The 124,874-nt window shown below is 41.3% G+C and overlaps 1 protein-coding gene across 1 annotated transcript; it reads left to right on the top strand.

Annotated features, from left to right (window-relative positions):
* The first annotated feature begins 20,720 nt into the window (after positions 1-20,720).
* Positions 20,721-61,733, top strand: SGPP1 (sphingosine-1-phosphate phosphatase 1). The gene is made up of 3 exons (XM_004612364.2): positions 20,721-21,642; positions 51,506-51,595; positions 59,333-61,733. The coding sequence occupies exons 1-3, from the start codon at positions 20,944-20,946 to the stop codon at positions 59,882-59,884; spliced, it is 1,341 nt and encodes a 446-aa protein (XP_004612421.1). The 5' UTR covers positions 20,721-20,943; the 3' UTR covers positions 59,885-61,733.
* The last annotated feature ends 63,141 nt before the right edge of the window (positions 61,734-124,874 follow it).

The raw sequence follows: 124,874 nt of genomic DNA on the forward strand, positions 1-124,874 counted from the left end.
GAGTTACTCCTGGCTCTATGCTCAGGAATAACTCCTGGTGGTGTTCATGAGACCATATGGGATGCTGAGGATTGAACCTGATCAGCAAGTGCCCTACCTGCTGTACTATTGCTCTGACTCTGAGCTGCTGGCTCTAAATATCAACTTTAAACAATTTTTACTGGACAAATTAATTTTACTAACTAAATCAATTTATCTTCAAGTGAGATAATTAGTTATTTAAATATTTATCATTAACCAAAAAAATTTTCTTTCAGTGACCAAAACATAGAAAACTAGTGTAAGGGATTTGATGAAATAGAAAACTTACAAGCTAAGGGCTGGAGTAATAATACAGCAGTTAGTAGCAGTTAGGGTACTTGCCTTGCACATGGCCAACCCGGATATAATCCCCAGCATCCCATATGTTTCCCCAGCACCACCAGGAGTAATTCCTGAGCTCAGAGCCAGGAGTTAACCCTCAGCATTGCCAGGTGTGGCCTCAAAACAAAAAAAGAAAACAAACAAAGAAAATTTACAAGCTATAAATAATAGGGAGCAAAAATGAAGAGCTATTTTAGATGCTGTAAAGAGAAGAGGATTGACTATAATAATTACAACTTAATGTTTCGTATGCACCAGGCACCATGATAAACCTTTTATATAACCCCATTATTTTTGTTTTACCTAATCTCAATGTAGCAAGTAAACATTGTTTTCTAGTCCAAGGTCACACAACTATAAAGTAAAAAGGGTTCGAAATTGAACTCACATCTACTCATCTTTTTTTTTTTTTTTTTTTTGCTGGCAGTGCACAGGGGTTATTCCTGGCTCTGCACTCAGGAATTACTCCTGTCTGTGCTTAGAAGACCATATGGAATGCTGGGAATCGAACCTGGGTCAGCCGAGTGCAAGACAAATGCCCTACCTGCTGTGCTATTGATCCAGCCCCTCTACTTGTCTTTAAAGCTTATATCTTGCATGGGATGGGGGTGTTACCAGCACGCTCTCTACCCAGATGAGATCCCGAGCAGCCACACATGAAACGGCCCCTCTGCTACTGATCCTGGAGGTCTACTAACCCATTTTGGCACCCAGCGGCTTCTTATAGAAATGCATCTAGACTGTGAACTGAGCTAAAATATCAGAAACCCAAAACCGCGCGGCCACGACAGCTCATATAATCTTCATTCTCAGCAATGGAAAACAAATTATCAAATGATGCCTTTTCAGCAGGTTTGATTCTTGTGGGAAAATTCCAAGTAATAATAGTGAATTCTCTGTTGAAATATTGAATGTATTCAAATATTGAATGTATTCAAAGTATAGAAAGAACAAAGTGAAGATCATTAGCCACTCAGGTGGGGGGTGTGAGTGTGGGAGGGGAGTATATTGGGGTTCTTGGTGGTGGAACATGTGCACTGGTGAAGGGATGAGGGTTTGATCATTATATGACTGAGATTTAAACCTGAAAGCTTTGTAACTTTTGTCACGGTGATTCAATAAAATAAAAGTTTAAATAAAAAAAAGCTTATCTCTTGACCACTGTACATGCAGCCTTCAAAACATGTGTATTTTATAACATCAACTTCTGTAAACATAATGAGATGCCTCTGAGTGTCATCAGAGATAGAGAAAAGTTAGATAAAAGTTTAATAATTTACAAATCAAAATGGAAATTGGGGAAAAAATTGAAGAATGATGGGAGAAAATGAGTTAAGTCAGAAATTCTTAGCCCCTGATGAAATGAACAGAAACTTTTCCAAAGAAGAAATCCGAATGGCTAAGAGGCACATGAGAAAATGTTCAACATCACTAATCATCAGGGAGATGCAGATCAAAACAACAATGAGATATCATCTCACACCACAGAGGCTGGCCCACATCCCCAAAAACAAAAGCAACCGGTGTTGGCGTGGATGTGGGGAGAAAGGGACTCTCCTTCACTGCTGGTGGGAATGCCGACTGGTTCAGCCCTTTTGGAAAACAATATGGACGATTCTCAAAAAGTTAGAAATTGAGCTCCCATTTGACCCAGCAATACCACTCCTGGGAATATATCCTGGAGAGGCAGAAAGGTATAGTAGAGATGACATCTGCATTTCCATGTTCATTGCCGCTCTGTTCACAATAGCCACAATATGGAAAAAACCAGAGTGCCCGAAAACAGATGATTGGCTAAAGAAACTCTGGTATATTTACACAATGGAATACTATGTAGCTGTCAGGAAACATGAAGTCATGAAATTTGCATATAAGTGGATCAACATGGAAAGTATCATGTTGAGTGAAATGAGTCAGAAAGAAAGAGACAGACATAGAAAGATTGCACTCATATGTGGAATATAATGTAACTGAGAAGTACAAGTTGGCAACGATGCAACTTCTGGCAGATGTCTCTCTGGACTTAGTTACTAAAATACTAAATTACAGAAACCCAAAACTGAGAGGCCGCTAAGTGTGGTCACTCGACCTCATACCTCTTCATCCTCAGCAATGGAAAACAAATTATCTAATGCTTCCTTTTCAGCAGGTCTGACTTTAGGGGAGAGACTCTCCAAACAATAATAGTGAGTTTTGTTGAAATATTGTATGCAATCAAAATGAAAGTAAAGTGAAATTTATTAGTTACACAGGCGGGGGGGGGCTTAGGGTGGGGGGGGCTAGGGGCGTGGGGGGGTTGGGGTGTGAGGGGGCGGGGTGGAGCTATACTGGGATTCTTGGTGGTGGAATATGAGCACTGGTGAAGGGATGGGTATTCGAGCATTGTATAACTGAGATTTAAACCTGAAAACTTTGTAACTTTCCACATGGTGACTCAATAAAAAATTAAAAATATAAATAAATAAAAATAAATAAAAATAAAACATTTTTGCTACTAAAAAAAAAGAAATTCTTAGCCCTTATTTAAAATTTGGGGCAATAATTTATACTTTATACAAAGTAAAATAGTCTATGATCAAGCAATGAAAGCCAAAAAAAACAACTGTGGGTGCTGAAATTGTTGTCATTAATCAGGAAAATTTGTGAATAATTTTGCACAAATGATAAGATTTTCTTTTATGCATTGCTGCAATGCACAGCTTAATCTTGAGAAACTCTGTTTTTAGAACTGATTTTTGATCTATAATATTGTTGAGTAGTTGTTAGACCCACATTCTGAAATGTTTCATATCATAAGAAGGAAAATAATTTATTAGAGGAGATTTCAAAGCTTAAGAATTTGAAATATTAGTAGATATTGAGAATATTAATTATTTTTATGAGTAGCAAATACAAGATGCTGGACGTGAAAGACCACTTTAATATTGGCAATGAACTGTGATGATCATACTCTCTATCCAGAGATAATCTCTTCATTTCTTATGAGGAACCCATTTCTCATGGTTCAGAAAAAGTTGATTTCATACCTTTCATACCTCATCACCACCTACATTATTAGCACTATCATCAATCTTCAGGGGAAGCCTTGCCAGATTCTGCATATCTATAGTAGTAGGAGTGAGCTGTGAGGAGGAACCAAGTAGAGGTAGTCTCAGTCTTCTTTGGGACATTTGCCAATATTATTGGACGAAAAGGGATTCTCCTGTTGCTGGGATCTACAATGGAAAGGAAAATATAATCTCCATTGAGAGACAGAAGATCATCTTTGCCAACACTGGAGGAATCCTGTAACAGAATAACAGAGAAGAAAATGCTTAGAGTGGGAGTGAGCATTCCAAAGGCATCATCTGAATGCAGCTGAAGCTGGGAGCAATCTTGCATTTCCCAGTTTTATAGCCCACAGAAGTCCTTTTGTGCTCAAACTAAACTCAATTAGATTTCTTCTACATACAAATAAAAGAGAACTTTAACTCTAGGTTGACTATAAATATATACTATGAATAAAATTATTCCTACCTATTGTAATCACAGGTCCATAAGCCTTTGGTATAAAAACCACCTTGCAGTGCCTTTCTTAGGTTTGATGAAATATAGCTCCATCATAATGGAGCTAGAAATTTCATTTTAATTTCTTTACTTTTAGAATGTATCATGCATCCGAAAGTTTCCAAAATTTAACTGTACACTTTAGAGAACAAAAATAATGTCCACTACTAACCCCCAGATTAAGATGGTGAGGATCACCTATACCTTAATAGATTCATTTGTACCTTTATAGGTTATGTATTGAGATTTTTACAATGACTTCAATCAAACCTTCACCAAAAAGGAATTAAATACCAAAGAGGAATATCTTGTAATCCCTATCTCCTCTGTGAGCATGCATGCTTAAAGGAACACAAAGGTTTCCAGGGAAGGGGAAGAAGAAAACAAGTTTTTAAGTAACACATCTTAAAAGTTATTACTTTAGTAATCCCAGTGGTTTTATATTTGTATGAGTGACCGAGATAAGCAATCTCAGCTCAATTCAAATATCAGATTAACACATACCATTTAATTACATGTGGAGTTAGGTGCTCTACATCCATTTAATTTCCTTCACTCATATCTTTCACAGGTATGATATTTCATAAGTTTTAAAACAGTTCCCATGAAGTAGGGGCAATTGCCCAAAGAACAAGAGAGAGGAGGTCCTGGCTTAATCCCCAATGTCATATAATCTCCCAAACACTGCTTGCAATGACCCTGTAGCACCAAGCTGGGAGGAGCTCCCAAGCACCACTGGGAATAAAGGTAGGGAGGAACAATGAGTTAGACTGGAGGTATCATAAAGATATTGGTTGAGAGTCTTGGTGGTGGAGAGATATCTGTGTACACCAAAGCTATAAGCATCAACACTATTATAAACATGTGATCTAAATTCACTGTATCACTTTCATCCTGTTGTTTGTTGATTTACTTGAGTGGGCACCAATAACGTCTCTATTTCTTTCAGCCCTGAGATTTTAGCTGCCTCTCCTTACTTGTCTTTCCCAATGATTGGAGGCTCTTTCAGGGTCAGGGAATTGAGACCTATCATTACTGTTTTTGGCATATCAAATACTCCACGGGTAGCTTGCCAGGCTCTGCCCATGCGGGCTGGATACTCTTGGTAGCTTGCCAGGCTCTCCTAGAGGTAGTCATCCTGTTTATCAATGATTTGCTTGAGCGGGCCCAGTAATGTCTCCATTCATCCTAGCTCTGAGATTTTAGCAGTCTCTTTATACTCATCCTTCCCAATGGTGCCGCATTAGAGGCTCTTCAGGATCAGGGGAATGAGACCCATTATTGGCATATGAATATGCCACGAGCTTGCCAGGCTCTCCTGTGCAGGCAGGAAACTCTCTTTGGCTTGCGAGGTTCTCCAAGAGGGAGAACTAGGCTATAAGATGTCACACGGCCTCGATGCTTGGTTTCATAGTCTTTGGATGTTGGCCGTTGATGGCATTATATGGCACCGGAGGCAGTTTCTGGGTGTAACTGCCTAGCTACTGGAAAATGGGGAATCTGGGTGGAAGGGGCCCAGTCCCGATCCGAGCAGCCTTGGAGATCTCAGCTCTGAGTCCTGGGTTCCTCTGACAGTTCTTTCATGCATGAGGCTCGTTGGAACGTGTGGAGAGTGATCTTGAGCATGGCTGTGGCTGGGTTCCGGAGGTCTTCAAATGCTGGGGCTCTGCTCAGGGTGGGGAGGGAAACTCAACCCGCCCCCTCCGAGGGACCCTGGTGAAGACAGCCAGGCATGGGGGCAAGAGACTCTGTGTCACTCTCTTCCGGGAGCTTGGTTTTATAGTCTCTGGATGTGATCCAAATTATATTGATTAAAAATTTTATAGTTTGCCAAGGGAGTGAGGTGGGAGGGATCTTAAGGGATACTGATATGGAGCTGCAATATTGCATGCTTAGAACTATTATTTAATTACTGTAAGTCAATGCTCTTAAATAAAAATCAAAAGAAAAATATTCTTCTTGTTTAGTTTTGGTTTGGGAGCCACACCTGGTGATGCTCAGGAATTACTCCTGGCTCTGCAATCAGGAATTACTCCTGGTAGTGCTCAGGGGACTACATGGGATGCTGGGAGTCAAACCTGGTCAGCTGCATTCAAGGCAAACACCCTACCCACTATGCTATCTCTCCAGGCCCCAAATAAAGATTCTTGTTTTTATAAACATATTTGCTCAGAGTTCTAAATCTTTAGTATTCTCTCATTAGGTTCTCTTTGAGGGGGGTGGTGGTCTTTATTTTGTTTTATTTTGGTCTACACTCAGTGGTGCTCAAGGATTACTCCTGGTCTGTGTTCAAGGATCACTCCTGGCAGGCTCAGGGGACCCTCTGTGGTACCAAGAATCAAACCTGAGTCTGCAGCTTGCAAGGCAAGCACCTTATGCACTGTATTTTCTCTCTGACCCCAGGACTTTTGGCTTTTAATAGATATTATTGTGCTCAAAGTCTTCTCCATTATAGATTTTTTTTGGAGGGGGAAGAGCATTTTAGGTCATTTCCAGCGTTGCTCAGGGGTTATTCCTGGCTCTGCACTCAGGAATTACTATTGGCATTGCATGGGGGACCATATGGAATGCCAGTGATCAAACTCTGGTCAGCCATTTGGAAGACAAACACCCTACCCCCTGTACTATAGCTCCAGCACAAAGATTTTTCTGAGATTCCTATATCAAAATTTCTGTCATTTATAAATCTGCTCATACTCAGGTTCTTTTGGTCATTAAATTTTAGGGGTCCTTTCTCTGTTAAGACTACTAGGTTTTTTTTAATTCATATTTCAACCGCAAATGTGTATTAATCATAATGCTACTCTCCTAAAATATGATTTTCCAAAAATAAAAATAAAATGTATTCTTCTATTATGATACTTCTGGAATTAAAATTTTAAGACAATGGGGGCCAGAGCAATAGTACAGCAGGTAGGGTATTTATCTTGCATGTGACTGACCCAGGTTTGGTGTCTGGCACCTCATATTGGTCCTGCAGGAGTAATCCCTCAGCATCACCAGGTGTGACCAAAAATCAATAAAATAAAATTGAAACACAAAACTGATTAAATTACTATATGGAAGGGTATATTTAGAAGCTTTTCACTTCTGGAGTTTCCAAAATAATAGCACATTTATGCAATCTATTTTCATTAATATTCTTCAAAATTATACAGGAAGGCCAATAGAGCACTTGTGTTGCTCAAGTGAGGCCCTAGGTTCAACCCCCTAGCATTGCCAAAATCCAAATCAGGAAAGGAACATATGTAGGAGTTCAGCATATAATTTATTTCTTGAAGAGGAATATATTTCTTTATAGATAAAATATGATTCCTCTATAAGTAAAAATTTCTGAATTTTACTTTTAAAATGAATCAGTTTCATGGAAAGTATCATGCTAAGTGAAATGAGTCAGAAAAAGAGGGAGAGACATAGAATGACTGTACATATTTGTGGAATAGAAAATAACATAATATGAGACTGACACCCAAGGACAGTAGACACAAGGGCCAGAAAGATTGCTCCATAGTTGGAAGCCTGCCTCATGAGCTGGGGGAGAAGGCAGCTGGAATAGAGAAGAAATTACTAAGTCAATGATGGTTGGAGGGATTGTTTCAGATGGGAGATATGTGCTGAAAGTAGATTAAGGACCAAATGTGATAGCCTCTCAGTGTCTATATGGCCAAGACCATAGTGCCCAGAAGTAAAGAGTGTGGGAGGGAAATTGTCTGCCATAGGGGCAGGGCAGGGTTGGGATGGGGTGGGGGATACTATGAACTTTGGTGGTGGAAAATGTGCACCAGTGGAGGGATGGGTGTTCTATCATTGTATGACTGAAACTCAAATATGAAAGCTTTATATCTCATGGTGATTCAATAAAAAGTTAAAAAAGAGGGGCTGGAGTGATAGCACAGCGGGTAGGACATTTGCCTTGCACGCGGCCGACCCGGGTTCAATTGCCAGCATCCCATATGGTCCCCCGAGTACTGCCAGGAGTAATTCCTGAGTGCAGAGCCAGTAGTAACCCCTGTGCAACGCTGGGTGTGACCCAAAAAAGAAAAAATGAACCAGTTAAAGAAGGTATAAAAAGGAAATTTATTCTAAGTAAATGGTTTCAGACTTTAATCTTCTTGCATGATAATGTAGAATATCTTTTTTTAAATTTTTATTTATTTATTTATTTGCTTTTCGTGTCACACCCAGCAATGCACAGGGGTTACTCCTGGCTCTGCACTCAGGAATCACCCCTGGCGGTGTTCAGGGGACCATATGGGATGCTGGGAATTAAACCCAGGTTGGCCGCATGCAAGGCAAACGCCCTACTCACTGTGCTATTGCTCCAGCCCCAAATGTAGAATATCTTTATGAATACTTAAAACAGGACAGGACTGGAGAGAAATATAGAGAGTAAGGCTCTTGCCTTGTACTTTCCTGACCCAGGTTTGATTCCCAACACTCTGTCCCAACATGTGGTGCCCCAACCCCTGTCAAGAGTAATGCCTGAGTGCAGAAGCAGGAATAAATCTCGAGCACCACCAGGTTTGGGCCCCAAGCAAACACAAGAAAAGAAGATAGTGCGATGCAAGAAAAGGAAAATAGTACTTCACCAATACCCAGCAGACATAATCCTTATTCCAGCTCTGTGACTTTCTAAGTTTCTTCAGTTATAAAATGGTGATAATTCATTACCATGTTAGTGTAAGAATCAAGCATAAGAATATACATGCAAGTCAATTTTAGGGATGTGTACTTTGTAAGCCATAAGGAATCATTATTCTATTGATAACATGGTTTTGTGTTTCTGGAGAGCCATTGGTGCTCAAGGGAAACTTCCAGCTTGTGCTCAGTGGTCACTCCTGAAAGTGCTCAAAGAACTATTTTCATTATCTGGAATTGAATGAGGTCTTCTGTATACAAAGATTGTGCTCCAGCCTGTTGAGCTAGCTTCCTAGGCCCTCACCTGGTATTTTTTGTTTTGTTTTGGGGCCCCACGCAGCAGTGCTCAGGGTTTACTCTCGGCACTGCAGTCAGGAATTGCTCCAGGTGAATATGAAGGGCCATATGGGGTGCTGGGGCTCAAACTTAGCTACTGTGTTATCTCTCCAGTCGTAACCTGGTATTTTTAATGACTCAGTGTGCAAAAGTACTTCATTTAGTTTTTCCAATAAAATGTATTTTTGCATGTGAGTTTATCTACCTTACAATATTTTTAAGTTGCAGGTCCAGAGAGATGGTACTGGAGTAAGGCACATGCCTTATGTGCAGCAAACCAAGATACTTGATACTTGATACTGCACGTGATTCTCTGAGTACCTGTGCATCACCATATATAACCCTCCCCCCCACACACACACAAATAAATAAATAAGTAAATTTTTATGCGGCTAAAGTTAGTTGCAGAGTTAATGTTAGAGAAAAAAACACACATGGAAATGATAATGTCAAAGGATTGTTTTTCTGGAGTAATAAGTAAAAATTACATAGCGGGCCATAGCTCAACAGGCTACAGTGTGTACTTTGCATTTGAATCCCCAACTTTGATCCCAAGAACTACATAGTCCCTCAATCACGACCAGGAAATCCCTGGATAGATTGTAGCTTACAATGGGTTTGTAACTTACACATAAGACTAATTATTTTTGCTTATCAAACAAAGTCATATGGAAAAGAATAAAAAAGCAACAGAGATAAGCTTTTGAAGGTATTACTCCATTTTCTAATATATAAAATAAACTTGTTTGGGTGCTATTGTAAAATTTTTTACAATACTTGGTTTAGTTTTGGGGACACACTTGATGTGCTCAGCGTTTATCCCTGGCTTGGTGCTCGGAGGCCCAGGTGGTGCTGGGGATCAACTATGGGCTAAACATGGTGTCTCCAGCTCCGTGAGCTACCTACTGATAGTAAAGAAGATTTTAATTAAAGATTTAATTATAATTAAAAGAGGACTACAGTAAAGAAGATTTTGAAATAAGGGAGGAAAGAAATGTGTTCAATAATTAGTACAGGGCCAAATGCATAGTAGGACAGAGGGCAGTGCATGGAAAATTACTGAGGAAATATCAAGAATAGGGGGATTCTTGCTGATGGCAGATTAGGGTGATAAGATACCAGGAGAGGAAGATTCTCACCAAACTCACTCAGCAGGATTCTTTCTAAAAGAATCTAGATTAAGCAACCAAGGACATGGCCCAAAGTTGGGCCTTGCTGAGAAGAGGGCTAGAGGAACAAGCACCAGTCAATCTTGTTCAGAGACAGTTTTTGCATCTGTGTTGTCTGTCACATGACTTGCTAGTTATAATAGCAGCTTTTTCCAGCTTTAATTTTTCACATTAAGAAAATCTAAGGTTGTTGCATGCCTTGAATTATCCCAAATTAGCAACATCAGAACAAGTTGTATTCAAACCATAGTTTCAGAACCTGAGATCTTTCATTTGCAGTTTACCTTTCAGCAACAATTTTAGTTCTCTAGCAACCACTTCTTTATCGTATTTTATTTTCATAGTTGTTCACAATATTTGATTACATTTAATATTTGAACAGCAATCCCACCACCATTACATCTTCCCACCACCATATTTCCATCTGGAACCCCAAACCCTGCCCCCAATCAGAACCGAAATAATTTCTTTTGCTTTGCTTGTTGTGAATAATCCACCAAAAATGAGACAAAAAAGGTTTCTTAGAGGAAAGTGTGTGAAGATTGTTTTATTTCATCCAGGTGCCATTAAGCCCTCTATAAGACATTTGTAACAGGTTGTTAAAGGTTGAGCCTTGTGTGTGTGTGTGTGTGTGTGTGTGTGTGTGTGTGTGTGTATAAGTATATTACTCCCTAAGACTGGTTGCCTTCCCAATCAAATGTGGTGTGCTACTCTTGGTGTATTGGTTGTGTAAAGTATGAGATGTCCAGGAATAGATTGACTCCTGGGTGAGGCTCATCAGAGCATGTAGAGAGCGGCCATAAGCATGATAGCGATTGAGTTCTGGAGATTTTCAGCTGTCGGGGCTGGCTCTGTTGAGGCGGGGAGGGGAACTCACCTGCCCCCTCCAGGTTGCCTCAAATCTAGCAACCACTTCTGATCTCAGTGGCTAATCCAGGACTTTAAATTGTAACAAGAACAACTCTGAAAATAATGAAATGACTATGCTCCAAATAAATTTCAAAATATTTGGGCCAGAGGGAGAGCTTGCTTTGCGAGACCCAGGTTCGATCCTAGGCATCCCATATGGCTCCTGTTAGCCTCACTAGGAGTGATTCCTGAGTGCAGAGCCAGAAATAACCCCTAAATAGCACAGAGAGGCCCACAAAAGAAAAAAAGAAAAAAATTTAAAATAAATTTTTGAGTCTTTGTCCTGGTAATTAAAGATGGGCATTTCAAAGAAGATGACTCTGCCTAGGATTAAAAAATGAAACTCAGGGGCTGGAGCAATAGTACAGTGGGTAGGGCATTTGCCTTGCATACGGCTGACCCGGGTTCGATTCCCAGCATCCCATATGGTCTCCTGAGCACCACCAGGGGTGATTCCTGAGTGCAGAGCCAGGAGTAACCCCTGTGCATTGTCAGGTGTGACCCAAAAAACAAAACAAAACAAAAAAGAAACTCAGGGCTGGAGAGATAGTTCGGTGGGACAAGGGCCTGTCTTGCACACGACTAACCCTGATTTCATCCTCAGCATCAGCCTTGATTCCTGCCAGGTGTGGACTGAAGTTAAAAACAAACAAACCACCACCACCGAAACCCTCAATAGTAGAGAAGGCAGGGCACTTGCCTTGCACACACTGACCTGGATTTGATCCGTGGCATCCCATAAGGTTTCCTGCTTCAGGAAACCTTATGGGAGCCAGGAGTCTAGAGCCAGGAGTAACCCCTGAGCACAGCGGGCTGTGGCCCCAAAAACGGAAAAGAGAAACTCAAATAATTTTAGTCTTTATATGGGCTGGAGCGATCGCATAGCAGGTAGGGCATTTGCCTTGCACTCAGCCGACCCAGGTTCAATTCCTCCGTCTCTATTGGAAAGCCCGGCAAGCTACTGAGAGTATCTCGCACACACGGCAGAGCCTGGCAAGCTGGCCGTGGCGTATTCGATATGCCCAAAACAGTAACAAGTCTCAGAATGGAGATGTTACTGGTACCCGATTGAGCAAATCGATAAGCAACGGGATGACAGTGATGCAGTGATATCCAAAGAATGCTAGCTTTTGTTCTTTAGTAGAAAAATGCATATAAAGTAAGACCTCATGGTCTTACTCAATCAAGGTTACAAAATATCACCTTTTGGGGACCATACAAATAGTACAGGGGTGAGGCACTTGCCCTGGTTCCATCCCCAGCACCACGTATAGTCCCGTTGAGCACTGCCAGGAGAGATCCCTGAGCACAGAGTCAGGAATTAAGTCCTAAGAACAATCAGGTGTGGCCCCAAAATCCTAAAGAAAAAAGAAATCTCACTTATTTGTTTAAATATTTTCCCCATATAACTAAGATAATACTTAAAATGTGTTTGCTCATGCCAGTACAGAAAACAGAACCCCTAAGTAGCCCTCCTTTGCCTCATAAATGACTAGCTGCTGTCACACTCTCCAACAAGAACAAAGACATTAACCAAACATTGTGGTGACACAGCTTCTTTTTCCTTTTTACTTTTACTGGAGGGGGCGCAGGGCTCAGGAATCACCATGTCAGAGATTGTTACTCAGGTTGGTTACAGGCAAAGTAAGCACCCTACCGCTGCACTGTCTCTCCAGAGCCAACCAATGAAGCGTCTTTCCTTCCCCAGGACCCTCAACTCTAGGGCACCCTTAAGACCTAGCCAGCAAACAGCCCCTTCTCAAGAGAAGCTTTCTGAGAAGTGGCTGGCCTCAGGGTAAAATGTGTGCTCAGAGTGCTGGAATGTTAGTAGAGCAGGTAGGGTGCTTACCTTGCACTCTGTCAACCCTGGTTTGATTCCCAACACCCAGAGCCCCCCAAGAGTCATCCCTGAGCTCAGAGCCAGAAGCAAGCTCTGAGTATCACCAGGTGTGGCCCCCAAACAAACAAACAAAATACTACTCTAACATGAGCTTTTTATTTTTTTTAAAACTTTCTGTTGCCTAAGGAATAAACGCAATTTTTAACAACATAGCTTTTTAGTTTTTCATCATTTATCTATTTATTTATTTATTATTATTTTTAGCATACCCAGCAGTGCACAGGGCTTACTCCTGGCTATGCTCTCAGGGATCGCTCCTGGTGGGGCTCAGTGGACTTTGCGGTGTGCCAGGAATAGAACCAGATTGGTCACATGCAAGATCTGCTGTATTATTGCTCCAGTTCTTAAAACATAGCTTTTAAAATTTTCCATAGTGAGGTCTAATCTCATTTCTTCTTCCTCTTCTGAAACTTGCCAGCTGTTTCTGTCTTGCTATTTTCAGTTTGACCATGCTCCCTCTCTCCCTCTCTCTCTCTCTTTCTCTTATTCTCTTTCTTGCGCAAGCACAGCTAATGGTGCTTGGAGGCTACTCCCAGCTCTGTGGGTGTCACTCCCAGAGGTGCTTGGGAAACTGAACCCGGGCCTCTGGCATGCACGCAGCCCATGAAAGCTCTCTTTCTCCCGCCCTCCTCTTTCTCTGTGCCTCCCAATATTTTCAAAATGCCTCACTCTGAATTCTGATCCAACACATATGCCTTTGCTTCCCTATTTAGGAATGAATTTCTACCATTATTATGCTGCTGACACTCTGTACCTCCATTAATTATGCTATACACATTTTAAAATCTCTCCTAGGTTATGAACTTCTTGAGGACAAGACTGTGACTTACTCCTCCGTGCACATTCTCTACTCCTTAGCCTTCAGTTGGTTAAAAACACTCAATACTTGTTCTTTTAATTAAAATAAATAAAAATGGGTCCATTCCTTTTGTGACTCCTAGGGACCAGCCTCGGGTGATTGGGGTTGAAGCAGGGGTGCTGAGGAGGATTAAGAAAATGAGACATACATAAGAGAAAAGGCTTGGGGTCAGATAGCTAAGCACTTCATGTGCAGAGTTCTGGCCATCCTTCGTGGGCAACATTTATTGTTTTGATTCCATAAACATTATGGGGAGCAGAGCAATGCTCTTTGATCATGTGCCTTTCTTAATCTCATGGGGCTAATCTATTGACATACTGGAGGAGCTCAATGTATTGGGACAAACATTCTCTGTTATGGGTTTCTCTAAAGGGATTATTTCTCTAAAACAGAGATAAGCAGTCACAGGACCCTTTGTCTTAATGGTTATCCATTAGTTCCTGTCTTCTGGGTTTTGATGTCCTGTTTTTTTGCTTATGTTGCCTTTTTCCCTCTTTCTATCTTGGCCCTTAGTTCCCAACAAGTAGAATCTTGTGTCACATATATTTTTAACATCTTAAAACTGTGAGAGTTCTGGCCTCAGAAGTCAACTGAATTTCACCACAATGTGGAAAACAAAATGTTATTATAATGATGGTAATATGATAATACAGCTATGACTGAACATATAGTTGTAAGAGTTCTTGCATACAGAACCACATACCCAGAAGGCGGGGGCGGGGGGAGGGAGAGAAAAGGAGAGAGTAGAAAAAAAGTGCCTGCCATAGAGATAGGCGGGAAATGGGGTAGGGGGTGATGGGAGGGAACCTGGGGACACTGGTGCTGGGAAATGTACACTGGTGGAGGGATGGGTGTTGGAAGACTGTATGACTGAAATCCAGTCATAATCAGCTTTGTAAAGATATATTTCACAGTGATTCAATGAAATTTTTTTTTAAATTGAGTTCTTGCATACAGAATGATCTCTCCCATATGAGGGATATAAAGAAACATAGTAAGGTAATAACAAATAGACAAAGGTAACAGAGCTTGAGAACTGGTCTACAGAACAGAACTTACCATAGTGAAGGCAAGGGAAAAAGGAGCGATGGGGTGAATGAGGGTAGGGGATGGGGTAGGAGGTACAGGGATAAACATCCTGGTGAAGGGTGTGGTATTGAAACATTGTCTACATGAAACCCTATCATCAGTAGTAGTGCCTAAAATTTAAAAAGAGAGGAAGAGTTGTGGGAGGCAGTAGAGCAAGGTGCTTTTGTGGATTCTGGTTTCAGATAACTTACAGGCATCTCCTTACAGGGTTGTTGTGAAATCAGATTTGTTACTTCCTGTAAAGCTCATCAAAGAGTAGATGCTGCAAAAACAAATCTAATAAAATGTAATTTGTGTGATAAAAACATCTCTGTCTTTTTGGCCTTTGAGGTCATTTAAATTCAAATATTTCAGAAGAACTTATTACTAAATAACTACTGGACACACTGGTTTGACCAGCACCAGAGGCATCCCCAAGGATCATTAGGTTTCTTCAAAGGTTTGTCCTAAATCTGGTTCTTCTGATTAGCTCATGTTCTCTCTAAGTAATGGACAGAATATTTTTGTGGTAACCAATCTCTTTACAGCGCCCATTTTGTTCCTAGGGTTATGTTCATAGCACTGTTGTCTTGTTGTTCATTGATTTGCTCCAGCGGGCACCAGTAATGTCTCCATTGTGAGACTTGTTGTTACTGTTTTTTGGCATATTGAATACACCACAGTTAGCTTGCTAGGCTCTACTGTGTGAGCAATATACTCTCGGTAGCTTGCCAGGCTCTCTGAGAGGGACTGAGGAATTGAACCCGGGTTGGGCGCGTGCAAGGCAAACGCCCTACCTGCTGTGCTATTGCTCCAGTCCTGTTATGTTTTGTGTTCATAGAAACACAAAAGAATTAGAAGACAAGTATCAATCTTGGTCTCTGAGGCATGGCAGCACTATTAGTTGGCAAAGCAGTAGACAAGTTACAGACCTGACCTGCAGTTCTGATTCTGTCTTTAACCGTGTGCATAATTATATTTTATTTGAAACTCCCAGAAAACCACCTCAAACAGGCACATGAAGTCCAAGGAAAGAATAAGCAGTGAAGCACTGGGGCAAAACTGCAGGACTCCTTGAAAAGAGCTGGAGATGGGGTAGGAGACTTAGCCAGGAGGCTTCAAAACTTTCCATTTTAATGTTGGCTGCATGCTGATTTCACTTGTCCTGCTGACTAGTTTTATCCAAAGAAAAAAAATATGGGAAGAGGAATATGGTGGGCAGGGTTTTGGGAAGAATGGGGAGGACAACTTAAATTGACAGCAAAAAAATAAAAATAACCAAGAGAGAAATATGCCAATCAGATTTTTGATTTTACAATAAAAGCTTTAACCACTGGACAGAGATCACCAATTCTCTCACTGGCCAAAAGTATAAAAATCTCAAGGGTTCCCTCCTTTGGCCCAACCTAGCTTTGATGACAAAAGGAATAAATTCTACAGTGTTCTGTCAAGGTTATTTTAGTTGTTAATTTTCTTAAGTACTTTAAGAAAGACATAAATCTTGAATAGAGGGCATGATAGAGTTAGGTGTGAAGAGTCAATTTTCCAGGTGGGGGGGGAAGGGGACTTTGAAGTGTAAGTGTAAGCTTTGAAGGCTTAGAGGTGTAGGGACTGGAGAGATAATACAGGAGGGAGGGTATTTGCCTAGCAGGAGGTCCACCCAGATTTTATCATTCATTTGAAACAGATTGCTGATTTATAAACATTTTCATAAAGGGATAGGGTTTATGAAAAAAACAGCTGGTGCTTCAATAGTGAAGCACCTGCCTTAATGAGAGAGGTCTTGGGTTTAAGACCCAGCAAGAATTTTTTTTAAGATTAATTATGGTTCAGCTAACAGGACTACAGTGTCAGAATTTATGGTATTGATGTACAAAGTTACTACACACCACCACCACCAAAGTGCCCATGACCTTCCACCACCTATCCCTAATCCCTATGTCACCTGCAGTCTAACATTCCTTCTCTCCACCCCTCCTCTCATTATATGTTGATGGTTATGGTTTTGGTGCATACTGTTACTTCCTTTCTGGCCCGTGCGCTGAGACCCTCTGCCTATATCCCCGTGTTATTTCTAGTAAACCTATTTATTCCTGCTCCCCCACCTCCACCCCACCCCCCATATACACACAAACCCCTGGCAGTCTTGGGTCTGTATTCTAATATCCAAAGTCCAATATTCAAAGTTTATAATTGATTGATATTGTTCATATTCTTCATTTGTTTCTCTCTATACCAGATGAGTGAGATCATTCCGTATTTGTCCTTCTGCATTTGACTTATTCCACTCAGCATGATACAATTCAATCCCATCCAACTTGCTGCAAATTGCATGACTTTTCATGCGGCCCCAGTAAGAAAATTGAAAGTAAGGTCAGTGGGCCCCACAGGTGACTTATGTGAAGTGGGGATGAGTAAGACGGTAACTTTCTCCCCAACTGCCTCTGCCACCTGGGAACCAGGGTAACTGGGTTCTTGTCTCACCTCACAGAAAGGAACTTCAGGAGTAGACTAGCAGTTAAGTAAATAGATTTTATTTGGAGGTTTTTTAAGGTGTGGAGGGGGAGAGAGTGACAGAGAGAAAGAGAGTAAAGCACTCAAGAAAACACGGGCTTCTCCAGGGGGAAGAGAGCCCCTACACACATCCTACATTAGATGCGAAAGCATGAAAGTACACATCTCAAGAGGTGAGATGCGGACGACACATGTGCTCAGGCACCACATGTGCTCAGCCACGTGGGTGCAAACAGCACCTGGGCTCTGGCAGCACATGCGCGCCCTCCCTTTGTTCAAGGCGGCTTTTATAGGCTCATCTTGGGTTGTCTTGATCCGGGAGTTCTGGAGTCTTCTCAGGGCTGGATCACATTTTAATCAGATTAAGGGAGAGGTCCTAGGGTTTGAGGAACTTCATGGGGAAGGGTCCAACCTCCTCAGGGTCTGTTGAAGGTCTTATCAGGTCTGTTTTCAGTATCCACAGGGTGGATCAGTCTTAGAAGTTCTGTTGACCTAAGTTTCTTTGCCGAGGGCCTTTCCCTATCTACCTGCCTACATCAAAAGAAGCAGAATATCTGATTCTGATTAGTGGAGAATTGTATCTGTATTACCCACATCAAATATTGGGGCAGTATCATGTCAGAGAAGGAGTTCAGTGGCAGAGCACAGGCCTTGCTAAGGCTTTAGGTCCCTGGAACTACCACCAGCACCCCCAGTGATTAGGCGCAAATAAACTCTAACAAGTAGCATATGTGCCTGGAGATTTTAATTCTAGGCTTTCTTTTATTTTTTTTTTTGGGGGGGTGATGGGATGGTACATACCTGGTGGCTCTGGATGTTGTTGAGGGACCATAGGCTGTGCTGCCTCAAGCAAGGCAAGTACCTCAATCTTTGTAGTATCTTTTGGGGGGGGTGGGGGAGGTCACATCCGGTGATGATCAGGGGTTGCTTCTGGCTTTGCACTGAGGAACTACTCCTAGTGGTGCTTGGGAGATCATATGGGATGCTGGGGATTGAACCCGGGGTTGGATATGTGGTCCCTATACTATCTATCTTGAGTCCCAAATTTCTGTTCAATTTTTATATATTCTTTAAAATATATTGAGGAATATACATCTTTTTATTCTTTAAGACATAAGGTATTCCCATTCTTAATAGGAAAAGATCAGAATAAATGTAAATAGAAGCTACTAGAACTACTATTCTTTTCACAGTGGTGTTTAGGTTTTCAGCAAGACCTGTCCTCATTAACAGGTTTATTGCACCAGCAGGATTGGACCAGCTCTTGTAAGCTTTGTTAACTTGTGCTTTTATCTGCAGTTATAAGCCAAATGTTTTGTCTTCCATTAAACAGAATGTTGCATTCTGATAAAAAAAAATGCTAGTGTTGAGTCAAAATTAACTTCTACTTTGTTTTATATGCCTTCTTTCTTTACTATTTTAAGTCCATAGAAAAGTTTGGAAATGGGTCTGAAATCATCTAAATTGTAAACAAATTATTTTGACAGAAATGGATGTTTTCATTCAGGCCATTTTCATCTTTGTACTTAGCAAGTTGCTCCTTGTCTTCCAATGCCAGCTCATCTGTTTCGCAGAACCATTCATAGATAAATAACCCAACGTCTCCTCTCTGCACATTCCATGTGGTGATGGCTTGTATCTCATTTCCTGGAGTTGTTTGGTATGTCAGGTTCTATATCTTTTAATAGACTTGTGTGTTTTCTCATGTTTTGTCTCCCTCACGAGTAGATACAAAGTGTAGACCTATGAATTCTAATGAGACACTTCAACTTTTTCTTGCTGTCAAAATCCTGTTCAAATATATTCTCTTCCAACAGTGTATCCCTAACACATTAATATTAAACACCATTGTAAATCATGGTGCTTCAATTAAAAAAAAATCTTTCTGATCATTCCCAGAGTCATCACCTTAATTTTAGCCCCCATTCTATGTCTTTCCCACTTGCTTACTTCCCTTCTCATTATTTACCTGGCTTTTGGTCTCTGACCTCAGACTATTCCTCTAGGATTTCCTCCCATTATCTTTCTGCAGCACAGCTCTGGCCTCCCAGAAAGTCTTCAGGGCCTCCGACTGCCCTCCACTGCCCAAATAAAACCCTTCTACCTTTGCAGTCAGTTTTTCTCTTTTCTTTCTGGCCCAGTTCCGTTCACTTACCCTGCTTTTAAGTTGCAGAGTGAGCTAATAATGCTTATCTCTCTTTGCACTTCCTCATCTGGTGTGCATCCATTTTCTCCATTTCCAAGATGGACTTCTCCACCTCAGGACACTTGGTTCTTAAATTAAGACCCAGTCAACAACCTGTGTCACACCTCTCTCACACCTGAGTGAACGTAGCTGGATCGATTCTACTTCTACACACGCTATCTGCTCGGTTCCCTGTCAATGAAACTATCTCTGTGTCCCATTTGTACCCTAGGCAGAGACGATGCCTCGCTAGGCTGCATGCTCCCAGCCCAGCGGTGGGGGGCTGGGGTTTGGGGTGGGGTGGGGGCCTGAGGCGCAGAATAACTGTCCCTGGAGAGTTAAAGAAACATTTCCAGTGACATGAAGCAGGGGGATTTTCCAGTCACTTCTTTCCTGGAAGAAGTTCAAGTTCTTTAATTACAGGTATTCAGCTTACATGAAATAACTCGCTGGAATTAGAGTTCAGTGACCTTCTACCAGCAACTATTCTTTCTCGAAGTCAAGTTTGTTTCTTGGGAGACATAGGTCAAGTCATCCCAAATCCCCAAATCCACACACCGCACGCGTTCAGTCACTCATCACACTGCTTCGGCGCGATTAGAACTGAGTAAAATGAAAACCCTCCATGTCAACCACGAGTAACTGTCATCCCTCCGCTACGACCCCAAACATCTGCCCAGCGACACAGCTCTGTCGTGGGAACTGACATTCCAACGGCCCCAGCTGGTCCACTGGCACGTGGTTTGCAGGAGGGGCTCCGCCGGCAGGAAAAACTCTTGTAATGACTTGTAATGACTTCGGCGTCATTCACCATTCATTCACCGTTTGATCCCCGGCCAGCAGGATGTCCGGGTGCTTGGCCACCGGCCCCTCGGAAGCGGGGGGCCCCCCCGGACCGTGACTTCTCCAAGTCCCCCGCGTTCAGCGCCCAGCCCGGCTTCGGACGCGCGAGCGCTGAAAAGTCGGAGGGAGCGGAAGGCGCCCCGTCCCGCTCGCCGAGCGCCGCGACGCCTGGCGGGTATCGGGGCGCAGCCTGAGCCGGCCTGCGGCGCGCGGAACCCCGGCGGCCTGCCCGCCTCCCGGCGCGCTCGCAGCCGCCCGCAGCCCGGGGCCGCCCCCTCCCAGCGCGGCGTGGGGGCGGGGCGCGGCGCGCGCCGGCGCGTGGAGGCCGCGGGCGGTGGCGGGGCGCGCGCGGCGAGGGAGGGGCGCGCGCGGCGAGGGCGGGGGCGCGCGGCGGCCGCTGCGGCCTGTGGCGCGCCGTCACCCGGCAGAGCCGAGCGGGCGAAGCGAGGCGCCGCAGCCGCTGCCACTTGCCGCTCGGCCGGCGCGCGCGCGTGTGTGCGTGTGCGTGTGTGTGTGCGCGTGTGCCTGTGTGTGTGTGTGTCGGGGGTGAAGGGGGGGGGACGGTTCTCCCGCCGCCGTTCGAGCGCCGCGCGCGCGCGCGGGTCCCGTTATCATGTCGTGGAGGCAGCGCCTGGTCCAGCTGGCGAGCGGGCTGCAGGAGCCGCAGAAAGTGGCCCGTTTCCAGCAGCTGTGCGGGGTGGGAGCGCTGCCGAGCGGCGCCGCCGCCGACGACGGAGAAGATGAGCCGAGAGCCGACGTGCGCCTCGCCCCGGACGCCCGGCGCCGAGAGCGGCAGCCGGGGGCGTCCGGAGGCCCCGAGTCGCCCGCGAGCGAGCGCAATCAGTGCCTGGCCAAAGCGGGCAGCGGCGCCGGCGCCGGCGCCCCCAACGGCGTTCGGAACGGGCTGGCCGCCGAGCCGGGCCCGACCGCGCCGCGCCGCGCGGCTCCCCTGCGCCGCAACTCGCTGACTGGCGAGGAGGGCCAGCTGGTGCCCGTGAGCAACTGGCCGCTCTACTACCTGTTCAGCTTTGGCACGGAGCTGGGCAATGAACTCTTTTACATCCTCTTCTTCCCCTTCTGGATCTGGAACCTGGACCCCCTCGTGGGCCGGAGGCTCGTGATCATCTGGGTGCTGGTCATGTACCTGGGCCAGTGCACCAAGGACATCGTCCGCTGGCCGCGGCCCGCCTCGCCGCCCGTGGTCAAGTTGGAGGTGTTCTACAACTCCGAGTACAGCATGCCGTCCACCCATGCCATGGCCGGCACCGCCATCCCCATCTCCATGATCCTCCTCACCTACGGCCGCTGGCAGGTAAGCCCCGCGCCTTCTGCCTGCGCGGGAACGCCCGGAGTTTCTCTGCGACCGTCCGGGTGGTTGGCCCGGCTCGCGGGGGACTCGCTCGCCCGCCCGCCCCGGGAGGTGCAAAGCCGTCCGATGATAGTGGGGTTAGAAAACGGAGCGGCCGCCTGCAAACTCTTTTCCTAGTATTTAATGTCAGTCTGGAAACCCTACACACACACTCTGGGTGGCGTGATGCCTTCTCACCAGACTTTGGCTTTTTCTTCTTTTTTTTTTTTTTTTGAGTGATTTTTTTTTTTTAATTCAATTCTGGTGATGTGCCAGCTGCACTTGTGGTTAACGATCACTTTCTTCCAACTCGCTACCCAGGACCGAGTTTCATCAGCGGGTGTCTGACTTGCACCCAGACCGATTTTTTGGGGGGGCATCGGTAAAAGCCATTTAGCTTTGCTCAATGTTTGTTTGGTTGTTTTGTTTTTTAAGCCTTAGTGCAGTTCCAAAACAAACATGGTCGTCCCAGGCAATGGAGCTCCGACTATTAAAACAGAAGCCAGCCTTTCTGAAAGCTCGTGGAGCACGGCGAGCGAGTTCTCTTTCTAAGCCACTTGGCTGAGAGACACGAAGTTTAATTATCTTCTGGGTCACATGCAGGATCAGTTGTTGCGCCGCCACCGCCTTATTGTTAGGTTGACTTTTTTTTTAATGCGTGGTTTTGAAGTTACTTTTTAAGAATTAGGATCCTGAGTCAGACTAATGGGTTTATAGAAGCATGCATGGTAGGAGGGTCAGAGGGGGAGTTTTTAATTTTTTTTTTTTTTTGCATTTTGACTGTGCATTTTGACTCTCTTTAGCCTCCCAGCTTTGACTTTTCCATGGTATCCTGGTTAGGCTTAGAAATAATTTTCTCTCATGTGGCAGCAAAGTTTTATCCTGAGACTGCTGTTTTATTTTATCTCTTTTAAATTGTAACGTGCCAGTCTTGCCCTGGGCTTCAGAATAAAGTTAATAATTATGAAGAAGCCAAGGAATCAGACTACTTCAATTCTCCGCCCCACACCCCCTCCATTAGTGCATAACATCCTCTTACCTGGAGAAGTACACTTTCGGGTTAGAATTCCATTATGATAAGCTTACTTATCCCAGATTTAATTTTAGGAGTGATCATGGGTGTGTTGTTCATTGCAGAGTATTGAACCCGGGTCCTCCATGCCATCAATGCTCTACCATTGACCCACACCTCTGGACCTAGGAAAGGGAAAATCTTGTTCCTATGGACAATTGTGTGTAGTGCATCTCTTAGTAACAGAGGGAGAATGCAATATATATAGTAAGAATGGCAGAAATATGGGAGAAGGGTACGGTGGGCAGTTTTTTTTCTGTTTAACAAAAGGAGTTGGATACACAGTGACAATCAGATTGTAATTACTGCTGCCTGTGTTGCATAATAGTTTATTATCTCAAATTTTATCTATTTTGGAATTTTACACCAAGTTATGTATGGCCTGATTTTTACTAGTTATTTAATGTTTCATGAAACAGCATTCTCTATGAGGCCTTTTGTAACCTCACATATATATTAAGTATATTAATGTTCTAACAATTCAGAACAAACTTGTGTTGTAATTTCTAAATAACTCCACATATCTAACTCAAAGTTTAAGGAAATTAAATAGTATACAATCTTAGAGTTTGAAGTAGACAGGATTTTAGAAACCACTTAGTCTCAAACTGTTATTTTATAGATGTGAATACTAACCGATTAGATTATAATTAATCTTGTAAATTAGTTTTAATTCCTTATTTTATATTTTCATTTAAATTTGAATACACTTCTAGATTTGAATAATTTCATGTAGTTACATTTGGATAATTATGTTTTGTATAGTTGTTTTGAAAGAAAGGCCTCTTACATGAAAGCTTTAAGTTTATGAACATTTGCGTTAATCCAGCACAAAAGCAAAATGACTTGTTTGCCTTTTACTTTTCAAAAAAATCCTTACGATGAATTGAAAATGAAAGTACTTCTTTTACTTAAGTTGTTTTGGTTCTTGTCTGTCAGTTTTGGAGTACTATTTTAGAGGCTTATATTTGCAAAGTGGGTAATGAAACAAAAAATATTTCAAGCTGGGGTGAGAATTACAATGGAGGAGGAGGAGGAGGAGGAGGAGGAGGAGAGAGTTGGAGCAGTGCCTTGCAATGCTCTAGGACTAGACCCTGATTTCAAACCTGGCACAGTATCGCCCCTTAAGCACCCATAGGTATAGCCCTGGTGGTCCCCGACTGAGCTGAGTGCCAGCAGCACCATATTGTGGGGCCCTAGTACTGAAGCATCTGGCCGGCCTAGCCTGCCTGTTATCTGAGTATCACAGGGAGTGGCCTCCTGGCTCCCTTCTTGGGAGGCCCAAGAAAAAAACGAGGAAAAAAAAAGAGGTGGGGTGGGAAGAAACTTACAATAAAAGGCTGGTATTTTTCTGATTTCTAAGAGTTTTGTTGGACAGTTCTGTCCATGTATGCCCCCACGGTTCTACTCTGGACAGCTGTATTTGTACCTGTAAGCCTAGGATGCTGAAATATCTTCTGATACTAGATTAGCTCAGGTGCCATCCCTTTTTTCGTTTGGAATATCTTACGTCTCCCTACCACTTTATGTTCCAACTTAAAGTGCCCTCAAAATTCATCTCCTACATAGACTTTACAGTTAACCCTTCCTGTTTTATTTATCATTCATTCTTGAAATGAGAGTAGGCCGGGGACTGGGAATAGAGCACTTGTTTCTCATGTGCAGGAAAAAAAAAGTACAATCACAACAAAGAAAAGTAATAGTGCTTACTTATGGAGGGGCAGGAGGAGGGTGTGTGTGTGTGTGTGTGTGTGTGTGTGTGTGTGTGTGTGTGTAGGGGGTATGGGGGTGGGCCACATCTCTCTCATTCTAAAATTTTTTTTTATATTCAATGCAATTTTATTTTGGAAGTTTGAAAGACATACCATATTTAGCTCATAGAAGTTGCTCTAATTTTTAGTGCCTTTTATTTAGGGTAGACTTTTATTTACTCTTACTATTATTTTTATCTCTGGGGTCTAAACACAATTTTTACTTAAAAAAAATAAAAGTAACAGTAGACACCCTTCCCTCCAAAAACCTTGTTTGGGAACTTGCTTGAAGAGCTGATTTTTGTACCTTACTCCCAGAAGGCATGCAGCCCCAGACATCTAAGGGCATCACAGACCTATTATTGCTCAATCTCGGATGGCTGAATGCTGCTTGTCCCTCTAAGTAGTTGGGGACGCTGACCACTTGGGGGTCGCGTAACTAGTTAGCATTCCAGAGTCTCGTTCATTATCGGAATTAACCAGACAAATCATTCCACTAACTTAGAATGGCCATGCACCACCACCCATGGAATCGAGAAAGAGCTATCAATCTGTCAATCCTGTCCATGTCCATGTCCGGGGCGCGTGAGGCATTCACGGCTGCGAGACCTCTTATACCCTAGTTCTCCCTCTTGGAGAACCTGGCAAAGTACCGACAGTATCCTGCCCACACGGCAGAGCCTGGCAAGCTCCCCGTGGCATATTCAATATGCCAAATACAGTAACAATGATGGGTCTCATTCCTCTTACCCTGAAAGAGCATCCAGCACGGTGCCGCTGGGAAGAATGAGTAAAGAGACGCTGCTAAAATTTTAGGGCTAGGATGAATGGAGACGTTACTGGTGCCCGCTCGAGCAAATTGATGATCAACTGGATGGCAGTGACAGTAAATGAATATTAGTCTTATGATCGCAGTTTTTGGAGGAGTTTTAGGTCAGTGTTTCTCAGCTTTTTTTTTCAGACCATTGCCCTCTTCTGACCTTGTTCCCTTACTATGAATGTACCCACTCTCTTTCCTACTGCTTGGTCCAGTAGCTCATGTGTGGCCTTGTATTCACATGATTTTCACCTGTGGCCCATTTTCACCTTGGAATATCCTGGAGGTTTTTGTTTGTTTTATTTGGCCACTTACGGCTTACTCCTGGCTCTGGACTCCTGGGTCACTTTTGGAGATGCTAGCAGGATATATGTGGTTCTGGGGATTGAACCCAGATCAGTCATATGCAGGGCAAGCACGTTTACCTACTGTACTATCTTTCCAGCTCCATAACTTAATTCTTAATCCACATAAAATCTATGAGGTTTGCAGAAGAAACTGAGACCGAGTGAAGTACTCAAGATGACTCAGCAAGTACATACCCATCTTGGATTCAAACCTATAGGCTGTTTGGCTGCAAGATGGCACTGTTCTAATATATTGTCTCTCTAATGTTTATACAGATGCATGTTCTAATACATTATTACATCATACAGCAATTATTTATTTAATAAGTTGATGCTATTTATTTGTTTATTTGGTTTGGGAGCCACACCCAGCATTGTCAGCCCCTACCTCCCCGCCCCCCACCCCACACCTTCCTGCTCCCTGCTTGGGCTCTAAAGCTGGGGATTGAACCTGGGTCAGCTGTTAACCTCCTACCTGCTATGTTATCTCTGGGCCCAAGATAAGTTCTATAGTTTGTGTAATGTTCCAGTATTACTTCTGGTTTTTTTTTCTTTTTCTCCCCATCTCATCCTCTTGTTGGCTACCATGTAAATTAGACTGTTTAATATTGGTCATTCAGATGTTGTGCTTCTGCTGATGTTTGCTAATGACTACAATGTTTCTTGCTCTCTCTGCTTCATTTTGAAACATTTTTATTGCTATGACTTCAGTCTCACCAAAGTGAGACTGGCTGCATTGACTAATTTCGTATGAAATTAATCAAGAAGGGTCTTATTTTTTTTTCCTTTTTATTTTTATTTTTAAACCTGTGCTGGGAATTGAAACCAGGGCCTCACACATGAACAGTAGCTGCTCTACTGCTGAATCACAACTCAGTCTTCAAGTAGAATGAGATTCAATTTCAAGTACTATATATTTCATATGTAGCTGTTACAGTTGGGTTTATAATTATTTTTATCATTACTATTTACTGAAGTAATAGCTTACAAAAGTGTTGGTGTTAATGTTTTAGGGGTATATACCCACCACCAAAGTGTCAGAATTTCTCTACTATTTTTAATTCTTCCATTTCTCTGCTCATTTTGTTCATGTTTTCCTTTATATCATTGAATATGTTTTGAAGTTTTAATAGTTATTTTAGTGTTCTTATCCTCGAATTGTATCATCTTTGGCATCTTCTAAATGATTCTTATATTTCTCTTTAGATCATATTAAAGATCATATATTTTCCTGTTTCTTAGTGATTTTTAAAGTTTTAAAGTAGTGTAGATGTGTTGGGACTGGAGAAATAGTACAGCAGGTAGGTTACTTGCCTTGTACAGGGCGACTCAGGTTTGATCTCCAGCACCTCATATGATCCCCTTAACACTGCCAGTAGTAATCCCTGAGTGCAGAGCCAGGAATAACCCTTGAGCATCACTTGGTGTGGTCCAAAAACAAACAAGGAAACAAACAAAAAAAAGTGTGTATTCCTTTAAGTGGATTCCCCCTCCCCCTCATGTATAGTTAAATTACTTGCCATTTAAATCTTTTGAGATTTGCTAGAGTGGGTGCAGAATAATCATATCACCATTAAGGTCATGATCTTCTGAAGACACTAACCAGTTCCTTCTACACCCAGCCTAGTGGGGAAGCAGTGATACATCAGTGTGAACTTGGCAACTATATGATCTGTTTCTGGTAGTTTTAGTCTCGGCCTTCGGGACTGTCCCCATGCATACACAGATTTGGTATCCAGGTGCAAAGTCTTAGAGACCACCCTCAACAAATCTGTGGGGGTTATTCTCTGAGCAGTTATCTTGCCATTACTCTCCTGCAAATTTCAACTGCTTTGGCATCTGCAGATTCCAGTTTTTCTATCCTTAATGCAGTGGAACTGCTGGACTTTGTGTTTTTGTCCTTCTGCCGTGCAACAGTCCGGAAACTTCCTCCAGCAGCAAAACTGGGCAGTGATGGGGCTCCTCTTCCTTATTTCCCATTTCTCCCAAATCATATTCCTTTGCTTCTTATTTTCCAATATCTGGAAGTAGTTTCATCTTTCATAGTTTGTCTGGTTGTTTAGTTGTTTACAGTGAAATAGCCATTGTTATAACAGTTAATCCTTTATGACAGAAACAGAAATTCTCTCACCTCCACTTACTGTTTTTTGTTTAATAGACAATAGCCTTTTGAAATGTAATTAACATACCATACAATTCAACCACTGAAAATATACAATTCAGTGGCTTTTTAGTGTATCGAATACTGTGTATAACCATCACCACAAATAATTTTAGAGTAATTACTCTAAAAAAATCCTTTATCCAAAAGAAATCCTATATTTATAATCATTATTCTGCCCAATCCCTAGGGCAACAACTATTCTTTGTGCCTGCATAGATTTATCCACTTTGGATTTTTCATATAAATTGAACTGTAGTTATCTAATCTGTTGTGACTAATATCTTTCACTTAATGCAGTCTTTTCCAAAATGGGCGATACTTCCCACTTCTTGATTCTTAGAAGTAGATTTTCATGATAGTGCTGAATAGTTTTTCTTCCAAAATGGTGTGATACGCTGGCCAAGGATGGAAAATATCCTTTTTTCTTGCCGTGTGGTGTCAACCATATTATGAGGACTATTTATTAAGCAGGCATGAACTTGGTGGTGCGGGAAGGAGGGAAAAAAAAATTTATGTACTTGAAACAGTGGGACTTCATATCTCCCCATTCTCAGCAATGGAAAACTAATTACCAAATGTTTCCTTGGCAGTAGGGCTGTCTTTCCTGGGGGGAAACTCCAACAATAGTGAGTTTTGTGTTGAAATATAGAATGTAATCAAGGTAAAGAGAAAATGAAGTGAAATTTATCAGTTACGCAGGCGGGGATGGGGGTGGGGGGGTGGGGGGTGGGAGGTATACTGGGATTTTTGGGGGTGGAATATGGGCACTGGTGAAGGGATGGGTGTTTGAGTATTGTATAACTGAGACATAAGCCTGAGAACTTTGTAACTTTCCACATGGTGATTCAATAAAATAAATAAATTTTAAAAAATGGTGTGATAGATCACATAACTTTGGGAAAAATCTTACTTAGTGTAAAGTCTTACAATAATTTCTTTTTATTTTTTTATTACTGAGTAGTAGTCCATTGGATGGATATACCATATTTTATTTAATCTTCTGTTGATAAATATTGACTTATATTTTTTGCTATAATAATAATAATAATAATTATTATTATTAGTTTTGTTAGGAGGCTATACCTAGAAGTCCTCAGAGGACTGTATGTATGTGGAAGTTAGAACTAGAGTCAGCTACATCCATTTAACTCCTGTAAGATGGCCCAAATTATGCAATTTTGAATAATGTTACTATGAATATTTTTGGACTGGAGCAATGGCACAGCGGGTAGGGTGTTTGCCTTGCACTAGGCCGACCTGGGTTCGATTCCTCCATTCCTCTCAGAGAGCCTGGCAAGCTACCGAGAATATCCTGCCCACACGGTAGAGCCAGGCAAGCTACCCATGACATAATCGATATGCCAAAAACAGTATCAACAAGTCTCACAATGGAGACATTACTGGTGTCGGCTTTAGCAAATCGATGAACAACGGGATGACAGTGCGACAGTGCTACAATGCTATAAAATAATTATAAATAATGCTCAATTTTAAATAGTTAGCTTTTTGAGACTGGGAAATGTACTTGATTTCTATATGTATACAGCAGATTGTTCAACTATTTAATGATTTTATGTACATTCTTATCTGTCCTCAGAAAAAAGCATGTCAAGTTAAAAAAATAACTGTATTGCTTCTGTGACAGTCATATTTTTTTCCTCCTCTTGTTGGCTTTAGAGAAATAGCTTTAGTCAAGACAATTCCATCAACATAATCTTTTTTGTTCTAATAAGTCCTAGGCAATAACATAAGCCCCACAGATACCAGGGTAAATAAAACAATTTAGAGAAGATTATAGGAGATTAGATTGGTGTTTTAGGAAGACTCATTTTCACATTGTGGAAAACAGACTAGAGAAAACAGACTGGGGGAGCAAGAAAATCAGACCACGTAAGAAATTGATTTAACAGTTCAAGGGAGAGACCTAGGTTGAGGGACTGCAAATAATGGTCCACTGCCTAATTTTATCTGACCTGTGAGCTATAAGTAGATTTTACATTTTTACTTTACATTTTATAAAGTTGGGCAGAGCGATAGCTAGTGGGTAGAGTGTTTGCCTTGCACGCGGCCAACTCGGGTTCAATTCCTTAGGGAGAGCCCGGCAAGCTACCGAGAGTATCCTGCCTGCACAGCAGAGCCTGGCAAGCTACCCGTGGTGTATTCTGTATGCCAAAAACAGTAACATGTCTCACAATGGAGTCATTACTGGTGCCCGATCGAGCAAATCAATGAACAACAAGATGACAGTGCTACAGTGCTCTATAATGTTGAAATGGTCAAAAGGAGTATTTTGTATCACATGCTGGTGATGTGAAATCCAAAAGTTTAGTGGCTATACACAAATCTTTATTGAAATAGCTTGTCCATTTATTTATATATTGTCTGTGGGTGGCACTTTTATGCTACAACAGCAGAGTTGAGTGACTGTGACATTGACTGGTAATCTACAAAAACTAAGTCCACTATCTGACTCTTGAATTATAGAAAGACTTTTTCAGCCCTTGATCTGTGTCCAAGGCAATACAGAAAGATGGATGAATTTGAAAGATATTGAGAGATAGGATTGATAAACATGACAAGTGGATATGGTAGGGAAAAGGGAGTAAAGGGTTATTTCCAGATATCCTGTCTGGAAAGCTAGCTTCTCAGTGGCTTGTTTTAAAGAGGTATGGAACATTTTTATAGCTGATCAGATTTGGGAAAAGAGCAGGGTCATGAAGGAGATTAATTCAGTTTTGTATATTGAGTTGAGGTGTTAATAGAACAGTAATCTGCAGCTATCTGTTAGGCATTTCTATGCTTAAAAGAGATGGATTTGTGTGTTTCGTATATTGGCACAGAATGAAGTGACGACTTGATGGATATTGGCCTAGGAGAGTACACATAATAAGAACCGAGAGTGCAGGAAAACAAACATTTAAAGACATTGATATTGGCTGTGGATGTGACTCAGCAGTAGCAAACTTATATGTGTGAGTCCCTGGGTCGATTCCTGGTGCAGCAATAAATAAATAAAATGAACAGTATCCCCTCTTTTAAAAGTAATAATGCAAGTATATTTAAGGAATATATTTAAAGTTAAGAGAATAAAGTTAAGCAGTCTTACAAATAGTTTGAGAGGTGAAAAATTTAGGGATTGTCTGAGGTTGTGTGTATATTGAGAGAGGAAACCTCAATTTCCCCTTGCCAGCCACTGTGAGCAGCTTCATTTGAGCTTTCTAATATTTATTTATTTATTTATTTATTTATTTATTTGGACACCCAGAGGTTGTCAGGGCCTACTCTAGACTCTGACCTCAGGGATCACTTCTGGAGATGCTCGAAGGACCATATGGGGTGTTGGAGATTGAACCTGGAATAGCATCATAAAAGCAACTTACCCACTGTCTCTCTTACCAGCCCCTCCATTGACATTTTAAACATTGCTGCAAATTCCTTGACTTTCTGAATATGGGAAGTTAACAATTTCCCAAGATCATAGTTTCTGCCCACATCTTCACTCACAGGAAACTAAGAGATAATAGATAATTACAAGGACCTAATATCCTCACATTCTCTGTTACATTTCTGTCTCTTGACAAGTAACACAAAGACCCAGTTTGCCTTTAAAAATCCCACAAGATGAGCCATATTTAACTTAGTCTTGTGTACCAAGTCCCTCCCCACATATAGAGTTTCTTTCTCTTCCAGTTTCCAATAAACTTTTCTATTTCTAACTCTGAGTCTAAGCATCTTTATTACTCAGTATTTTCATTCATGGGGCCAGAGAAATAGTTTGGTGGGTAGGGTGTTTGTCTTGCATGTGGCCAACCTGGGTTCTATTCCTGGCATCTCATATGGTCCTCTGAACACCACCAGGAGTAATCCCTGACCACAGACCAAGAGTAACCCCTGAGCATCACTATTATGGCCCCAAACCCCCACCGCCCAATTTTTCCACTCTTAAAAGTATTGAAGAACTTGGGTCTGGACCAACACAAATACTTGCCGAAAGTCAAAGGACAAAGGTTTGTGTGTGTGTGTGTGTGTGTGTGTGTGTGTGTGTGTGTGAGAGAGAGAGAGAGAGAGAGAGAGAGAGAGAGAGAGAGAGAGAGAGAGAGAGAGAGAATATCTCCTGGAAGTCAAGGGTAAGAAAGTGCTACCAGAACTAAGACGTGCAGTCTGTATTTTGTTTTAGGGGATTTCATAATCATTGATTTCTGTTCCTATTGCTTTGCCTTTCTCTGTCTATATCTGATCTAATAGCTGTGATAAAAGAAACAGGATCATACAGGCATAATTAAATATGTTTCCAGGGCCCGATGCTGAGCCTAATTGGAGAAATTTGCTGAAGAAAAGGGTGTAAATTGAACATCATCATTAAAAATTATCACAAGAAGCTGTAAGTGAAATTTAAATAGAGACATTTTTCTAAAAAAAGGAGTTAGGTAATGTTAAATTCTGTTATGAAACTAATGAGCAAAACAAGTACTGAGATTTATGAAAGTCTTGGAAAATTATAGAAGTATTGGAAAATAATAAGGGAAAATAACATTTTTATTTCCTTAGAATTTGAAAGTGTGACCATATTATATATAGAATTTATTATTTGTTTTAGTTAGTATTGTGGTATGATTTTTAGTTTTCCTTTTTTCCCCCTTTTATTTTTTGGGTCACATATGGCAGTGCTAAGGGCTTAATCCTTGCTCTGAACTTTGGGATCACTACTTGGAGTGCTTGAGGGACAGTATGGTTCTGGGGATTAAACCACATTTGAATTCATGCAGGGCAAGTGCTTGTACTATCTCTCCATGTGTGGTTCATTTTATACATCAGCTTAGCTAAGTCACTAGAGCGATAGCACAGCAGGTAGGGCGTTTGCCTTGCACATGGCCGACCTGGGTTCGATTCCTCCGCCCCTCTCGGAGAGCCCAGCAAACTACCGAGAGTATCCTGCCTGCACGGCAGAGCCTGGCAAGCTCCCCGTGGCATATTCAATATGCCAAAAACAGTAACAACAAGTCTCACCAGAGACATTACTGGTGCCTGCTCGAGCAAATCGATGAACAACGGGATGACAGGGCTACAGTGCTTCAGCTAAGTCACAGTCTCCAGATTTTTGTTGAAATGATATTTGTGTCGGTGTGTATATAGATATAAACTCATACAGTTTTGGAGGGGCCATACCCAGTGGGGTCATTCCTGACAGTGCTCAGGGGACCTATTCACTGCCAGAGATTTAACCGGTAGGTTGCATGCAAGGCAAGCATCTTTACCCCTGTACTGTTATCTATTCCAGAGATTTCTAATAGGATATTGACATTTCAATTAGAAGGCTTTTTAATAAAGTGGATCATTTGTACTGTTGGTAGATGTGGAAGACTTGGGCTACACCAACTACTTCCTTTGGTCTCCTGTTGGCTGGTCCCACCCTGTAGGTTTGGGCTGGCCTACCCTTTGAACTTACCAGCCTCCACAATCCTTAAAACACATTTAATAATAAAACTCATTCCTAATTCCATTCTCTCTCTTTCCCACCTTCCCCTCCTTCCCTTACCCTCTATTCTCCTTCCTCCCCTGCTTAGATTCTCTGAAGAACTTTGACTTGTCTTATATTCTAAAGTAGGAAATACTTTGTTTCATGTTTTGAGTCACACCCCACAGTGCTTGGGGGAAGACTCTAGCTGGTACATATCGGGGTCATAAAGAGCCTGGTGTTGAACCCAGACCTTCTGCATGCAAAACATGTATTTCAGCCCTTTGAGTTGTTGGAAGATAGATGGGGTGGGGGGGGGTGGTGGGTTACTGGTAAAGAAGTTTTCCCAAGAAATAATTAAACTAAGAAGAAATTGCCTGGTCTTTATCCTTGAAGCAGCCTGAAGGCATGTAGACCACTCCTATGAGATGAAAATACTTAGCTTTTGGAGAAAGAAGCAATGAAGAAAATGCTATCCAAAAAATAAATGAAACAGAGGAGAAAATGAAGCACCACCCAAAGAAGGTTGGAGCCCCTCTGAAAAAAGAAGCTGCTAGAGAATCTAAAGGATGTGATAAAAATATGAAAAGACTTGAACCAGATAGATTATGAGGTGCTTTCCTTGCACACCAGGTTCCCTGAATCCCTCCTAGAGTAAGCCCTGGGGTCAACGTGTGCCCTCTCCCCTCCCCGAAAAAAGACCCCCAAAGAATAGAATAAGATCTTTGAGAAGCAGGACTGGTGCAGTGACAACAGGTGAAAATAGAGCTCCTGGCCTTGGCCGTTGGGAAAAGTCCTTATATAACACCCCCAATCCATCCAAGGCTTTTATCTCTCACTTTTCCCCCTAAATTAACTCTATTTTGCTTTGCTGCTGTTACCTGTAAAGTGGATTTTCCCATGCTTGGTGGGTTCCTGAGCTTTGTGTGAAAGATTTGAATATAATACTCAGAAGATGAAGAAGTTAGTTTACTCTTCTCCCACATTTTTCCTCTGTATCTCAGGGCGATTCATTAAAATTAAAAAAAAAATTTAAGTTTCAAGTAGATGGGTCTGGTTCTCTTCCCAGTGCCGAGCCCTCTCCTTTGGCTGGTCTGCCCAGCCAGCCCCATGGATGGCTTCCTAAGTTCTGTCCCTTGCCCCCTGCCTGCCTCCAGTGTATGATGGCCTGGTCTGGTCCCTGCTGCATTCTCTGTCCAGTGTATGCTCTCTTAGTCTGAAATCTTGCTGCCGGGCCTCTGTCAGACTGTGCCCAGTGGTCCCTTGGTGCTTCCGTTTTCCCTAGTCTCCAGCCATGGCCACGGGCATGTGGGTGAGACTCCTGACAAGAACTTCGTCACTATCTGAGTGTTTTGGAGCCCTGCTTGATTCTGTGTTCTGACGGGGTGCAAGTCCTGCCATCCCTTACTCTGCAGTCAGCCTGGGAGAAAGGAAAGAGGAAGGGAAGGAAGGAGGAGGGAAGAGGGGAAGGGGGAACAGAGTAGAGCAGATCTTGCTAGGGGTGGGGGAAGGTTCTTTATCTGATGCCATCTTCTACCCCTAGCCATCCTTTTGGATCTGACTAAATAATTAACTCTTTGGATTTGACTAAATAATTAGCTAGTTCACTTTCCGCTCCTGCTTTAACATTATTATTTCTGTCTCCCTTTAAAATTCTTTTCTGCGAGAGAAGGCCACATTCCTGGAAGCCCTGGGACAGATTTAGGACTGATTCCTTTTCCAACGGAATAATTTCTTGCTCCAGCACGAGTTCAAGCATACTGAGAACCCAGTATGTAGAACTTTGTAGACTTGTAGACCAAGTAGACTTTGGGTTACTTGACAGCTGCTTTGAGGGGCTGGTGAGACATGAGCACTGTACACAGTAGGTGCATGTAGTGGACTTTACCAGTCCTAACCCATCCTAGGGATTTCCCTGGGTGACCTAGGTGGATAGAGGAAAGTGGAAAACTCCCCTCTAGGCTTCTACCTCTGTCTCCACTCACATAAGTTACCTGCAGCATAATCTCCCTGGCCCAGAACATTATTAATTTTTAGTGGTGGCTTGGTAAAGTGAATGAAATGTCTTCATACTCCTGTAAAATATTTTTCTATTTTTAAAAATGCTAAATAAATAAAGATAAATGTGATGGTCAATTACAATTGATTTTAATAAAAGATTCATGAATTGGCAGTATGCCATCTAGCAAATGAAAGGTAGTGGCAGGGTGGGGGTAGGGGATGGGCAGAGAGATAGCACAGTGGTTTAGGCACTTACCTTGCATGCAGCCAACTTGATTTCGATCTGTGGCATCCTGTATAGTCCCCCGGGCCTTGTCAAGAGTGATACCTGTGTACAGAGCCAGAAATAAGTCCTGAGCAATGCTGGGTGTGACCCAAAATTAAATAAAAAGAACCAGGAGTTACACTAATTATAGTTAGACAGAGAGTGGACAAATAAAAATTATTTCTGGCTACTACTGACCGGAGTTTGATTTCTGGCACTACAGATGGTTCCCTGAGTCCTTCTAGGAGTAATCCTTGAACACACACAGAGCCAACAGTAAGCCCCAAGTACCACGGAATGTGGCCCCAAAACAAAAAAAATTTTTTTTCCCCTGACTAAATCTCCCCTTACTTCCTTTAAGGGTAGGCCATGGAAGTGGGTGGCCTTATCATGCAGATTATCTTTGTAGTGTTGCCCAAGACATTTTAGACCTATTGGTTTAGTCTCCCACCTTTGGGAGAGACTGAAACTGCAGTTAAGCTTGTTATTATGGTTCGGTGGACTGTGCATGAACCACCACATTTTGTGCTTGTTATTTCTCTAAATCAAAATTCTGGAGGTGGAGGGGCGCTAGCTAGATCAAAGGAATAGAACGCTTGCTTTGCACCCCGTGTGTGTGTCCTCTTTAGCACAATTGGGTATGGCCACGGTGGCCCCAGCACCGCCAGCCCTACCTTGTTGCTGCTGCTGGGCTGACCTTAATGCAGACATTTCCATTTAAAGAAGAGAAAGCTCTGATGCAAAGAGATGATGAAATGAGTCTTTGGTTCCCACTCTTGAAGAAGTAGACATCTTTTAGGAAGCTAGCCTCGTTTACAGTCCTCAAAAACCCATTTTTTTTTCTGGGTCCTTATCAGAAATTAGAATTAGGTAATGACTTTCCTAAGTAGAGAAGAAATAAATTCATAAATATTCATAAGTCTTGTGCGCTGAAGAGCAGAGAATCTGGTCCACAGAATAAAAACTTTAGTGCGTAAGAAGCCAGAAGAGATGACCCTGTGGCTAGTGTATAGTTCTGGTTTCTTCTGGAAGCTTGGCCTCTTTCTATCTTACCATTCTTTTTTTTTTTTCTTTTTGGGTCACACCTGGCGATGCACAGGGATTACTCCTGGCTCTGCACTCAGGAATCACTCCTGGCGATACTCAGGGGACCATATGGGATGCTGGGAATCGAACCCGGGTCGGCTGCATGCAAGGCAAATGCCCTACCCGCTATACTATCGCTCCAGCCCTATCTTACCATTCTGAGATACTTGGTATTCTTATACTAAAGCTCCTCTCTTTTTCACAAGATAGTATAAGTTGATTTATGTCATTTGCATCTTTCAAATCCCAATAAATATACAGTACATGGTTAAAGACCAGGTCTATATAGCTACAAGAACTTCTGCTTTAAGCACAGAATAAGTTGATAAGTTGATAAATATTGAATTTTGATTATTTGTTTTATGGCATATATAGTTTTGTAATGAACTTTTTTTTTTTTTTTGCTTTTTGGGTCACACCCGGCTATGCACAGGGGTTACTCCTGGCTCTGCACTCAGGAATTACTCCTGGCGGTGCTCAGGGGACCATGTGGGATGCTGGAAATTGGTTGGCCGCGTGCAAGGCAAACGCCCTACCCGCTGTGCTATTCCTCCAGCCCCCTGTAATGAACTTTTTGCCACACCCAGCAATACTCAAGGAATACTGCTGGCTTTGTGCTCAGGAGTGACTGTGTGGGAGATGTGTGGGAGACCATTCGTGGTGCGGGGATTGGAACCGGGACTAGCAAGATCCAAGGCAAGTTCCTAATCTCCCATACTATCTCTCAAGTTCTGTGAGCAATATTTTTATAATTGAATCTTTGCTCACCTTTCTACATTCTTACTCTAGAATTCTAGGAAAGAAATTACCAAATCATTTATAAACATTTAAAGTTCTTCAATGTAGTTACCAATGCAGCAGCTATGTGTACCTGGGTTGAGAAATCAACGTGAGGAACAACTTGGCGCCAGAACTGTGCAGGATGAAGAGCGCAGCGTGGAATGCCTTCAAGAGCGTCGAAGAAGTGGTTAAGAGCACGAAGAACCTCTGACTCTGGGCACATCTTTTTGATTCCTCCATTCTTCCTGCACTAACATATGCCTCAGAGACCTGGGCCCTACGCAAACAGGATGAGAATGCTATTAGGGTATCCCAAAGAGGAATCGAAAGAGCTATGCTAGGAGTATCATGTCTCACTCAAGTGAGTTCTGTCAAGAATCAGGGATGCTGTCGAGTTTGCCAAGGCATCAAAAATCAGATGGGCTGGTCACGTAATGTGATTCAGAGATGACCGCTGGACTAGAGCTATTACCAACTGGATTCCGAGGGACATCGGAAGACCACATGGCTGCCCACCAACTAGATGGTCAGATTTCTTCGTCTAATCCCTGAATGAACGATTTGAGGCTTTTCCTGTTCCTGAAGCAAGCAGATGTCATTGGGCTGCACTAGCACACGACAGGGACAAATGGCGATGTTACTGGCACCCGCTCAAGCAAATCGAAGATCAACAGGACAACAAGTGATACAAGTGAAGTGAATGTAGTTACCAAATTATTTTATAGAAAAGTGGCATTATGTTTCATCTTTTGAATGTGTGAGAATTAGGCAGGATATATTAATCACGTGTTACCTAGTACCCATTGTTTACATATACATTGTTCATTCTTTAAATTCAAAAATTATGTATATGCATATACACATATATATGGGCTGGAGCGATAGCACAGCGGTTGTGCGTTCGCCTTTCACTCGGACGACCTGTGTTTGATTCCTCCGCCCCTCTCGAAGAGCCCGGCAATCTACCGAGAGCATCGAGCCCGCATGGCAGAGCCTGGCAAGCTACCCGTGGCATATTGGATGTGCCAAAAACAGTAACAAATAAGTCTCACAATTGAGAGACGTTACTGGTGCCCACTCGAACAAATGGATAAGCAACGGGATGACAGTGATACAGTGATACACATATATATACACACACATATATGTTTCCAATGCCTATCCTTGTCTCATATTTCATACTATACTCTGAAGAAATTAAATCCTATTGAAAGCAGTTTTTGTAATTGTTTTAATTGCAAATCTACTACATGCCAGGAAAGTGCCTTTACTCCTGTATTAACCCGTGTCCTATCCATCTAGCTCAGGGTTTATTAATCTGTGAAAGAGGAATGCAAAATAAATGATAATCCTTAGCATCTCTTTTACTATAATTGAGTGATTTGCACTAGCTACCATTCTAACAAAATATTATTATTATTATTTTTAATGAATCACCATGAGATACAGTTACAGATTTGCAAACTTTTGTGCTTATATATCAGTCATACAATGTTTGAGTTCCCATCCCTCCACCAGTGCCCATTCTCCACCACCAATGATCCCAGTATCCCTCCCACCCCACCTCTGTGGCAGGGCATTCCCTTTTGCTCTCTCTCACTGCTTTTGGGTGTTGTGGTTTGCAATAGTGGCCATCATTTGGTCTATAGTCAACTTTCAGCATGCATTTCCCATTCCCGGGCAGGCACTCCAAATACCTTTTACTTGGTGGTCTCATCTCTATCTTAACTGCCTATCCCCCCAGCATATGAAGCCAGTTTCCAAGCCATGGAGCAGACCTTCTGGTCCTTATCTCTACTACTCTCTAAGAAAATTTTAGTACTGTCGTCCCATTGTTCATCGATTTGCTTGAGCGGGCACCAGTAACATTTCCATTGTGAGACTTGTTATTGTTTTTGGCATATTGAATACGCCACGGGGAGCTTGCCAGGCTCTGCCATGTGGGTGGGATACTCTCAGTAGCTTGCCGGGCTCTCCGAGAGGGACGGATGAATCCAATCCAACCCAGGTCAGCCTTACCCGCTGTACTATAGCAAATATCTGTGTGACCCAAGGGCTGGAAGGAGTTAGACATCATACTTTAAATATGGAGGGCAGCCTAGCCTAGTACACTAGTCAAGAGTGTAGTCTCAGGAATGAGATTTCCAATGTTTGAATACTGTTTGACCTTGAACAACTCACTGGACTTCTGTCTAAACCCCAGTTTGATTTAAACTGGAGTACTTATCCTGTAGAGTTATTCCAGTTATAAATGAGCTAATATTTGTAAAACTCCAAGAATAATGTCTAGTTCGTGTAAGCTTTATATTAAATTAAACAATCTGTTAACCTTTCAGTAAAGAAAAAAAATCCATGTGAATTTTACTAATATCTGTCTAGAATTTTCACTTGAAAAAATCCAGCCATTTATTTGTCAAAAATAAAGTGTTGGATTAGGTAAAAATAGAGGTTATGAGAGTAAAGTGGAGGACTATACAACAGATAGATGTGTGTCAGAAATGAGAGAAGGACTGGTTTGCTTAAGCATGGCTCAAAACTTGCTCCTAGCTCTGTGCTCAGGGATCACTACTGGCAGGCTCGGGGGACCATATTGGGTGCTGGGGACCAAACCTGGGTCAGTCGCATGCAAGGCAGACTCCCTACCCACTGTACTATCACTCTGGCCCCTCTGGCTTTTTTAAAAAATAGAAACTAAGGATCTTATAGAAGTGCTAAGTTTGCCAATGTAAAAAAAAAACACAGACTTACAGTTTTCTTGACAATGCATTTTGAAAATTACTGTACCTAATTGCCCTATTCCTTTCTCTCAAGTGCTGAGGCAGCTCCAGATGAGCTTTTGTTATTGCAGCTGAGATTTGCTTCCTATCCTAAGATTTTGAATAGGGATTTAAACACACACACACACACACACACACATCCCTGTTGTTCTGGGATCTTGATGCAAATAGGGCTAAGTTATTGAAGAGACTGATTTCTTTAGAGGCAGGAATTTCTGATTAATCTTTAGCTATCTGGAAAGATGTAGTACTGTAGCACTGTCATCCCGTTGTTCATTGATTTGCTCGAGTGGGCACCAGTAATGTCTCCATTGTGAGGCTTGTGTTACTGTTTTCGGCATACCGAATATGCCACGGGTAGCTTGTCAGGCTCTGCTGTATGGGTGGGATACTCTCGGTAGCTTGCCGAGCTCTCCAAGAGGGACAGAGGATTTGAACCCCCACCACCACTCAAGACTACCCCACAGGTAGATGCTGCAGAATTTATTTTGTATTTCTTGTTATGAATAGTATGAGAAGTTATGAATAGTGTGAGATACTACTAGAATTCTAAAATTTTAAATGTTTGGGGTCCAGAGGCATCTCTTCAGTGCTGCTGCTCTCTTCCGAGATTCATTTGTGAGTCTCTGAATCTTGGCCGTTAATGCTTAAATGGCACCCAGGGGCAGTTTGTGGATATGACTACCAGGATGCAAAGGGCAGGGAGATGGGAAGAGAGGGCCCATTTCGGACTCCGTGAAGCCTGGAGTTTTCAGTCACTGTTTCAGCATGCCTGGGTTTTCGATTGGGTTCTGGTAGTTTGTGGCTGCCGGGTTTCATCTGAAGCAGGCAGAGGGACTATGCCTGCTCCCCTTCAAGGTGCCCCAGTGGAATCAGCCTGGCACAGACATCTCTGTAGTGTGCTGCTCTCTTCCGTGATTCATTTGCAGGTCTCTTTTTTTGGTTTGTTTTTCCTATTTGAACATATGTGTTATTCTGGATTGACATACAGTTGTGGGAAGTGCCATGAAAGAAAACATGAAATTATGATGATGATATTTTGTCTTTACGTTTTAGTATTTCCTAACATGCTATTGTGTTAAGTGGTTTTTATATTTTTACATATAATTTGGGCTATTTTTCAGGAAGTGTTTTTTCTAGAAACTTGAGCTACAAGTTTCTAGAATTTGTATTTATATTTACAAGTCTATATTTATATTAAATTTATATTTACAAGTCTCTAAATATACTTGACTGTTAGGGTGTTTTTGCTTTGGTTTGGTTTTGGGTCCACACCTAACACAGCTTACTCCTGGCTCTGCTCAGGATTCACTCCTAGGAGAACTGGGGAACTGTATGAGGAATCAAACCACAGTTCACACATGCAGGTCAGGCACCTTAATCTCTGCTCTCTGGCCGTCTAATATTTTTTTAATAAATCAGGCATTGGAAATTTTCTTTCCTGCTCACTCAAAAATTTCAGATTGCAATTTATTTATGGTAGAGTCCTTAGGACTAAAAGGTTAAGACAAATTACCTCTGAGGTGAGGAACTAGATGATATTTACTAGACTTTGACCTTATGTTATCATGACTGTGATTCTGTAGAAACAATATCCTTAGTGTCTGAAGGCTTATGTTTACTTCATTCAATTAATATTTAACTATGTATGTGCCTGAACTGTTGTAGTCAATGCTAATACAGCAGCAGACAAAATAGATTCAAGTCCCCGCCCCGGGAGATTTATATTCTGCTTTCTATTGTTTCAGGTCACTCAGGTGCTTAGTACTTGCTCTTGCCTCTGTGCTCAGAAGTCACTCCAGACAGTGGCCTGCTCAGTGGCCTAAATGGAACCAGGATTAAATACCTTGCTCTGGGGGACCTTATGAGATGCAGGATCAAATCCCCTTGGTCAGCCCTTAACCTCTGTACTATCTCTCCAGAGTGGGATTTACATTCTTCTTCTCTTTCTTCTTCTCCTTCTCCTTCTCCTTCTCTTTCTTCTTCTCCTTCTTCTTCTTCTTCTCCTTTCTCCTTCTCCTTCTCCTTCTCCTTCTCCTTCTCCTCCTTCTCCTTCTCCTTCTCCTTCTTCCTTCTCTCCTTCTCCTTCTCCTTCTCCTTCTCTTCTCTTCTTCTTCTTCTTCTTCTTCTTCTTCTTCTTCTTCTTCTTCTTCTTCTTCTTCTTCTTCTTCTTCTTCTTCTTCTTCTTCTTCTCCTTCTCCTTCTCTCCTTCTCCTCTTCTCCTCTCTCTCTCCTCTCCTCTCACCTCCTCCTCCTCCTCTTCTCCTTCTTCTCCTTCTTCTTCTTCTTCTTCTTCTCTTCTCTTCTTCTTCTCTTCTTCTTCTTCTTCTTCTTCTTCTTCTTCTTCTTCTTCTTCTTCTTCTTCTTCTCCTTCTTCTCCTTCTCCTTCTCCTCCTCCTCCTCCTCCTCCTCCTCCTTCTTCTTCTTCTCCTTCTCCTCTCCTCCTCCTCCTCCTCCTCCTCCCTCCTTCTTCTTCTTCTTCTTCTTCTTCTTCTTCTTCTTCTTCTTCTTCTTCTCCTTCTCTTCTCCTTCTCCTCCTTCTCCTCCTCCTCCTCTTCCTTCTCTTCTCCTTCTCTCCTTCTCCTTCTCTCCTTCTTCTCCTCCTCCTTCTCCTCCTCCTCCTCTCTTCCTCCTCTCTCCTCCTCCTCTCCTCCTCCTCCTCCTCCTCCTCCTCCTTCTCTTCTTCTTCTTCTTCTCTTCTTCTTCTTCTTCTTCTCTTCTCTCTTCTTCTCCTCCTCCTCCTCCTCCTCCTCCTCCTCCTCCTCCTCCTCCTCTCCTCCTCCTCCTCCTCCTCCTCTCTGAGGAGCTAGGAGGAAGAGTGCCGGGGGAGTGACAGGAGAGAGGAGTAAGGGGAGCTCAGAGAGACAGGTTTGTGGAGAGAATGGAATAAACAGCAACTGATCAATCAACTGGCTTGACCCTCGTGTTCCTCTTCCATCTGCCCCATGACCTGGGCTACCCCCAGCTGGATGAGAGGCCCAGGACTGACCCCCGAACCTGGGCAGCCTATGGGGAGAGCCAGCCCCCCACCGGCAGATGTATTTTACAGCTGGCATCCCTGGAGCAGGTACGGACTACCAACTAAAGAGTCTCCTACCCCCACACCTGTCTTCACCAGGACCCCTCATAGTGATGCAGGTTGAGTTTCCCTCTCTGCCCCGAGCAGAGCCCTGGCAGCCGAATACCTCAGGAACCCAGTCGCAACCATGCTCAAGGCCACTCTCCACACGTTTTGACGAGCCTCACACATGAAGGGACCATCAGAGGAACCCAGGCTTTCGGGACCCCGGGGCTGAGATCTCAAAGCCTGCCTGGATCAGGACTGGGCCTCCTTCACCCAGATTCCCCATTTTTCAGTAGCTAGGCAGTCACACCCACAAACTTCCCCGGCACCATGTAATCCCATCAACGGTCAAGATCCAGAGACTAAAACAAAGCTCCTGGAAGCGGGCGATGTCTTATAGTCTACTCTCTCTCAGAGAACCCAGCAAACTACTGAGAGTATCCTGCCTGCATGGCAGAGACTGTCAAGTTCCCTGTGGCATATTCGATATGCCAAGAACAGTAACAATGATGGATCTCATTTCCCTGACCCTGAAAGAGCCTTTAGTGTGGCACTGTTGGGAGGGATGAGTAAAGAGAGGCTGCTAAAATCCCAGGGCTAGAATGAATGGAGACGTTACTGATGCCTGCTCGAGCAAATCGATGAACAATGGGATGACAGTGATATATTCTTAAGGAATGGGTTACGACTTTAGTACTGATTTGTTGAGGGGGTGCAGTGGGGGGTACTTCTGGCAGTATTGGGAAGATCACACAGACCTGGGCCTCCTGTGTGCAAAGCATGTGCTCAGCTAGTTGAACTCTCTCTGGGTCAGCGGGAGATTTTTTTGCATCCAAGTGTCATGTTTTTTCACATTTTCATCCTCCTCCCCCATTTTGGTGGTTTTACTCTTTATAGAAATATGGTGCTAAAGATGTTATCTAATGTTCTTGGTTACAAGAAGCTCTAGTATGTCTGTTCATGTATTAAATAATACATGTATCTGAGTTAACTATATAGGAAACTCACTATACTATATGGTACTCAGATAGGTATACTATATAAGACATATACATATAGAGCAATAGCACAGCAGGTAGGGCATTTGCCTTACATATGGCCGACCCGACATATGGCCGACCCGGGTTCGATTCCTCCATCCCTCTGGGAGAGCTCGGCAAGCTACAGAGAGTATCCTGTCCGCACGGCAGAGACTGACAAGCTACCCATGGCATGCTCAATATGCCAAAAACAGTAACGAGTCATCTCATAATGGAGATGTTACAGGTGCCCGCTCAAGCAAATCAATGAACAACGGGACGACAGTGCTACAGTGCTACAGAGTTGTAGTTCTGTTGTCCATGAGGTCAGTTAATGAATCAACAATCCAGTTCATTTAGGGAAAAGTAAAAGCGTTAAACCACTGATCCCTCTGTAAGGCCACTTTGCTAAGTGATGAAGTAGTAGTGAGTGATGAAAAGTGACAAAAGTGGTCAGATTTGTGGATTCATAAGTTGATGATCTACTGAATAAAGAAAGCATACATGGAAAGTACTAAAATCCAAGGAAACTCAGTCAAATTGCACAGGGTAAGAGAAATGTTCAATAGCATTGACTAACCTCCATGTTTTAAAAGATGCTACAACATAAGAAAGTGTTAAGGCATGTAGACTGTAGAAGAAATTTGAAATTATCTTCAGAGTGTTTGTTGCATAGGAAAAAAAGGCTATTTGGAAAAGCGTGTTTTCAATGCCAATGATTTTCTTTCAGTATATCTAAATGAGGACAGTGGTCCTAAATTATGGTGATTCTAGCTTTAGAAAAAGTTTGCCATCAGGTTACAAAGTAGATTTAATTTAGATGTTCTCTCTTTTTTAATGAGAAGGGCATCAAAAGGGATTCATCTGTGCAAAGCATGTACTCTGTCACTGAGCCAAATCCATGGCTCTGGATATTCTTTGGTTGGAGCACTCCCAAACAGTGCTCAGGGGTTTCAGAAGGTCACCCAAACCGGCAGGCAGTTCAGTGCTATTTCCCAAGGACTCAGAACTTCCCAGGACCTACAGGAACCAACCACCTGGACCACAAACCCTGCATGCATGCACCCATCCTGGATATTCTTAAGTATGAAATAAACACACCGGGTGAATTGACTTATGTGTAATTCTTCCTTCCCCTGTGGAACTCCTGCACTTCGTAAATAATTAGTTTAGATTACCTTATTTCCTTTAGTGATTAAATCTGTAATCTTTTTTATTTGCCTAAAGATTACTGATAACATAGTGGGGAACACAGTGTTATCTGTATCTTTTTTAAAAAAAAAAAAAGCTTTTGGGGCACACCTGGCAGTACTCTGTGCTTACTTCTGGCTCCACACTCCACCCTCCTGGCAGGTTGGGGCGGAGAACCATATGTAGTGCCAGGGATCAGACCCAGGTAGGCTGCGTGCAAGGCAAGCGCCCCATCTGCCATACTATAGCTCCAGCCTGCCTGTAGCTGAAAATGTAGATTATCAGACTGAATCTACAATTCATATCAACACCATGAATCACAAAATTGCAAAGAAATTGAAGAGAGCCCTATCTGCCTTGTTCTCTCAGTTTATCTGTGTAGTAGATTTTTTTTCCTTTAATGTAGAAGTACTACTATTTATTCAGCCATTGATTAAGCTGATTGAATTGGGCATGATGAACTCCCCATTATTTTTTTAAAAGAATTTTTAGATTGAATATCTATGAGATAGACCATTACAAAGCTGTTCATAATTGGGTTTCAGTCATACAGTGATCCATCATCTATCCCTCCACCACTACACACCTCCCACCACCAATGTCCCCTGTTTTCCTACCACCATCCCCCAACACCCCACTCCCCCACTCTCAGTCTCCCTCTATAGGAGACACTATCTTTCTTGCTTGCTCTCTCTCTCTCCTTTTCCTTGCAGTACAAGTGCTAAGAGGTCACAGTGTTTTTTCAGGACATTCAGTATTTTTACCGGGATAGTAAGGCTGGAGTATCTTTTCAATTGGGTGGCCACTTTGGGGTGTGGATGAAACTGTCGAGGCCTCTGGAAGTACAGGGAGGTGTGGGGAGGGTAAGCCCTTCCTGACCTCGAGAAAGCCTAGAGATTTCAGTCACAAACCCCGCATACCTGAATTTTTAGCAAATTATATCTTGCTGAGGTCCGTCCTGAGACAGTGGAGTCAGATGTGTGTGTGTGTGGGGGGCAAGTTATGTGGTGATTTTGGACTGTGGAAGCAAATGTCTGTCAGGGGCTCTGTTTGGGCAGGCCCCTTGCCAACCCCCCTCCTCCAATTTACCCCGATCTGTTCAACCATGTCTGAGTTCATCATGTTGACCAAGACTATCCATGGTAACTCGAAGTTCCAGAAGGCGGAATCTAAACATTGGACATGGGAGTCTCCCTGTGGACAGTTCCACAACGAAATTGACCACATCATATTCAATCGAAGGTTTTGCCTGACCGATGTTGCTGTTGTCCCAAAATTCCAAACGGGATCAGACCACTGTCTTCTTCATGCAAAATTCTACTTTACAGAGTGGGGAGAAAGCTTTGCAAAGTTTAAGTTTAAGAAGAGAACTCCCAGAATGACCACCACCTGGGAGCTCTTTGGCACTATTGTGGCAATGTGGGAAGATGCCATCCTTGACAACATCGACAAGGAATATGATTGACTGGTTCAGCACCTTCATGACTATTCAAAGAATGCCGAGAGTGGGAAAGCCACAAACAGATGTCTGTCTTGGGAAACTCTCGAGTTCATTCGCCAACGTGGTTTGGCATGAGCCTCAGGCAACCACAAGCTAACGTCCATGCTCGCAAAGCTGTGCAGAGAAGTGATAAAGGAAGACCTCAGAGAGAGAAGAGCAGCAGTGTTGGCTGATGTGGTAGAAGCCTGGAGAAGTATTCACAACGCTCGCCTGTCCTTCGCCAACTACAAGACCAAGATGACTGCCCTCTGACGTCCTGATGGATCCATCACATCTTCTGGAAGGGCAATGGAGAGGATTATTCACAACTTCTACTCGGATCTCTTCGACAGCCACATCCACCTGCCCACATACCAAATTCTGCAGACTCAGAATTCTACAGATTCAGGAGATAATAGTATCTGTGTCATTCCCAAGTTCCAGGAAGTACATCTGGTACCTATGAGGCATGTCATTGCATTTGTTGAATTTAAAAGTGATTACCAGGCTGGAGCTGCTAGGGACCTTATAAGGATTTTAAATCACAGCATCTTATAAATATTATCTGTGTGAAGAAATAACATTTGGGGGGCTGGAAGAATAGTACAGGAGATAAGGTACTTTCCTTCCATACAGTAGACCCCAGTTTGATTCTGACACCACATAAGGATTTTTGAGCACCACCAGGAGTGATCCCTGGTAATAGCTGGTTATGGCCCCAAAACCAAATAACACTTGGGATTTTTCTTTTTAAAGGATGTGGTGTTATTTTATAGTATTAGTTTTGATAACATTCTTTGAAGCCATTTTAATAATTATGAGAAAAGTTAAAATGAAAATTTTATAAAGGATTCAAATTGTCTAGCCTTCCTCATGCTTTATTGAGCTTGAAATAGTCTTGTACAATTTTTATTTATATTCTGTGCTTCTTTGACTTCAAATTTTGTAATTCAGAATTTAGTACTCAGTTGGGAGTAAATATAAAAATTATGTAGCCATAACTAGATCAAAAATTATGTAGCCATAACTCCTACCAAATGTGCTTATTTAAAAAACAAACAAACAAACAAACAACTAGAGAAAATATTCTGAAGATAAATGGCAAAAAAGGTAATCTTAAAAAATCTATTAGACAACAGAAATAAAGTGATGTGTTCTTTTTTGGATGAGGTCTAAAAGTGTTCAAACTTCAGCCCTTGCTTCTGAGACTCATAAAATAGAAACTTCTTCCATTTTCTATGTATAAAGAATTCCTGTCAATAATTGTACATTTTCACTTCCTTTTAGGGTACAAGTGAAAAATAGAAAAGCACAGAAGAATTTCTTGGTGGTTATTGCTCTTACTGTTTACTTCATTGTTTCTCCTATATGTATATATATATTTTTCAGTAACAGAATAATTAAAAGATCTGTGTATCTGCTACAGAGATGTAAGCAACTTTTTATCTCACCTGTTTTATTCCAATAACCTCACAACTGATCTCCTTGCCCCATTATTTTTCTAATTTGTTTTTTCTTTTGGGAGAGCATTACTCCTGGTAGTGCTCATGGGACCAGATGGTGCTGGGGATCAAACCCAGGTCTTCTGCAGCAAAGCATGAGCTCAAGCCTGTTGAGCATCTCTTTACCCCCCCCCCCCACGATCTCTTATTGTCTAATCTCAAGATAGCAAGTCATCACAGCACCACTGATTAATGTAAAAGTCAGATTTTTTGAGGCTGGGGAAATAGCTCAAAGGACTGGAATGCATGCTTTTCATGTGGGAGATCTGGGTTCTGTCATTGGCATTGCATAGTGCCACAAGTACTACGTCAGGAGTGGCTCAAAAACAAAAATAATTATGATGAACTTGGTTGTGCTGTGGCAATGACTTAGCTAATTCTCGGCTGCAACAAAAGTTTGTTTCTCTTGTGCTTATATGTTAGTTATGGAACTAGTGCATGGCTCTGCTCCACTTAGAACTAAGTGATCCGGACTAATAGATGTTCACCCATAGCCTCATTCTAAGAGCAAATGAACCTAAAAACTTAGAAGGCCACCAGGATATTTGATGAACTTTGTTGTTTCAATACCTCATCTCTATATTTCTCCAGAGTCCTAATCATACTTTACCACATAATTTATATATTTTATATAATGTATAACTTGTATTCATTAATGTGTACTTTGCATATTTCTGTTGGCTATTGTGTGTCTTCATCCATAAGAATGTTGTTTGTCCCCCTTGTAAACCACTGTGTTTACAATTTATTGCCACAAGCTTTTGCTCATAGTGATCCTGCTGTTTGGTAATGGCCTCTTTTTTGCTCTCATAGTACTTATTTATTTCCTATAAAGATATGTGCAAGAGTTGGCTGTATAGTTCTTTTTATTATTTTTATTTTATTTTTTTAAATTTTTTTGTTTTTGTTTTTGGGTTACACCTGCCAATGCACAGGGATTACTCCTGGCTCTGTACTCAGGAATTACCTTTGGCGGTGCTTGGGGGACCATATGGGATGCTGGGGATCGAACCTGTGGGTCAGCTGCGTGCAAGGCAAATGCCCTACCCGCTGTGCTATTACTCCAGCCCCTATTTTTTAATTTTTAATTTTTTATTATTGAATCACTGACTGTATAGTTATTGATTCAGAGAACTGGATTGGTCTTCAGATTGCTAAGTAAAAGTTTTAAAAGTAAGAAATAGAAAGACTGACTGCCAGTAACAACTAAGGGTAGTATCCTTATTAATATCATTTAAGGAACAAGAAGAGGAAAGGGAAAAGAAAGGAACAGTGAAAGAGGAATCAGGAGACTGTGATGGTAGAGAAATCAAGGGTATTTGAACCTGGAAGAAGAAAGTGCCATCTTAAATACAATAGAGATGTCAGATCAAAAAGCAGTATTACTAAAACTATATCACATATTTTTGAAGCATCTTGACTTTGTATTGACTAGAACTACCCAAATTTCAGTTTCATTGAGAAATTTTAAGATGTCAGACTTAAATGCTTCTAACATGCACTCTCATTCCTTTAAAACATCACCAGGCCATTATTTCCTCATTTTCTCTAACAAGATTTTTCAGAGTTATCTCTCACATTTGTGCCGAGTTGTTACACTTACACTACGACTATCTCTTCCTGGTATTCTACCATATTTTTTCTCAAAAAGTTATTATTTAAAATTTTAGTGATATAAAGTGAAGGAAAATTAATTTTGAATACCACACTAATTTTGAATACCATATGGGAAATGTCAACAGTAATTGCAAAGTAGTCACTAAAGGAAGTAAGGAGGGAGATAATGCCAAGTTGTCCTCCTCAGGCTAGCAAGGATGCTTATGGACGATTCAGAAACCTTTCAGTGGCACTTTTCAGTTTTAGAATCACATTAAAAATATGTTTCCTGACATTTCCAAAAGAACATGATACCACCCAGTCTTCCAGGACTGAGAACTCTGGGACCTTCTCCAAGTGGGGGTGGGTAGATTCTCTTTTCTGCCTGAAGGCACAGCCACCCATAGCCATACCCAACACCCTCTGACAAAGAAAGAGCCCAGCTCCACAACTGAACTTCATCAGACTTCCAAGCCACCAAGTTGTTTCAGATCTAAAATTTCTGGACTGAGTGGCTAGACACCCAGAATTTTATAGTACTGTTAACAGATCTGACTAGAAGGTTTCATTGAAGACCTCCAAGCTCAGTGAGCCTAAACAATAATCCAGAAGGCTTAACTAGCACATACCATGACAGCAGATCCTCAGAATTTACTAACGTGATGACTTTAGTAACACCACTGTGAGATATAACTGATCACAAATTGATATTTATTGATCTAAGTTTTGATAATTCCATTTGCCTTTGTGTTATAACAAATAATATGAAGTAAGTGTGTAACTGCAGGGGGGCAGGCTAAGGTGGTAAGTGGGAAACTGGTGACATTGGTGGAGGGCATGTCACACTGGTGATTGGATTGGTGTTGGAATATTTAATGTCCTAAACAACTGTATTATAAGCAAGTTGGTAAATCATGGTGTTATAATTTAAAAAATATTTTAGTATGTTTCCTAGGGCTGGAGAAATAATACAGTAGGGTGCTTAGTCAACTTAGTCAACCTGAATTTAATCCCTGGAATCCCATGTGGTCCCCCAAGCCCTGTCAGGGGTGTTCCTGAGCTCAGAGCCAGTAGTAAGTCCTGAGCATCACTCCAAAATGTATATATATATACTCCAAAATGTATACATACTCATGTGTTACATATATACATGTATACATATGTACACATAGATATATACATACATGTTTCCTAGTGTTTGAATCTATACTTTAGAAATAAAAATGATCCAGTTTGCACAGTAAAGATTATTGAACATTTTATACTCCCTTTATTCATGCAAAATTGGTTCTTGAATGTCTTATGTGCCTTGCACATAAGTTAGGAGTTGGGAATTCAGTGAGGAGTGAAAACACATCGTTTCATTTTCAGAGTTTTTGTAGTATAGTGATTTTGTTGTTGTTGTTCATTTCTGTTAAATCAAATTTAATTAACTAATTTTATTTTTTTTCCCCCTTTAGTATCCTGTTATCTATGGACTGATCCTTATTCCGTGCTGGTGTTCTCTAGTTTGCCTCAGTAGAATTTACATGGGAATGCACTCCATTCTGGTAAGGAAAACATTGTGTTCGTAGAGCTTGATTTTTTTCCTGAAGCTGACAGGCAGTTTTGTCATATTTATTTATTTCAAAATTTATTAAAATTTAAAAATTACTGTCACTGTCAAACATAGTTACTATATCTTTGTTTTGGGAACATGTTTTGCAAAGGTTTAATATAGCAGTTATATATTTCATAGAAACAGCAATCTAATAATTCTGTTGTCCAGGATAACGTTTCGAGTTATCCTCTTCATTTCTTTCTAGTTTGCTTTGTTTTCCTTCTCGTTCATTTTTGTGACTCTTCTACTGCTAGGTCAAACCCAAAATGTGAATATAGAGGTCAAAAAGAACTTGATTATTGAGGTGGGGAGGGGGGGAAAAAAAGAACTTGATTGTGAAGACAGAGTAGCTAGAAATTAAATGAGTATAAACTATCCTGGTGTCACTTATATTTTTATTTATGTATAGAACTCTAATTTTCTTCTCTTTCCCAACAGTGCTCTGATCAGATATTTTATTCTAGAATGCAATTCACTGTTAAAAGCAGCAGCACTAGGGCCTTGCATTCTTTACTGCTGCAGCTGCTTACATGCCTTTTTCTCTGGTGCTGTCCCTATTTCTTAAGTCCTTGCCTGTGTCATCTTTTAATTTAATGACTGTAACCACTTCTTAGTTACTCTTACTTCTCCAGTGTTCAATCAATTGTTGTCGCATACTTTTCAAAACACAAACATATGTTTGTGACATACAGAATGACATATTTTTCTTTCGCTGCTGATGGGGATGGGGGTTGTTTGTTTTTGTTTTATTGTAAATCTGCCTTGAGATATGAGAATCTTAAGTTGGAGTGAGTTTTCCTTTTTTGCATCTGGTCAAGTAATCTACCCTTCCTTCTTCTTGGCCCACAAGAAGTGTTCTTATCTCCTAAAAGCTTTCTTCTTAACTTTATCAGAATTTGTTAAGTGACCCTTCTCCCAGAATTTTTAGAGCATAGTACAAGGATAGCAATTGTCTTCATTTTGTGGTGGTGGTGGTTTGGAGTGGGGAAAGGTGCCTCTCACGAAGTACCCAGAAGGTTTGAGAGCCACTCTGCACCACTTAGCTGCACTAGGTGGTTTAGCGCTCAGGGTCGGTGATGTGGTGCTTTGTGGACACATTTTTGCACCCTTTCACAGCTTGCCTTGTGATGCTGGTAAGCCAGTCATGCCGTACCCTACAGTACTCAGAAGGCCCTTATGGCTACATCTGGTTGTGTCTGGGGGACCACAGAATAATGAGGATGAAACTGGGGCCCGATGTAGGCGGTCTTCATACCACTGAGCCATTTCCCTAACTTCTAGGATAACTATCTTAAACCACAATTTCCTTTTTCCTTATCTATCATCCACACTAGAAATATAAACAGTACAGAAGTTTTCCTTCTCTAACCGTGCATGAATACATTATATATTATTTTGTTGATAAAGGATTAGAAAAAAAGGTGGAGCAGCAGAATTAACTCAGTAATCAAAAAATTTCTAATGAGTTAAAATGATTTTTGCTTGTTTTATTTTGGGATCATACCCAGTTATGCTCCAGGCTTACCCCTAGCTCTGTGCTCAGGGATTACTCCTGGCAATGCTGGGGGAATTGAACCTCAGTAGGCTACATGCAAGATGAGTACCTTCCTCACTGCACTATCTCTTCCCTCCCTGTATATAGTTTTTACTTAGTCTTAATAATATGATACTTTTAGGATGTCCTATTTAGAAAACATTTTTTTTCTAGCTGTATAAATATTGGATTTCTATTTCTCACTTAAATTATTTGCTGCCAGCAACTTCCCCTTCTAGTACATTTATAGAAGTTTCAAGTTCCTATTGGGAGACTGGGGCATGTTGGACCAAATACCATCCTTTGAGCACCGTTGGAGTGGCCCCCAAACAATCAAAAGAAAAATTCAGGACTTTTGAGACAACATAGATATAACTTGAGATAATTTTAATTTTGAGAAAGTAAGTAAATCAGGAAGTGGAAGACAGTTACTAGGTGGTTTCAGTCATTAAATTATAAATAAGCAGAACAAACTGATAAAACACAATGAAAATAACTCAAGCTCTAGGAAAAGGTGGTTATCAGAGGGAAAAGGGAAGGGCCTGGAGGGAAGAAGTAGGGTGGATAATTTTGATAGTGTGATGGCACTGGAACTTTGGGATAGATGAAGTGAGACTTAAACACACACACAGAGATGTGTAGCAGTACTGAGGTCTCATTATATTGTCAGCCTATAAAATGTAAAATCATGGATAACATGAAGTTATGCTATAACCACACTATTTCTAATTAATAAATGTTACTTCTTATTTAGTGACCCACATATGTACCATATTGAACCCCCCCTTTTTTCATTTTGGGTCTAATATAGTAATACAATGTATATAATATAGTATATTAACACACAAAAACACATTTGGTTGTTTTATGTTTTTTTTTTTGAAGGGAAGCAAGATGGTTGGGAGCCTCAGGTGACACTCAAGGTTTACTGTGCTCAGGAGTCACTCGTGACAGTGCTTGGGGAACATAAGTGTTGAAAGGGATTGAACTGGGGTCAGCCACAACATGCAAGGTTTTAACCCCTGTTCCATCTTTCCAACTCATCTCTCCCACCCCCGCCCGGCCATCCAAGAATTTTTGGCTTTGAGGCCACGTATGGTGGTATGGATTATTTCTAGCTCCATGTTCCGGGGTTGCTCCCATTGGACCTTGGGAGACCATGCAGTGCCAGAGATAAAACCTGGGGGTCCTTGGTGGCTGGAGATACAGTACACTTAGTAAGGCACCTGCCCTGCACATGACACACCTGAATTCAATCTCCAACATCCCATATGGTTCTCTCGGAGTGATCCCTGACTGCTGAGTGCAAAGCTAGGAGTATGCCTTTAGCATTGCTAGGTGTGGTCCCCAAACTAGCAACAAAAAAAACCTGGGAAGCATACTCTCTATTCCTTTGATCTATCTCCTTTGCCCTGAATCTTTTCTACAGTGTTTTAGTGATGGCTTATACTGTGAACTGTCTCCTCTCTCCCTTCCTATCCTCTTGTTCTTTTTTCAGTGCTGGGACTTAAACACAAGACCTCATACTTTCAAAGGCTGTGCTCTAATTCAAACCATTTACCCAGTCTCTAGAACTATAATTCTTAAAGCATTTAATTACACAGTTTGATGGTTTGCTTTAAATTGATACTGTAACAGTTGCATAATATTTATGTCCTGAATTAAGTTGTTTCTTCCTTCAGGTTCTGCTACATGTTCAATATGCCCTTACTATCCGGGACAGTGCCATAAAAAAGTAATAACTCAATCAGAAAAGAAGACAGATTTATGTAGAGCCTTGTACCAATCTAAGTTTAATACTTAAGGAGAAATATTTTTAAAAAGAAAAGTAGAGGACTGTAAACATTGGATATTTTGGTCATCCTGAAATGTTCTTTTCTGTTTTTGTTTTGGGACCACACCCAGGGATGCTCAGGCCTTACTCTTATCTGTCTGCGTGCTCAGGTCTCACTCCTGGCAGGCTAACGGGACCATATGGGGTTCCAGGGATTAAACTAGTGTCAGCTGCGTCCAAGGCAAGAGGCCTTCCAGCTATACTACCTCTCTGCCCACTAATGTATTCATATAAAAGTGTAACTGATGTGAGCTGTCATCTTTTAGAAATTGCTTTTATTTTGAGCCACACCCAGTGGTATTCAGGGCTACTTTTGGCTTGGTAGTTTATAGCTTACCACTACTTCTGGTAATACAGGTTAAAGTACTTATCTTGTACACAGCCAGCCTGGGTTCGATCACCTGGGTCCATCATCACCATGAGTGATCCCTAAGTGCAGAACCAGAGTAAATAAGCCTTGACTGTAGCCAGCGTGTTCAAGAAACAACAATACCAGGAGTAATTCCTGAGCACAGAGGCAGGAATAATGCCTTGCATGTTCAGCGTGGCACTCAAAACAAAATCAAGAAATGGCCGAGGAGCCATAAATCAAGTTCACACAGTTTTTCAAAGGAGAAAAAAATGGAAAATGACATTACCAGGGATCAAGACAGCACAATAATATTTTATATTTTATATCATATTTAATGTTCATAATCTGAAGTGATATTAAATATAAAGCCTGAGACCGCTTTTTTTTTGGCTTTTTGGGTCATACCTGGCAATGCACAGGGGTTACTCCTGGCTCCTGCACTCAGGAATTAACTCCTGGCGGTGCACAGGGTACCATATGGGATGCTGGGAATTGAACCCGGGTCAGCCTCGTGCAAGGCAAATGCCCTACCCACTGTGCTATCACTCCAGCCCCCATGAGACAGCTTTTTTTGAACTTCAAAATGTTATTAGCCTAAAGTCAAGAAATGTGATCATTTTTTTCAACTTGGGTTGCGCAATAGAATCACTGGGGTGATTTTATTTTTAAGTTTTATATTACTACTGTCCCCCCTCATACTTTATTTCAACTGAATCAGAACCTATCAAAATGGGCCTAAGCATAGTATTTTGTAGAGTTCTCTGAATGATTTTCATGGGCAGCAAAGATTGTGAATATTTGCTGTTGTAGTGGTGATGCAAGAGATCAATTCCACAGCTCACATGCAAGGCAAGTGTCGTTCAGGTTTTTTTGGGGGGGCGGGGGGTAGGGGGTAGGATTGGTTTTTTTGCCCACACCTGGTAGTGCACTGGGCTTACTCCTGACAGGTTCACAGGACCATATGTGGTGCCAAGGATCAGCTGGGATCAACAAGTACAACTTATACCAGGCAAGAGATTTACCCACTAACTCTACTTGAACTCCGGCCTGAGGAAAATGTTCAGAACTGATTACTTCCCCTGCCCTGGAAATCTTTGGTTTTCAGTCACGTGTACAAAGAACTAGAAACAAGGTGGTAAATGCTAGAGCATGCATGTAGAAGATGTTTTGAAACAAAAAGAAGGAAGATTCTTATAGAATAGGAGGAGAAAGTTTATGGAGGACCTGATGCCTCATTAGATTCCCAAAGGCTATGTCATTATTAGCCAGAAACTCTAGATCAGAAAGTCAGTTTTAAGATTAGAGTCTATCAAATGGAATCTAGTATTGAAATTTAATAATAAGAAGCTAGATATAAAAAGTGTAAAGTTTGAATTCACAAGTGATATTTGTTTCTGTCGTTCATATTTTCATCCACATTTTGTTAAGAGCTGGGGGACTATTTTAGTGGGAGAGCACTTCCCTTGTAGATACAAGATCCTCCTCCCTCCTTCCCCACCCCAGAAAGTTTTGTTAATTATCTGTAAAGGGAGTTAAAGAATAATTAAAATTTAAATAATTTACTTCACATTGTAGGATAGAAAAAATATCAATAAAATATCATATAAATATATAATTTACATGTTTCTCAATGGTATCTATAATACAAATTGTTGAAACAATATAGATACATATTTACAATATAATTATCAGAAGGTATAATTTGTTCAATCAACAAGTGTTTGCGTATTCTATATGCTAAGCTTTTGGGAAAGTGGCAGTAAACAGAATAGTGTATTTAAATAGTTACAGTTGAATATTCTGTTCAATCCCTGCCATCATACACACATACAAACAATGTTTTGATTGATAGACATTTCTGGTCTTATGGGAAGGAAAGGCTTTCTAAAACACAGACAGGGCCAGAGATACAGTGCAGAGGTTAAGACACTTGCCTTCCATGTAGCTGGTGCTCCCTTCAGCCCCTGGCACCACATATGGTCTGCCAAGCACCATCAGGAGTGATCCCTGACCACAAAACCAGGGGTAAGTCTTGAGCATTACTGAGTGTGGCCCTCAAACAAACAAAATCCAAATCTGGATAAGATCAGAGTGGTAAAGTGTCAGTTGAGGTATTGAATTTAACTCAGCAAAAGATGGAATTAGTCCCCAGAGATATATGGGGCCTAGGTTATCCAGTGAGTGAATTAACTGTGATAATGTTCAAGTGGGAAGGATTCATACTCTGGGTGTGGTTAGGGAGTTTCCAGGTTTACAAATGACAGTGGAGACATATACATATTCCTCATCGAAGGCCCCCTACACTGGTAGGGTACTGATACCAGGCTCTCAGCCTTCAGGACTCTGGTTGTAGGACACCAGTTTCCTCATCATTGGTTTTTTGTGTGTGTGGGGGTGAGGATGGGGGATGGGTTGGATCACACTGTGAGTGCTTAGATGCTATTTCTGGCTTTGTGGTCAGAAGAAACCCCTGGTGATACATACAGTGCCTGGCAATGAACAAGGGTTGGCCCCATGCAAGGCTAGCACCTTAACCTCTGTCCTATCTTTCTGGCCATTTTGTCACTTTTTTAGCGTTGTATCTCAGCCTTTGAAATAATGCCAAGTATAGCTACTCAGTCAGTATTTGTTTAGTGAATGAGTGAATGAATGAATGGGAGAAGGAAATTAAGCTATGCATGCTCATGAATCATGGGAATATATATTTTAATGCATGAAAATGAAGATAATTTCACAAAAATTATACGTGCTCTTGAGCTGGAAAGATAGTATAGCAGGTAGAGCACTTACTTCGCATGCAGTTGACCTATGTTCAATCCCCAGCATCCCATATGGCCCCCCAAAAACTGTCAGGAGTAATTCCTTAGTGCAGAACCAGGAGTAAACCAGTGAGCAGCACCAGATGTAGGCCCCCCTGAAAAAAACACAAAATGAAAAATATACATACTATTTTTTTCAGAAATCAAATTACATAATTTAATCATAGTTTATTCAGGATTTGAATATAAATTTCCTGTAGTATATACATGGCCATTTTACAAAAGCATTGATTTTTATTGCAACATATTCTTTTATTATAAAATACTCTAAGTATTTTAATTATTATTAAAATAGTTTACCTGTTATATGGCCAGTTAATACATTTTATTTTGAGGATGGGACATCTAAAAAATATATCCATTATGACATCTGTACTTGTATGTTCATTGCAGCACTGTTTACAGTAGCCAAAATCGGGGAAAAACCCGAGTGCCCTAGAACAGATGACTGGTTAAAGAAACTTTGGAACATCTACACTATGGAATACTATTCAGCTATTAGAAAAGATGAAGCCATGAAATTTGTATATAAGTGGATCAATATGGAAAGTATCATGTTAAATGAAATGATTCAGAAAAAGAGGGACAGGCATAGAAGGATCACACTCATCTGTGAAATATACAGTAACAGAATGGGAGACTAACACCCAAGAGTAGTAGAGAAAAGGACCAGAAGGTCTGCTCCATGCTTGGAGACTGGCCTGACATGCTGAAGGCAGAGGCAGTTCAGATAGAGAAGGGAACACCAAGTAAAGGATGTTGGGAGAACCCATTTGGGTTGAAAGATACGTGCCGAAAGTAGCATGTATATCTCTATTGCAAACCACAACAATCAAAAGGAGAGAGAATAAAAGGGAATGCCCTACGCTGAGGCGGGGTGGGGTGGTGAGGGATGGGGTGGGGGTGGTGGGAGGGATGCTGGGAACATTGGTTGGGGAGAATGAGCACTGGTGGAGGGATGGGTAAATGATCATTGTATGACTGTAATGCAAACACAAAAGTTTGTAAGTTTGTAATGGTACCCCACAGTGATTCACTAATAAAAAAAAATAAAAAATTTAAAGTATATGCATTGACATTCAAAATAAAATACATTTTAGTGCCAAAAATATAGTATTCTAAACAGCTCTACTTTTCTCTTTTCCTAGGACATTATTGCTGGATTCCTATACACCCTTTTAATTCTAGCTGTCTTCTATCCATTTGTGGACCTGATTGACAACTTCAACCAAACTCACAGATATGCTCCTTTAATCATCATTGGGCTTCATTTAGCCCTGGGGATCTTTTCTTTCACCCTTGACACCTGGAGTACATCTCGAGGAGACACAGCTGAAATTCTTGGAAGTGGTGCTGGAATTGCATGTGGATCTCATGTTACTTATAATGTGGGTCTAATAATAGACCCTCCACTGGATATATTACCTTTAGTTAGGCCCCCCATTACTGTGACTCTCTTTGGAAAAGCCATATTGCGAATCCTCATAGGGATGATATTTGTACTACTGGTCAGATATATAATGAAAAAGATTACCATTCCTTTAGCCTGTAAAGTTTTCAATATACCATGTGATGATATTCGAAAAGCAAGACAGCATATGGAAGTAGAACTTCCATATAGGTATATTACTTATGGAATGGTTGGTTTCTCTATTGCATTTTTGGTTCCTTATATATTTTCCTTTATTGGTATCTCCTGATGGAGAAATACTGCTTATGATAAGAAAGGTGGATATCAATCGCTGATACATAAAAATATATTCTAGCTAAAAGCCAAATCAGAAGTTATTAGGCTTTTGCAGGAATTTAACTTAAATAATTATTTAAGTAAATTCATGGGTCAGTGCATTTTATCATTGCACATTCAGATATTTTAAGTGAGCTGAGCTGTTTTAACACAGAAAATGTTAAGTATCCATTTAGAATGTTTATGTAATATTTGAAAAGTTGTTGTGCTGTTGCAGACTAAAGTTATATATAATATATATTGAGGTGCATAATATTTAGTTATGTATTTAATATATGTTATATATAAAAGAATACATCTACATTTTAAAGCTGGGTGTATTATCAAAGTAATAATATGCAAACATTTGTGCCTGTATCTTTGTACTTAATACAGGTATGTTATTAATGGATATATTTAACATTTATTTACTATTGGAGCCATTCCCTAATTGAATTGCATAGTAGACCAGAATTCATATACTACCACATTGATTTACTGCCTCTTTTTACACTGCCATCACCTTTCATGTTACCCATGATGTTGAACATGGGAGGCAATTTAATGGACCAAATTTTCAGAAAACTAAGTATAGATTCTCTTTTTTTTTTCTAGTTCTGTACACTGTGTTGAATGTACTTTTTGTATTCTCAGTTGTTTTTTCATTAGTTTAACAATTCAGGTACTGAATTTTATTGCTTGCTAGTGTGCCTTTCTGTTGCAGAATTAAGAAATGCCATGTATACTGTGACATAAAAAAGACTCTAAAATACATATAATCAGGCAAGTATTTAAAAAATATATGTCAAGCTAACAGGGCTGAAAAATAAGCTACTCTTAATTCTTTAGCCTTTGTTTAGGAATAAATTGTGGAATGGGCTACACTTTCTCACTAATTTATTGGGAAGATAAATGGATAATTATATGTCCATTTTTGTAGGTATTTTTCTGTGCATTTTAAGTTATAGGAACAAGATATATTTTTTGTACATTGTCTTGATTGTTTATACTGCAAGTAGATATTTCCAATAATTGGAAATGTAACTGAAATTTATAGGTGAGACAATGCACACATTCATGTGTAAACAGACCATTTCTAAATTATTTGGAAAGGATTGGATTTAGAAATGTTAACTTTTAATACCCATTTGTTAACTACTTAAGGTTAGTTATAAAATCTAAAAGTATCAGTACTTTGATCCTTTTATTTTCTCAATTATTTTTATTTTCACAATGGAAAATATGGATATAATAATAAAACTATTATTTTTTCTGTGCCTTTATATTTTGAAGTACAGTTGTAATTAGGTTAACATTAAGTTTATTTGTAGTAAGTTTTTCGTAAAAGAGAATTAACTTTCCATAAAATGAGCTTCAGGTATGGAATTACTGACTTTAGTGCAATATATGTCCGATCATCCAGAAGTATTGCTTCAAATATTTCTATTTTGGGCAGCATAACTATTTGAGCTCATATTTTTATAATTCTGATTGAGAATTTAGGAGCATGGTAATTTTTACCAAGACTGAATCCAATAATTTTAAGTAAAGTGAATTTGGGACATTTAACTCTTAGTTAAAAGGAAACCATGACATTTAAGGAACATACATGTTGGAAAATGTGTAAAGAACTTTTCTTTAAAAACTGTTTAAATGAATTGAATTTTAGGGACTGTTCTCATAATTTTGGTATATATTATTAATTTTTATAACTAGATGTAAACATATTTGGAAATATTTGATTTATGTTCTATTACTTTCTGTCCTATGATAGTTCCATGCTAAATATTTTAAAAATAAAAAAGCCAAATTCAGGACTGAAAGGTGATTTTCTCTTTTTTTTAGCTTTGTTTGCCTTCTGTGCCTCTGTCTCTGTTGGGGTAGTTAAGTCTGCAGTGTTACTGAGGAGATCACTTAAAAGGGTTTGTGTGCATGGTTTGTCTAGAAAACAGAGTGGGGCAGAGAGATAGCAGAGCAAGTTGGGAGGTTGCCTTGTGAGTAGCCTACCCAGATTCCATGCCTGGCACGCAATATGGTCCCGCACCTTGCCGGGAGAGAGCTCTTGCCTGAGCTCAGAGCCTGGAGTGATCCCTAAGCACAGCTGGATGTGGCCCCAAACCAAACCTGACTGTCTAGGGTTTCTATTCTAATAAATAATTTTCCTCTGAAGCCTTTTATTCAAAAATCAGATGACTGCTTTCCCTAGTAGAAAACACTGAAGAAATTCTTTTGAGTGTGTAAAATGGTCACAGGGGCTCACTCACTTTGACAGCGCTTGAGAGACTTTGCAGTGCCAGGGATCAAACTTGGAATCTCTACGGCAGACATGTGCTCTGGTCCCTGGAGAAATTACTCAAGTTGCTCAAGGCTACCTTGACTCCACTTATGATCATTCTGATATTTTACTTTTTGTGTAATTTTTTATTTCTGTTGAAGACATGAATCAAAATATTTGTGTATTATCTGTAACCAGTAGTATTTTTTTATTTTTGCAAAGTTGTTCATAATTGGTTTTAGTCAGTGTTCCATCACCTGTTCCTTCATCAGTGTACATTTTCTACCACACATGCCCCCAGTTTCCTTCCCACCAGACTCCCCTCCCCCAGCCTGCGTGTATGGCAGGGACCCCCCCACCCCTCATCCCATCTCCTTTTGGGCATTATGATTTGCGTTACAAGCACTTAAAAGTTTGTTCCTTTACCTACTTTTCAGCATTCAGTTCTTGTCCAGAGTGACCATTTCCAATTATCACTGTCCCTTCTCTATCTTAACTACCATCCCCAACCTCCTCTCCTTCCCCCCCTCCACACACACTTGTGGCAATCTTTCAAAGTGGACCAGTCTTCCTGAGTGGTCAGTAGTATTATAGACAGTTAATACTACAGTTAGTACTTCTGGGTACTAACTTTTAGTATTAGGAATTCTTCATTAATTAGGAAGAAGTGCTTTCAAACAATAAAGGATGAATGAATATTTAATTTTATAATTTTTTGTTTTGGGGTCATAGCCAGTGGTGCTCAGGGCTTGATCCTGTGCTCAGGAATCACCTCTGACTGGGCTGCAAGGACCATAAGGCTGTACTGAGGATTGAACCTGGATTGGCCTCGTGCAAGGCAAATGCCCTGCATATTGTATTCTCTCTAGCCCTTTATTTCATAATTTAGAAAAAACTATGATGTATGAATTGCAAGAATTAGGAGTTCTACTACTTTGCATGCAGAAATCCTGGCTTCAAATCCCAGTGCCTGGTATAGAACTCTACAAGAAAAAAACATCCAACCCTATCAGAAAATGAGGCAAAGAAATGAACAGAAACTTTCTCAGAGAAGAAATACAAATGGCCAAAAGACACATGAAAAAATGCTCTTCATCACTAATCATCAGGGAGATGTAGATCAAAAGAACTATGAGATACCACGTCACACCACAGAGACTGGCACACATCCAAAAGAACAAAAGCAACTGCTGTTGGTGTGGATGTGGGGAGAAAGGGACCCTCCTATACTGCTAGTGGGAATGCCGACTGGTTCAGCCCTTTTGGAAAACAATATGGTCGCTTCTCAAAAAATTAGAAATTGAGCTCCCATTTGACCCAGCAATACCACTTCTGGGAATATACCCTGGAGAGGCAAAAAAGTGATAGTCAAAATGACATCTGCACTTGTATATTCATCGCAGCACTGTTTACAATAGTCAGAATCTGGAAAAAACCCAAGTGCCTAAGAACAGATGACTGGTTAAAGAAACTTTGGTATATCTACACAATGGAATGCTATGCAGCTGTTAGAAAAGATGAAGTCATGAACTTTGCATATAAGTGGATCAACATGGAAAGTATCATGCTAAGTGAAATGAGTCAGAGAGAGACATAGAAAGATTGCACTCATCTGCGGAATATAAAACAACAGAATGGGAGACTAACACTCAAGAATAGTAGAAATAAGTACCAGGAGGTGTGCTCCAGGGCTTGGAAGCCGGCCTCACATGCTGGAGGTAAAGGCAGCTCAGATAGAGAAGGGAACACCAAGTAAAGCGTGGTTGGAGGGCCCGCTCGGGATGGGAGATGTGTGCTAAAAGTAGACTATAGATTGAACACGGTGGCCAACCAATACCTTTATTGCAAACCACAAAACCCAAAAGGAGAGAGAATGGCAATTCCCTGCCACAGAGGTGGGTTGGAGTGGGGGTGGATACTAGGGTCATTGGTGGAGGAGAAGGGGCACTAGTGGAGGGAAGGGTACTCGAGCACTGTATGACTGAAACACATGCACGAAAATATGCAAATCTGTAACTTTACCCTCGTGGTGATTCATTAATTAAAAAACAAACAAAAAAACACCAGTGCCACAGAGTCCTCTGAGCACCAACAGGAATGATCCCCGACCATCTGTGGATTAACACCTTCCCCCCACCAAAAGAATTATATGACTAGTTTAAATCACCAAAGTCATTTCATTTTTATTCTGTTTAATTTTATTTGCTGTTTGGGTCACACCTGGTGATACTGGGTTACTCCTGGAAGTGCTCAGGGAACCATATGGAATACTGGGAATCAAACCCAGGTTGGCCGCATGCATGGCAAACACCCTACCTGCTGTGCTATCACCCCAGCCCTGTATTCTAGAATATTTTAAAGTTTATTTATTAAATCTAAAACGTTTATATTCAAAACTTGAGCTGTTTATTTTGGACATAATTTTTAAATTTAGCTTTATGTTTGAATACATTTTTTCTGAAGGGATTTTTGTCATTATTTATTTTGCTGGGTACCTCCCTGGCAATGCTTAGAGGGCCACCAAGTCTACACTCCATGATGCCTAGTGTGGGGAACAGTTGCCTAATTGGAGCCTGGAGGGAGTGTTGGTTAAGAAAATTTTTTGAGAATAGAAAGATGTAGATAGTTTGAGAAAGATAAATGAGTGTACAGGTGTTATTCTTGGTCACCTTTTTCCAGTTTTCTTTTTAAGTATACATAATTTTTACAAAATATAGTAAGGTGAGAGGTAAACTGGGGACCTTGGTGGTGGAAAATGTTCACAAGTGAAGGGATGAGTGTGGGAACATCATAACTGAAACTCAGTCACAAACTGTGTCTCACTGTGATTCACTTAGAAAAATCTTACAGGATTGGAGGTGGAGTTCATTGGTAGAATACATGTATGAGTTCCTGAGCCCAATCCCTGGTATTCTTCCCTCCAAAAGTTTATTCTTGTGGTTATATAATAGCACAATAGAAATAAGTATTCTAGAAAGCTCTTCATTTTTAAACCCACAGACCTTTACAAATCTTTATAAAGAATCATGCCTTGGGGTCAGAGAGATAGTACAGTGAGTGGGTAGGGTGCTTGCCTTGTACAAAGAAACTCATTTTTTATTACTGGGACCTATAATGGTCCCCAGAGGTATGAGGAGGTATCCCTGAGTGCAGAGCCAGGAGTACAGCGGGTGTGGCCCCAAAACAAATAAACAGAAACCATGCCTTTCCTGTGAAACAGTCCAGAGGAAAAATTCAAATAAAAAAATTTTTTTTACATTTTTATTTGAAATTTTCCTAGAGCTGGTAGGATACTTGCCTTACAGATAACCACCTATAGGAAGATATGGTTCTGGAACCCATATGGTCCCCTTAGCACCACTGGGACCAATCCTTGAACAGAGTCAGTAGCAAGTCCTGGACACCAAGAGGCATGTCCCAAAAGCAAATAAACAACAAAATGTTTAAAGAAGTAAACACTGTTGACTGTACCTACCAGCCATTTCTGGATTTGCCCTTATCCTGTTCCCTTTTTCCTCTAAATTTGGAAGTAAACCTCTGATAATAACCTTTGAACGGGATTAAATGTACTTTGAAAACTGTACAGACTGTTCATTGAAAATCCTTACTAAGTAAGTCTTTTATATAAAGAACCAGATTCTTCCACTGCTCTTGAAAACTTGAAAAGGCTTCTTTTCTGATTTCAGCATCTTTAGTTTGGGGTATGTTTTTCATGAATGTCTACAAAACCACATCCTCTAGCATTGCAAACAACAGGATGTAACAAAATAATGATTGCTTAATTTATTTTCCTTTTTCTCAAGTTAGATTCAAATTTGCCTCATAACCAATACTGATTGTATCATGATATATCTGGCATCATTAGTTTATTTTTAACCTTTAGTGTTATAAAAGTGGTTTGGTTTTTTTGTATATATTTTTCTTTGTTTTGTGCCAGTGGTACTCCCAACGTTGCTCAGGAGAGCCAACCCAGGCTTCCCTTGTGTAAGCATGCTCAGACCCTAAAAGTGCTCTTATGGCTTAAAAGTTTATATGCTTTTTTATTGCACTGTTTGCAATATTTACTAGTTTTTTAAAAGATTTAGTTCTTTGTTATATAAAGTTTTATGAAGAAAAGAGGGATTCTTCCTTCTTCTTCAGAATTACCACAAGTGTTTTACCTCTTCAGATTTGTGGTTTATCTGCAGTACTAAATTAGATGGTCTTGTCACTGGAAGTTCATTCAGCCGATATAGTAGCCTATAATTATTTATGTTTTAGTTGCTTTTAAACTTTCTCTTCATCTCCACAATGTAAGTCTTGTGAGGAAAAGTAGCATGTACTTCTATTTACTTCTGTTTTGCTTCTATTAACTTTATCCCTGGGACACAGAAATTAATGTACGTTAAATGAAACTATCCCCCAACCAGCTTTGGTATGTACAGTTTTCTGTGGAAAAATTGCACAACTTGCATCATGTTCTTAGAGATCAGTGTTCTAAAATCGTTGCTCCTCCACCACTTCCCTTCCCCCTAATGCAATAATTCTGTGGATTGGGGTGTGGGGGTAGGGATGGTTTACACCCCCCCCCTGGTTATGTTTGTCTGGTTCACACTTTAGGTTTCCATACTCACACTTATCTGAGGTGCCCCCAGGGTTGCACTTTTTGTTCTGTCCACACATGTGCTAATCATCAGGCTCATACTCATGACTCACAGACATCAGAGAGGCCAGGATGGAAGCTTCATTCTTTTCTTGCGGGGGAGGGGTCACACCGGCCATGGGGGTTACTCCTGGCTCTGCACTCAGGAATCAACTTCTGGCGGTGCTCAGGGAACCATATGGGATGCTGGGAATCGAACCCAGGTTGGCTATGTGCAAGGCAAAAGCCCTACCCACTGTGCTATATATAGCTCCAGCCCCAGGAGGCTTCATTTTTTTTTTAAGTAAACAGATTTTACTTGGAAGGATTTTGAAGGTGTGGAGGGGAGATAATGAGACAGAGAGAAGAGAGAGAGAGAGAGAGAGAGAGAGAGAGAGAGAGAGAGAAAGCCACTCAAGAGAGAATGCAGGCTTCTCCAAGGACGAAGAGAGCCCTTAGACACATCCCAGCATTAGACATAAAAGCATGAAAGTACACATCTCAAAAGGGGAGATACTGGTGACACATGTGCTCAGGCACCGCATATGCTCGGCCACGCAGGCACAAGCAGCGCACACCCTCTGGCAGCTTATGCACCGAGGCTTCATTCTTGAGCCATGTCTGACCCCTAAAAAGATTCTTTGTTTTGTTTTCTTTGGGAGTCACACCCATTGATGCTTGGGTGCTATTCCCAGCTCTATGCTCACGAGTCACTTCCAACGTTGCTTGGGGATCATTGCAGCATTGCTTGCATGACCAAGATGTGCTCGGGATTAAACCTGGGCGTCCTGCATGCAAAGCATGTGCTATAGCTCTTCCAGCCTAAAAAAAAAAAAAGTTCTAAATTATGTAATAGGTAAGAATTGTGTCGCTTTTATCTTTTCCTTGAATTTTTTAAGAAAAAGAGGTCACTATACATGAAAAAAGCAATCCCATTCACAATCGTGCCCCAGAAAATCAAGTACCTCGGAATCAGCTTAACCAAGGAAGTAAAAGACCTTTACAAAGAAAACTACAAAACGCTACTCCATGAAATCAAAGAGGACATGAGGAAATGGAAACATATACCCTGCTCGTGGATAGGGAGAATCAATGTTGTCAAAATGGCAATACTCCCTAAAGCATTATACAGATTCAATGCGATCCCTATAAGTATACCCATGACATTCTTCAAAGAAATGGATCAAGCAATCCTAAATTTCATATGGAATAACAAACGTCCAAGGATAGCTAAAACAATTCTTGGGAAAAAGATGATGGGAGGCATCACCCTCCCCAACCTCAATCTTTACTACAAAGCAGTAACAATTAAAACAGCATGGTACTGGAACAAAGGCAGAGCCGTAGACCAATGGAACAGGGTGGAATATCCCTACACACAACCCCAAAGGTATGATCATCTAATCTTTGATAAGGGAGCAAGAGATGTGAAGTGGAGCAAAGAAAGCCTCTTTAACAAATGGTGCTGGCAGAACTGGACAACCACATGCAAAAAAATGGGTTTAGACCTTGACCTGACACCATGCACAAAAGTCAGATCAAAATGGATTAAAGACCTCAACATTAGACCACAAACCATAAGGTACATTGAAGACAAGGTCGGCAAAACCCTCCACGATATTGAAGATAAAGGTATCTTCAAAGGTGACACGGAACTAAGCAATCTAGTAAAAACAGAGATCAACAAATGGGACTACATTAAACTAAAAAGCTTCTGCACCGCAAGAGATACAGTGACCAGAATCCAAAGACTATCCACAGAATGGGAAAGGATATTTACACAATACCCATCAGATAAGGGGTTGATATCAATGGTATATAAAGCACTGGTTGAACTCTACAAGAAGAAAACATCCAACCCCATCAAAAAATGGGGCGAAGAAATGAACAGAAACTTTACCAAGGAAGAAATACGAATGGCCAAAAGGCACATGAAAAAGTGCTCTGCATCACTAATCATCAGAGAGATGCAGATCAAAACAACCATGAGATACCACCTCACACCACAGAGATTAGCACACATCCAAAAGAACAAAAGCAACCGCTGTTGGAGAGGATGTGGGGAGAAAGGGACCCTTCTTCACTGCTGGTGGGAATGCCGACTGGTTCAGCCCTTCTGGAAAACAATTTGGACGATTCTCAAAAAATTAGATATTGAATTCCCATTTGACCCAGCAATACCACTGCTGGGAATATATCCCAGAGAGGCAAAAAAGTACAATCGAAACAACATCTGCACATGTATGTTCATCGCAGCACTGTTTACAATAGCCAGAATCTGGAAAAAACCCGAATGCCCCAAAACGGATGACTGGTTGAGAAAACTTTGGTACATCTATACAATGGAATACTATGCAGCTGTTAGAAAAAAGGAAGTCAAGAATTTTGTAGTTAAGTAGATGGCCATGAAAAGTTTCATGCTGAGTGAAATGAGTCAGAAAGAGAGAGACAGACATAGAAAGACTGCACTCATCTATGGTATATAGAATATCAGAGTGGGAGACTAATACCCAAGAACTGTAGAAATAAGTACCAGGAGGTTGACCCCATGGCTTCGAGGCTGACCTCACGTTCCGGGGAAAGGGCAACTCAGAGAAGCGATCACCAACTACATTGTAGTCGAAGGCCATGTGGGGGAAGGGAGTTGCGGGCTGAATGAGGGCTAGAGACTGAGCACAGCGGCCACTCAACACCTTTATTGCAAACCACAACAGCTAATTAGAGAGAGAGAACCGAAGGGAATGCCCTGCCACAGTGGCAGGGTGGGTTGGGGGGGAGATGGGATGGGGGAGGGTGGGAGGGACGCTGGGTTTACGGGTGGTGGAGAATGGGCACTGGTGAAGGAATGGGTTCCCGAACTTTGTATGAGGGAAGTATAAGCACAAAAGTGTATAAATCTGTAACTGTACCCTCACGGTGATTCTCTAATTAAAAATAAATAAATAATTAAAAAAAAATTTTAAATTAAAAAAAAAAAAAGAGGTCACTATAGCAAACCAGAACACCCAAAAGGAGAGAGAGCAAAAGAGAATGCCCTGCCACAGAGGCAGGATGGGGTGGAGGGAACAGGTTGGAGGTGGTGGGAGGGATGCTGGGAGGGATGCAGTAAATGGGCACTGGTGGAGGGATGGGTACTCGATCATTGTATGACTGAAACATAAGCATGAAAGTTTGTAAGTCTGTAACTTCATCTCACAGTGATTCACTAATAAAATTTTTTTTAATAAATAAATTTTTTTTCTTTTTTTTTTGCTTTTTGGGTCACACCTGGCGATGCACAGGGGTTACTCCTGGCTCTGCACTCAGGAATCACCCCTGGCGGTTCTCAGGGGACCATATGGGATGCTGGGAATCGAACCCGGGTCAGCCGCTTGCAAACGCCTTACCCGCTGTGCTACCGCTCCAGCCCCAAATAAATAATTTTTTTTTTCTTTTTGTGTCACACCCAGCAATGCTCAGGGTTTACTCCTGGCTTTGCACTCAGGAATTACTCCTGGCAGTGCTAGGGGAACCATATGGGATGCCGGGGATTGAACCCGGGTCTGCTGCATGCAAGGCAAACGCCCTACCCGCTGTGCTATCGCTCCAGCCCCCAAATAAATAAAATTTAAAAAAATTAAAAATAAATAAGTAAATCCCTCAAACACCAAAAAAGAAAAAGAGGTCTAGGGACTGGACCAAATCACTTCTATTCAGTGCCAGGGATTGAATTGGGGTCAATCACAAGCAAGGCCTGTACTCTCTCCAGCCCCTATTTTAGATAGATTTGTTGTCTAATTATTATCCTCAAGTCACAAATATTCTTGATATACAGAGTGCTTGTTATAAATAAAAAATATGTATATCAAGGATATTTGTGACTTGAGGGTCTTATGTTTATAAAGGATCATTGCCATAGCATTTAAATTAAGAATGTGTAGTTTTTCTTTTGCTTTTTAGACAGAAAGTATACTTATCATTCTTTCAAGTTACCATATTTAATCAAATAATTGCTGCCACTGTAATAATCTAATTCTTTTTATAAGCAACATACACACAGCCTTTGCAAATAGTTGCTCTCCAGATTATCCTTTCTTTTTTTCTTCACGGTGTCACAGGTCAATCTCTCAGGCTTCATGTATATAAGGCAAATGCTTTATCTGTTGAGCCACATCTCTGTACCCCAACTTTTGAAATAAAATTGTCATTAAAAAAAGAATATCTATGTTTAGATGGAAACATGAGCAGGTATGCTTTGAGGATTTTCCATATTAGAAGATTCTGAATTCTTGATAGTTGCCAATGTTGGGACAAGTAAGACTCATTGCAGCCTATATGTTTTCTAAGTTACCCAAAAACCATTTCCTTCTGTAGCACATTCTTAGATTGCTAAAGGTTACTCCTCAAAGTAAAACCTAAGGATAAAACTAATCATTTACCCAAGTAAATAATTGGTGTTTCGACTGATCTCTAGCCTGTAGATGAATTGTTGATACTGGAAAATAACATCCTTGGCAGATGACTTTAACTTGATAAATAAGTTTGTTTTGATGATGGGTGACTATGTAATGGGTTTCAAAATAAACATAAAGCCTGAACTTAGGAATTTCATTGTTTCAGAATCCTCACTATCTTAATGTTCACATCCTCTTAGTAAAGGAGAAATACGTATTTGCTTTTGGCTTTTTAAAGACAAGTGCAATGATCTATGGCTTAAAAAAAAAAAAAGCATTGTCATATGTGACAATGTTTATTAACAAAGAAACTTTTCTCCCAAAATCTAGCTTATGTGAATTGCCCTAGAATTTTCTCTTAAAAAATGAATTCAGTCTTTACAGAGAAGAGTTCTAAAACTGTTATGACATGACAGGGAAATGTTTAAAGAATATTTATATTCTTGGGGCTGGAGTGATAGCATAGCGGGTAGGGCGTTTGCCTTGCACGCAGCCGACCCGGGTTCAAATCCCAGCATCCCATATGGTCCCCTGAGCACCGCCAGGAATAATTCCTGAGTGCAGAGCCAGGAGTAACCCTTATGCATTGCCAGGTGTGACCCAAAAACCAAAATAATAAATTAATTAATAAAGAATATTTATATTCTTAAAATATTTTGTAGTATTCCTTTTTTTTCTTTTTTTGGGCCACACCCAGCAATGCATAAGGGTTACTCCTGGCTCTGTACTCAGGAATTACCCCTGGCAGTGCTCAGGAGACCATATGGGATGCTGGGAATCAAACCTGGGTCGGCCATGTGCAAGACAAACACCCTACCCTCTGTGCCATTGCTCCAGCTCTTGTAGTATTCTTAAAGTACTACATCTTGTATAGGACGTGCTTTACATCCAAATTAGTTTTAAGATATCATTTTCTTTATTTTAAAATTAGATCTAAAGTAAAAATAAATCATATCTGAAAAAATATTTTCCATTGTTGGGATGTAACTTCTAGTAATCTATATAATGTGTCCTGGAAATCATCTGTTGTATAGCTGATATTTCATATGACTGGTTAAATGAATAATAACTACTTTAATATAAAGGAATTCCCCCAACTGGGTTGATGTAAAAAATAAGCTTCATGAAACTCATTTTAGTGGATAATATTATTTTTGCTCATTCCTTGCTAAAATGCTATGGTAACCTTGAATTAATAAAAATGAAAAAGTTGAAGTAATAATTCCTAACCATTTTTCACTCTGCGAACTGCAAAGTGTGCTATAAAAGAAATATTTTTAAAATATTTCCCCTTGAAAAATACCTGATAATCTCACTCTTATTTGGAATATAAGGAAACAAACAAATATAAGGAATAGACAAAGTCCAATGAAAACAAATATTCGAATTCTGCTTGCAGAGCTGGGTGCCAAGAAGTGAGGAGGGTGAGTGGGGAAAGCAGAGCAGAAGGCTGTTAGGGACAGACGTGGAGAGATACAGACACTGGTGGTGAATGGGGAGCATTAATATTCAATGACTACGGGGCTGGAGCAATAGCACAGCGGGTAGGGCGTTTGCCTTGCACACGGCTGACCCAGGTTCGATTCCCAGCATCCCATATGATTCCCTGAGTACTGCCAGGAGTGGTTCCTAAGTGCAGAGCCAGGAGTAACCCCTGTGCATCGCCAGGTGTGACCCCCCCAAAAAAAATATTCAATGACTAAAACAATATTTATACTAATTCTACCATAAATCACAATACCACAATAAAAATTTTCTCAGCACTATATTCCCCAAATCTTATTTAAATTATTCATGGACACAGATGTATATTATTTTTAATTAAGCTATAAATAGCATTAAATATAAACCCAAGTAAGACCTTTATGTCAAATTTTTTTCTACATTTCGTAGAAGTAAATGTCCACATGTTAAAAGTAATCATGGGATTATAAGATGACTTAGCTCTATATGGGATCTTCAAAAGCTTGTATGCCAACTTCTTTCCCAATTCATAAAATCTTTTGCATAATATTATTAGCTGATGGTCATATATATTATTCTTAAATACTCTCTGAGTCAGGCAGACCATAATTTCATAATATACTGTTGAACATGCCCAAGAGGAATTTAGACAGGCTAAGAGCACTGTGGGGTGGGGGGGAGCAGAGGATATGTTTTAGGATGAAACAGGATGAACCAGATGAAGCGTGGACAAGATGCTGCACTAGACGTGTTTGGCAGTTTTTCTGAAGCTCCAAAGTACTTGGGAGTAGTAGGATGTAAAACTGAAAGGGTTTGTTAGAAGGTTGAGCAAACAACTAGAGGATTTCCTTTCTTTATCAGTGGAAGAACTGATAAATAGTTCAGCTGTATACTCCTTACTAAAGTTACTTTTAGGGGCCTGAGAGATGGTACAGCAGGTAAGGCACTTGCCTTGCTCGAATCTAGCCTGGATTCAATCCCCAGATCCCCATATGGGCCCTGAGCACTACCAAGAGAGATCTCTGAGTACAGAGACAAGAGTAAGCGCTGAGCATAGATGAGTGTCCCCCACCCAATTTTTTTTCTCCTAAAGGTGGCTTTTAATTTTAGATTTTAGCCCACACTTTTTTTTAAGTTTTTTTTTCCCATAGGTTATTTTTTTTTTCTCTTTGGGTCACACCCAGTGATGCTCAGTGGTTACTACTGGCTCTGCACTCAGGAATTACTCCTGGTGGTGCTCGGGGGACCACATGGGATGCATTGAACCAAGGTCTTCGGGTGTGCAAGGCAAACACCCTACCTGCTGTACCATTATTCTGGCCCCCTAGCCCACACTTCTTTTGCCAAGAAGAAACAGTTTTAATTGCAGGCATTTGGTTTTGTTGTCTTTGTTAAGGAGACAGGTATGGGGTGGAGGTGGGAGAAAGCTTTGGGGTCATTGCTGGAGGGATGTGGATACTGCTGGTAGGATTGAGGTTGGAACATTATATGCTCAACAACTTTTTAAAACATGATGCCTACTTTTTTAAAATTTTTTTTTAAATTGTAAAAATTCAAGGTATTCTTTTGGGGGCTGGAGAGATAGCTCAATGGGCTGGAGCATATACTTTGCAGCAGGAGACCTGACTTAGATTCCTAGCCTCAGGTATGACCCAAACAAACAGAAAGAAACTCTTGTTCATTCTTGTAAAAACTTTTATATATAAATTCCATTCTTTATAAAGATGCTGGTGCCGAAGAGATACTTTCTGTACCATTCTGTGTCCATTTCCTACAATAAATACAATGACAAAATAGTTATGTTGAAGAAATAAACTCATGCCAGTAAGTTAAATAGATATAGTTTCAGGAGCAGGATTTTTGCTTTGAAATTTTGTCTTTGTAATTTGCTCTACTTTAAACCAGGCCCTAGTTCCACCTATGGGACATGATTTCTTCATATATAAATTGAAGAGATTGTTCTGTAATATTTTTCCAACATTCAATTTTAGTAATAAACTATTAGATCAAGCATGCAGAAACAAAGGAAATGTCTCAGTTGGTTTTGTTAGGCTAATGAAATTTAACCACCCAAATTTAACCACCCAAATTTAAGCCACTGGATTGAAGGAGTAGTTGAGGGAGCATGTCTGGTCTTGTCAGTGCAGGAGTTTGTTACCAGATTCCTCCAGAGAACAACAGTTAGTTAATTGTTGCAAGAGAGGTACCACAGGTGTGGACAAGTCTGCGTCATAACTTACTTGAATCACAAGTCTTAAAGTGACCCCTAGGTATTACCTAATCCAAACAACTACTCAGATAGTTCTGAACATTCTAAAAATCGCCTTCAGCAGATGTTTTTTGTTTGTTTTGTTTTTTAAAAAATGGGGGAAAGTTTGTGCAAGGCCCTGGTTTCAATTCCTGAAACCACAGCCACCCACTCACAAATTCTCTATTTGGAAAAAGGACAGGATGGAGAACAAAGGCTTGAGTAACTGTGTAATTCATTTAAATCTTGCTGGGTATAGGAATGGATGAAGAAAATGCAGCTTCAGGAATCTCACTCAGAACTAAAAAATAAAATGGTCCAGAATGCTGAGTTGAGAATGAAAACAGGAGCCAAAGAGATACTAGGGTCAAGGCTCTTGGCTTATAGTGGCTGACCCCAATTAGATCTCTAGCACCTAAAATAGCCCCCTGAGCACTGCCACGAGTGATCCCTGATCAGAGTCAAAAATAAGCTGAGTACTACTGAATGTGACGCCCCCCTGCAAAAAAAAAAAAAAGAAATGTAGAACTATCTCATTATAAGTCATAAGAATATTGAAACTCATTATGTTTTAGGAAAAAATTGTAAAATAAATTCAAGTAAGCAGAATGCAAAATCAGTAATTTGGTATATTAGAACATTTCTATAAAAGGACTGTATTTATTGAAGGAAGGCATTTTTCAATATTTCCATATGTTCATACAAATGCAGGAGACAATTCTTGAATCTCAGCTGTTTTCTTATATGATGAATTTTTTCTTCCAAAACCGGAAGTTACTTACATTCATATTGCTAAATAAGAATTGAAGAGAAGCAGGAGATCCCTCTCTCACATTTTAATTGCATTATTCTCCCAGAATTTTATTGGAAAGTGTTTGTTTTTTCCCTGTGCATATGCAGTTATATATCCACATATCTTGGAATACATAATTGTGTTTATAAAGATTGGGTACATTAAAAAACAGGATAGCATACACATTGCCCTACAAATCAACCCCATCTCACTTTTTTCGTTTAGAGATATGTCTTGGTGTTCATATGGGATTTCCCTCCAGGAGTGATAAATTTCTACACTGCAACATTAACATGTCCTACTTATATATCATTGACAATACACACAACTGTATTCTGTCCCCAACTGCTCTTTCCTTAAGAATATTCTGTTTACCTTCTCCACTCCCCCACCATCTACTCCTTCTAGTTTTTGTTTTGCTTTGTATTGGGGCCACAACCCATCTGATTTACTCTTGGTTCTGCACTCAGGGATCATTCTTGGCACCATACGAGGTTCCAGAGATCAAAGAAGTGCCCTACCTGTTATACTATCTCCAGCCCTCCTTGTGTTTTAAGAATTTAATTACAGAAGAGAATTAAAGTATCTGATACCTTTCTTTCCTACGTGAAATGAAATAGCTTTTGCATTTGTCATATTTGCCTCCAGTTTATTTTTTCTATTGTCTTCTTTTGTTAGATTTTGTTTCAGTGGTCCTAGGGATAGAGTAGAGAGCTTTACACATATTTTCTTTTCTTTTAATTTTTTGTTTATCTCCCCCATCCTTCCTTTCCTGTGGTTGTTTTTGTTGTGAGACCCAGACAGGACATACTTCTGCTGTGATGCTTGAACATATCCTCGTCGGGGATCACACGCATGTAGCTGTGGTGCTCATGTTCTGGTTATTGTGTTTTGACTGGAACATCTCAGACATGTTCTCCAGGGGCAGCACTTCCAGCCCCAGTGCTCTTTCGGGGGGAATCACACCTTTTTCACAGTGCTCTTTTTTATATCAGTGGTATATCCTTCAACAACTGATTTTCTTACACTCAACATTACGTTTTGTTTGGGATTGCTTTTATTTAGGACTCTATCCAACAACGTCAGGGGCTATTCCTACAGTACCTCTGGGGAATCATGCCTGTTAGTCTGTTAGGCAGTACTGGGGGTCACATCTAGGCCCTCTGCATGCAGAGTATTCTCTCAGGCCTTTGGGCCATGTTTCTAGCTTCATTATAAATATTGACAATCTTTAGATCTAGTTTATTGATGTTGCCTAATATTTAACTGCATCATTTGATCTGTATCTTGCTCCAGAATGAACAATTTAGACTTTTATTTTATTTATTTACTTTTTTGGTTTTGGGATCACACAGCTCTAAATGGGGGCTACTCTTAATGGTGCCCATGGGAACTTGCAGTGTCCAATAAAGAATCTGGGCCCCCTGATTCTACACTCAGGGGTTACTCCTGGCTCTGCACTCATGAATAACTCCTGGTAGTGCTTTGGGGACCATATGAGATGCTGTGGATTGAACCCAGGCTGGTCACATGCAAGGCAAGTGCCCTACCCATCGTTCCATCACTCTGATTCCTGAATATTGTCCATTTTAAAAAATTAGGACTTTCATAGGCAGAGAGATAGCTCAATGGGCTGAGCATATGCCTTGCATTCAGAAGGCCCAGGTTCTATCCCTGACACTGTAAGGTTCTATGAGCACTGTCAAGACTGGCCCCCAAACAGAGCTGGATGTACTTCCTCAACACTGTGGTGTGTAGCCCCAAAACAAACAAACAAAATTAACACTAACTTAGACTAGTTTAAGATTCATGATGAAATTGGGTGAAAATACAGAGCTCTCATCCCTCTCTCCTCACCCCTCCCCTGTCCTGTTCACACAGCCTCCACTACCATCCCATACCAGGACGTTTTCTGTCACAAAAGGTGAGCCAAAGTTAACACTTCAGCATCAAACTAAGTTCAGAGTTTATATTGTGGTTCATTCTTTGTGTACATTCTATGAGTTCCACAAACATGAATTGTATCCCAAATAAGAATATCACACAAAACAATTTCCTTGCCTTACTTCCTTGCTCTACCTAGTCCCCTTTCCCTTCTCCTGAATTTTTGGATTCTACAATATTTTTGCTCTCTCCACCGTTTCCAATTTTCCATAATGTCATGGAGTGGCAATACTATAGGAGTAGCCTTTTTACTGGTTGGTTCGTTTAGTAATATGGAATATAATATTCAGATAATGTGATATATTTTGCAAACCAAAAACGTAATTCTATAAAGCAATGTTCCTTCATTAAAATTTCTTTTAAAATTTTTGAAATAATTATTTTGAAAAAATTATTTCCAAAAAAATAGTCAACTAATAATTGTTCACTAATTATTAACACCTTTGGGAGCATATGTTGGATGGTCATATGAAAATTTTGCCTTCCCCTTCAATTTTCCTATAAATCTCAAATTTCTCCATAAATAATAATTTTTAAAAATCAATGGCCTGGATGAGTAGCAGAGGAGCTTACAGCATTTGCCTTGCAAATATACTGTCACAAGTTTGAATCCCCAGTGTCCCACATGTATGAATGCAACCTGGAAGCTCTCCTGTCTGAGGCTCATGCTGCAAACAATATCCTGCCATGTCACACTAAAATGGGCATGTCACATGTGACCTCTAAAATGGGCACAGCTCCGGACGAACATCGCTATGAAAAATGACAACAAGCACCATGGCCAGGAAGTGCCATGTGTGCTGAGCACATGTGAAGGCACATGTGCTCTGAAGAACACTACAGTCATACTATGTGAGCCCCAACTAAGAGTGTTACCCCCAGAGATCATGTAACTAAAGGAACCCCCAGAAACTTAACTAAAGGAAGATCAACCTCAGGGAGTACCACAACCTGATACATGACCCCTGGGGAGCTCTTCAGCTCAAAATGTGTGAACACCCAGGCCTCACAACCACAGTAGCAACTACAAAGGGGACAGGAAGGGGGAGAGGGAGTTGAAAAAAAACTCAAGTACAAAAAAGGCTTACAAATACAAAAATTTATTCAAGATGAATCAAAGAACCAAATTAAGGAATTAAAACTATAACATTCTTAGAAGGTAACAGAATAGTAAGTTTTTCTTTGGGCAGGGGGGGAGAATCCTCCCTGGAAGTGCTCAGGGATTACACATTAAGTCTGTGCTCCAAAATCACTCTTGTTAGTGGTCAGAGAACATTATGTGGTGCCTGGGATCACACTGGAGTTGGTGGCATTCAAGGCCAGTTCCTTAACCCCTGTAATATCTCTCCAACCCCAAGGGTAAGTTCTTATGACCTTGGATTGGGTGGTAACTTTATATTCTTTGATTTTATTTTTATTTATTTATTTATTTATTTTGCTTTTTGGGTCACACCCAGCGATGCTCAGGGGTTACTCCTGGCTTTGCACTCAGGAACTACTCCTGGCGGTGCTTGGGGGACCATATGGGATGCCGGGGACCAAACCCGGGTCGGCCGTGTGCAAGGCAAACGCCCTACCCGCTGTGCTATCGCTCCGGCCCCTGATTTTATTTTTTGTCTTGGGCTACACCAAACACTGCTCAGGGGTATTTGCTCTGTGTTGCTGTTGGCACTGCACAGAGTTACCATGTCATATTGGGAATCAAATCTGGGTGTCCTGTATGCGAAGCATGCACTCAGCCTTTTGACTATCTTCCTGAACTTGGGCAATGATTTCTCATTGGCATCTAGACAGGAGCAACAAAAGAAAAATATAGATAAAAGTAGACTTCATGAGCTGGGGATATAGCTCAGTGGTAAAGCACTTATTTTGTCTGTGTGTGAGACCTTGAGTTCTACCCCCAACTCCATAAAACAAGCAAAGAAAATAGACTTCATCAAAATGTAAAATTTTAGTTTTCAAAAGTGTAGGATAACATTGGGTTTGGCCTTTCAGCTTTGCCGAAGGGAACTTAGTTTATCTTAGAGCAATGTCCTTTCTATATGGACACAGGAAGATAGTTAATATTATGATTTGTAACTTGGGAGCTGATTGACTCCAATAATACTCAGAAAGAAAGTTCCACTGGCTGGAACACATATTTTGCATCATAGTTAGATCCTGGTACTGCATGATCCCCTCAGCACAGCTCCTGAGCACCTCTGGGTGTGGTCCAAAGGACGAAATAAAAGGGGTTATGGGAGACAATTTACAGGATGATAGAAAGTGTTCGTAAATCATATTCCTGATAAGGGTCTAATGTACAAAATATTTTAAAAATTCTTACATCCAAAAATAATAACCCAACTTTTAAAATAAGCAAGGAATTTGAGAGACTATAATGTGTATGCATATGCACAAATATATGCAAATGACCATTAAACTCATGGAAAAATGCTCAATATCATGAGTTATTGGGGAAATGCAAATCAAAATCCTCATGAGATAGCACTTTAAGCACTAGGATGACTATAATTGAAAAAATGGACAATAACAAGTGTTGATGAAAATGAGGGAAAATTGGTGCTCATAGCTTGCCAGTGGGAATACAAAATGAAGTAACTTTGGAAAATAGTTTCACAGTTCTTCAAAATGTGAGCCAAGTTATCATTTAGCCCTATAGTTTCACTTCTAGGTATTTACCCAAGAAAATTTAAACCATATGTCCACATCAAAATTTATCAATTTATGCTTACAGAAATCTTAATTGAGTTGCTAAGAAGTGGAAATGATGCAAATGTCCACAATTTATACAGACAGGGAAACATGAAATGTGGATTCTTCACACAATTGAATATTATTCGACTATAAGATGAACTAAGTATGCCTCACAGAAGAGACTTGAACCTTTGCCAAGTGAAGGAAGACAGGCATGAAACGAGATCACATTCATACTGCATGAGTGATTTACATGGGTGTTTGGAATACGCACATGTGTGGAGACAGAAAGTCAATATATTAACTTCAACAGCTCCTGAGAGAAGCAGAGAAGGAGAACTTGGGTAATAATTGCTCATAGGTATGGAGTCTGTAGGGGATGATGAAAGTGTTCTAGTATTAGTATGATGCTTATAAATTTTTTTCATCATTGTGCGATTATAACCCAAATGTGAATGCTTATAAGTATCTCACAGTGATTCAATAAAATTTAAAAATAATAATAATAATAATAATAGAAAGAAAAAATTATTTTTTTGTTTCTGGACCACACCCAGTGGTGCTCAGGGCTTACTCCTGACTGCACTCAGGGATTACTCCTAGCAGGTTCGAGGAACCATATGGGATGCCGAGGATTGAACCTGGGTTGGTTGCATACAAGGTAAATGCTCTACTTATTGTACTATTGCTCCGGCCCCTTGTTTATAAAACTTTGAGTATGCTAAAAATCACTTTGTTATACACTTAAAAATGTTCTCTAAATATCTTGGACCAATTTTCTTATAAACTTTTGCAAGAGTTTCTTTGTTTTGCTTTGGTTTTAGAGCCACACCCAATAGTGTTAAGGGCTTACCACTGGCTCTGTGTTCAGGGATCACTCCTGGCAGGGCTTTGGGGATGATATGGGATGTCAGGGATCAAAGCCAGATCGAATACATGCAAAGCAGGCATCTTAACTGCTGTACTATAGCTCCAATCCCATAAAAGTTTCTAATGGGCCTACATCCAGGGTGGAATTATTGGCTTATAATTTATGCACACAAAATTTTAGACAGCACAACCAAATTGCTTTCCAAAGCAACGGTCCAGTTCACACTCCCACTGGGAGTTCTTTTGGCTTCAAATCATTGCCAACACATGCTATTTTTGTTTTGGTTCTGATTTTGATGGCACTCTCATTGGGGCTCAAGAGCTACCCTCCCCCCAGGCTCAGGGCTGTGACTTGCTTCTGCTAGTGCTCTTTAGATAAACTTCGGGGACCATAGAACTCAGACCTCCTACATGCAAAGTATGCACTCAACCCAACAAGCTATCGCTCTCTCTCTCTCTCTCTCTCTCTCTCTCTCTCTCTCTCTCTCTCTCTCTCTCTCTCTCTCTCCCACTTGTTGTTTTCAGGCTTATTTCTTAATCTATACCAATCATGTAGGTATGAAAAAGTCTCACTACTTTATTTGCAGCTCTGCTTTTTTAGTATATATGAAGACTCTGCCTCTATTAACCATTTGAGTTTCATTATGTGGCTTCCTTATAGTCATGTGTTTGCCCTTTAACTTTTTTATTAAAATACAATGAGAGCCTGGCAAGCTACCAAGAGTAACTCGCCCACATGGCAGAGCCTGGCAAGCTACCCATGGCATATTTGGTATGCCAAAAAACAACAAGTCTCACAATGGAGACGTTACTGGTGCCCACTTGAGCAAATCGATGATCAATGGGATGACAGTGACAGTGATTTACCAAGTTGTTCATAATATATAATATATTTGTTTCAGGCATTCAATGTTCCAACACCAATCCCACCACCAGTATGACCTTCCCTCCACCAGTGTCCCATTTCCCACCCACTACCCCAGCCTCTCTCTTTGCAGGCACAAAATAATTTATTTTATATTGTATGTTACAGCAAAATGGTAAATGGAATTATCAAAAAATAGTTCAGTAAGAGAAAGCTTGTGAAAATTGTTGTATCTCACAATGGGGTGATTAAAGTCACTGTCTGAGGATTTACTAAGCTGTTTGTTGAACTTGCTGTATTATTATTTTTGCTTTTTTTTTTTTTTTGCTTTTTGGGTCACACCCGGCGATACACAGGGGTTACTCCTGGCTCTGCACTCAGGAATTACCCCTGGCAGTGCTCAGGGGACCGTATGGGGTTCTGGGAATCGAACTCGGGTCAGCTGCATGCAAGGCAAACTCCCTACCTGCTGAGTTATTGCTCCAACCCTGTTTTTACTTATTGTGCTTAGTTGACTTCTATGCTACCTCCACATCTAATTTGCTGTGCTCCTACTGGGTTGTCAATATTGTGGCTTGGAAGTGTTGCCCCCTCCCCAGGGGGCCGCAGAGTTTCACAGGGGAGCAGATGTGGGTAAGGCTGCTGGGGCTTCCAGCAATATGGGTGGTCGGGGAAACTGCTCACCCCCACTTCGAAAAGGCTCCAGAATGCGCAGCCCAAAAAACAATGTACCGGGAGTTTAATCAATTTCATGAAGCAGTGAAATCGGACCAATTCTGGCAGCTGTAGGGTATAGGTACAGCTGCTGGGGTACTCAGCCTGCCCCGCTCCGAGGGCTACCCAGAGTTTTTAGCCTGAAGGCTGTGTACCCGTGAGTTTCATCTCCTTGGCTTGGTGTCTCTTCTGAGATTAATCGTGAAGCTGTGAAGCGGAGGCGATTCCATGGCAGTGGCTTGTGGGATGCGGGTGTGGCTGCTGGGCCTTCCATCAGTACTCAGGAATGAGGGGAGGCTGCCACCTCCACACCAAGAAGACCCCAGGGTTTCCAGCCTGAAGACGAGTATAGCTGGGAGTTTTGTCTGCTTAGCCTCTCTTCTGAGATTAGTCGTGAGCCCATGAGGCGGGGCGTTTACATGGTGGTGACTGCGGATGTGGGTTAGCACAATTCTTACTTTTAGTTTACATTTTTTTTTAGGAAGGTACCTTCATTTACAAAATTTTTCGTGAAGAGTTTCAGCATGCAGCGTCCTAACACCAATATCTCCCAGGTGTGACCTTCACCAGTGTGTGCAAGTTCTTTCCCACTCCCCAGCATGCTTCCATGATAGTCATATTTTAAAGTTTGGTTATTGCAGTTTGGATCTCATGCCTTCAGGATTGTTGGCTCTGTGATTTAGTACATATAGTACACCTATATGTACATATAGTACACCTCTAAGCACCGATATGCCCCCAAACCCTGACCCTTTTCCCTATAACCTCCCATCCACCTCTTCTTCCCTCCCCACCTAGCCCCATCTCAATTTCTTTCCTTCTCTGTCCTTCTCATTGGCCTCTGGAAGGTCCAGGGTAATCTGGGAATCCCCTTTAGGTACCATGCGTTCCTTACCCTATTAGTCTATATATATCACAGATAAGTAAGACCATTTGGTATTTGCCCTTGTTCTTCAGATTTACTTCACTTAGCATGTGAAGTAAATGGGAACTTTCAGTTCCATCCAAGTTCCAGTGAATCATGTGATTTCATCACTCCTTGTAGTTGCTTAGTATTCTGCTGTGTATGGAATACACACCTTCATGTCCCACTTGTCTATCATTGGACACTTAGGTGGATTCCCTATTCTAGCTATTGTGCTAAGTGCTGCAATGAAAAATGGTGTGCTTATGTGAGTTTCTTCCATCTTTATTAATTAAAATACTTAATTCCATGTAAGCTTTATTTCATATGCTATGTATGTGGAACATTTTTTTATTCTTTATGGAAATGCAATTATCATGATACTTCCTGAAGATACATATTTCTTTTTTTTTAATTTAAATTTTATTGAATCACCATGTGGAGGGTTACAAAGTTCTCAGGATTATGTCAGTTATACAGTACTCAAACACCCTTCCCTTCACCCGTGCCCATATTCCATCACCAACCACCCCATTATACCTCCCGCCCCCTCCCGCCCCCCCAGTCCCCGCCCTTGTAAGTGATAAGTTTCACTTCGTTTACGCTTTGTCTTGGTTACAGTCCATGTTTCAACACATAACTCACTATTGTTGCTAGGGTTTCCCCCAAAAAAGGAAAAGACAGTCCCACTGTCAAGGAAGCATTTGATGGCTCTCCATTGCTGAGAATGTAGAGATGTTAAGTCCCGCTGTTTGTTACATAACTTTTCTATTTTTTTCCCCCCTCATCCCGAGCCACCGAGTTCACACCTGTTTAGTAATCACCACGCTGCCTGACAAAGGGAAAACAAACCAAAAAAGATGGTTATTTCCCGTCATCAGCCGGCGTGGGGCTCTGGCTTAGTTGGTAGTCTGGTAGAATGTCTGCAAGCAGTTTCTGGAACCAAAAGTAATACGCTGGTATCGGCCCCGGCTTGAGATTCCACCAGCGTCCCGCTGTTCCAAGTACATAATAATTTATTCCCTTGTATCCCATTCCCACGCCACCAGGTCCGTGTCAGCTTAATGGACATCATACTATGGTTAACGCCACGCCGCGTTTCTTCCCGAGAAAGAAGGATATTTCTTCTCAGCCGGCGTGGGGATATGGCTTAGTTCAGTCTATAGAGATGGCTACCACTTTGGTAGCCTTCAATATTTCAGCAAAAGACTTACTATTCTTGTTAGGATTTCCCACCAAAGTCTGACCCATTAAAAAGGAACCATTTCATATTGGTGATGATTAAATGACAATAGGTTGCACGGCCATGGCAGCGGCCTCGCGGCTTTGAATTTCTGTATAAAGTCCAGGGAAAGTACAGCCAGAAATTACACGTCGCTACAAACTTTAACCCTATTATGGTCCCCCCAAAGTCCAACCCATTACAAAGGAACCATTTCATATTGCTGATGATTAGATGACATTAGGCTGCCGCGGCCGCGCGGTTTTGGGTTTCTATATAAAGTCCAGGGAAAATTCTGCCTAAAATTCTGTCGCTACAATCTTTTACCCTTCAACAAAAAACTCAGTACTATTGTTTGGAGTTTCCCCCCAACGGTAAGCCCTGCCAAAAAGGAACATTTACACGTTGCTGACAATCAAGAGATATTAGGTTGCGAGGCTGCTATCGGTCGCGCGGCGGCTATCGCAGCCGCGCGGTTTTGGATTTCTATATGAAGTCCAGGGGAAATTCTTTTGGTAATTGCATCACTCACTGGCAGCGCCTGGGCCAGTAGCTCCGAGCACACAGTTTGGAGGCATCTTGGGGGCGCTGCTCGTGTCCAAAGTGGTTCAGTTGCCTCCGGGGTCGATCTCGCGCAGGGCTGGAAAGGAGCGTCCCCACATGGCTCTGTGCCTAAATGTTGGCCGGCACAGGGCGGATCCAGAAGTCCCGCCCCATCAACTTTCCCGGGCTTCCTGCATAGTCTAAAAACTGGCTATTGCCTCGGTGCGTTCAAAATGAAAGAGTTGAGAGAGAAAAGACCATACCCCACTGGCAGCGCCTGGGCCAGTAGCTCCGAGCACACAGTTTGGAGGCATTTTGGGGGCGCCGCTCATGTCCAAAGTGGTTCAGTTGCCTCCGGGGTCGATCTCGAGTGGGGCCGGAAAGGCGCTTCTTAGTTCTTTTAAAGCCTTTTTAAGTCTTCCTTTGTAGACTTAAAAGATATTTCAGGGGTTCAGGCATTTTCCTTGAACACAGATTGATCCCCAACTCTCCACATGGTTGCCTGAATCTACCAGGTGTGATCCTTGAGCACAGAGCCAGGAGTAAACCTGTAAGCACAGTCAGAGCCCAGAGCAAAACAAAGCAAATATTAAAGCCTTTCATTTTTTATTTTGTTTTTATCTCCTATTTACTTGGGGTTTTATTCTTGTTCTTTTTTAAGCTTCTGGAATCGAATATATAAGCAATCTATTTCAAAGATTCCATTTTCTCATAAATTAACTTCCTTGAGATTTCTGGATTGAGCAACTTTTGGCGTTACTCTTGTTTCAATATGAGTAGTTTTAATACCATGGATTCTAATTAGTATAATGTATTATGAACAGATGTTTTCATTTAAAATTTATGGATTTGGGGGGGACTTTAAAGTTTGTGCTACTTAAAGTTATTTATGTTATTTACGTCTCCCATTAGAATGTGAACAGAATATTTGGCCTGTACACACTCCTTAGGTTTCTACACTACCGTATAGGTTAGCATGCAGTTTTTTTTAAATTTCCCCTGAATTGTCAAAAGTATATCTGGATAGTCCAGAGAGATAGTACAGAGGTTAAGGCCTCTCCTCACGTGTGTCTGGCTCCAGTTCAGTTCCAGCACTCCTGGAGGTGCAGAGAGCCAGGAATAAATCCTGAGCACAGCTGGGTGTCGCTCCCCCCAAAAAAAATTAAAAGAAGAAAAAGAGTTCTATATTCATTTGTTGATCTTGTTTTTGAAGTCAATGTAGCTAAATAGAGTATTTTGGAGCTGTTTGATATATCTATTTTTTTATAGATACTTGTTAGATTTTACCATTATGATCTGAAATATGAAGTTATTACTTTGTCAGCTTTTTCTCAACATAATTCAAAGGTATGCAGTTGGATAAATGCACAGATATTAGATGTATATATAGCATATTATCTTGAATCAGTTTTGTTTTGCTTTTCTTTGCTTTTTTGGCCACACCCAGTGGTGCTCATGGGTTACTCCTGGCTCTGCATTCAGGAATTATTCTTGGCATAAGAATATGCCAAGATTATTATGGCATATTAATAATCTTGCACAGGTAGAAACCTGAGATCAAACCCAGGCTGGCCTATAAGGCAAGCACCCTACCCACTATACTATGGCTCTGGCCCCTTGAGTCTTTATGATTTTTTTCCTTTTATCAATAAGAAATACCCATTTTTCTCTAAAATTTTTGATGTAGTCTTATTTAAAACATGTCTCTTCTCAAATAAATACCTACTCCGAATGTGTTTTTTTTTAATTCAACCTCAGAGTGTCTCTTCATCAGTGGAACTGACTTATTGACATTTATTACTAGTATGTTTAGCCTTTCTGCCATCTTCCTTTGTTGATTCTCTTGTCATACTCTGTCCTGTCTTCTCATCCAGCTTTCTCCAAGGCAGCCTGATGGGCACCTGCTCAGTGTGCTGAATCACTCTTACCAAGGGCAATAGCACTCCCTGTTGTGAAATTCAGGGACATTGCTAGCTTTCCAGAGAACCGTATGTCATCCTGTGCAGCTGACACTGTTTTTCCCTCTGAAACACTTCCTTTTACCTTCCATGACCCCATAGTCTCTGACCTCTTATCTTTTCTCTCTCTTCAGTTGCTTTTTCCATTCTCTTTTCTACAAAATTTCTAATATTGGCCTTGGTCTCACCTGGAACTCTTATCCTCTTCTTTTTAAATTTTTTATTTTTTAATTTTTTATTTTATAAGTTAGTTCACAATATTTGATTACATTTAATATTCAAACACCAATCCCACCACCATTACACCTTCCCACCACCATATTTGGGATGTTTCCATCCCAAGCCCCAAGCCCCGTCCCAAAGCACAACCAAAATAATATATATTGTGTTGTCTGTTATGAAAAACCACTAAAAATGCTACAAAAAAGTATCCATAAAGGAAACAGTGTGAAGATTGTTCTATTTTAGCAGGGGCCATTAAGACATTCTTTAGGATATCACTAACATGTTGTTGAAGATTGAGTGATGTGAGGTTTCGTATATATACCTGAAAATATGTATGCATATATATGTATATATATATATATATATTACCCTTTATGACTGGTTGCCTACTATTTGAACCCCATCAAATGCGATGTGGTACTCTTGGAGAATGGGTAGGGAGTGTCTTATGATGTGTCCAGGAATACATTCACTTGTGCGTGAGGCTTGGCCTGAGCATGTGGGGAGCAGCCATGAGCGTGGCGGCAGTTGGGTTGTGGGGGTTTTCAACTGCTGGAGCTGGATCCCTTGGGATGGAGAGGGCTCTCACCTGCCCCCCTCTGGGGCAGGTCGAGTGAAACAGCCTGGCACGAAGTCCAATGGCATGGCTATGGCTGGCGTCATGTTGCTCCCTTCTGGGAGAAAAAATCCATGTGATCTGGATAGTGGCCTATGACGAGATATCTGGCGCCGGCAGGAGGTGGCTTATGGGCGTGTTTTATCCCCTTCTATCCACACTCTTGGCCTTGGTCAGTTTAGCCAAGCACTGAATTTTAAATACGCAGAGGCCTCAGCTCCCTTCCTCTCCCACCTCTGCATCATATTCGTGCACCCCACAGTCTCCCTGACTCTTCTATGTGTCTCAGCATTTTGCACTGAACAAACGATCACGATTACGAAATCCCGTTAATCGTCAATTTCTCGAGCGGGCTCAGTAACCTCTCCATTCGTCCTTTCCCTGAGATCTTAGAAGTCTCTCTCGACTCAGCTCTCTCAATGATGTCGCACTGGAGGCTCTTTCAGGGTCAGGGGAATAAGATCCAGCTTGTTACTGGATTTAGCATATGAGTACACCATGGGAAGCTTGCAAGGCTATTCTGTGTGGGCAGGAAACTCTCAGAAGTTTGCCAGTTTCTCCCAGAGGGAGAAGTAGGCTAGAAGATACCTTCCAGTAGCTCGCTTTTAAGTCTCTGGATGTTGGCCGTTGACGGGATTACACACACCTGGGTTCCTCTGCCGGTACCTTTATGCCTGAGGCCCATCTGAACATGTGGAAAGGGGCCTCGAGTATGGCTGTAGCTAGGTTCCGGTGGTCTTCGGCCGCCGGGAGCTCTGCTCAGGGTGGGGAGGGAAGCTGGAGCCCATCCCCTCCGAGGGGCCCCGGGGAAGACAGCCAGGCATGCAGGCAAAAGACTCTCTGCCCACTAAACATACACAGCATGGAACTCCACCTAACCTAGTCCGAACCTGGCCCTACTTACCTCGTAGTGTTACTATCACCTCTTAGTTTGTTGGCCTAAAAATTTACTAGTTCTTTCCTCCAAGTATCTTAGCCTATATAACACAGCCATTGATCTTCATGGTACACTTGAATGCCTCTGCTTCATTTCCAGTGCTCATGCTGACCCTCAGACACCATCAATTCTTGCCTCGATCGGTATCAGTAGCCTACTTATTTATCTGCCTGCTCCTACACTGGTTCCATTTCTCACCAAAGATTCATTCTCCATCCAGAGACATTGAAAGTATAAATTAGGGGCCAGAGTAAAGCAGGTAGGGTGGTTGCCTTGCATGTAGTGGACTCGGGTTCTATCCCCAGCATCCCATCTTGTCCCCTGATCCATATTAGGAATGATTTCTGGGTGTAGAGCCAGGAGCAATCCCTAAGTACCACCAGATATAACCCCAAAACCAAAATTATAAAAAGTAAAAAGTAAAAAGGCTGGAGCAGGCTGGAAAGATAGTATAGAGGGTACGCACTTATCTTGCAGGAAACTAACCTGGGTTCCATCCCAGGTGGGGGTAACATCTGAGCATTGCTGGGTATGGACTCCCCCTCTCCAAAAAAAATTGGGTAAAAATAAAATTTAAAGATGCATTCAACAAGCATGTAAATCTGGAGTAGGCAAGTGGCTCAAAGGTCTGGAGCACATGCTTTTCATGCAGGAGCCTCAGATTTGATACCTCCCTCACAGCCCCCCAATGCCATACACATTGCATACTCCCCCCCCCAGTCACTGCTGGGAATAGCCTGGAGGACTACTGGGTGTAGCCTAGTAAACAAACAAAAATATAAATTGATAATGTCACTCACCTTCTTTACAACTGTGTATATATTCCCATTATCCATGAATTAAAAGCACAATATCATCCAGATTGTACAAAATCTGGCTTCTGTTTCTCTGATTTGAACTTTTTTCTACTCTTTTGAGGACTAAACTGCATTCGAATTCATTGTAGGCCTTTTTCTCTAATTCAAACATCGAAGTCTGTAATTGCCACCTTCTGCCTGGAACACTCCTAAGACTTCATGTGGATAGCTCTCTTTTACTCTCCACCCCCAACCCCAGCCCCTCTCTCTCCATTCATACCTCAGCTTTGATCATTTCTTGGTGAGGCTTTCTCTGGGCACTGTAGCACTGTCGTCCAGTTGTTCATCGAACCCAGGTCGGACTCATGCAAGGCAAACGCCCTACTCTCTGTGCTATTGCTCTCTGCGAACTTTATCTAAAAGAGATTCTCCACTCTCTGTTCTTTTTTTTTTTTTTGGCTTTTTGGGTCACACCCAGCGATGCACAGGGGTTACTTCTGTCTTTGCACTCAGAAATTACTCCTGGCAGTGCTCCGGGGACCATATGGAATGCTGGGAATCAAACCCGGACTGGCAGCGTGCAAGGCAAACACCCTACCCACTGTGCTATCACTCCAGCCCCCACTGTTCTATGTTCTTCTTTACCATACTGTCCTCTTTCATTCTGCTTATATCATAAAAATTAATGATGTGCTTCCTTATTTATTATATTCTTTCCCACTAGTATGGAAGCTCTTTGAGGGCAGAAATGGTCTATGGTGTTCTCCGCTTTGTTCCTAATGCCAGGAACTCAATGAAAAAGTGTGAATTAGTAGGAACTCAATAAGTATGTATTCATCGATAGAATGAGAGAATGAGTTCATCTTACTATTTATACTACTGCATCATCTCACTGTATCACTGTCATCCCTTTGCTCATCGATTTGTTTGGGCGGGCACCAGTAACATCTCCATTGTAAGACTTGTCATTACTGTTTTTGGCATATCGAATACACCACAGGTAGCTTGCCAGTCTCTGTCGTGAGGGCAAGATACTCTCAGTAAATTGCTGGGCTCTCCAAGAGGGACGGAGGAATTGAACCCGAGTTAGCCATGTGCAAGGCAAATATCCTACCCTCTGTGCTCTGCATCATATAGTATAATTACATAAATCAACAAATTTACTTAACCATTATAGATTAATAGACTTTAAAGTTATAGGCCGTCTTTTGCTCTAACAGTGCTACCCTAAAAATACTTGTATGTGGTTGTTATGTTTATTATTGTGTTTTGAGTGTTCTCAAGCAGAGAGTCAACAAGAAGCAGACAAATACGACTGTGTCCTTTTCTTTTCCTTGACATCATATCTATTTCCTTTTCCCACAGAGATTTAACATCTTCATACACAAAGGAATTTATTTTTACTTATTTGTGCCTGGATCTTCTGCACATGTCAGGGAGGCATCCGGTGATACTTGGCTCAATATTAGGGCCCAGGGATGCTGCACCTCTTGGTTCCTTTGGTAAGGTCCACACTCAGTGATTCTGGGGGATGAGGGCACATGAAGTGCTGGGATTTGAACACTATATTAACTCCCTAGATCCACAAAGTAATTTTTGTTTTTGCATTTTTGGGCCACACCCTGCTGTGCTCAGGGCTTTCTCCTGCCTCTATGCTCAAGGATCACTCTTGGCAGCACTTAGGGGAGAAAATGTGGCATTGTGAGTTGAATCCAAGTCAACCATTTACAAGATAAGAGCTTTGCCTTCTATGCCATCTCTCCAGTTTTTCACACAGTAATTTGTAAGCTTAAAACAAATTTGGGGGCCTAGAGAGAGAGTAGAGAGGTAGAGTGTTTGCCTTGCACATGGTCCACCTGGAATCAATCCCCATCATCCCATATGGTCACCAGAGTCTGCCAGGAGTGATGACTAAGTGCAGAGCCAAGAGTAGGCTCTGAGTATAGTTGGGTGTGGCTCAAACCTCTCCCACCCACTCCCCAAAGTTTGGTTTTTGTATGCTTCAGATTCAAAAACTTTATTGCTTTATTATCAAGAATGGCTTCTTAAATTTTTTAACTGAAAACTTTTATTTTTACTTCTTATTCTAGAACACTTCTCCAGTCCTCCTTTTTTCTCTAACTCTAACCTATACTTTATGGCTTCATGATAGCACCTCTTCAAAGAAATTCTACCTAGTGCTTTTTTATCAAATTTTTAGTAAGTAAATGTTAAGTTATCCTTGTCATTTACTTACTATAAATAGCAATATATGTACATATACAGTTATTCTTGTTCATAGTACTTCTCAGTATCCAGAATAATATAAATATTAGCGCAATATTTATTTATGAGAATTATTTCATTACTGTGAGTTTCCAAGGAAAAGTGTTCTTTGCTCCTTACTATTTCCAGTAATATGCTAAATACTAATCAGCACTTAATTACGTGTGAAATACTACCAGTGTTGACACTAATACTAACAATAACTAAAAGAAAATATAAAAAGAGGAAATAAAAGAAAAAAATGACTTCTTAGTTCTAGTTCAGTTAAATTTAAGATTATGTTATATCTCAGAAATCATCATAGGATTATAAAAGAATAAAATTCTGAAAATTACCTCTGCACATATTTTCGAGTTTGATTATAATATTTTCTTATCTTATCAGCTGATTACTCTCTCTCCTTGTCTGTTCACATCCTTAGTAACTTACATTAAACTGTACAAGAACTGGAGAGTTAGTACAGGGGTTAAGGTTCCTTTCTTTCATGCTGCTGAAACCAGTTCAATACCATGCATTTATGGTCCACCAGAGTACAGAGTGGGGAGTAGCTTACCAGCACAGTTGGGTGTGGCCCCACAATAAAAACTAATAAGAAAAGGTACTGGTTTGCATACAGCACATGCATGTTGGATTGTTAACACCACATGTGATCTCTTGAGCACCATCAGGAGTGATCTCTAAACACAGTCAATAGTAAACCCTGAACGCCAGTGGGTGTGACTCTAAAAACAAAATGTAATTTATGCTTTTTTTGGGGGGGCCACACCCGGCCATGCACAGGGGTCACTCCTGGCTCATGCGCTCAGGAATTACCCTTGCGGTACTCAGGGGACCATATGGGATGCTGGGAATCGAACCCCGGGTCGGCCGCGTGAAAGGCAAACGCCCTACCCACTGACAAAATGTAATTTAATCTGATAAATATTTATAAAACTATTTTACTGAGGCCTGCATTAAAAATTGTTAGCATGTTGAAATAAGTCATGAAAAAAAATTAATCTAAGAAACCAGTAGCAAGAGTTCACAGTCAACAGATTTGCTAATTTTCTTCATGGCCATTAGTTGCTTTTGTATGGCTGGTTGGGGCCAGACTCCATGAGTACCATGGGATACTCTAGAACCATTGTTAGCAAGGCAAACTCTGTGACCCCTATACTATCTCTCTGGCACCTATGGATTTGGGATTTTTTTTGCTCTTTCCTTTACTTTTCCCCTAATAATTTTGTTAAGCTTGGTCCATATTTTAGTCCCTTGAGGACGATTTATTATACCTAGCTTTATTAGTTCTGTTGGAGAATATCTCCTGTGGCAATTGTAATTTGTTTATCTTGAATAACCTTAAGCCCTCTCAAGCCCAGGAGGGCTTTTCCTGAAAGGTTATGTTGTGAAAAATTATTCAGCTTATGCACATAGGAACGCTATGATCAATTGACATCTACTAGGGCAAAAGCAAGAGGAGGTGGAAGATAAGAAACTCATGGAAAGAACTGAATTCAAAGAATCCAAATTGAAAAGGAGGGAAGAATTCCCTGAAGTAGGACATCAACACAGTCATATACTTGTAGAAGGATTTAGAATGAGGATACAGAAAACCAATGGTTCCTTGTTGTCTCTAAGAAATTTCTGTAATAAATGTGATAGAGTCTGTAGTCAGATTTTAATGGATTATTGGGGGAGGGCCTAAGGGATTAATATTGATATTATCTTGGGGCTGGAGAGATAGTATAGCTGGTAGGGCACTTGCCTTGCATGCAACCAAAACAGTTTGATTTCTGGCATCCTATATCCCCAAGCACTGCCTAGAGCGATTCCTGAGTGCAGAGCCAGGAGTAACACTTGAGCATCACCAGGTATGGCCTCCACCCCCCAAAAGAGATAGTAAATACATTTCTGAGGTTTACAACTTTGTGAAATTAGTAGACACCATATACTAAACAAGAATCTAATATCATTTTGAAATATCTACTCTAAATCTAGCATTAAGACTGTATCTTTGGGGGAAAAAAAAGAAACCCTGTGTTCAAGGCCTGGCACCACATATGACTGGAGAGTTAGAAAAGCTGATAAAGCGCTGGTTCAGTTTCTGGAATCATGTATGGTCCCTGGAGCCTTCCCAGGACTTATCCCTGAGCGCTGAGCCAGGAATAAGCCCTAAGCATCTCTGGGTATTGTTCAAAAACCAAACTCAAACAAAAGTGAAACCTAAAGTTAACATTATCCATCAAATGTGTTTGCAGCGCCTGCTCTTAAGCATTAAATTTTTAATATCAGTAAACTAGATTTTTTTTTCACAGTTGTTAAAGAGAAGACATTAAGGAATTATGTCAAGAGAATTAATCAAACTGCCTGGAACAGTGACCCTCAATGTATGTTTCCTTGATCACATGAGCATCACCTGGGAACTTGTTAGAAAATTTCTGGTATCCTCTCAGACTTACTGATTCAAAGCCTTGGGGGCCAAGGGACCCAGAGATGACTTAATGATAAAAGTGGTGGTCTTTCATATGTGATATTATGAGTTTGATCCCTGGTGCTGACCACATGCACCAACATCCAGATGGCAAGGGCTCAGGATCCTTAGTACCACAACAGAGTGTTCAAGTTCCTTCACTCATGTCAGATGTGTGCAGGCATCACTCAACTAAAGGAGCGAAATCTCTAGCGAGCACCCAAGCAGCTCTGCAAACACCAGCCCAGGTGTGATCCCTGGTGATCACAGCAGCAGCAGCAGCAGAGGGAGGGGGAAATAAATGCTTTAGAACAAACACAAAACTTAAGGGCCAGAACCCAGCAATTGTTCGTCAAGTCACCAGGTGAATCATATGCCTTCTCAAGTTATTATACTGTGTTAATGGTACACCCGCATTTAATAAGTCACTTGCTTATTAAGCTACTGATCCATTGGGGCAGCAGACATACATTCTTCATCTTTCAAGAACCTGAAAGTTTCTTACAGGTTATTGGGATTTATTAAGCAGTTGTGGTCTGTGATGGAGGGGGCGACCTGGAGGGGGATATCATCACTCTTACTGTGGGGTCAGCAATCCCACGTGAAAGATCCTCCTCCCACTAACTCCCCTGAGCTGGGACTTAGAAATCTCTGGCACCTAGACCCAACTCCTAACATACCAGATGACGAGAATTTTTGACACATGTCTATGCTTTGCGAAATTCTTCACTCATCACCCATTTGCAACTTGTGCCTTGCCAAAAAAAAAAAAACAACCTTTTTTTTTTGGAGCTAGAGAGAGAATACAGTGTATGAGGATCCTGTCTAACATAGACCCCCCTGGGATGGTCCCTCTGAGCCCCACGCTATTTCCCCAGTCTTGTCATATTGGGTTGTTTCTTGGGGGGGGGGTTATGGCTTTTTTGGGTCACACTCAGCAATGCACAGGGGTTACTCCTGGTTCTGCACTCAGAAATTACTCCTGGCAGTGCTGCAAGACCATATGGGATGCTGGGGATCGAACTCGGGTTGGCTGCGTGCAAGGCAAATGCCCTACCCACTGTGCTATTGCTCCAGTTCCTTGTCATATTGTTTTTAAATGAAAAATTGGAAAGACCTTTACACAGGGGCTGGAGTGATAGTACAGCAGACAGAGCGCTTGCCTTATACACAGTTCACTGGGCTCAATCTCCCAGCACCCCGTTTGGTCCTCTGAGCCCCTCCAGGAGTGATTCCTGAATGCAGAGCCAAGAGTATGCCCTGAGCACCACCGGGTGTGTCCCTACCACCCCCCAAATAAAGAAATGAAAAGAAAGGCCCTTTCATAATCAGGGCATTACAATGAGGAAATATGAAATTCCTAGACTGGGAGTCTCAGTATTTTTGTCTTACTTGGGAGTGTTCTCACTGGAGTGACATTTATATTTTGAAAAGTTAGTAATATGTGTAACCATAGAAGAATGGAGCAACAGTTTCCTCCAGAGGAAGAACTTCTCATTTATTTTCAGCTGCTATTCAAAACAGAACGTTGGGATTTTGCAGAAAATCAGGAAGTGATATTAAAACTTACTTCCACTGTTCTTGATAGAGAAATCTAAAAACAAAATCAATAGTAAGTTGTAAATTTTATTTATTTGGGAGACAGGGATTGGGCTATGCCTGGTGATATACTCATCACCAGGGCTTACTCCTAGCAGTGCTCAGGGATCACTCCGGGCAGTGCTTGAGACCATAATCAGTGCCTGGAGTCCAATTGGAGCAGAATATTTGCAAGACAAATGCCTTAACCCTCCCCTGCAGTATGTCTCTGGCTCCCCAAGTTGTAAATTTAACATATACTTTATTATTTTGGGTTTTATGTTTGTTTTGGACTGGAGTGATAGCACAGTGGGTCGGGTGTTTGCCTTGCACGTGGCCAACCCAGGTTCGATTCCTCTGTCCCTCTCTGAGAGCCCACATGGCAGAGCCTGGCAAGCTACGCGTGGCGTACTCGATACGCCAAAAACAGTAGCAACAAGACTCACAATGGAGACGTTACTGGTGCCCGCTTGAGCAAATCGATGAACAAGAGGAGGACAGTGCTACAGTGCTGTGTGTTTTAATTTGGGAGCCACACCTGGCAGTGCTGAGAAGTACTACTGGCTTTGCACTCAGGAGACCATGTGTTGCCAGGAATTGAATCCAGGTTTCTTGCATGAAAAGCATATTGTCCAGTTCATTGAATCATCTCCCTGGTTCCTCATCAATTATTGGAATATACTTTATATTGATTTATAGCTGCCTGTATTTCATCACAAAATCATTACAGACTATGCCAGGTTTTTTTTTTCCCCAAGAAAGTGGATTGCAAGCATTGTGACGCTTTCAAAAAATAAATGCTCGCATTACAGGGCTGGAAAGATAGGACAGTGTTTGTCTTGCATGTGGCCAGCCTGGGTTCTATCCCTGACATCCTATACGATTCCCTGAGCCTGCCAGGAGTGATTCCCTGAGCACAGAGCCAAAAGTGAGACCAGAGCACAATCAGGTGTGGCCCTCAAACAAAAACAACAAAAAAAACTTGCTCATATAACTTAAGAATCATGTTTTTACTAAAGTACTTTGGGGGCCGGTGTAAGATACACAGAATGCTTGTGAATATACATTTTAAATGTGGCAACAACAATTATGTAATGAAGCACAGGTAAATATCAATTAAATGAAATCAACCAGAATACTAAGACAAACTGTTTAACTTTTTTAAAAAAATTGTTTATTTATTTTATTTATTCTTTTAAAATTTTTGTTTATTTGTTTTGGGGGCACACCATGTGGTCTGGGGGTTGCTCCTAGTGATGCTGAGGATGGGGGGGCCCTGTAGTATTGGGGAACAGATTTGAGCCCCCCACATGCAAAACTTGAGCTCCAGGGGCCGGAGCGATAGCACAGCGGGTAGGGCGTTTGCCTTGCACGCGGCCGACCCGGGTTCGATCCCCGGCATCCCATATGGTCCCCCAAGCACCGCCAGGAGTAATTCCTGAGTGCAAAGCCAGGAGTAACCCCTGAGCATAGCGGGGTGTGACCCAAAAAGCAAAAAAAAAAAAAAAAAAAAAAAAACTTGAGCTCCAGCCCTTCGGCCTATCTCCCCAGCTCCTGATAAACCTTAAACATTAATTCGTTATTAAAAAGAAATCCCTCCTCAATGAAAATTTTTGTAACTTATAAATAAATACTCCCAAGACTTTGTCATTTTGCTCTATTTTTTTTTTTTTTTTTACAAACAAGTCCAATATCTGGAACAGCAAGTCTTTCTATGCTCTCAAAGCCTATCTGAGATCCTATTCTCAGAGTTTTCAGGCTGCTTTCTCTCTCCTAAAAGGGAACTGAAGTAAAAAAATTTGATAGGGGAAATGTAATGCAGTCATTTTATGCAGTCATTTCAGGGCATTGGTATTTTAAAACTTTATCATGAATGAATAACTTTTTCTATTATTACATAATTATTAAAGCATAACTAATACTTAAAAGGAAAAATTAAAATCCTTCCCTGTAAAAAACTTCTGCCAGGGGCCACCAGGGGAGAGCCCCAGGGGCTCTCCCAGTTGACCACCCCGGGTTGGGTGGGGGAGGGGGTAGGGGGTCAGTCCCAGGCCGCTCATCCAGCCAGATCGGCCAGGGCCATGGGGCACACGGAGGAGGAAACGAGGGCCAAGCTGGTTGATTGATCAGTTGCCGTTTATTTCATTCACTCCTATCTCTCTCTCTGCTTTTCTCCTGGATCTCAATCTGGACCCCCTTATCCACTCTTACAACCTAGTTAAATCCCTCAAACATGAGGGGGCTGGGGCTTACACATGGGTGTGGTCACAATCAATAGGGTTAAAGTTCTTTCCCTCAGGGGATGCTGCTTCTAGGACAGATTCTCTTTCAGCAGGATGACCCGCCCAAGGGCGGAATCCCATGGGTGTGTTTCTCCTCTTCTTGTCCAACAAACATATAAGCATTCGTAATATTAATCATTTTGTATGGACACAGTAAGAGATGCATTAAGCTTATAGAATTGCTCTCCAGGAGCCATCTCAATCTCAGACTACAGTGCTCAGGCCAGATTAGTCTTTCCTATCCTTAGCAGGGTCCTAGTCTCCTTGTTACTTTGGATCATGACAGCATTTGTCCATGATCAAGCTCCTAACTTAGAGTTAAGAATCGTGGCGCTTTGGCCTGGCCCATTTCGATGCCAGGGTAGCTCAGAGCTTGCCCTGGGTTCCCTTCAGTCCCTCATCGGGGCCCTACTTTTGGGGTACTAGGAACTGAGGGCAACTGAGGCTTCAGTCGAGAAAGCAGATGCCCAGGAATTAATAATATTCAAAGCCAATTAAATCCCAAGTTACAAAAGCATAATATTGTCTTCTTGTGTCTATACAAAAAAGGATATTTCTTTAAAGTAAACTATTCAAAAGACATAAGGAGAGGAGAAAGGCAATATTAACTTATAATATTATTATAAGTTCAGTGTCCTACAAAGATCTGACCTTACAAATTAACAGAGTCTGATTAGGGGGGAAAGCTGATTAACTGGTTGGGGAAGAGAGCATAGAGAAGTGGTAACAGATAGACAAAGGAATGGGAGTGACTCAGGAGCACCTTGATGGGTGTGACCCGGATAAACCTAAGCTCCTTGTGGCTACGTTATCCTACACTTCCTGTTAGTCAAAATAATCTCACAGCTCACTAGCAACAGCTGTTCTATAGACTTACTTTAAGGTATAGTCCAGCATATATAGCTTTGTTAATGCTAATGGAAATAAAAATGAGTCATTGCATACAATTCTGGACAACTATGCAACAGGCTTGTGCAAGTACTTTGCATGTCGGAGACCCAGAGCCACACTCAGTGGTGCTCAGTTACTGCTCTAGACTCTCTGTTCTTGGAGTCATCCTGTCAGCGCTCAGGAGAACTTACAGTGTTGGGAACAGAACCTGGGTCTCCTATATATAGAGCATGTGCCCAGCCCTTTGAGCTGTCTCTCGGGACTTAGTGTATCTGTAATCTCATATACAAACATAAAATTGGGAAGCTTAAAGTGTGATAGATGAACATAAGGTGAATTTCTAGTAAATGATTTCTTTTTCCTAAGACTCTCTCGATAGTCTTACTGAAAAAGTGACAACTGCGTTAACTCTGGGAAACATATCCAAATAACCTTTATTTTACTTTATTTTGGGTTTTGAGTCACACCTGGCAATGGCCAGGGGTTACTCCTGGCTCTGCACTCAGGAATTGCTCTGATGGTGCTCAGAGGACCATAGGGGATGCTGGGGATCAAACCTGGGTCAACCACATGTAAGACAAGTGCCCTACCCTCTGGCCCCTTATTTCTAAAGTTTGACCCTGAATAAATAATCTTTAATAGTATATGGAAGCCTTCTTATTTTTTTGGGGGGGTCACACCCGACAATGCTAAGGGGTTACTCCTGGTTCTACACTCAGGAATTACTCCTGGTGGTACTCAGGGGACCATATGGGATGCTGGGAATCAAACCTGGGTCGGCCGCATACAAGGCAAATGCCCTACCCACTGTACTATCGCTCCAGGGCCTATTAAAGTTTTTTTATTCATTTTCTCTTCTAACTAGGTCTTTTTTGCTTATGGGAAAGCTATTAATCTTTGTGAATTATATTTGTAATCTACTGCCTTTGTGGTTTTCTGGCATATGAAAATTTATAGCTACTGTATTTTCACCATCAGAACTTATGATTTTAGCCTTTCCTTCTTTCTTTGTATAAAACAAAAATAGAAAAATGCCATTTTGACAACCTGAAAAGCAGACTCCAAGAATGTCACCAATAGTACAACCTTTGTGGCCAAACTCAATAACCTGAATATTGTCATTTTCACTCAATAAAGTCCAAGCAGAACTGAGAGATAGTATAGTGGTCCGGGCAATGCTAGGCTAGACCCAGTTTCAATTCCCAGCACTCCATGACCATTTAAGCATTGCTGAGTGTGACTCTGAAAAGTCCCACGTGTCACAGGGTCCTCTGAACACCACATTGTTCGTCCATCCCATTGAACTGCTGGCTGGGTTGGCTAAGTATCAGAGAGTGACCCTGGGTTCCTCTGCACTCTTCTTGGGAAGCACCCCTAAAACAAAACAAAAATTAAAATTCAAGTAACGATTCCTGGATACAAAGACTGTGAATATTTTCAATGTACAGATTGTTTACATTTGATTGATTTATCATTGGTTTGCCATATTGTGAAATTTCGGAGGCCTGGCTTCACATCTCTGGGTCATTCTTTCCATCCTACCACCAAACTTCCAGTACCATTCCAACACCAAGAAGACCCCTCTACTCATTCTTGCCACCCCTCCTCCTTTACCTCCAGTAATCACCATTGTTTACCCAAAATCTGAAAGTTAGCTTTGCCAATATGAGTGCTTCATTATCCTAATTTCATATATGAATAAAACCTTCCAGTAACTATCCTTCACTTCCTTACTTATTTCACTTAGCACACTCACCTCAAGTCCCATACATATTTATACCAAAAGTTAGGATTTCGTCTTTTCTAATGGCAGAGTATTTCACTGACTATGAACACCACAGCTTTTTGGGAGTGAGGGTGATGGTTGGTCCACACTTGATGGTGCTTGAACTACTACCAGCTCTGTCCTTAGGGGTTTCTCCCAATGATGAAATTGTGCTCAGCTGTATTCAAGTGCCTCTGAATTCTCTTCCGCATCTACCTCAGCTTCTTGATTCAGTCATCTATGGGGAGCATTTAGGTTGATTCTATGTTGTGAAAATGGTGCTTTGAACATAGGGGTGCAAATATACTTTCAACTTTGTGTTTTTAAATCCTTTGGATAAATAAGATAGATGTTTCTTCCACTCTTGATCAGCTCAACTCTGATGTTCTCTGTGACAGCAAAATAGGTCCGTCTAGCTTCTGTTCCTCCTCTTTCCAGTACATGTCCCTTTGCATGGGAAGCACCTCTTGAAAGGGTGATCTTTTGGGCTATGTGCAAATGGGAGTTTTCAGGCTGTCCGTCTTGCTGATTCTGATCCTGCCATGGCTATGGTGGTTTTAGAACTTCCTGGTAGTACAGAAACCACTGCTACATTTGCCTTCTGGCCCATGATACCACCTAAACACCAGAGAGAAACAGCACAAGTCACCAGCCACCATCAGCAGACCCCACTTTCAACGCTTCTTTTATTTTCTTTGGAGAGACCCTATTGCTTTATCCTTTCATTTATTTTGTATTTGGGGACCACACCTGGTGGTTCTCAAGGATTACTCTTGACCCTGCACTCGGAGACCACCCCTGATGACCTTTGGGTACCATATCGGTGTTAGGGATCTAATCCAGGTCGACTGCATGTAAAACAAGTGCCCTATCCTGTGTACGATCAAGTGCCCTGCCTGCTCCAGTCCCCAATTCTTTAATTCTTGAACACTTTTGCCTCAGCCAAAAAAAGAAATATCTGTCAAAACTTCCTTTCTTTGGAAAGTTTTGAAGAGAAGCAATTCTGTTCCCTGAATACAAAATATATTCATTAGCTTGGTGAGAAATGATTAGATGATGACATCTACTGGATCACATTTTTGTATTGCAGAGTTATTTTTATCAGAAGCCACGGTTGATATTTGGCCCGTCATTTTCAGTTCCTTTTTTTTTTTTTTTTTTTGGCTAGTCTGGAAGGTCAATCCTGGTAGTGCTCTAGGGGCCATGTGGTGCCAGGATTCAACCTGGGGCTCCTGCGTCAGAGGCTGAGCTCCAGCCTGTTGTTCTGTCTCTCCAAACTCTTTGGTTCTTCATAGCAAATGACTTAGATAAACTCATACACTAGGCAGCAAGCTGGGTAACATATTTATGCTATTGACATCCGTCTCTCATTACAGGAAGAATGTTTAAGGTACACACACTGCATAATTTCATGTAAAATTTCAGGTGATTTGGCCATGAAAAAATTGGAAGTTGTCTTTTACCCTTGAATAATGCATTGATTTTTGCATTGTTATTTTTAATTTTTGCTTCATTTTCAATTGTGCATATTTTAGAATTCAATTAAATTCTTAACTGTATCATTTTGGAGAATGTGATTAAAGAATAAAAAGCATTCTGTCAAGGTGGTTTTTATTATTCACTAGATCGGAAGTCATCAAACTTTGCTGATTGTGTACTTATTATTAAATTTTTTAAATATCAGGACCAGAGAAACTGTTCAACAGATAAAGGCCAATCTAGCTTTGAGCCCTGGCACATCAAAAGCCAGTCATAAATCCTGAGCACAGCCTTATGTGGCCCCCAAACAAAAAAATAAAACAAAAGTAAAAAATTTAAACATGACCCTCCAATACTTAATAAATTATCTATATGTTCTAAAACAATGTTCTTTTGGGGCCGGAGCGATAGCACAGCGGGTAGGGCATTTGCCTTGCACGCGGCCTACCTGGGTTCGATCCCCGGCATCCCATATGGTCCCCCAAGCACCGCCAGGAGTAATTCCTGAGTCAAAAGCCAGGAGTAACCCCTGTGCATCGCTGGGTGTGACCCAAAAAGCAAAAAAAAAAATTAAATAAAAAATAAAACAATGTTCTTTTATATGAGGTTTCTAAAAATATTTTACTTATTAATTCAATTAAAAAAATTTCCTTTTAGAAACTGGAGTTATAGTACAGCAAGTAGGGCACTTGCCCTGTATATGGCTGACCTGGTTGATCCCTGGCACTCCATATGGTCCTCCAAGCCCCACCACAACTGCTGAATCCCTGAGCACAGTGAGTGTTACCTAAAAAACAAACAAATAAATAAATAAAAGTTTTCCTTCTATCAGGGAAGTGCAAATCAAAATGACAATGAGATGTTCCTTCACATAAGTGAGAATGGTCATTAGCAAAATGTCCAGAAACAATCCGAGCTCATGAGATGTGTGAAGGAGGATCCCTCATTCACTGTTGGCAGGCATGTCAGTCATCTGGTTCCATTTTTATAGAAAATAGTATGCTCTCCAAAAATTAAAAATAGAACTTCTATATGACCCAGTGATTCCACTCTTGGGCATCTATCTTAAGAAAACAAAAACATGGGGCCGGAGCGATAGCACAGCGGGTAGGGCGTTTGCCTTGCACGAGGCCGACCCGGGTTCAATCCCCGGCACCCCATATGGTCCCCCAAGCACCGCCAGGGGTAATTCCTGAGTGTAAAGCCAGGAGTAACCCCTGAGCATCGCTGGGTTGTGACCCAAAAAGCAAAAAAAAAAAAAACATGGATTTGTTAGGATATATGCACTCCTATGTTCATTATAGCACTATTTATAATAGTCAGTTCTGGGCGGGAAAACCAAGTGCCCAACAACAGATGAGTGAGTAGAGAAATTATGGCATATCGACACAATGGAATACTATTCAGTTGTAAGGAAAGATGAAATCTTGCGGTTCACTTACACTTGAACATAGCTGGAGGGATCATGCTAACTGAAGTGAGTTCAGTGGAGAAAGACAACTACTGGATGATCTCAGTTATTTGCCAAGTAGAAAGCAACAAAGAAAGGGAATAGTAAGTGCACAATGAAAACAAGCTTTGTCTCAGTGCCATCAGGACTGAGAACTGAGGCAGCCAGGGCTGGGAGGGACCTTGGAATGATAGAGGGCTATTGACACTAATGATGGGTGTGGTGCTGTAGCGGTGTATGCACAAAACAATAACACTAACGCTATTGCACACTTTAATTTCTCAATTTAAAAAAAATTGGAGAACAGAGGCGACAACCAAGAAATAAATAAATACATATCAATTAAGTTTCTCTCACTAAGGTACTACTTTAAAAGACAGGCAACAGAAACAGAGATCTGATCTCAGCAGGAAGCTGACCACAGAGGGAATGGGGAAATACAATGGGGGCGGCGGGACACTGGGATGATGGTGCAAGGAAGTGAACACTCGAGTGGAGGGTATGGTGCAGGAATGTTTTATGCGTGAAACTAATAACAGTATTGTAAACCAGGGTGCCTAAAATAGAATGAATTAGATTTTAAAAATAAATATAAGATAATTAACTTCAGGAGTGATAGCACAGCAAGTAGGCCATTTGCCTTGTATGAGGCCGACCCGGGTTCGATTCCTCTGTCCCTCTCCGAGAGCCCAGCAAGCTACCAAGAGTATCCCGCCCACATGGCAGAGCCTGGCAAGCTACCCATGGCGTATTCAATATGCCAAAAAAAGTAACAACAAGTTTCACTATGGAGACGTTACTGGTGCCTACTCTAGCAAATCGATGAACAACGGGATGACAGTACTACAGTGTGACAGTGCTACTAAAATTAATATTTTTTGTGCGTGTATTTTTTATTTTAATTTGGGGACATACCCCGGAAATGTTCAGGGGTTACTCCTGGTGGTACTTGGGGGACCATATGAGATCCTGAAGATCGAACCTGGGTTTTGGCCAAATACAAGGCCTTACTCATTGTACTATCTCTCTTGCCCACTTTGTTCATTTTTAAAAAACATAAAATCTTAGAAAGCTTCTTAAGGGGCTGGTAGGGCATTTGCCTTGCATGCGGCCGACCCGGGTTCGAATCCCAGCATCCCATATGGTCCCCTGAGCACTGCCAGGAGGAATTCCTGAGTGCAAAGCCAGGAGTAACCCCTGTGCATTGCCGGATGTGACCCAAAAAGCAAAAGCAAAAAAAAAGAAAGAAAGCTTCTTAAGTCTCGGTCCTTCTGCTTGCAACTCCACCATCCTAGTGAGGCTTGCTTTCTGCTGATAATCACTGAGTCTACCAGCAGCCTCCTCGCCTGACCTGTGCCGTATGAACGGCCCACACCTGTACCCAATGGCCACTTACTCAGTTGCACAACAGATCTACTCAACAAATTACACACTGCTCAAAGTTATTTATCCTGTCATTCTGTGAGGATGGGCATAGAAGAGAGACGGAAATCTCCAGCTTCTTCCAGTGGTTAAACATCCAGGGGTTAAACCACAGAGACCAACTTCCAGCACAGCAGGAAATCAATTGGGAAAACACATAGACGTTCACCAAGCTTAATGAGCAAAAACAATATCTCCAAAGACTAAAACATCACCAGCAAATCCTCAGGCAGTGTCTTTGGTGACACTATGATGAGAATGTTCAATGAGTTCAAAGAAACGACAGCACAGATAGCAAACACAAGAAAGTAGGAGAGTTGAAATGAAAAAATATAACTACAGTCAGAAATGAAGAACATGGTCGGTGATATTTTTAAAAGTCAACAGAAGATTTGAACAGCAGAGTAACAGAAGCTGAGCAGAAGATTGAGGAGCTCCAAGATGAGGAAATTGCCAGGAAACAGCAGAAGGTGGGAAATAGTCTGAAAAGAAATGAACAGCATACCAGGAACTCTGGGACATGTTTTAGAGGATCAATATAAGAATCATCAGAGTCCCTGAAGAACAGGAAGTCAAATATGATGAAGAAGCAATCGTTAAAGAAATCAGCAATAAGAACTTCCCAGAGTTGAGGTTTATAAGCACTGAAATCCAAGAGGCCCAAAGGTCCTAGTGAAAGTAGACTCAATTAGGAAAACTTTAAGACGCATGAAAATCAGTGACAAAATCCAAAGATAGAGACAGAATATTGAATACAGCAAGATCAAAAAAGGAACTTAGATACATAGGAAAGTCCATCAGATATAGAGAAGATCTATCAAATGAGACTTTATGAGTCAGAAGAATATAGAAGGATTTAGCACAAAAACTCAATGAAATGAACACCTCACCAAAAATACTCTATCCAGCTAGATTATCATTCAGATTTGAAGGAACTGTACAGAGCATCATGGACATGCAACAACTTAGGGAATTCATAGCCTTGAAAACAGTTTTGCAAGAAGCAGTAAAAGAGCTCCTTTAAAGGACAGCAGAAACTTCCCATCGTGTGGCATTGAGTATAGCATTCATTAATGGTGCATATGGCTGTCATGTACTAGATTAAGAATATACCAATTAATCACCACAAATTGAATTCTATTGATTTATTTTCTAATAATTCTATTTACTATTTCTTTAAGGTTTTTTGGATTGAATAATATGAAATAAATTTGTTATATGCCTGCCAAGAAGACAGGCTAGGGGGGTGGGAGGGAACCTGGGGTGTTAATGGAGGGAAGGGAACATTGGTAGTGGGATTGGTGTTGGAACATTGTATGCCAGAAACAACTCTATTATGAACAATTTTTAAAAATACAGTGTCTCAATAAATATTCCTAAAAAACAAGAAAAGCTAGTTAAGCTCCTGATATTATATTCAATTTACTTCTTTTTCATCTTAATGTCCAATATAGAGACAAAACATGCCACAAAAGTTACTAAGATTCATTGTATCACTGTCATCACTGTCATCCCGTTGTTCATCGATTTACTTGAGCGGATGCCAGTAACATCTCCATTTGTCCTAGTCTGAGATTTTAGCAGCCTCTCCTTACTCGTTTTTCCCAACAATTGGAGGTTCTTTTCAGGTTCAGGGGAATGAAACCTGTTATTGTTACTGTATTTGGCATATCAAATACACCACAGGGAGCTTGCCAGCCTCTTCCCTGCAGGCGGGACACTCTCAGTACCTTGCCAGGCTCTCCAAGAGGCACGTATATATATTTCCCTTTATGATGATGTATTCAAGAATATGTTTGCTCATGCGTGAAGCTCAGCCTGAGTGTGTGGCGGTGGTTGGGTAGTGGAGGTCAGCTGCCGGGGCTGGGTCCCTTAGGGCAGGGAGGGCTCTCACCCGCACTCCTTTGAGCTCCCCTGGCTCAGAGTCCAGTGGCATGGTTATGGGGGCCTCATTGTACTAAGATTTAAAGGCAAAAAATATAAAATCAAGATACTCTTTTTTCCCCGTCCTATATCTATTATGCAAAGCTTAGTTCTGAGATTTCACTGAAACTGTCCAGTTTCTAGTCGGGGGAATATAGGTTTTAGATCGAAAACAAATTTATAGGCCCATATGTAGCTCAGTGGTAGAAAACTTGCCATGCATGCATGAGGCCCTAGGTTTGATCCCTTTCACTGGAACAACAACAACAAAAAGATCAAAAATCTACATCAACTTCATTTGGAGAATTTTCAGTCAAGTTTGATGATTCTGTTTCTGAATTTTAGTGTAGCTGAACTTTTTGTAAATGACAAACATGTCAGTTTCAGTAATAAAAATCACAGAACTCAGAAATATTTTCAGATGTATTTTCAGATTGGACTTCCTTTTGATAAGTACTTTCTTTCCCACTCATTGTTAAAAGGCTGCTGTTACCTTGAAGGAACAGATAAAGTGTTCTTTCTCTTTCTTCCCCCAAATATCTGCCAACATTGCCTTTTTAAAGAGCCTCTTGACAGCACAGAAAAGACAGGAAATTTGAAATGCTTTCCTTTTCGTAAAAGAAAAATATGTAGCTCATCCTCACTTTGGCAATGCCTTTAAGTATTTTGCCACAAAATGTGAGTGAATGTCTCTTTCATATGAACAATTTTTATGCCCATGCTATAGGTAGCAAGAGTATTGCAAAGGGTTTAAGGTAAATTTTTCATGTATTGTTTTCATCGAATTAGCTAGATTGATAATATTCTGTAGGGTTGTAGTACCTGGCTCTTTCTTGTTATTATGCAGTTCGCCAATGAAGATTCCAGTTTTTTTATTTCACATGTCTCAGCGCATGTGAAATCACATGTTCAGAACACTCATCTAGTTTACTGGGGAAAAAATTGTTCTATTTAAAATAAATGTTTTGTTTTCCCATAAAAATACTTTTATTGGGGGAGGGGCCAGAAGATAGTACAGCAGGTAAGCAATTCTTTCTTGCAGTAAATCCAGGTTTGGTCCCTGGAACTCATATGATAGTCCCCCAGAGTCTGCCAGGAGTGACCTCTGAGAGCAGAGCCAAGAATTAGCCCTGAGACTATTGGGTGCGGCCCCCAAACAAAACAAAAATTTTATTGGGCGGGGTAAATCGGAGGACTGAGCAAATGTTTTGCAGGAATGATTCCTGAGCATCAAGTTAGGAATAGCTCCTGAGCGTTCCAGGGTGTGACACAAATTTCCCCTCCCCTTAAATTTTTTTGTCTGTTTATTAAGGAAGTCATTTATTATTAAGATCATAACTGTTGCCAGTGAGTCGGCAAAGTGAGGAGCAAGGGAAGTTGACTCGAGAAAAAAAAAGTTTTTACTTCTCTGTCGACCCATCTCAGCCGCCAGTGCTCAGGGAAATGGTGGGCCTGCATCAGGTTGGTTCCAAGCTCAGCACAGGGGTTCTGGGTCCATCCTCCCAGAAAAGAAAAAAGAAAGATCAGAAGGACGCAAAACGGTGGAGTAAGATAGTTTTTATTAAAATTTATTTAGAAAGATGTGAGGGAAGACAGAGAGACACAGGCTTCTCCAGAGTGGAAATAAATAAGTCAAGGAACTGAGACAAGCAAGAGAAACGTTTTCAGGGAGAAAACAGGCTTTCAGAAGGAGCTTTACTATATTTCTTTCAAATGGGTTTTTCTGGAGTTTTGCGTACATGAAAGTTAATCTGGGGCTGGAGCGATAGCACAGTGGGGAGGGCGTTTGTCTTGCACGCGGCCGACCCGGGTTCGATTCCCAGCATCCCATATGAACCCCTGAGCACTGCCAGGAGGAATTCCTGAGTGCAGAGCCAGGAGTAACCCCTGTGCATCGGCAGGTGTGACCCAAAAAGAAAAAAAAATGTTAATCTGGCATTGTCATAGGAAAACCTTGCACTGGTGATGGTCTTTCCATAATCTTCTAGATTCTTCTGTAGCTTCTCCTTTTCTGACAGGTCCACCCTTATCTAGCTGGGTCCTTGGATTTCTGCATCTGAGTGGTGCCTCAGTTTCTCTTTTCTAAAGAGCACAGGATTTGTGTGGGGTGAAGGAATGTGGTCTTTGGCTACTGCAGGGCTAGAAAATCTCTTTAAGGTTTATTATTTTCAAAAAGTACAAGGGTTGGGCATGGAGGTTGAATACCTACAACAATATTCACTTTGGAGTATTTTCTCTTTAATGACTGACATAAAAATAGTGCTTCCCATATTTCATTATTGACTCAGATTTTAAGTAATGCCCTAAACTGAGATAGAGCAGAAACCTTTTTTTGTTCTTTTTGGGTCACACCCAGTGATGCTTAGGAGTTGTTCCTGGCTCTGCACTCAGGAATTACTCCTGGCAGTACTAGGGGGACCATATGGGACACCAGGGAATCAGCCCAGGCCCTACCCAATCAAGCCATGCTCTACCCTCTCTACTATGGCTCTGGGCCCCCTATAACAGAAATTCTTACACTTACTTCGCTACTTCGTTTTTTTCTTGTTTAATTTTTATTTATTTTTAATAAATAATTACAGAAATTATTTATTATTATTATTATTTTGCTTTTTGGGTCACACCCAGCGATGCTCAGGGGTTACTCCTGGCTTTGCACTCAGGAATTACTCCTGGCGGTGCTTGGGGGACCGTATGGGATGCCGGGGATCGAACCCGAGTCGGCCTCATGCAAGGCAAACACGCCCTCCCCGCTGTGCTATCACTCCGGCCCCTATTTATTATTTCTATGTAAAAACAAATGTATAATATTTATATCTAAGTTATATGTGATGTATAATTTATATATAATAAATACATGTTATTTTTTATTATTTATTATTCAGTTCTCTCCTGAGGTGACTCTTACTGTAAGGAGAGAGCATTAAGTTTGAAACCAGGAAGTGAAGAGCTCTAAGGGGCTACCAGAGGAGCTGTCGGGCATCCTGGCGAGAGGGGTGAGGCAGCAGAAGACTCTAGAGTGTAGGAATAGTTGCTTTGGGGTTTGAGTTGCTACATCCTGCCCGCACAGCAGAGCCTGGCAAGCTCCTCGTGGTGTATTCAATATGCCAAATACAGTAGCAACGATGGGTCTCATTCCCTGACCCTGAGAAAGCCTCCAATGTGGCACTGCTGGGAAGAATGAGTAAAGAGAGGCTGCCAAAAATCTCAGGGCTAGGATGAATGGAGACGTTGCTGGTGCCTGCTCCAGCAAATTGATGATTAACGGAATGACAATGACACAGTGATTTTAATAAAAGCACAGTGAGATATACAGTTACAAAGTTGTTCGTGATTGAATTTCAGTCATAGAATGTTCCAACACCAGCCCCTTCACCAGTGTGCATTTCCCGCCCCGCCCCCCCCAGTGACCGGGTCACTCCCACCCACCTCTTCCCAGCCCCACTGAGGCAGGGATTTTTCTTCTCTTTGCTACTTTGATTCAAAGGAACAGTAACTTCTTACACAGTGTAATTTGTTCTAATACTTGTTTTTTCAACTATGGAAGGTAGCACCTTAAAAATGTCTTTTAGTTTGTCCTTTAATAATTTTGGCTTTTTTAACTGTGGCAGGAAATAAACATTTCCCTAGAGGTGAATGATTTTGTTTCTTTTTGCTATTTTTATTGTTTCTATTTTTGTTTTATTTTCTTGTTCAAGGATTTAAAAAAAACTTAGAAGTAAAAAATATCATAGAATTCAAAAATGTTTATCTTTTAATTCAGTGAAATTGTACAGTGTTGTTTGTCATATGAATTTTGGTATCACTGAGAAGACTAAGGTGCAATTTTGTATATCAGATGTACAGTGTATGGTTTGTCTTGGGGTTCTTATTTTATGTTTGTTTTATTTTGGGGCCACACCCTGTGGTGCTCAGGGGTCAATACTAGCTCTGTGCTCACCCCTGGCAGTGCAGGAGATGAACCAAGATCAGCCGTATGCCTGACCTCCTGAGCTCTCTTTCTCTGACATTCAAGTGTACAGGTTTTTAAAACCTTGCTAAGCTGGAGAGGTACAGAAGTTAAGGTGCTTGCCTTGCAAGCAATTCACCCAGTTAAAATATCAGCACAGCAAATGACCCACCAAATACCTCCAGGAATGAGGCCTCAACACCACCAGGAGTGGTCACTGAGCACTTCCAGGCATGGCGTAAAAAAAGAAAGCAAACAAACATACGGAAAACCTTGCTACTAGTGACATTTGAATATTATCATTAGCTAAAATCTTAAGCCATTCATCCACTAAAGATTCATTTACTGTATTTCAAATGGTTTTCTTTATAATTTCTATTTTTTTTTTTTGCTTTTTGGATCACACTTGAACATACGCAGGGATTACTCTTGGCTCTGCAGTCAGGAATCACTCTTGGCAGATATTGGGAGACCATATGGGATGCCAGGGGTCAAACCCAGTGTGCAAGGCAAACGCCCTACCCACTGTACCATCACTCTAGCCCTTATAATTTCTAATTCTTTTGGCTGATTTATTCTTAGATCTCACTAAACTGTCATTTTTATTGCATATTTTGACTAAAAAGAAATTGTACAGAAGGTAGGGGAAAATCTAGTTCTGTCATTTTTGTTGTTGTTGCATTTGCTTATATTATTGATCTTTTCCATTCTGCCTGACAATCTTAAAATCCCATACTTATTGTCTTAGGCAAGGAAGGTTGTCAAGAAGCAGAGTCTTGAGTTGATTTTTGCGCTGGGTTTTTTTTAGGAGAGTGATGTCAGCTGAAAATTAGGAGAGAAAGAAAACTGGTTGGGGGAGGAATGAGGCCAAGACATGGTTTCTGCAGAAGGTCATCCACGGTCTAAGCCCACAAGGAACCCTGACAGCCCGTCTAATTGTCTTACCTTCTTTCTTTTCCTCTTAATGTTTGCCTATTGATGACAGGTCATCCTGGTTAGGTAGAAAGATGGTGATAGTGTAGAGACTTCCCTGAGCTCTACATAATTTCAAGGCAGCTCCATAATTCCAGGGCAAATCTAGGCAGAGGTACTGAGCTTTTTGCAGCCTCTGTTATAGCACATGAGGAAGACTTGTTAGGAAGGTATTGGTGGGGCACCAAAATCTACTTATTAGATTTTGAGGTTATTTTAGTGAAGACTGCTCATTATAATTGGTAAATCTCTTACTTTACCATAGTATAATGTGTCACAATGTGCTGAACAGGGGCAAACATGAAAGGTGACACTAGAATTCCTGCTCTCTTGTTCCTGCCACTTAGGGGACCATCTGACCTTTAGATTGACAAGGATATAAGTTGAGTTCTACATGTTAATTAAAAATTAATTTCCCAAGTTTATTTTAGGTTTATTTGGCCACAGCACTTGGTGCACAGGGACTCCCCCGGCTCTGTGCTTAGAGGTCACTGCCAAGGGTGCTGGGAATTGAACTGGGCATCCAGCATGAAAAGCAAACACTCCAATCTTTTATTCTCTCTCCTGGCCCCTGATTTCCCTTTTGGGGGGTGAAAATGAACTGAAGGGTCAGAGATGTATATTAGCAGTAGTTACCTTACATGTTTGAATCACTGGGTCCCATAAGAAAGAAGGAATGAAAGAAAGATGGGCCTGGAGTGATAGTTTAGCTGCAGGGCCCTTGCCTTGCATGTGGCTTACCTGAGTTCGATCCCTGGTACCATATTTGGGCCCCTGGACCCTGCCAGTAGTGATCCCTGGACACAGAGTCAAGAATAAGCTCTGAGAACTGCCAGTTATGAAGAACGAAGGAAGGAAGCAAAAAAGGAAGGGAGGAAGGAAGAGAGGAAGGAAGGAAGGAAGGAAGGAAGGAAGGAAGGAAGGAAGGAAGGAAGGAAGGAAGGAAGGAAGGAAGGAAGGAAGGAAGGAAGGAAGGAAGGAAGGGAGGGAGGGAGGGAGGGAGGGAGGGAGGAAGGGAGGAAGGAAGGGAGGGAGGGAGGGAGGGAGGGAGGAAGGAAGGGAGGGAGGGAGGGAGGGAGGGAGGAAGGAAGGAAGGAAGGAAGAGAGGGAGGGAAGGGAGGAGAGAAGGAGGGAAGGAGGAAGGGAGGGCGGGAGGAAGGGGCAGGGGAAGAGAGGGAGGGAGGAAGGAAGGGATGGAGGAAGGAAGGAAGGAAGGAAGGAAGGAAGGAAGGAAGGAAGGAAGGAAGGAAGGAAGGAAGGAAGGAAGGATGGAAGGAAAGAAGGAAGGAAGAGAGGGAGGGGGAGTGGAAAGGGACAGAGGAAGGGAGGAAATTAGTTGAAATTTAATAAAATTCCTAATGTTTTCTTCCTGAAACTAAGCAAGTCACATTGCAAGTTTCATTTTGGACATCACTGTTACTAAAGCCTGGGAAAAAATAATAAAAATAAAGCCTGGGCAGCGCAGGTCTATAAAACATGTGGAATATAAAAATGCATCTGTGTACTTTCAACCTTCCCTCTTAGTATCTTGTTCTTTTTTGTGGACTCTGCCCCACACTCGCCCAGTGCCTTCATTCCACACGTCTTCAAACTTGCCAGAATACTGCTTCTGGCACAGCTTTCATGCATAACAAATTTGGGCACATCAGTAAAACCAATTATCCAATATGGAAATGAAGTATCTCCTTGAAGAGAAAAAACACTTGTAATAATAAAAATGCAAATCAAAACTGTAATGCAGTTGTACCTTTTCATTTATCAAATGACAAGAAATAATTTTTATAATACATTGTGCTAATAGAGTTGGAGAGATAGGCACTTTATGGAGGTCAAGTTGGACAATAGCTATCAAAATGTAAAATGCACTTTCCTTTGATTCCACAATTCTGTTTCTAATATTTATGCAAAAGATATACTTGTGTATGTGCATAAAAATGCATGATTAAGTGTACTTACTTCAGCATTGTTTGTATTAACAGAAAATTAAGCAATTATGCTCTACCCACATAAATAGTATTAAAAAAATTCTTTTTTTTTTGGCAAGGCAAGTGCTCTACTGCTGAGCCATATCTCTGGCTGTGATAAAGTGCATCATAAAATAATGCATATCTTATATACACTTCGCCTAAATATATAAGGTTCTTTGTTAGTGCACTGTTGTATGCATTGTAATGGTACAGAGATGGTATAGAGAATATTTCTGTCAGCAAAGAAAACTAATAATGATAGTTACCCCTGTATGGAAATCTGAGTGGTTGATGGACAGGGGTAAAAGGGATATTTTAATGTCTGACATGTCTTTTGAATTATGTGTTTATACCGCCTATATTTTTATCCACACCCCCCAAATGAATAAGAATAAAATAGAATGTTTCCATTTCCTTTTCATTTAACTTTCTCTAATAAGGGTAGTATCCTTATTAGGAATTAAGGAGAGTTAACTAATAAATGGATCCTTAAAAGAGAGTTACATAACTGATTGCCATCCAGTAAAAGAATTCTGAAAATGTGGAACAGATACCTGGGGGCTCCCGAAGACTTATCCAAGAGCAGCGATTAGAACCTTCCTTTTCCTGTGTCATCTCTGTGAGAAGACAGATTTTCTTCAAATCCTCTATTTAACTTTCTCTCTCTTTTTTTCCTCCCAGAGCTAGGAAATTAATCCAGCCTCACATGTGCAAGGTAAGGGCACCACCTCTGAGCTATCTTCCAGGCCAAAGTTTTTCTTTTCTTATTGTCTGGTTGCTCCTGGGGATGTTTGGGGGACCATGTGGTGCCAGTGATCAAACCCAGGACACCAAGGGCAAAGCATTTACTTCATCCCTTTCTGCCATATCCAGGACCCAAAATGTTTAAAGAAATGCACACAAACAAAATTGGGGCATCTTTCCAAACTTGAGGGTTCTCATTTTTTTTTGGTGGTCATGCTAGGGATGGGACCCAGGACCTCAACACCTAGACATGCTTTCTACCACTAAACCATATCCCTCGCTCTCTCGATAACTTTTAAGAGTATGTAGGGGTCTTTAGGTCCAAAACTTTGAGAATCACTAGTCTAGCATATTTCTCTTCTTCGTTCACTTTTCTTTCTTCTTTCTCTCACATTATTGTTTTGCTTCTTGTACACAGAGTTTACATATCTGTACTATTTTCTCTACACAAAGAGAGGAGACTATTTCTCAAAGTATTCAGTAGTCCTTTGCATGTTGTAAATACTCTGAATTTTATATATATATATATACACACATATCGGCCTAATTTTTTAAAATGTCTTTTAGACATTTTAAATGCCTGAGTGATAGTATAGCAGGTTTTTGCTATAATATATATAATATATAAATGCAAATGCATTTGCCTTGCATTTGACTGACTGGGGTTTGATCCCTAGCATCCCATATTATGTCTTTTTTTTCAATTTCTTTATTTTATAAGGTGGATCACAATATTTGATTACCTTTAATATTCAAACACCAATCCCACCACCATTACACCTTCCCACCACCCAATTTGGAATGTTTCCATCCCAAGCTCCAATCCCTGTCTCAAAGCACAACTGAAATAATATATTTTGTATTGTCTGTTATGGAAAACCGTCTTATTATGTGTACCGGGGCCGCAAATGAAGCTGTGTGGTCGAGGAATACATTCACTCATATATGAGGCTCGGCCCAAGTGTGTGGGGAATGGCCTTGAGTATGGAGCCAGGTGGGTTCTGGAGGTTTTCAGCTGCCAGGGCTGCATCCCTTGGGGCAGGGAGGGCTCTCACCCCCCTCACCCCACCACCTGGGGCGCCCCTAGTGAAACAGCCTGGTGTGGAGTCCGGTGGCATGGCTATGGTGGGCATCATGTTGCTCCCTTCCGGGAGAAAAAGTCGTGTGATCTGGACAGTGGTTGATGAGAAGACTATCTGGCACTGCCAGGAGGTGGTTTATGGGGGTGACCTCTGGGTTGCCGGAGCCATATGATCTCTTGAGTCTTGCCAGGAGTGATCCTTAAGTTCAGAGCCAGGAGTCAGTTCTAAGCATCATTGTGTGTGACCAAAAAAAAAAAAAAAGAAAGAAAGAAAAGAAAAGACTTTTGGGACCAGAGTGATAGTATGTTTGCCTTGCAGGAGACTGACCCAGGTTCGATTGCTAGGATCCTGTATGATCCCCCAGGTGGTCAGGAGTGATCCCTGAGCACAGAGCTAGGAGTAATCCCCAAGCGTAACTGGGTGTGGCTACCACCCTGAGAAAGAAAAAAACACTCTCTTTCAATCCCCTCAAATTGTTTTTCTTTTTTTTTTCAAATTTATCTTTGCTTGACTTTGCTACTCTTTATGTAACATTGACTCATCTTTTTGCTTTCACCACTAAAATTTCTCAGCTGCCTGGTCTCCACTGAACTCTCTGCCAAATATGGTAACACATTCCACTGTGTGGAGAATACTTGAAGGAAGTAGGCCAAGAATTCAATCTTGCATACTACAGACTATATAATGACTTTGCTCACTTATTGATATTTTCTTATTTTTGGCATGTGTGTGGAGGGGAGAGGAGTTTAGGGGTCACACCCAATGGTGCTCAGAGGCTAGGAGGTGGCACTGTGCTAGGAGGTGACTCCTGGCAATGACCAAGGGACCAAGTGATGCCAGGAATCTTATTTAGGCCTCCTTCATGCAAGCATGTGCTCCAGCCTGTTGAGCTGTCTTTCCAGCCCAAGTTCTGCCTTATTATTCTTGCTCAATTGCTTTCACCTTGTCTACAACCTCAGGTATGAACACCTCTGCTCACGTCTGTATTCATGTTCATAACTTTATCCCACCTACCAACCTTATCTTACACTATCCAACACTCCCTCTCTTTCCAGGCTGATTGCCTCACTGGCTCCCACATGCTCTTTCTCAATGATATCATTTTACACTGGTCACTCCCACTGCCATCCTAGATGTTATCATCCTTTCAACCCCAATTCAGTTCTCAGAGTCCCTATTCCTAGATGATTCTTTGTTTCTTCTCATGCCATCATAACATAACATGTGCCAGGTAGGTATCAAGGTCTGGGGCTAGATATTAATCAGTAAGAAAACTTATAGAGTGGAACCAAAGCTCCACAGTTGAGCAAGTACTCTGCAAGAATGAGGTCGGTGAGGCTGACCTCATTCTTGGTTGCTGACTCCTCCCTATGTGCCTGAGTGTGACACCAGTGGCTCCACTATTGGGAAATATCCACTGCCAGAATGAAGTGTGTGATCTCTGACACACTGAAACTTAGTGTGTGGTGCCCCTGTCATTGCAGGGGGGAAAAAGGCAATAAACAAAATGGAAGGGAAGGGGAGATTTCTTTCTTTCTTTGTAAATGTAGAATCATAGGGGCCAAAGAGAGTTTGCCTTGCACACAGCCAACCCAGGTTCGATCCCCAGCATCCCATGTGGACCCTGAGCACTTACAGTAGTTCCTGAGTACAGAACCAGGAGTTCTTCTGAAGCATAGCCAGTGTGGCCCAAAACAAACACACAAAAGTAGAATCATAATTTCTTCACTGTTAGAGATGTGTGCAATAGAGAAGATTTATGATAACCATAATTAATAATTACATAGCATAATAAATAGACCACACGGATAGGATAGTAGCACAGTGGATAGGGCATTTGCCTTGCATGTAAAACATTGCAGACCTGGGTTTGATCCCCGGAACTCTGTTTGGTCCTCTGAGCACCCCAGGAGTAATTCCTGAGTGCAAAGCCCAGAGTAACCCCTGTGCATTGCCAGGTGTGGCTCCCCAAAACAAACAAATTAATTAATTGATGAAATTTACCCTAGAATGTTCCAAGCACTTCAAAAGCACTGTCTTACATAACCCCTCCAAACAACACTATTAATATAAATAGTCCAGCAGCCCAGCTAAGAAATGAAGCAACTGCATGTTGGTGAATGTGTAGCCTGTCCTATCACACATCTGAAAGTTTCAGAGTCTTCTTGATTCCTGAGCTGGAGCCCTTAATTATTTTGTCTTTTAATGCTTCCCTACTGAAATAGAACCACAGCATACTGTGCAAAGTAATTGGGGAGTAAGGAAGAAAAAGCCTTTGTTTCTGGGAGGAGGGGAAAAAGGCAGGACTGGAAAGACAAAGTTGCATTTTGTCCTTCTGTACCACTATCACACACAAAAAAATACAAACACACAGATTAGCATTGTCAAGGGCACAGAGCTAGGCGTGAGAGACAAGTTTAGGCAACATGGCCACTTCCTGCTGAATTCCTACAGAGTATGGTCCATATTTTTATCTGTATGTTGATTTCACTGAAACTAATGTATGAAATCATGTATCTGTTTCTGCCCTTAGTTGTCAGTGAGCATGGAAATAGTCTTACTCATTTTTTGAAAGCCAGAAGCTCGCTGTTAGTGCTTAATCCGAGTTCTTAGAGGTGGTGGTCAGCATGCTGGATGAGAAAGAGATCAGAAGGTGGAAAGAAGCCTGTTTATAGATGCTACAGTGGGGCCGGAGTGATAGTACAGTGGGTAGGTTGTTTGCCTAGCAAGCGGCCAACCCAGGTTTGATCCCTGGCATCCCATATGGTCCCCCACGCACTACCAGGAGTAATTCCTGAGCGCAGAGGTAGGAGTAACCCCTGAGCATCGCTGGGTGTGACCCAAAAAGCAAAAACATACAAATGCTACAGTGGCTTCACCCATAGAGGCCAAAGTTGGCTTTGGCACTCCTAATCTTGTCAACCATTGACTGTGTCTCCATCAGCGAGGCTGAGCGGATATCTGCCCTGCTTTGCTACATCACACATCCTTGTGCTAGTACATTCAGATGCACACACGCCCTCTAACCGCCACCCCAATCCCCCCTCCCTGTCACCAAGGACACTGTGGTTCAGTTACTCTATCATTTTTCTTTCAGAACACCATGGCTGCTTTTCAGTCACTGTACGTCAATGGCTGTAATATTGAAATACTCTATCTCAGTGCTGGTAAATAAATAGCTGCTGCCCCAGATTCTGAGTACATCCATTGTTCTTGTGATCCCAGCATTTTCCAGGCGTTTCCCTGATTCAGCAACTGAAAAAACTTAACATCAGTCATAGCAAGGCTATAGCTGGCCCATGTTCTCACTTAGAATGGGTGGGGAGAGGGGAGTCGGGAATTTTAACTTATGAGAAATTAAAATTTAACTTCAATTTTTACAAGTTGAAGCTTATATACCAATACTGTCCTTTTTAAAATTTTTTAAATTAAAAAAAATTTTTAATTATTATTATTATTTTTTAATTCTTTTATTAAGTCACCATGTGGAAAGTTACAAAGCGTTCAGGTTAAAGTCTCAGTTATACAATGCTCAAACACCCATCCCTTCACCAGTGCACATATTCCACCACCAAGAATCACGATATACCTCTCCCCTTCCCCCCACCTCCCCAGCCCCCCGCCCCACATGTGTAACTGGTAAATTTCACTTTACTTTCACTTTACTTTGATTACATTCAATATTTAAACAAAAAATTCACTATTATTGATTTGGAGTTTCTCCCCCCTAAAGTCGATCTGCTGAAAAGAAAGCATTTGGTAATTTGTTTTCCATTGCTGAGAATGAAGAGATATGAGGTCAGGAGGCCGCACTAGCAGCAGCATAGTTTTGGATTTCTGTATTTTAGTATTTTAGTAACTAAGTCCAGAGAAATGTCTGCCAGGAATCTCAACCTTGTAAGCTTGTACCTCTCAGCTACTTTATATTCCACATATGAACGCAATCTTTCTATGTCTGTCTCTTTCTTTCTGACTCATTTCACTCAGCATGATACTTTCCATGTTGATCCACTTATATGCAAATTTCATGACTTCATGTTTTCTGACAGCTACGTAGTATTCCATTGTGTAAATATACCAGAATTTCTTTAGCCAATCATCTGTTTTCGAGCACTCTGGTTTTTTCCATATTGTGGCAATTGTAAACAGAGCGGCAATGAACATGGAAATGCAGATGTCATCTCTACTATACCTTTTTGCCTCTCCGGGATATATTCCCAGGAGTGGTATTGCTGGGTCAAATGGGAGCTCAATTTCTAACTTTTTGAGAATCGTCCATATTGTTTTCCAAAAGGGCTGAACCAGTCGGCATTCCCACCAGCAGTGAAGGAGAGTCCCTTTCTCCCCACATCCACGCCAACACCGGTTGCTTTTGTTTTTTGGGATGTGGGCCAGTCTCTGTGGTGTGAGATGATATCTCATTGTTGTTTTGATCTGCATCTCCCTGATAATTAGTGATGTTGAACATTTTCTCATGTGCCTCTCAGCCATTCGGATTTCTTCTTTGGAAAAGTTTCTGTTCATTTCATCACCCCATTTTTTGATTGGGTTGGCAGTTTTCTTCTTGTGGAGTTCAACCAGTGCATTGTATACCCTTGTTATCAACCCTTTATCGGATGGGTACTGCATAAATATCCTTTCCCATTCTGTAGATTGTCTTTGTATTTTGGTCACTGTTTCTTTTGAGTTGCAGAAGCTTCTTAGTTTGAGATAGTCCCATTTATTTATCTTTGTTTTCACTTGCTTGGCCAGTAGCGTGTCAGCTTTGAAGATACCTTTGGCTTCAATGTCGTGGAGGGTTTTGCCGGCCTTATCTTCACCATGAGGGTACAGTTACAGATTTACATATTTTCGTGCTTGTGTTTCAGTCATACAATGTTCGAGTACCCATCCCTCCACCAGTGCCCATTCTCCAACACCGATGATCCCAGTATCCCTCCCACTCACCCCCCATTCCATCCCCTCCCAATCCCACCCCACCTCTGTGAAAGGGCATTCCTTTTTGTTCTCTCTCTCTCCTTTTGGGTGTTGTGGTTTGCAATAGAGGTATTGAGTAGCCATTGTGTTCAATCTGTGGTCTACTTTCAGCACGCATCTCCCATCCCAATCAGGTCCTCCAACCACACTTTACTTGGTGTTCCCTTCTCTGTCTTGGCTGCTTTTCCTCTAGCATGTGAAGCCAGCTTCCAAGCCATGGAGCAAACCTCCTGGTACTTATTTCTACTATTCTTTTTTTTTTTCCTTTTTGGGTCACACCCGTTAACGCACAGGGATTACTCCTGGTTCTGCACTCAGGAATTACTTTTGGTAGTGCTCAGGTGACCATATGGGATGCTGGGAATCGAACTGGGTTGGCAGTGTGCAAGGCAAATGCCCTACACACTGTACTATCACTCCAGCCCCAATTATTTCTACTATTCTTAGGTGTTAGTCTCCTATTCTGTTATTTTATATACCACATATGAGTGCAATCTTTCTATGTCTGCCTCTCTTTCCTGACTCCTTTCACTTAGCATGATACTTTCCATGTTGATCCACTTATATGCAAAGTTCATGACTTCATCTTTTCTAACAGCTGCATAGCATTCCATTGTGTAGATATACCAAAGTTTCTTTAACCAGTCATCTGTTCTCAGGCACTCAGGTTTTTTTCCAGATTCTGGCTATTGTAAACAGTGCTGCAATGAGCATACAAGTGCAGATGTCATTTTGTACTGTCCTTTTTTATAATATATATATTTTATTTTCATAAAAAAGTAGTTTACAATAGTTCATTACAGATAATATTCAAATTCCAATCCCACTACTAAGTACCTTTCTCACTACAGTAAGAGGGAAGTGTGTGAAGGTTGTTGTATTTTATCCTGCAGCCATTTAAGCCCGAGTATAAGAGAATATAAGCAAGTATGTTAAAACCAAACAAATGTGTGCTACTTTTGATAAGTAAGTGAGATAGAGTGTAAGAGGTTGCACGGCCTTGAGTGAGTGGCCTTGAGCATGGATGTAGTTGGATTCTGGAGGTTTTCGGCTGCCAGGGTTCTGCTCGGGGCAGGGAGGGAAACTCAACCCACCCACCCCCTCCAAGGTACCCCAGTGAAGACAGCCTGGCGTGGGGTCAGGACATTCTGCCTACCAATACTGTCTTGGAAAGCTTAATGTTAAGGAAATAAGGGAAACAGGAAAGAGAAGCAAAGCAGGAAAAGAAGAGGTACAGGGAGGCACAAAGTGATGTAATATCTAACTGACTACTACTTCTATTTGTTTAAAAAAAATTTCATTTGGGAACCAGAGAAATAGTACAGTGGGCAAGGTGCTTGCTTTGCATGCTGTGATTGGATCCCCAGCATACCATTTGATTTCCTGAACACTTCCAGGAGTGGTCCCTAAGTTCCGAGCCAGGAGAAACCCCTAAGCATTGCCAGGTTTGGCCCCAAGCTAACCAAACAAACAAAAAACTCATTTTGGGACTAGACAGTACAATGGATAGGGCACTTGCCTTGCATGCTGCCGACTCGGGTTCTATCCCAGCACCACGTATGGTGCCCTTACCCCTGCCAGAAGTGATGCCTGAGCACAGGGCCATGATGAATAGTTCCTGAGCACAGCTGGGTGTGAATTACGGGGGAGGGGAAAGTGAAGTACATATAATTTATATATTTTTATGTATTAATATGTAATTTAGTCCCTTTTCTTTTTATTATGATATGTTAGCATGTTAAACTTTTTTTTAGATGGGCAAGTAGAAGGGCAAACACAGGATGATCTCACGTATCTGTGATATATAGAATAATTGGATGGTAAAATGTAATGTGTAAAGGGCGAATGCCTAAATCACTCTTCACCCCAGAGTATAGGAAGGAAGACAAAGAAAAGAAACTAAGGTGGGAAGGAAGATGAGAAAGGTTATACTAATGATGTAGGAGAGTAAATACAACTATATATCCCTAGTGCAGACTCAACAACACTGAAGAGTTCTAAACTACAACCACAAAATTTTGAAATGTGCCTGTCAAGATGGAAGATGGGGTGGGGGGTGGAGAGAGAGAGAGAGAGCAAGAACACAGGTGGAGGGAAGTTGACACTGGTGGTGGGATTGGTATGGAAATAGTTTAAAATACAACTACCAATAACTTTGTCAATCACATTTCTTAAATGACTTTGTCTTGTTTTGCTTTGGGGGCTGGAGTGATAGTATAGCAGATAAGGAGCCTGCCTTGCACATGGCCAACCCAGATTCGATTCTTTGTATCCCATTTGGTCCCTTGAGCACTGCCAGGAGTTCAGAGCCAGGAGTAATCTTTGAGCATCATTGGGTGTGGCCCAGAAACCATAAATAAATGAATAAATAAATACCCCTGGTGGTGCTCCTGGCAGGAACTATATGAGATGCCAGTGATCAAACCAGTCCTCTGCATGCAAGGCAAGCACCCTACCCACTGTATTATAGTTCAGGTCCAGTCATATACTTTTTGATAAAAATTGTAGATATTGCTGTCTGGCAACTAGCGACATGAGGGCAGACTTTATTTTGTTCAGCTTTGTATGTCCAGGACCTAAAATATACTGAGTAATCCACTGCATTTGTTGTGCTAATGAACCAATTCATATTAAGGAAGAATGTTGATTCTTTTTTTTTTTTTGGTTGGTTTTGCTTTTAGTTTTGGGGCTATAATCAGCGATGCCCAGGGCTTGTTCCTGCCTCTGTATTCAGGGATCACTCCTAGCAGTGTTCAGGGGACAATATTGAGTGCTGGGGATCAAATCTGGGTTGACCATGTGCAAAGCAATGTACTATCTCTCCAGCTCCTGGAAGAATATATTCTAAATAAAGCATTTTATGTAAATTTCTAGCCCTAATAATCAGAGTTCTTGGCATTATATCTACAGAGTAGTTTCCTTTCCTTAAAAAATTAATTTTTAATTAGTTTAAGAATGAAATACTGATCAGATTAATATATTCATGACTGATACAGTAATTTACTTAATGTTCTTTTAATCTTCTAAACTTTCACTTCATCAACCTGAGAGCAATCATCTGTAATCATTTGTAATCATCTGATTACAAACTTACTCAAGCTTCCAAGTCTCACTTTTTATCTCCATCATCACAACTTTTTTGGGGGGAGGGGACCTAATTTAGAATGCTCTCAATCTCTATTTTATTTCTTTCCTTTCAAAAAAATTCTTTTTTAAATATAGACACCATGATTTACAATAATATTTATATTAGTGTTTATATTAATGTTTCAGGAATACAGTTGAACTGCACCACACCGACCACCACCTTATCAACATCCTTGCACCGCTAACTCTAGGTCCCCATAACAACATATTTTTTTTAGGCAATGGAAGGATTGTGGAGGAGGGAGCTTGGGCCACACCCCACAGTGCTCAGGAGTTACTCCTGGCTTGAGGCTACCCCTCGGTGCTCTGGGGTCATTCTTGGTGGTGTGCAGGGTGGTGACCATGAAGTTTGGGAGGTCAAATCCAGGTCTCCTGCATACAAAGCATTCACTCCAGCCTGTTGAGTCTATGGCCCAATATAATGTATTTTTATCTTATCTTATTTATTAATTTAGGGGGGTTTAGGGGGCATGTTGGGCTGTGCTGGAGGCTACTC

Source organism: Sorex araneus, chromosome 3 (genome assembly GCF_027595985.1).
Source record: "Sorex araneus isolate mSorAra2 chromosome 3, mSorAra2.pri, whole genome shotgun sequence".
Classification (NCBI taxonomy): Eukaryota; Metazoa; Chordata; class Mammalia; order Eulipotyphla; family Soricidae; genus Sorex; species Sorex araneus.

Coding starts and splice junctions, on each gene's coding strand:
- SGPP1 (XM_004612364.2), top strand. CDS start 20,944: ATGTCGTGGAGGCAGCGCCTGGTCCAGCTGGCGAGCGGGCTGCAGGAG. Junction 21,643..51,505: donor TCACCTACGGCCGCTGGCAG/GTAAGCCCCGCG, acceptor TTCCCCCTTTAG/TATCCTGTTATCTATGGACT. Junction 51,596..59,332: donor TGGGAATGCACTCCATTCTG/GTAAGGAAAACA, acceptor CTCTTTTCCTAG/GACATTATTGCTGGATTCCT.